At 43.7% G+C, this 111514-nt stretch overlaps 1 protein-coding gene and 1 pseudogene across 1 annotated transcript; one reads left to right on the top strand and one right to left on the bottom strand.

The window, feature by feature from the left end:
- Positions 1–49038: 49038 nt before the first annotated feature.
- On the top strand, positions 49039–103888 carry ENPP7 (ectonucleotide pyrophosphatase/phosphodiesterase 7). The gene is made up of 5 exons (XM_088473345.1): positions 49039–49282; positions 84395–84540; positions 91837–92460; positions 101679–101898; positions 103749–103888. The coding sequence occupies exons 1-5, from the start codon at positions 49039–49041 to the stop codon at positions 103886–103888; spliced, it is 1374 nt and encodes a 457-aa protein (XP_088329471.1).
- Positions 74741–74859, bottom strand: LOC148541884 (5S ribosomal RNA; annotated as a pseudogene).
- Positions 103889–111514: the final 7626 nt, after the last annotated feature.

The following is a 111514-nucleotide window of genomic DNA, read 5'->3' as shown; positions in this document are numbered from 1 at the left end:
ACAAACGGGGCCAGGGGACCCTGGTGCAGGGAGGAATGGAGAAACCCCCCGGGGGAAGAGGGCACCAAAGGGGCGGGGCTTCCGGAAACCACAGCATGCATGGCTCCCAGTGACACAGCGGGGGAAGCAGGAGTGCTTGGCCCCACTGAGACAACCAAGTCAGGGGAAGCAGGAGGACAGGGCAGAAGGCTCAGGGAGGGGAGGGGGGCAGGATGAAGGGGAGGTGGAGAGCGGTCATCCAGGGGCTGCACTAAGTGTGCACGAAAATTCAGCTAAATGGCTGGGGGGGGGGTGGACCTCTTGGGATGGGGCATGATGAGAGGAGGAGTGAAATGACAGGAATGAAGGGATAGAAGGGGATGAAATGTATAGAATGAAGGGATAAAAGGGGATGAAATGATAAAGTTGAAGGGATAAGAGGGAATGAAATGAAAAGAATGAGGATTCAGAGCCGCTTGCAAAATGCGAGTGCTCGCTCTGAATGAGGGCGGCTGCTTTTCTTTTGAAAGGCGGCCTCCTGGCCGCTCGCTAGGCTGTGGGTTACCACCCACAGCTTTAGCGAGTTACTAGGTGATGGTCGTGACCATCGCGACCATCGAGGCTTGCGACGAGACCCTTGCGGTAGGGTCTCGTCTACCGCAAGCCCCAAGCAGCTTTCTGCTCTAACAGAGCAGGAATCTCCCTACTGACATCACTGGTGATGTCAGTAGGGCCGTCTATAAACGGCAGGCGTCCTTCATCGACAGCCGCCCCTTTTGTAGCGAGCCCCGGAGTGAGAGAATTTCTCTCTCGCTCTGGGGCTTGCGCACACGCCGTGCGCACACGACGTGTGCGCAGTGCCCCACCATCTACCCGCTTGCGAGCGGGTTTGAATGAGGCCCTGAGATTGAAATGAAGCACAGAGAAAGAGAAAACAAAGCGCAACAATCTCATTTATACCCCCAATCACAGGAACACCCACAATTCACAGCATTGGTCAGCTAACAACCACCTGACCCCTTAACCCACTTAATCTGCCTAGTAACAAGGCTGCCAAAACAGCCAATCAGCAAAACCCCAGGATTCTTATTTGATCTCACGTCTATGCAACCTTCGCTTTCTATTAAGTTGAAACCAAGACCTAATTTATTCTGACCTTACACTGCATCCTATTTAATTATTAAGTGACAACCTTATCCTTTAATGTGTCTTATAGTTGTATCTTCCATGCCTTTTTATTTATTTAATTTTATTTCTTATCTATTTTTCTATTTATTTATTTATTTTTTACTTTTAATTTTTTTTTTTTTTGGGATATTTTTATACCTATATTTGTTTTTATTTATTCTCTTTCGTTAACTGTGTTTTGTTCCCAGGTTATCGTAACTTATTTTAACATTAGTTTTAAAAACTCCTAGATAGCCTCCAGGCTCAGGAAAATTAGAATTACTTATGACTTAAGAAGTGATCTGACAGTTGTCAAAACATAGCCTAAATGTTGAATGTTGCTGAATAGCCCCCTGCTCCTCTTCCTTTTCTTAGCTATATACAAGTTGAGTCTCCCATATCCAAATATTCTGTAATACGGAATATTCCGAAATGCAGAATTTCTTTGGCTTGACCGATATAATAAAACCTTTGATTTTTGATGGTTCAATGTACACAAACTTTGTGTAAGGCACAAATTATTAAAAATATTGTATAAAATTACCTTCAGACTGTGTGTATAGGGTTTATATGAAACATAACTGAAATTTCTGTATGTACACAAACTTTATTTGAGCCACAAAATTATTGAAAATATTGTATAAAATTACCTGCAGGCTGTGTGTATAAGGTGTATATATAATGCATAAATGCATTCTGTGTGTATATTTGGGTCCCATTCCCAAGATATTTAATTATGATATGCAAATATTCCAAAATACGGAATATTCAGTTATCCAAAATACCCGTGGTCCCAAGCATTTTGGATATCGGAGACTCAACCTGTATATGTTTTGAAAAGCTACAGTGGCTGTGGATAGCTGTCATAGTGTATGTAGAAGGATACAAATATAAAAGGATACTCAGCCTAGCACCATATGACCTCTCTGGCCATGGCCAGATAACCCTTGATTCTTCCAGGTCCCACTTAGAGCAGTGTTTAGTTGAAGGGCAATACTAAACACCCATCTGCATTTGAGTGGACCTCTTCCTGGCTACTGGAACAACATGGGGCTCAGTTAAATGTATATTTCCTGACGTATTGCTGTGATCAGCCCCATTAGCTCTGGTTCTCTGTTTGGGCTGGTGGCAGACTATGGACCCCAAGAGTATAGCTAACTACACACTTGACAGATTTGCAAATCACTAGACAAACTCCGATGATCTAAATAATTCCGATAACCCCAGAAGTGGAGAGTACACAATGCACACTACACAATAATTGGACTTCAAATCGTTGAGTTAGCATTTTTTCTATGCAGGATCAGGCTGATCTCTGTGCACACTACAAATTCCAAATGATGTCTTTTTAACAGGACCGACACATGCTCTGTCGGTGATAAATCCGACAGGGTTATCGACCGACTGCCAGGCCCTGGTGCACTGTACACACTAAACAATTCTCTGTCGACCGAATATCTGACAGGTAGGCCCAGGGGCGGATTGGGATGGAAAACCAGCCCGGGAAATTTCTGAAGCAGCCCTAAATGGGGGGTGGAGTCTGTGGAGGAGGCGAGGTCCATCATCCTCCTTCCCTCAAACCCCAGTCACATCCTCTTCTCTATCATCCACATTCCCACCTACTCCAGCCACAACTCTCCTCCATCATCCTCCTACCCTCATATCCCAGCCATATGCTCTCCTCCATCATCCACAATCTCTATTATCCTGGCCACATCCTCTCCTCCACCACACCCCCGCCACATCCTCTCCTCTATCTTCCTCCTCCCCTAAAACCCCGGCCACATCCTCTTCTTCATCTTCCTCCTTCCTTCATAACTCTCTTCCATCATCCACCTTCCCTCATACCCCCACCACATCCTCTCCTCCATCATCCTCCTTCCCTCATACCCTGGCCACATCCTTTCCTCTATCATCCACCTTCCCTCACACCCCACCACATTCTCTCCCTCATCATCCTCCTTCCTTCACACCCCAGCCACATTCTCTCCCTCATCATCCTCCTTCCCTCACACCCCAGCCACATTCTCTCCATCATCCTCCTTCCCTCACAGTGGTGGCTCGGTCAGTGTCAGAGAGCAATTCTGCAGTCACACTACTCAGTATATGTATGTTGAAGTGGCTGATTGTTTGGTAGCTTGACAGTCAAATGCATGAACAGCCTCTCTTATAGTGTATACTTTACTGTATATAACATGGACACGGTGCCAAATTCAGCACAAATGCCATTTTTATTACCTTGCAAAGTAACACATATGTTTTAACTATATGAGTGTGAAACAATGTCTGGGAAGCCTCACAGTCACCTTTAACATGTTAATCATATGCACATTTTATTGCTGAATATTAACATGTTGCAACACCAAAAGGACAGTGTAACATGCAATATATTTGTGATTGTCACAAAGTATAAATAGGGCCTGTACTTACATAGTAATCTATACGTCAGTTGCAGCAGAGCACAGTTGTCAGAGAAGAGAGGCAACGAATGCACTGGCTTGAGGTCACATTCTGTTCCTGATTGAGTAAGAGATGACTAGTGTCCGAGGTGTAAGTTCATAAGAGGCTCATGGAGGCGAAATAGTGGCTCGTGCCCCCCAACCAGCATTCACATTCATTCATTACCAACACCCCAGCAGCACCCAGAAACTCCCCTCATTCACCAATGACTCCCCTTATCCCTCATTCACCAACGACACCCCAACGGCACCCAATTACCCTCCCACATTCACCACGAAAGCACAGCCCAGACACCCCCTCCTCATTCGCTACCAATCCTGCAGCACCCACCGTCTTACACTATTAAAAGCTATGCTGCACCCAGACAACCTCCTTTATTCACTATCAACACCCCAGCAGCACCCAGACACCCCCTCCTACACTACATACACCCAGACACCAATACCCAGACACCCCCCTTCCTTCACTACCAACACTTTGACACCTCCCACCTACACTACCAGCACCCAGACTCCCCCCTCCTACACTACGAGCACCCATACACCCACTCCTACACTGCCAACACCCAGACACCTCTCTCCTACACTGACAACATCCAGACACCCCTCTCCTACACTACCAGCACCAGACAACCCCCTCCTACACTACCAGCACCCATACACCACCTCCTACACTGTCAACACCCAGACACCTCCCTCCTACACTGACAATATCCAGACACCCGTCTCCTACACTACCAGCACCCATACACCCCTCCTACACTATCAACACCGAGACACTCCCTCCCACACTACCAACACACAGGTACCCCCTCTAACACTATCAACATCCAGGCACCCCCCTCCTACACTATCAACACCAACACCCCCTCCTAGACTACCAGCACCCAGACACCACCCCTCCTACAATACCAGCACCCAGACACCCCCCTCCTACACTACCAGCACCCAGACACCCCCTCTTACACTACCAGCACCGAGACACCCCTGCTACACTACCATCACCCATACACCCCCTCCTACACTAACAGCACCCAGACACCCCCCTCCTACACTACCATCACCCATGCACCCCCTCCTACACTACCAGCAACCATACACCACCTCCTACACTGTCAACACCCAGACACCTCCCTCCTACACTACCAGCACCCAGACACCCCCTCTTACACTACCAGCACCCATACACCCCCCTCTTACATTACCAGCACCCAGACACCCCCCTCTTACATTACCAGCACCCAGACATCCCCCTCCTACAATACCAGAACCCAGGCACCCCCCATCCACACTACCAGCACCCAGGGACCCCCCTCCCACACTAGCAGCACTCAAACACCCAACCCCATACAATTCCAGCACCCAGGCAACCCCCTACTACACTATTAACACCCTGACACCCCAACATCCTGGCACCCCGCTCCTACACTATGAACACCCAGACACCCACCTCATACAACAACATCCAGACATCCAGCCCCTTGAACTCCCACTAACCTCCTGTTGCTGAATTGTGGTCTTCTGACTACAGTGCACTGCTAGCCTGCTTCAAGGTGCTCACTGGTCACAGCTCCCAGCCTCCAACCTCTCCGTCCAGGGCAGAGGAAGTAGGTCCTGACACCTGACTTGTGTGTGTAAGAGGCAAGTGGAGGAGGAGCCGATAATGTAGGGACATCCACCTCAGCTCGTGTTCCAGCTGCTGCTCCTCATAAGCTCGTGGCCCGCGGGGCCTCCCCATCTTCCCCTGCAGCCTGCGCGGCCAGTCAGTGTGTGCGGGGTAGTAACACTGGTGCACCAGGCGCAGCCGCAGACTGCTTGGTGTCACTGGCCGCGGCGCAGGCATGCACAGCTAGTCTCTCGCTGCAGTCAGCGCAGCCGTGGCTCTAACAGAGAGGGACACCGCTGATCGGAGCTCTGCAGTCACTGACAATCCAATCGGCAGCAGGCGGCCCCATCACAAAGGTTTCTCCCCTTTAACCCAGTAAGAGAGGGGTCCGGCCCAGCGGGAATGCTCCCGATGTCCCGGTGGCCCAATCCGCCCCTGGGTAGGCCTGAGAATTGTATAGTGTGTGTATCACACTTCTAGCTCTACAATAAACTATATGGGAAAGATTTCTGGACTGCACAACCTGACTATATATATAATGGGAGGTGCTACCTGATGAGACTAATTGCAGGCACAGAAACAGACAAATCTCAGGTACACAACTCCAAATTATTAATAATATATATAAATGCAATACAATTTTGCAATCAATTTAGGTTTTTAGCATAATCATGGCCAAGGTTATGGGCCTACCCACCATATCCAGGTAACCTCTTTCGGGTAGGTCCCTAACATACTAGGGTTCAAATCCAGAGCGCAGGACCCCCCAAAACTGGCCCAGCCAAACTGCCCCAGGGCACCACCATAGTAAGAAAAGTGCAGTGTAAAGAGATAGTTAGGAGAAGCTGCAGCTGCTGTGTGTGTTTAATATATATGTACTTCACTTTTTTATTTTCATTCTTTATATGCAGCTGCAGCTGCTCCTAACTATCTCTTTACACTGCACTTTTCTTACTATGGTGGTGCCCTGGAGCGGTTTGGCTGGGCCAGTTTTGGGGGGTCCTGCGCTCTGGATTTGAACCCTAGTATGTTAGGGACCTACCCGATAGAGATTACCTGGATATGGTGGGTAGGCCCATAACCTTGGCCATGATTATGCTAAAAACCTCTATTGATTGCAAAATTTTATTGCATTTATATATATTATTAATAATTTGGAGTTGTGCACCTGAGATTTGTCTGTTTCTGTGTCTACAATAAACTAACCTGAGTGAAAAATGTTATACCTTGTGGTAGAACAGGGGCTCTCAACTCCAATCCTCAAGTACCCACAGCAGGTCATGTATTCAGAATTTCTTCAATCATCCACAGGAAAGTTAATCTATTTTACTTTGTAGATAATGATGCTGTTTCCACAGACAGAAATCCTGAAAACATGAAGCAGGGTGTACCTACGGATAATGTTTGAGAACATCTGTGGTAGGAGGATACTGTTGGTACATTTTTTAATCCTCTACTACATCTACTATTATGGCAATAAGATATCTGACCCCATTATACAGTACTGAATTAGTAAACTAGTCTGTAGATTTATAGATATGGGGATGCTTGGAAAACATTCTTCAGAAAGATTGATATAGTTCATATACTCCTAAGATACTGTACTGATACAAATTAAAATAGACATCTGGGAATTGCAGCACACATACTTTTTATTACACATTGTATTTCCTTTACACATCTCTTTCTATTGCACAGTTTCATTTCACTGGTTTTCATGAGTCCAGTTATAACTTTTTTTGCATGATGAATAATAAAACAAAAAGTAGTCTATCAATAGGCGACTTTTGCCTTTTGTTGCCTTGTTTCAATAGAGTGATTAAATTGAAGTGAAAAAACGACATCCACAGTGATACAGTGGCATATTCTGCCCCCTAGGGGTTACATGAGGTAATAATAGTCTCGTGCCTGGAGATAATATACTTTTCTGATACGTAGCACTAATGTGGTTGTTCTTCCTCTGCCTTGATGGTCAGACAAATGTCCAGCCTTCTGTGTTGTGATGGGACGTCCGTACTAGCTTCCATAGCTTATCTCTTGTTAGTAGTGCTGCATTAAAGTCTGCTATACATAAACGTACAACTCTTTGTAGATTTTTGTGAGTTTTCATGAAAGGTACATACTGTACTGTAGGTGTTGAGAACGCTGGATATTGTTTTGTGAAAAATGGTGTGTACTGATTCTATAGGTCTGCCAAAGCAGGGAGGCTTTCAAGTGAAGTATGTAGAGTATACAAGAGGGTCACAACAAACTCTGTGATATTATAGTAGAGGTCACTAGATGTCACTTGCTTCTGCAATGTTTAAAACACCTGTCCCATACATACAGCCCCCCTCCCCCCATATACCGGTCCCACTACTTTAAACCCATTTTCCAACACTTTTTACTTTTTCACCCCCAAAATGACATGTCATTACTGGCTAAATTAAGCTAAATACTAAAGACTGTCATTTCCCGCATCGAAATCCCGACACCTGTCATTTTCCCTACGCCGGGAGCCCGACACCCGGCTTACCGACCGAAGGTAAGCCGGGCGTCTGTCGTGGACAGCCGTGGGGGGTGGGGGGGGAGGGGGTTAGGTTTAGAGTTCCTGGGGGGGGACAGGGTTAGGCCCCCCTGGGAGGTTAGGTTTAGGGGAAGGGAGGGTTAGGGTTAGGCACACCTGGGGGGAGGTTGGGGTTAGGCACCCCCCCCGGGGGACTTAGGTTTAGGCTGCAGGGAAGGGAGGGCTTAGGTTTAGGCACTTGGGGGGGGAGGTTAGGGTTAGGCAAACCTAAGGGAGGGGTAGGGTTAGGGGGGGGATTAGGTTAGTGAATACTTACCTTGGGACGATCTGAATTTTCATCCTTGTTGGGCTGCCGCTGTCGGCCGACGGTAAATCATACTAAATCCGTACAGAGATGCTTACACACTTGTCAGTAGCTCTATCAGGTGTGAGAGCCTATTGGCTAGGGCACATGGATGATGATGATGAGAGTCGGCCGCAATAGCTAGCAGCTCCTGATTTGCTGACTGTGAATTAATCTCTGAAGCCGGAGAGTTCTATTCTCAAACTTGCAGATTGTTGGAGAATGCATTGTGTGCCTGCATCTTCCCTTACTTAAGTGCATGAAAACCTCAGCCCCTCTGCGTCTATAGTGAGTTAAGCAAATACTACTTTTTGTCCTGTGTTCCTTTTCTACTTATTAACATCTTATTCGATTTTTCTTTCACAGTTCCTGCAAATTGAGAAGCTCTCATTGCCAATCGTAGAGAAGTTTAAAATCAAATGGTCTTGAAATAAAAATACATTTTCTGGAAAACCTGCCCCTACAGTATGTGGAAAAGTTACGCTTGGTGAAAGGTGTATTAGTTTTTATGTTATTGGACATTTTGGTCCATTTTCCTTTGCCAGATTGCTCATAATATAATTGTCATGCCAATCATATTGTAAATAAAAAGCATTTATTCTATATAACCGCTTCACCTTCTTTCCAAGTAAGAGGGTGGGGGATTTTGTGTGTGTGTGTGTGTGTGTGTATATACAATATATGTATATAATATAATATATATATATATATGTGTGTGTGTATATAATACACAGCAGTAATAAATGGCGCTAAATACACTGCTACCAATATTAAATTCTATACATGAATGTGATATGTACTCCCACTTTTAGGTGGGTGGCAGCTATATTTCAATATTTAGTATGATGGTAATTCATACTTGATAAAATCATAAAAAGCAAGAGATATACAGCGCCTGACACTGCTTTGAAAATGGTTATCCACAATGTAATTGATATAAAAAGGTGTAATAAAAGCTGGTCTTTTTTGTCTTTGGAATCCTCAGTTGTTGCGGGAAGGCAGTTTCGATAGTAAAATGTTTGTATATAGAGAAGGAAATATAAAAGTAAAAAACATCATAACATTGTGCGTATCTTTAGGAACTTTTCTGTCCCCTTTAAAAATCCAATATTATTATCAGTACATAGAGTTTCTGGTTCAGGGTTGAATGTAGGGACATCATTACCATATATTATATTCACATCCCAGCCAAATTTTCTGTATTGAATGTATTTTTATTAAAATAAGTAAGAGAAAAAATTAGCAGTAAATAACAAAAAAGGATTAAGGGCCTGATTTAGAGCTGAACGCTCTGACCAGAGCGCTCGCTCTGAATCAGGGCCATCCTACCTGTTTTTGGTGCGGCCTCATGGACGCTCGTATAGCTGTGGGTTACCACCCACAGCTATAGCGAGCGTCCATGTTGATGGTCGCGATGGTCAAAGACAGTAGGGTCTCACTGCCGCAATCCCAGGAGTTTTTTTTACTCTATCAGAGCCAAAATCACTCCCAGTGACATCATTACTGATGTCAGTGGGGCCGGACTCAGACGGTAGGCGTTCCCATGGGAACGCCTTTGTCTGGCAGTCACGCCCCCGGCACGCCCACCAAAGGGGGCGTGCTGTCAATCAACATCGACAGCACGCCCCCTTTGGTGCGAGACCCGGAGCGATGGAGAGCCCGTCGCTATCCGGGTCTCGTGCATGCGCACGACGGAGCTCCCTCCATCGTGCGCATGCGCAGTGGGGCAACCGACCCGTTTGTGAGCGTCCTTTGCTCGCGAACGGTTCTGAATGACCCCCCTAAGATACAATATTATATTGTGGAACGTCCACCAATAGGTATTGCATGTACAATGTTAAAAACATAAAAATCGCTTATCTGTCCACATGAGAAGTCAAGGCAGTGTAGCACCTCAACGTGTTTTGTCTGCACGTCAGACTTCCTCAAGGGATATATTCAAGGGATATATATATATACCGTATGTAGGTATGTAATATATATATATATATATATATATACTGTGTGTGTATGTATGTGTGTGTATATATATATATGAAAAAAAATGAACAAAGGGGGTGCACTCACCAGTCTTCTAAATTGAGTTTTTATTTCATCTTTTTAAAAAAATATTTACAGCATCATAGTAAAGCTCCGACGTTTCGGTCCTAGCCATGGACCTTTGTCAAGGTACGTACTGTGCAAAGGTACGGCACTCTCACTGATAATAGACACAATTGCCCTGGTGCCAGTGTTAGTGATGCATAAAGTCAGTTGGTGTGGGTGCTACTAGAGTTATCCTTTACCACACTCGGGGTCTTGATGCAGAGAGATTTATTGATGCTACATTTCGGAGCGACTAGCACCCAGTCTTCAGGTACAAATAATCAGTAAAACCAAAAAAGATCTTAACTTTCTAGCCCCACCGATCAGATGTGACAGACGCTGGGTCCGGGTCCACGCTGTCGGAGGATGTGTCCGACTGAAGGCACCGGTGCTCACCACCGGGGGTTGTCATGCCAACCCAAAGAGCTTAGCTGGAGACCTCTCTGTTGTGGAAAATAGCGAAAGCGTCTGTGTTAAGACTATGAAAGCGAAGAAAACTGAGCTCCTCAAGAAATAGAGACATGTACAGTATGATGACATATATATAATGGTGTGCTAAGAACCATAAAAGGATAGTACAAACATAAAAAAAAAGATGAATACAATATCAAAAAAGGCAAATGGAGAGAAGATAAATCACGCAAACGCGAAATCGATATGTTCCTGCATGGAACCTCTTTATCAGACTATTTTTGCCAAAAACAAATACCGACGGGTTTTAGAGTAAGAAACATCCCGACAATTGGATGAACCAACCCCGAATTTTGTAGACGCTGGGTGGCCGTATTAAATGAATGCAGTTTAGATCTTATGCTGTTAGTCATTGAAGAGGCAGGAAAGGAGTTACCAAATGCTCTAGCGGATTCTTCATACACAGCCTGTTGGTCGAAATTGAATGCACAATGCAACCGTTATAAAGAGATCTTCTTAAATTTAAACAGAATAAATTACATATAGTCCAGCAAGACTATGAAGCTTGCAGAGTTTATCATTGGCTTGCTGGACCGGACAATAGAAAAAGATCAATTTGTCCAATCAGGCGACCTGCCTGGCGTAACAGAAGAGTTAATTCTGACACTGAATACCATTCGTGAAGAAGCGACAGCGGCTTCGCTATCCCTGATTCAGATGAACCAACATCCATGCCAGCGATCCCTTTAGGGGCAAAAATACGTGGAAAAGGGACAAAAGCAGGTGCACAAGATGCAGCAGGGAAAACGAAAGGATCTACAAGACCACCCACCAAAAAAGAAAAATTAATCTAGCTTCACATACTTTAATTGCTACAGAGGAACGGATCCTAAACAAAGGATTATCCTTTGTACCAACACAAAGGCATAATGAGTTCAACTGGCAAGTCGATTTGCACAGAAAAAGCCGCAAATTACGTCTAATGGAACATTTTCAAAATGCTCCTTCGGATAACTTGACCTGCCCCTTAGATCCTTTTTATGCCATGCGGTCAAAATCATATAATGATCCAGTATCGACAAATGCATCCATTAAATCATATATTCATTTCTTTAATGATTCAGTACACAAATTCAATGCAGCAAGTTCCAACAAATATGGAAACCTCACTAAGATGGAACAGTCGGCTTAAAAAAACCTCAGTACAGATAAAAGCATTATCATTATGCCGGCAGATAAAGGTGGGGGCATCGTCATCAAGACATTCAGCCTTATAAAGCAGAAATTAACAGACAGCTGTCGGATTCCAAGACCATATATCAAACTTCCTTCAAACCCTACAGATTGCCCAAAAAACATTTGATGCTCTATATCAACAACACCCAATTACACCGGCTTTGTGCACAGTCCCCAAAATCCATAAGGACCAGCATCATCCCCCAGGCAGACCAATTATCTCTGCCCATGGATCCTTGTATCAACCCATAGCACAATTTTTGGATGTGCTTATACAACCGCATGTGATAAAACAGCCTACTTGTCTAAAAGACACTATGTCATTTAGAAACTTCTGAGAGACATTGGTCATGTGGGGATCAAGTGATTATGTGTTGCATGGATGTAGAGTCTGTACACGTCCATACCACATGAGGCAGGCATGTAAGCTATGAACTGCTTTATAGAAAATCTAACTACTCCTTTGGACTTGGATGTAGTTGTTCCTTTCTCTTCTACGACTACGACTTACCCTCACCCGCAATTATTTCATCTTCGATGGGGGATATTATTTGCAGCTTTCGATATGTGCGATGGGGTCCAATGTGGCCCCTTCATACGCCTATGTATTCATGTTCCAGCAAGAACAAGATTTTTTCTTTTCATCTGAGGACACCATAAAACATATAGTCAAGTACACTTGGTAGGTACATACACGACTTATTTTTGCTGTGGTCTGGAGGAAGTGATAACTTTGAATCCCTCATGCAACGGATCAATCAATAATCTTCTCCCATCAAATTCACATACCATTGGAATAGGGAGAGTATAGATTTCTTAGACGTGGTGGTTCAAATCAATAATGGCACAATTTCTACCTCTGTTTTTCAAAAACCAACCTACAAAAATACTCTATTGGCATCAAATAGCCACCATCCTCCATCTTTGAAAAAAGGTTTGGCCTTCTCCCAAATTGTACACATAGCTTGAATCATGACAACCCCCAGTGGTGAGCAGCGGTGACGTCAGTCGGATGCGCTGCACACCCTCCGGCAGCGCGGATCAAGACCCAGCGTCTGTCACATCTGATGGGTGGGGCTATAAGGTAAGATTTTTTTTGTTTTATTGTTTATTTGTATCTGAAGATGGGGTGCTATTTGCTCCGAAACGTAGCATCAATAAATCTCTTGAAAAAGCTATCCGTAGGTAGCGAAACGCATTGGTGGCTCTCCCTGGTTTATGGCACTTACCATTTGGACATCTATAAGGACTCTTATTGGAACACTGAATTGGATTTGGGACTTATTTCTTGGTTCCGGGGTTGACTGTTCAGAGGCTATATCCTTGCGTTGGAAGTTCGCCGGTTGTGATGCCATCGCTAATTCAGGATCCTCATTCATCTTGATATAAGCTGGTAAAACAATTTCCCCATTATTGGATCTACAATTATACTCTACTCCCTTTTGAATGACATTTCCATCAGTGTCCACTTTCCATAATATTGCTGCAGCAAACAGTGCCTACAGGGTTCATTTATCATGCATGATATTTAATATTTTGTGGTTAATATTCTTATGTCACTAGTGGCTTTTTTTAATGATACATATTTCTTAATAATCTATATTATTCATGTTATCATTGTTTATTGATTGCAACACAGTGTTTTAGCATTACTAAATTGTGTATATTTGATATCAGCGCTGCACATTTTCTTTTTTCATTGAATAATGATATGCCTACCTCCTGGAGAGTGTTCTTCACTTGGCTGGATGTTGTGAAGGGGTTGTTCTTCTTCTTTACCGTGGAAAGTCACCTGCGATCATCTATCACTGTTGTCTTTCGTGGATGTTCAGTTGCAAATCTCACCAGTGCCTTCTCTTTCTCTCAGTACGTACCAAACTGTTGTTTTGGCCACTCATAAGGTTCCTGCTATATCTCTGATGGATTTTTTTGTTTTTGCATTGTAAGAATGGCCTGGTTTCACTTGCAGTGAGAGCTCCTTTGAGTGCATAGTGTGGGTTCACAGCAACCGCTTCCAAATGTAAATGCCACACTTGGGATCAACTCCAGACCTTTTGCCTGCTTAATTAATAAAGAAATAAGGAAGAAATAGCCACACCTGTCCATGAGGCAGCTTTTCAGTCAACTGTGCTATTACTTTTGGTCCCATGAAAAAGAGAGAGCTACAGAGCCACATATTAAATAGCTGTAATTCCTAAACCCTTCATTAAAATTTGGATGTGCATTAGCAATCACTTTACTTGTACACAACACAGGGATGGGCTCCTATTGAAGTCCTGTCCCTGCATGTGTATTTTAAATTAATACAGCGATCCATAATTTCTTATTCCTATAAGTGCAATAAAAAAATATATTTATCTGGACTAAAAACCTGATAATGAATAAATATGCTGGTTAGTCTACTACTTTGCCTTATCACATTTTATTATATTAGTCATGTATGCCATAATCTCTGTTCTCGTTAAAGCATTTGCCTTTAAATACAATCATTTCAGTAAAGTGTTTTGTCATATATTTACATTTATATAATTTCTATGTTGAGAAAAGCAATTTGGTAAATTGCCAAAATCCACACCCAGCTAGCAAACAAATACAAAATAATAATAATCATTTTTAATTTATTATTATTATTATTATTATTATTATTATTATTATTATTATTATTATTATTATTATTATTATTATTATCATCATATTGTTTTTATATAATATCACACAAGTTTCATAGCGCCAAACAAGGGGAATACAATAATAAAAATAATAAAATTAGATAAATATGCAGTTAATGCATACATATCTTTGTGTAGTATACTTATGTTTTAATGCCACTGTGTTTAATTTGCTAGTATAAAAAAATGGATATTCTGGTGTATAAAACAGTCCTCTGTAAGATGTAAACCTTGGCAGACATTGCTCTGGTAGGTGGCAGCGGTGTGCAAATGGAGGTTAGTCCACATGGCAGATTGGCTAAACCAGGAAACTGGTTTATTAACCAGATAGAAAAAGGTAGCAGGATAACACAGAGCTAACAGTAGGTACAGGTTGCAGATATATCCCAGTTGCAGCCAGGACTGCACAGAGTTATGCTGGGTGTTGTGGTGCATGCAGTATACACACTGCAAGGCGTATACACTGTGGTGGCACTGGGATCTGTGTAATATGCCTAATGGTGGTGGCAGAGTGGATATTGGGGTCTAATGGTGCTTCTCCATAGTCAAGGATGCTCAGGGGCACATCCGCTATATATGCCGGACACCGGATGAAATATGCGGTGGGGTGCCGCACATGCGCAGACAACGCATGTTGGTGGTCGCGCCTCTGTGGAGAGCCGTTGGGTTGATTATTGTGAGGCAGTAAACAGAAGCACCGCGGAGCATGCTTCTCTATCAGTGCTTCCCAAACTTGCTCCAATGATCTGGAATAGAGCCTACATCTGAAATAAAAACATTCAGCTCAGGCTGGATGGCCCTACTTCCACATATACAGCAATGACATACTGTGATCGCTGGTCCTGTATATGCTGGAATTATTACACACTTCATATAACATGTATTATAGCTGGTTAAGTGCTGATTATGCCCGCTTCGTGCACTGGCCACACTTACTTTAAAATAAGGCACTTGGAAACCTCGATCTAGTAATTAAAGGTTACCTAGCAGTTCCTACTATTAAAGTCAATTGTGGGAACCGATGAGTGGCTGAGAGAATGCGTGGATTCGCATTCTTTCCATGTAACAGGTCCCAATCTTGGTTTCTACTGTAGATGGAGACAAGATACGGATGCTAGGGACAAGATAAGTATGTAGTATGAATGATAATAAAATCATCGGTGTCCGTGTCCAGTCTTTTTTAAATATTTATTTTATAGGTAAACTAGAGATACCAGCGGGCCCTTAATGCCCAGCAAGCTGGTACTTGTGGTTCTCCAAGTATCAGCATGCGGGGAGGCTTGCTGGGACCTCTAGCTCTCCTGTATATCTGCAATCAGCCCAGGCACAGGAGAGGGGGAACCCCTTTACTGGGGGTGTCCACACCTCCCCAGGGATCCCCGGTCTGGGCTGACTAGCATGGGGTGATAATGCTTTGGCCGGGGGACCTCGTGAAGCAGGTTCCATGGCTGTGGCATTACACCCCCGTAAGTAAGAGTCCGGTGCTGGTTGTGCGTAATACGGGGGACTCATACTCATTTTGCCCACCATATTTCCACAACCAGTACTGACTCACTGAGCCTGGTGCAGGTTGATAAAAATACAGGGGACCCCTACGTCTTTCTTTCCCCTGTATTTTCACAACCAGGGCTGGCTCAGAAAAGCCTGGTGCTGGCTGTCATTTTAGGGGGGACCCCATGTCATTTCTTTTTCAGTTTTATAGCTTTTTGAAATACAGTCATGCATGGATCTCACTGATATGTGCATGCCTCTGTGTAACTCGTACCTTGTAATGAGAGTCGCTTTACAAGGTGTGAGTTTACCCGCAGTTTTAACTCGCACGCACTCTAATATAAGTCAAAACTGGACCCTTAAACTCCCACCCTATCACATTTGTGAGTTTCGGGACAAACTTGCACATTCTGAATGTGCGAGTTTGACTCTCACAAAAAACTTGTTACATTAGGCTCATAGTCTTTTTCAGCAATAATGCTTCTATGGCTGTTTCTGTAAGAGTCATATATGCCATAGTAAATAGATATCGGGTGTATGATCGCCTGTCATCTTCATCAGCTCCCCAATCGACATCACAGAATTTTTGTAGCTCTAAAGTTCCAGCTTTCTTGTACTTTAGCTTTAAACAACTGGTTCCCCTCATCTAAGGATGCACTTGACAGCTGTCCAGTGCTCCGTTTCTGGGTTGTTTGCAAATTGGCTTACACTGCTGACTGCGTGGGTTATGTCTGGTTATGTGCCAGCGATTGCATACATCAAAGTCCTAATAGCACTCTGATTAGGAATATTTATAATCTCTTTAATGTCTGCATCTGATGTAGGACACATAGCTTTTGAAGTTTTCATGCCTGGGTCAATGGGTGTACTGACTGCTTTAGCATCTGTCATCCCAAACTTGTTACGTATAGCTTCAATATAGCCTTGTTGATCTATAGTAACAGTACCAGCACATTGGTTTAGTATGATCCTCGGACTAGCAATCGGTATGCAGGCCCATGGTCTATTAGCTTGAATCTGTGACTTAGTAACAGCTTGACATGAATTATTTGGTTCTCCTATCCAGCTAGTAGTTGATTATCTACATAGACAAGTGTGATGAATAGTTCTTTCTCTTTCAACTTTAAGTATAGACAATGATCAGTTTTATGGTCACTCAACCTGTCCATAATAGTCCATGTGTTATTGTTGTCAAAACTTGTAAGCTCTTCATCTATAGCCAACACTTCTATTCTTGCCATTTGCTACTTGATTTTACATTTTGGAGGGTTTGAGGTTCACAACAGACAAAGTTTGCAAGTTCCTCTCTGTACCTTCAAGGAGGCTTTTCTTTGTTGCTCCTCATAGTACATCTGCTCTGTGGTTGATCACTTCAGTTCTATGGGTTCAGTCTCTGACATGCTTTCAGCTGCAGTTATATCTAGCATCACCATTTTTTGTGGTGTTCTGAAGCCTTGCTTGTCTTGAAGTGGTCTCATAAAACATTTATGTATGTTGACTTTAGAAGCCTATTGCCCATGATCTGTAGCCTTTTCTCTGTTGGCAGTATCCTAACATGATACACAAGATGGACTTGGGATCCAGCTTGTCTTCTTTTTTTTTAGAAATGTGAGCATATGCCCTGCACCTAAATACATGTAAATGACTGATACTTGGCTTTTTTCTAAACCACATCTACAATGGCATCTTGTCTTTGAATGCCACTGTAGGTGCTCAATTCTTGAGGTAAACAGCTGTTTGGACTGTTTCTGCCAAGAATATTTTGTACAGACCTGCATTATTCAACATGGTTTGTGTCAAGTTGCGGCCTAGGATTGGCTGTTACTCACCTCGCCGGCTTCCCCTGATCTCTAGAGCGGTCAGACGCCAGGTGCGGCGGAGAGTGATGCGCTGAGGATTATACCTGGGGTCTGCTAGGACATCCATGTGCTTGCTCCGTGATGTGGTTTCTGTGGTTACTGTCATGGACGCAACCATGACCGTCTGTTTTCACCTGACTAACCCTTTACCCAATGGTAGCGTCGGTTGCGGTCAGCTGACAGTGTCCTCCAATGGACTGCTACCTTAGGATATATAACCGGGCTCTATACAACAGGAAGTTGCCTGTATAATGTTGTTACTTCCAGTGTTAACGGTTTTGCAGTGTTCCAGGTTCCAAGCTCCGTTCCCTTCTAGTGTCTTGTTCCTAGTGTTTTCCACAGTGTGTGTACTCAGAATGTCTTCATAATACAATTTATTAAGAGTCATCTTCTGTGCTAGCTTCGCGGCTGAATCCTCGTGTGTACTGAGTTCATCATTCAAGTACCATCTTGTGATACCATTCTCCTGTGCTGCATCTGAGACCACAGTGCGTGTACTGAGTTCATCATTCAAGTACCATCTCATGATACCATCTCCTGTGCCAGCATTGCGACTGAAACCACTAAGTGTGTTCTTCAGTACAATCCTCCAATATCTTTCTCCTGTGTTTGCCTGTTGTAGTGTTCTTCCATTTTTTCCCATTTGTGCCAGATACCTGACCAAAGGGCAGATACCTGCCTACTGGGTGCAGCTTAAGCCCAAATACCACTTGGAGGGGTCACTGGTGAACACCTCCCAGTAGGTTAGACTTTGTGCCGTTGGTCAGGTCTTGCTAACATCCGGTACTGGCGGATGAGGAAGACACTAATCCAGGCACCTCGCCTACTGTTCCCTCCTCAACCTGGGTCCACGTCTTCTAATCTCATGGCGGAGAATCATTTTAGCCAGACGTGACAGTTTGTGTTCATTCAACTTCTGTTTATATGCAATTTCACTCATGTGATTTTGTTCTGGTGTGTAGGCAATAGTTATTTGGTTCTGTATGTTGTTCTTCCTGAGATAGATGGCTAGATATTTACTTTGATATTCTCTTCCATTGTCAGATCTTTCATCTTCAGGGCTGTCTTTCTCTATGAAAATCTTGTACTATATGATCTTGCCTGTAACTTCACTTTTAATTCTCAGGAAGTAATCGTATGTCATCCTCATATCATCATCAATGAGTTTCATGAAGTATCGATTCCCACTCATGGATTTCACTTCCACTGGTCCTCACATATCTGTATGCACCAATTCCAACAGTGCTTTAGCTCTGGATGCTGACTTGGGAAAGGTGCAACGTATTTGCGTTTCTTTCATGCAGTTCTCAAACACTGGTCTTTTAGGATTGTTCACGACATCCCTGTTGCCATGCCATCTAGAAGCTTTTGTACATTGTCATACCCTAGTGTGACCCAGTCACCTATGCCGTAGCTCCATAGACTGACTGGCATAAGAAGCTGCCATTGCGCAACACTTTTCAGTGTCCAAGATATAAAGTTGTTCGCTCCAGGTTGCTGCTGCAATTACAGTCCCCCTTTTGTTGTACACAACACACTGACCCTCTGTGAATTTGACTCTGTATCCCTTATTCTCAAGTACACTGATGACAATTAGATTGGTTCCATCTCAGGTACAAATAGTACATCTTCTTTGTCTGTGACTAATATTTCACCTTCAATTCTAAAGTGCACAGTAATTTTCCTGACTTTCATGACATTTAGGATTTTATTTCCTATTCCCATGATGTTCACAGGTTCCCATGGCTTTAATGACTTGAACCAACTTTCATTACAGCTAAGTCTTGTGGCTCCTGAGTCCATGTACGAATAGTAACTGCTACATTCAATATTGACTCATTCCTTCTTTCACGCTTGTGTCATGGGGTACCATTTGGTTCACTCGCTCTACACAACTTGAGACACTTGAATGATTTGTACTTTTTTTTTTTTTTTTTTAGGTTTTGTGCTCTTTGACAGCAGAACAGAATTTCAGCAATAGTCTCTACATGTATACACTCTTGAAACTGCAATAGCTTGGCCTGAACAGTTGAGTGTTGATAGCTTCATAATGCAAGACTCCAAAGCTACTACTAAGAAATTGTACTCTGACATAAGGTTTTACAGCAATGCCAATGCAACCTCACCCTCCTCACTTGGCCACCCACATATCATGTAAGGGTGTCTTCCAGTGAATAACGGCATACACATGCTGTTCTACAACTAAGCCTATTGTCCCCACATCCCCCTATCCACAACATCTGGGTCTGGATTATCATCCGGATCACTGGTAACTTTCCACAGCTTCTCCTACTCCATGGCAGAATTCCATGCAGTGTAATTCTCTGAACCCGATAACTTGGCAAAGGTTATACTGGCCCCTGCACTATACATTTTCACCTGTATGAATAAAGTATTTCTGTACTTATTTAGATCCTTTTATTCTTTGTTGCTGCAGCTGTATTCTTGATATTGTTTATCTTCACACTCTGTCTGGGCACGTCGGTGGGTTGAGCGAGAGTCCATAACCTATTAGCAGACACTATGGTGGCAGAGGTGTGCAAATGGAGGTTAGTCCACATGGAGGATTGACTTAACCAGATAATTGGTTTATTAACCAGGTACAAACAGGTAGCAGGATAACACAGGGATAACAGTAAGCTCAGGTTGCAGAGATATCCCATTTGCATCCAGGACCATACAGGGTTATGCTGGGCATTGAGGTGCGCCAGTGAAGTATACACACTGTAAGGTTTATTCACAGTGGTGGCAGGGGGGTCTATATAATATGCTCAGGGGGTCTCATGGGGCTTCTCCGTAGTCAAAGATACTCAGGGGTATGTCCGCTATATTCTGGACACTGGAGGAAAAATGCCAAGGGGTGCAGCACATGCACATAAAGGGCATGTTGGATATTGCACCTCTACGGAGAGCTGCTGGGTCTTATTGCCTGGCGGCTATTGTACGCCATTAAACACAGAGCATGCTATTAATAGCAAAACATTACCATTAACCATGAGAGTGGTCAGAATACAAAGCAAGGGGACTTACAATATTAGAACCAAATCATACCTGGTAAATAGATGTAGGACTGTCTGGTGTCAATATCAAAGGTTGAGCCATAACTTGTGCTAACACAAAGTAGATAATCAGGACTATACTGTAAGTTAAATGCTTCAATTGACCAATGTTTGCAAAAAGTATCCAATTTTTAGTGCACTACAGTAAAATATCAACATCTGCCAAAGGTACAAGGGGAAATTATCGCAATGTGACACACTACTGATTTATATTAGATACAGTATCTTGATGTGCAGTAATCGATGACAATACAAAACACAATAAAAACAATCAAAGTTCATCATTGAAGCACAGAGCTTGTGAAACCCCAAACTCCTTATGATAATCATATCTTATCCAGTGTAAAATAACAGATCGCAAACAGAGGCTCAGAGAATGTCAAACAATTAACAAGCAATAATAAACCAGGGATAGGCAACCCGTGGCACTCCATATACTGCAGAACTACACATCCCAGCATGCCCTGACACAGTTTTAGCATGCCATAACAGCAAAACTGTGGCAGGGCATGCTGGGATGCATAATTCCACAGCAGCTGGAGTGCCATAGGTTACCTATCCCTCTAATAAATCATTAATTATGAAATCGTTCAAATTACCACCGAGTAAGTGTCATACACTTTGGGGCATGTCCAATTGCGGGCGGGATATTTGAAAAACCCTGCGGGTTTTGCTATTCAATAAGGTGCCTGAAAATGGGACGCAGTGATTTCTATAGAAATCTCTGCTTCTTTTTTCTTGCACCCCCAGAGCAAGTCTGTCCCTGCGAATTCCATCCACACACTTCTCTCTGTATTTTTTTGAAAAATACAGGTAGAATGTGTCTGCACATGCGCGGCTACCGATACCCCCCCAAATCCCCCCCCTGCGATTGCCCCCCCCTGTGATATTAAAGTGTACATGTGCATAAAACATAGCTTTCATTTCACTAACAAATCTGGTTTTCTTGATGAATAATAACAAACACTGTATATCACCCTGGAATGCATCTCGGTGAATGCTGGCTGTGTTAATCCAAACATGCAGCAGGCAAACAGCAGCACAAAAAAAGGGTTGAGCTCTGCAGTTAGTTGAATGATTTAAATCAAGAAGTAATCATTTTGCCATCAGCATACAGTAGGATGGGTTGTTAAGCTGCCATTTTTCTGTAACTATACCATACATGGCAAAACACCAAACACAAAAGCATATAAACACAGTGCAAGTTACAAAAGCAATAAAGTAATACATGTATATATTGGTTTAGTATCTCTGTTTTTAATGCAACAACTATTTAAGGGTGGATTGGATGCAGGGCTTAAGCAAGCGCTTACTGGGTCAGACGCTCCTGTCTCCTGGGGCTTAGGGCAGGGGGCGGATTGGGCCGCCGGGACAGTTCCCGCCGGGCCGGTCCCATGAACTCCTCTGCCGGGCCGGCTATCATCGGCTGGCGGGCCATGCCAATTTCTATGTGCTGGGCTGCCGGCCACGGCGCTTCCTGTATTAGCCTTCCGCTATGGAACGCCAACAGGAAGCTGTCATCTGCTCCGGCTAGCAGGCACTTCATAGTGCCGTTAGCCAGAAGCAGTGCAGCATGCGGAAGTGCAGCAGAGTCAGCGTCGTGTATATACAGTCAGGTGCATAAATATTGGGACATTGACAGAATTTTCATATTTTGGCCTCTATTCACCACCACAATGGCTTTGAAATGAAACAAACAAGATGTGCTTTAACTGCAGACTTTCAGATTTAATTTGAGGGTAATTACATCCAAATCAGGTGAACGGTGTAGGAATTATAACGGTTTCTATACGTGCCTCACACTTTTTAAGGGGTCAAAAGTAATGGGACAAACTAAACAATCCTAAATCTAACTTTCACTTTTTAATACTTTGTTGCAAATCCTTTACAGGTAATTACAGCCTGAAGTCTGGAACGCATAGACATCACCAGACGCTGGGTTTCATCCCTGGTCATGCTCTGCCAGGCCTCTACTGCAAATGTCTTCAGTTCCGGCTTGTTCTTGGGGCATTTTCCCTTCAGTTTTGTCTTCATCAAGTAAAATGCATGCTCAATCGGATTCAGGTCAGGGGATTGACTTGGCCATTGCATAACATTCCACTTTTTAGCCTTACAAAACTCTTTGGTTGCTTTTGCAGTATGCTTCGGGTCATTGTCCATCTGCACTGTGAAGCGCCGTCCAATGAGTAATGAAGCATTTGACTGAATATGAGCATATAATATTGCCCGAAACACTTCAGAATTCATTCTGCTGCTTTTGTCAGCAGTCACATCATCAATAAATACAAGGGAACCAGTTCCATTGGCAGCCACACATGCCCACACCATGACACTACCACCACCATGCTTCACTGATGAGGTGGTATGTTTTGGATCATGAGCAGTTCCTTTCCTTCTCCATACTCTTCTCTTCCCATCACTCTGGTACAAGTTGATCTTTGTCTCATCTGTCCATAGGATGTTGTTCCAGAACTGTAATGGCTTTTTCAGATGTTGTTTGGCAAACTCTAATCTGGTCTTCCTGTTTTTGTGGCTCACCAATGGTTTACATCTTGTGGTGAACCCTCTATATTCACTCTTGTGAAGTCCTCTTTTGATTGTTGACTTTGACACATATACACCTACCTTCTGGAGAGTGTTCTTGATTTGGCCAACTGTTGTGAAGGGGTTTTTCTTCACCAGGGAAATAATTCTTCTGCAATCCACCACAGTTGTTTTCCGTGGTCTTCCGGGTCTTTTGGTCTTGCTGAGCTCTCCGGTGCATTCTTTCTTTTTAAGAATGTTCCAAACAGTTGATTTGGCCACACCTAATGTTTTTGCTATCTCTCTGATGGGTTTGTTTTGATTTTTCAGCCTAATGATGGCTTGCTTCACTGATAGTGACAGCTCTTTGGATCTCATATTGAGAGTCGACAGTAACTGATTCCAAATGCAAATGTCACACCTAGAATCAACTCCAGACCTTTTACCTGCTTAATTGATAATGAAATAAAGAGGGAATAGCCCACACCTGTCCATAAAATAGCTTTTGAGTTGATAGTCCCATTACTTTTGGCCCCTTAAAAAGTGGGAGACACATATAGAAACCGTTGTAATTCCTACACCGTTCACCTGATTTGGATGTAATTACCCTCAAATTAAATCTAGAAGTCTGCAGTTAAAGCACATCTTGTTTGTTTCATTTCAAAACCATTGTGGTGGTGAATAGAGGCCAAAATCTGAAAATTCTGTCAATGTCCCAATATTTATGCACCTGACTGTGTGTATATATATATATATAAAAACACACACACATATCTAGCCAGTACTCCACTCCACAATAATGGTACCTGCCCACATGCCCACCTAGATGCTCTATCTCTATCTAAATAAAGGAGCCCCCTCGATGTCCCTGCTCTCACCCTCCCTGTAACTCCCCCTTGGTGTCCCTACACTCACCCTCCCTGTAACCACCTCGGTGTCCCTACACTCACCCTCCCTGTAACTCCCCCCTCTGTGTCCCTGCTCTCACCCTCCCTGTAACTCCCCCCTCGGTGTCCCTGCTCTCACCCTCCCTGTAACTCCCCCCTCAGTGTCCCTGCTCTCACCCTCCCTGTAACTCACCCTCTGTGTCCCTACCCTCAACCTCCCTGTAACTCACACTCTGTGTCCCTACCCTCAACCTCCCTGTAACTCCCCCTCGGTGTCCCAACCCTAACCCTTCCTGTAACTCCACCTCGGTGTCCCTGGCCCACCCTCCCTGTAACTCCCCCCTTGGTGTCCCTGCTCTCACCCTCCCTGTAACTCACACTGTGTGCCTGTCACTCAATCTCAATATTCCGGCCACTCATACTCACTGTCACATTCACCTTTGTATCACTGACACTGACCCTCAATGTCCCTACACTCATCAATTACAGTAGTCCTGCCAGTCACACAATCACTCAAGCTACGTACCACACAAACACCCACAATGTCACCGTCACACACTCACCCTGGCACTCAAACTTAATAACACACAAACACCATCAATGTTCTCCATTACAAAAAATGAGCAGGAAAGAATGTCAGAAAGGAAACAGACATAGAGGGCAGGAGAGCGAGAGGGGGAAAAGTGGGAGACAGGAGGGAAGAGAGAGAAAAAGTAGTGGGATGAGAAAAATGGGAAGGAGAATATCAGAGCGAGAGAGAAAGTGTGGAGGGAGAAAAGAGATATGAGGAAAAGACGGAGCCGGAAGTGAGAAATGGAATAAAAAGGGGGAAAAGGGGAGGAGAAGCAGGGGGCAGAAGAGAGAGAGAGAGAGTAGCAAAAATAAATACATTCAGGCAGCATCGTGGACAGCAATAGCTTAAAAAATAAAAAGAAAGCCAAGCAACGGTGACCATTACCTTTAGATTGTGTGTGTGTGTATGTATATATGATTATGTTTTTAAATGTAAATTTTTGTGTAGATGTTTCTTTGTTATAATGTGTATTTTGGGAAGAGAGTAATAGCCGAATCCACACTAAATTTTAATGCACACACGCAAGATCTACACTGGGTTCTATGTTAAAAGTAAAGTGAAAAGCGTCTTTAAAACATTTTTTTTTGTCCAACTCAGAATCAGGTCCAATGAGGAGGGATCCCGCCCCCCTCGATAGACCCCAAGCCCTCAACAGGCCACACCCCCATAAGGGCTGCTTCTGTAAGTTTCCCGGGCTGGTTTTTCAACCAAATCCGCCCCTGGCCTAGGGGGTCTATGTACTAAGTTTTGGACAGAGATAAATGGTCTGATTCAGCAAGGATCACTATTCTGCTTATATACACGCAACACAGTTGTAAATATCAGCGGTGATTTGTAAATCTTTGCATTCGCATTGCGATCGCAGCTTAACATAAGGATACCCACTTCCCCTTACTCACATTCGTATACTTGGGCAAAATAGCGAAACAATCGGTAACATCGGACCCACTCAGGAATTGCTAACTTCAGCGCACTCTATGAAGCCTCAGGTTGCGTATGGTATCATAGTGGTTAATTTAAGCACGCCCCTGCAACGCCGTCCCAACACACTGGCACGCCTGCGTTCATCCGACCACCCACAAACGGCACTCTCTGTCAATCACTCTGTGTAGCCGCTGCGATCACAGTCTTGGTTGCAGTGGCTAGTTTGTGCACTAACCAGGGGCGTATCTATAATGGGTGCAGGGTGTGCAGGGAACACGGGTCCCTGGGTCCAGGAGGGCCCGCACCGCACACCATGCACCCATAATATTACTTACCTTTCCGAGATCTGGCGCTGTAAAACAACTGAAAAATGGCCACAGAGGCCATTTTCCCGTTGTTTGCGCATGCGCAGTGCAGGGAAAATAGCCGCCGTGGCCATTTTCCCGATGATCTGCGTATACACTCTAGTGCCCAGAGTCTATAACTCCGGCGCTGGCCGCGCACAGCTCAGTGCGCTGCCGGCTGCCGGGCGGACAGGAGGGGGCCCTTGTCGGAGACTGCACATGGGCCCCCTCCTCTCTAGAAGTGCCCCTGACCCTAACCCTCTCATATTGCTCCCTAACCTCCCTTAGTGGTGCCTAACCCTAACCTCCCGCTCTAGTGCCTAACCCTAACCTCCCCCCGGGGGTGCCTTACCCTAACCCACTTTTACCACTCCCCAAACCTAACCTTCTCGGGGGGGTTCCTAACCCTAATCTCTCCCTGGAGGTGTCTAACCCTAACAATCCCCCTATGGGTCTCCCGCCCCCCCCCCCCACCAAACCTAACCCTGCTAGACTCCCTAATCCTAACCATATCCTCCCCCGCGGCTAACGCTAAAGGCATCCTGGACACCTTCACTCGGGCTGGCAACCTCTGTGTTCCGGCATCGGGATTAAACATAGGCATCTGTATTTCGATGCCTATGTTAAATCCCTTGCCAGGATTCCACTATCGGGATTGAGACTGGTGGCCATGCAGCCGCTGGTCTCATAACTACATCCCCTTCAGTCCTGTGATCGTTGCTCTGCTCTTGTTGGAGGTTTTCTATTTAATGTCCACTTTAGCTGCAGGAAGTTGCCAATGTATCAGGCTTCAAACACCTGGGCCGGGATGTATGAGAAAGAAAAATGTGGTAAATCCTCGAAAACTGACATTTTTGGAGATTTACCGCATGACATATGGATCCCCATATGTATGAATTAGGGACTGCAGATATCGAAGTTATCTGCTATGGCCCCATGGCACAGGAGTTCCCATTTCTATGTGGCTGAGATGTGGCAACATGCATCAAACTCTGGAAAGCTTAACTCTCGAGGGCTTGTGCCCGCTAGCTAATGCTCTCAATAGATGATGATGGCTATAAAAGCCCATGGGCTTCTCATCGCAAATTTCCATTACTTGGCCGCACATCCGTATTTTCACCTCCGGGTCATAAACCTGGGATTCTATGCATTTCTTGGGTAGCTCTATATTGGAAGAGCTGTGTAAGCAAGAAGGTATTTCTGCAGATTGGTGATTTAAAATGCTGATATGCAGCTGAGGATTGCAATGTACTGTATGATAAATAATATATCCCCCCCCCTGGTTTCCAGCATTCCAGATTTGTTTGTATATTGCTTCCAGTGTATGACCTGGCTCCTGGTCTCTTCTCTCATTTATTTTGTTCTTGTTTTGTTCAAACGTTTACTGTTTATGTACTTTGTAAGGCACTGTGAATCCCTTATAGCGCCATATAATTAAAGAATAATAATAATAATTGTGATATAGTCGGGGTAGGGGTCCCTCTCCTGGGGTAAATGGACACCTCCTTACACACAGCAGCCAGGAAACAGCACACCAGTCCAGGGTTTTTGTGCAAGCTGGTCGGAACCAGTTTTATTGTGCAACATAAACAACAAAATAAACAAAACATAAAAATAAGTCCTAGTCCATCTGGGCACTAACTAGACAGGTTATTCCCTCTCTGCAAGTGGCAGGGCCTACTGCCTTACCACAAACACAAGCACAGCACTTTCAAATATCACAGTGTCTCTTAACAAACCTCAGTGTCTGTTCTCCCCAGGGTATGTAACTGAACCAAAACCTTAACACAGTTATATGAACCACTTGCAGGTGCAACTACTAATCAGCCTGCTCCCAGACTGAAAGGCAAAACACCTGAAATGGCCTGTGGATGGAGCCCTCTCTTCTCTTCTCACATCCAGACCCCTAGGACCCATTATCCGGCTTTTAACAAAAGCCGACACTTCTGGTCTGTTAGGCATAACAGACTTTTCCTGGGCTTTTTAAAACACATATGATAGGAATCTGGGACACACATATATGCCATCCCAAACTTCTCCAGTGCTTCTATCACATAATATTAACTCTTTTGCATACTTGTTGACATACTGGCTGTCCCCTCCGGGAGGGGGCAGCCAGGTGGGAGGTCCGGGTGAGCATTGCACAAGTATCAGCCATGAAGAAGAAGCCGGACGCCCATCCATGACTGATGAGAACATTGAGCGTGCAGGTGAACTGATTCTGTTGGATAGACAAGTGACAGTGCCCTATAGTCCTGATCTTGCCACATCGGACTTTAGCCTGTTTGGTCCCCTGAAATAAGCCCTATGAGGACGAAGATTCACATCTGATGAAGAGGTGAAGACAGCGGTGCATTCATGGCTCGCAGCTCAGCCTAAAACATTTTTTAATGAGAGAGAGTATGAAAGCTTGTTGACAGATGGACAAAGTGTACTGAAAAGCAGGGAGATTATGTAGAAAAATAATGTATTTGTCTTTTCTGAAAGTTGTATAAAATAAATTTACATCCAGAGGGTGGATCATTTTTGGCTCACCCTATATTAGCAATTTAAATTGTTCCTCAATGATATGAAACAAAATTAGTGATCCAGCTTTTTTCATTGAGGTCTTTTAAAAAATAAGATGTGCAACAATTTTATAACTACATCAGTAGTATATCCATATGTTCGTGTCGCTAGGACAAAATTGTCCTTGTTTGTATGAATTAGATTTTATGATAGGGAGCGTATCAGATTAAGAATATGATTGATGTGTGGGTGGTGGCAGGGTCGGTTCATGGGGCGAGCTGGATGGCAGGGCTATTGCCCAGGGTGCTGCGACCACCAGCACCAAATGTTAGATTACTGCCAGTCAACAGCTGTTGCACAACCTCCAACATGTGCCTTCTGCACATGTGCGGCTCACCACTTAGTCTTTCCTCCACACCTCGCTGCAGAGGAAGAGTCTGGAGCGCGAAGAGGAGCATGCAGCCTGTCAAAGAAGAAGGTAAGTTGGAGGGAGCCTAGGAGGGGGTTGGCTCTTGAGGTGACTAGGGAAGCTGGAGTGACAGGGGGAAGGAGGTTGGAATGAAAGGGGTCAGGAGGGTGGAGTGACAGGAGGCTGGAGTGTCAGGATGCTGGAGGTACGGGACAGGAGGCTAGAGTGTTAGAATGCTGGAGGTACGGGACAGAAGGCCGGAGTGACAGGCGGCAGGGGGCTAAAATTACAGTGGGCAGAGGCTGGAGTGATAGGTGGCAAAAGTTATGGGGCAGCAGTCTGGAGTGACAGGACAAGAGGCTGGAGGGGACATGGGACAGGAGGTGACACAGGGGACTTGAGTATGGTTGAACCTCTTTAGTATGATGATGATGACATTGGTTATATTCCTAGACAAACAGGAATTTTCAGGACCATGTGATCTCTTACATGAATACTGAATAAAGATATTGAGGTTCCCCGTTGCAGTAAAACCATCATATACTACACACAATAAACAGTATATATATATTTTTAGGTGGGAGCCAAGGGGGCTCTTAACCCTGGACTCTACTTGGTCTAGAACCGGTCCTGGGTGAAGGATATACATAATTTTTCTTTTCAGTCTTCATCTATAGTGATTTGATTTCTACTGAAAAAGGCTGATCAAACCTTTAAATCTGATGTAATCATGTTTAAAAAGTAAATAGGCAGAACACTACAAATGGCTATGTGCTAGAATGCTATAAACAAGAATCAATCTATTCTTTTCTGAACATGGTCAAGGTCAAGAAAGATAAAGAAGTTTCATGCAATAAATATTCTCTTGTGACACTTACGTAAGATATAAAGCCATACAGGAATGTAACATCTTCCAGTGTTCGTCTACTTTGCCTCAAAGTCCTCTCGTGTTTGCCGAAAATCAATGAAAGCACTTATTTCTCAATCTCTATTCATTCTATAGCATTTTTCTCTATATATAAAATAAACGTAAAATAATATGTAAGGATTAGTAATTTTCCAAAATTCTGTTTGTTGGAATTCTTCAGAATTTTGTTTCAAAGTCACCAAGTTCTTTGTACAAATTAGGATTTGTTACAATTTGGCCCAATTTTCACCAATTATTTGTTATCAGCCATTTACAATCTCTGAGAGCAGCATACTGTACAACACATTGTTTGCATTAAAAAAGGTTAAAGTACAACTTGATTTGAAAATTTTTTTTAAAGATACTTGCAATCTTAGTTTTGTACAAGCAATACTGTATTTACCTGATGATACGACAAACTAGAAATTCATAGATGTATGGCACACCATGATGAAAGTGACTGAAGTAGCTGCCCTGTGGACCTAAATAATGTCTTTAATGTGATTGCAAGAAACACATATATATATATATATATATATATATATATATATACATCCAAACTCCGGCACTCATGAGATCAAATTCATAATACAGTCCGGGTGCCATCCACAGTGTGTATATACATACAAACCGATAATATGTCCCATCTGGCGGCACTCCGTAGTAGAGAAAAAAATCACATCAGCTGTGCTTCACAGATCATAAGCAACGTTTCAGCGCTTTATTGCACTTTTATCAAGCTTAAAATACATACATCAGGTACAACACTTACCAACATTAAATAGCACATGGACATAGAAAATACTCTCCACGTGGGACGCCAGCAACCTCCTCCCCGACCGGAAGTCACAGGGGCCGGAAGTGACGTCTCACCCTTCACATAGCGGTAATTATAGCAACTGCAATATACAAAACACATAACATAACGAACTTACAAACATTACATGCAATAAATCTACAATAAATAGGGCACCATATATATCCCCACTAATACTTTGTGGTAGTCAATTTACTATTTATACACAGTGTATGGCAAAAACACTATAATTAAATATATAATACGTAACATTTATAATGGCATAATTATTTATATAAGCAAAACAACTAAATGTGTCTAACCATATCATACCCATATAGAACATTCCTATAATGTACAGTTCTCAGTCACATATGCATATCAAAATACAATGCTACATCTATAAAGTAAACACTAGCACATTACACCCCTCACTGGAGATTAAACAAAACTCCTAGTGTAAAGTTATATACAACCTAGAGCCCTAGTGATCCATATCCTTTCATCAAAAATTAAACAAGCCTCAAGATGATTACGTGAAGCAGTGTAACCCTAGTGATTTATTCAATCCTCTAGGGGCTAATGAATCAAGCCTAATGATCCACTGAGATTCGTACTGTAATAATTTACGTTGGCGATTTCCTCCCCTAACCAATGGTGGTACGTGGTCAATAATTCTATAGCGCAAAGACGCTAAATTATGTTTATGGGTCGCAAAGTGTCTAGCCACCGACTGTTCGCTGGAACCTGAAATAAGGGCAACCGGCAGACCGATGCTGGGCCATCCGCTCCCTCAATGTACATTCAGTCTTGCCTATATAAATTTTCGAACACGGGCAAGTAATAGCATACACAATGAATTTTGTGGTACAGGTCACAAAGTGGTTGATATTATATTTAATACCAGAATACGTATGAAAAAACACTGATCCAGTTTGTAAGGAGCGACACGTTGTATAATTAGAACAACGAAAACAACCTACTTTAGGATTCCCCAAAAATGTCTCTTTGCGAGGTTTACCCATTACCGATATATCGTTATGGACTAAGTAATCTTTCAAATTTTTCCCTCTCTTATAGCAAGACATCAACTTAGAGTTCTGCAAAGGTTTTAGGCCCTTATCGGTGGCTATAATCGGCCACAACATTTTTGCCTGTTGGTTGATATAACCACTCAAATGGTTATGCTTATTAACCCAAATATGTTTGTCCTTGACCATATCATTTATTTTCTTATTTTTAAAGGTCAAAAGTTTCTCAACAGGTATAGGTAAGGCTTTTAATCGGGCTTTATCAAGGTCTTTTTTATTATATCCTCTAGCGGTGAATTTATCAAACATCCTATCCAGTTGTTCAATACTCTCATCTCTATTTCTAGAGATTCTGAGAGCCCGCAAAAATTGTGGTGGTGAAGCATTTTTTAATGGGGCAGGATGGTCACTGCTTGCCAGCAGAATGTTATTCCTATCCGTTGATTTGGAGAATAATGATGGAACTAATTTACCATTGACCTAAGAAATTGATAAATCCAAGAAATTTACACAAGTAGTGTCAATAGTGTAAGTGAACTTGACGGGATTTGTGCGCTGATTATATCCCTCAATCACATCAATAAATTCTTGTGCTGAACCTCCCCATACGATGAATAAATCATCGATGTACCGATGAAATGCTAGAATTTTGCTCGCTATATTGGGATCAGAAAAAAAGACATCTTGTTCAACTGCGAACATGAATGCATTGGCGTACGATGGGGCCACATTGGACCCCATCGCACACCCTGATAGCTGTAGAAAAAATGACCCATCAAATGAAAAATAATTTCTGGTCAAGATTAATTCCAGTAATTCACAAAACAATTTTGTCGGAGGACCTTTATAATGGGGATTCTCAGTAATTAAAGCTCTTGTAGCCTGAATTCCTTCCGCATGTGGTATACAAGTATATAAACTACATACGTCTACTGAACACAGCAAACAATCTACAGGTAAATATGACAAATCAGCCAAAGACCTCAACAAACTGTTGGTATCCTTGAGATAGGTGGGTCTAGCCTGAACACATGGTTGGATCAATACATCAAGGTATGTCGAAACAGTCTGATACAGCGAACCCCGGGCAGCTATAATAGGTCATCCCGGGGGCTTCACAGGATCCTTGTGTATCTTAGGAATAAGATACATCAAAGGTCTAATAGGAAACTCAACCTCCAAAGCCTTCCTAATTGCTGGAGAGATCCAACCACATGCACTAGCAGAGGCCAACACCCCATCCAATTCTTTTTTGAAATCAACAGTGGGGTCATAAGGTAATTTTCTATAGATGTTACAATCACTCAACTGTTTATATGCTTCTTCCCTGTAGTCACTCAAATTGAGGACCACCAAGGCCCCACCGTTATCCCCCTGTCTAAACACCACATCATCATATTTAGATAGATTATTCAATGCCAATCTCTCATTTTTATTCAAATTCCAATATTTCGGTTTATAAACAGAAGCATTGTCACATACAGCTTTATCCAATAACCGTGAGAATGTCTTAATCGATGAATTACTACTAACTGGATCAAACGTAGAACGTTCTTGTAATTTAAGCAATTGTGGGGGTACTTCAGATTCAACTTGAGGACTATCCATAAAATGTTCTTTAATTCTAATGCTTCTATTTAACATATACGCCTCTTTTGTATATTGCGGTTGCTATGGTTACCGCTATGTGAAGGGTGAGACGTCACTTCCGGGACAAACAACTGTTTTGAAAATTTTATATAGTCCAAAAAAAGTGTATATAACAGAAACACTCCCCCCACATTATGGGAAAAATAGAGGGACCTGCAATTCAAAAATATACTAGTAGGTAATTTGGTTGCAGACATATCTGAACCTTAGTGTGTGTGTGTGTGTGTCTGTACAAATGATTGTGAATATAGGACCTGATTCAGACCCACTCGCAAGCTGCTGTCCGCTCGCAAGTGGGTCAATGTTGTGCACTGCGCATGCGCACGACGGCGGGAGCTCCGTCGTGCGCATGCGCCAGATGCGACGAGCGAAGGACTTTCCTTCGCTCGTTGTGTCTGATCAAAGGGGGCGTGCTGTCGATGTTGATTGACAGCACGCCCCCTTTGGTGGGCGTGCCGGGGGCGTGCCTCCCAGACGGGGGCGTTCCCAAGGGAACGCCTACCGTCAGAAGCCGGCCCACTGACATCACTAGTGATGTCAGTGGGAGTGATTTTGGCTCTGATAGAGCCAAAATCACTCCGGGCCTTGCGGTTGAAAAACTCAACCGCAGGCTCCGGCTCGCAGTGGCGATGGTCGCGATGGTCAAGACCATCGCGGCCATCAAACTGCACGCCCGTATAGGCTGTGGGTGGTGACCCACAGCTATACGAGCGTCCAGGAGGACGCTCCATAATTATGGAGGGCGGCCCTCATTCAGAGCGTGCGCTCTGCTCAGAGCGTACGGCTCTGAATGAGGGCCATAGATTGTAAGCTCCATTGGTGCAGGGGCTGATGTAAAGTTCCATCTGACTCAAAATGGGATAAGTTTGCATCTATTCATGCTGGGCTGTATGCAAAGACTCGCAGTTTGCATCCATGCACAATGTTCAAAACTGGTAAAATTAGTACGAAAATCTAACCCAAGCACTGATTCTAATTATAGCATTGGTGAAAACAGCACATTTGCACAACTAACCCTACTGTAAATTATTAAGTAAATTGTAAAAGAAAGGAGGAAATGGCAGTGCGATTGTAGTGAAGCACATTAAGTTAATACCTTTCCATCCTCATCCAACATATTTAATTTTTCATGATGAAAAGCAAATATTTATAGCATACAATGTCTGGCAATCTGTATTCTAGATCCTGCTAACGTACCATCACAAGGTGAAATCATTGAGGAAAAACTTGCCTTTACCACCAATTGCATTTGAGAAGCACTACTACCCTCATCTTGCAGCAGCATATACTGTAATTATCATAATCTCAGTGTAATCGATAACGTAATACCAGACAGTGCCATGGCTGATAGTTCCTAGTTACTAATTAAAGGAATGAAAGCCATTTAATGTTGTTTATTTGTATAACAATCCCCTCACTGTGCAGTACTATTGGCCCGATTCAGAGGTGGATGTCACGGATGCGACTTTGTACGCAGCAGTTCTGTGAAAAAATTCATTTGCCGCAGCTTTTGGAATTTGTACAGAGCCGCCCATCGGCTGCATCTCTGATCCGCCACTTGCATACAAAGACGCACAATCGGTCGCACATTTGGTCGCACCATTGATCTGTGGCTGCTCAGAATGTCTGTCGGACGTCAGCCGCCGGAGACATTGTAACTCCATACACAGATACAACCACAGTATGAAACACGAGACGATCGGACAGGCCTGAGTTTGTCTTGCCACCATGCATCCAAGTCCTCACTGCAACCGCCATTGGTATGTGTGACTCAGACACAATGACATTTTTGTTTTCCAAAAACACACATATATATATATAATTATATATATATATATATATATATATATATATAAAACCCCTCTCTGATTTTAATTAGGTCATCACGCTTGTGTGTTAGTGCTTTCCATTCATGATAAAGTTTACCACAAGAGAAATCAGATATATGTAGTGCCATGTTTGACCATGCCCTTAACCTCTTTATTCAATTTATAAAGCAACAAATATTTTGTAACCACATAACTCCCTCTTGAGATGAGGAGACAGAGATAAGTCTAAAGTCAGTCCAATAGTGCATTAACTTAAAGACTACATGCAAAGTTCTACTACATTATTTCAGGCCACCAATACCTCAGAAGATTATAGTAAGAGCTATTGGATAACTCCACCAGCTAAGCATTATAATTCTGGCCCTCAGACACCATAGACTCCTGCCTATTTTATTTATATATTCATACACAATTACTAACAATGCACCGAAGATTATAAGGACTAACTCTACAGACTGTTGCATATCACCACTAAAGCCCATTGGATGAGAAGCGACTAATTTTAGGAACTCCCTATAAACCTGGATTTCATAACTTAAATGCATATTAATCTACTAGCATGTGCACCAACGAGCGTGGCAATTCACATCGACTAATAAGGGGAGTTTAAGAACAGAATATGAGAGGGCTAATCTCTTTAAAGCTTTAAAGAAAATGGGTTATTACTAGTATGTCATTTGTATAGAGAAATATTATGATCTGATGCTCAGCTTAATTGATAAATGTGTAAATGTTATTCTAAAAATGTTATGATTACTGCCATTATTGTTTGCCCTGTCTAGATCAACAGTTCATGCCTCCATAGACTGATTCTCGCTCATGTGGCAAACTTGCTATCCTGTTTACCTGCCCTGTAAACCAAGCCTGCTATCTTGTTATCCTGTACTGTCAGCCTACCCTCCAACATGACCCGTTCCGTTAGGTACAAAACACTCTGCTCCTGGACTTCCCTCATAATGTATGATTGCAGTCACCTGTGTTGAACTAGGTAATTGAAGAGAAGGGTATTTCAGCAATCAGTGGGAGCGTGCATCGTTAACAATGTCTTGCATACACACTAAATGCGTTAAACTATAATGATATCATTATCGTTCAACTTATCGTCTAGTGCTGTGGTTGGGGAACAGGGGTAAATTACCACATTTGGGGTAAAACTGAAATTCCTGGGGGTAATGGACGGACAACCGGGCATGCAGATGAATCAATGCATGACTGGCTGTCCGTCCATTACCCCCAGGAATGGAGTTCACTGGCGACGGGTGCAGCGGCGTGCCCACTGCACCCGGCGTCAGTGACCTCCAGCCCGGCGTCGCAGGGAGGCTCTAAGCCGGACGCCCGCTGAGATGTTATTACCAGCGGGTGCCCGGCTCCTCCCTTGCAGTGCCGCGTTAGCTGGAGGCTGGAGTTCTCTTCTGAACTCCAGCTTCTGGCTCTCTCCATGTGCACTCATGACGTCTCTCCCATAGTTACGAGGAGCAGCTGGGCGGACAGGATGGCGGCGGATGCAGGAGTGGGGATTAAGGTAAGGTTTTTTTTGTACAAGCGGCACTACAGGGGCATTATATGGGGGCACTACTACAGGGGCATTATATGGGTGCGCTACTACAGGGGCATAACTATGGGGGCACTGCTACAGGGGCATAACTATGGCACTGCTACAGGGGCATAACTTTGAGGGCACTACTACAGAGGGGCATAACTATGGGGGCACTACTACAGGGGCATAACTATGGGGGCACTGCTACAGGGGCATAACTATGGGGGTACTGCTACAGGGGAATAACTATGAGGGCACTGCTATAGTGGCATAACTATGGGGGCACTACTACAGGGGCATTATATGGGGGCACTACTATAGGATTTCCTTCCTTTCAAATCAAGGGGGTAACGTCGGCGTATCTAAATATATTTTTGGGTAAAAGGTAAAAAAGTTCCCTGACCCCTGGTCTAGTGTGTATGTGGCATAAAACCTGGTCTCTGTCTCACCCACAAGTGTGCAATATCAGCTGTTGTTTTATTCTATTTGTGCACTCCTTCTTTTGAAACACACACTTGTAAGGGTAGTCTGGAATGACTCATGACGTAGGGCCTGATTCACTACAGATCTCTATTGCGATCGCAGCTGTGATTGGGCATGCAGGCCCACTGTGAAAATATGTTAATGTTTGCAATCGAAATGCCATCGCAGGCCAACATAAAGACGCCCACTTCCCCTTACTCACATCCGTAATACTTTGCAAGTCTGCAAAAACATCAGTACCATCAACATAGCCTCACGTACAATTACAGAAGGTCAGACCTTGCTGATCTTCCTGTACGCAGTGAGTACACAAGCTGCGTATGCCATCGCAGTGGATAATTGATGCATGTCCCTGTAACGGCGTTCAAACGCACTGACATGCCTGCGTTTTGCCAACCACGTCCCCATCAACACCCCCAAATACTCAATTCCTATCAATCACTCTGTGATGCTTCTACGTGGTCTCTGCGATTGCAGTACGATCGCAGTGATACCTGCGCGCACGTGTACTGCGATGCATACACATGCACAGTACGCAACAATTGGCCATCTGCGTGCGTAATCGCAATAGCGATCTGTAATGAATCAGGCCCTTTAGTGAGTCCTAACAATCGGATGAAGATGTGGACTCACCTCTATCTTTATGCATCCTGGTGTACAACCATGTGCCCGACAGCTACAGTGAGCGGCCATGATGGCTTGCAACGAGACCCATGTGGTAGGGTCTCGTGGCCGCAAGCCCCACAGAGATTTTCGTTCTTATGGCAATGCCTCCATTTGGGCAGCCACCCCCCCGGCCCGCAAACCAAAGGGGGCGAGCTGTCACTCAACATCAACAGCTCGCTCCCTTTGTTGCGAGACCCGGAGCGACGGAGTGCCCGTCGCTAGCCGGGTCTTACACATGCGCATGACGGAGCCGGCTCCGTCGTGCGCATGCACTGTGGGCCACCATCGACCCGGTTGCAAGCACTCAGCGCTTGCGACCGGGTCTGAATCAGGCCCACTGTTTGCTGTTTTTCAGTATTTCCCCGCAGGCTGGCCATACCCCACTGGCACAGTTCAGTACAAGGAGGGGGGGCACTATGACATGCACTTTCTCCGGGCGCCATGGTTCCACGCTACTCCTCTGAATATAAGTACTTTTTTTCTGAACAGAGAAATTTCACAGAATTTCAGCTGTAATTGTTGATTTTTGATGGTGATAGAGCTAATTGCAGACATGTGAGTTTGGAACTTACCACAGGCCGTATCTGATGGTTGGCAGTTAATCATTATCTTGCGATCTTTTATCCTTGTATGTTAGTTGCAGCTTGTTTGCAGAATTCTTCATATTAATTATCTATGTACATATATTTTGTATGCAGTGGTATATTTGGCCTGTAGTGGCCAAAACAGTTTCTATACATCCTGGGTGTATTGTGTCTGTAATGATATTTCCAGTGTGATACGTATATAACTACGTCAGAGTGCTTCAGATACAGAGGCTAAATATGACCACACAGCATACAGTTGCTGTATACGCACACACATCATAGTTATGTATGACCATACTGTATGAAACCCTGTGGCTGTGTACACATATAAACCTGAGTGCCTTATATGAGGTGGTAACATATGAGAATGCATTGTGTGTTTTCTCAGGTTGCCTTACATAAAGGATCTGTGTATGACTGTAAACAAACAGCAAAAAACAAGTGGGAATATTAAATGCAAACAGTATCACTGCTGGAAAGTCCATATGACAAATGTATGCCATCAATGGCTCAAATATATTAACTTTGTAACATTTTGTAGATGTGTACTAATGCCCCCTTATGAGTATCTATCAATTACTGTAAAACTGTAGTACTCCTCTGTCAATGTGTAACAATCACCAATGGTGTCCAGTGGATAGGGCAGGCTCGGAGAATCGGGTACACTGCAACAGGGGTGCTTTCTCTTTCTTGCTTTGCAGAGAGGTGACGGCAACCCAACCCCAGACTCAAGAAGACTATTACCGAACTATACCAAAATACATCCCTTTGTTTATCTCAAAATATCTCCCAACCCGACCTCTCTGCTCTGCACAAGATCTGCGTCACTCATCCACACGCATTTACTTACTCCCATTCACTGGTACAGGACTTTTTTCAGGCTGCACCCACTCTGTGGTATGCCCTCCCACACACATTAAAACTTTCCGACACTGAAAGCCCGGCATTGGACTAAAGATAGGTGTCTAAATACAGACGCCTATCATTAGCCCCACGCCAAAATCTCGACGCATACCGAACATAGGTAAGCCGGGCGTCGGGAGCTATTAGCCCCGGGGGGGGGTTAGGTTTAGGCATGCTTGGGGGGACTTAGGTTCAGGCAACCCCCCAGGAGGGTAAGGCTAGGGAATGGGGAGGTTGGGGTTAGGCACCACCGGGGGGGGGAGGTTACGGTTAGGCACCGTTAGGTTTAGGGTGCGGGGAGGGGGGTTAGGCACCACGGGGGGGACTTAGGGTTAGGCACCACCCCTGGAGTCTTAGGGTTAGGCACCCACAAGGGAATGTTAGGGTTGGGGGGGAGAGGGGAGGGTTAACTATACTTACCAGCCAGAGTCCGAATTTTCTGCAGTCTGGCTTCCAGGGTTGGGATTTGAACCGGCGGCTTTTAAGCCATCAGTATTTCCTGCCCAACCCCTTTAGACAAGCTTATCAAGCTCCAGAACCACCCACATAATCTCCATAAGCCATCCTACCCACTTATATCACCTCTATATAGTCTACACATAACGTTACATATTTTCTCTTTCTTCACTTTCACATCCTCCTGACCCTTGGCCAACATTCCTGCATGACTGGATAATACTGTACAGCCCACCGAAAACCTCTGCAAACTGGCTGGACCAATATGCAATATGTAGTACCTATCCTTGTGTATCAATTCCTATTTCCCTATAGATTGTAAGCGTGCAAGCAAGGCCCTCTTGCCTCTATGGCCCGTATTCAATTAGGTGCGAAAAGTCCCGGAGTTTTCGCATGATGGAATTTTCCCCATCATCGCTGGTTTTGCATGCGAAAAAGTATCGGGAGCGTCACCACTTATCCCCGTATTCAATTAGAAAGGGGCGAAAACATCACCCGGTGAATTCAGAACCTGACAAAAAGTCCTGTCAAAAATGGGGAAAACACTCTGCACCCCCTGAAAAGCTGCTCTAACATAGGGAATCACTATAGGAGTGTTCTAGTACCCCTAATAAAGGTAATCTGGGTTTTTTTCCTCCAAAAGCTTGTTTTTAGCGTTTTTACATTAATGGTGAAGACTGGCATTTAGAAATATGTTTTTTATAGCAATATTTTTTCATCAAAATAACTAGTCCCAGTAATTTTGGGGTAAATGAAAATGAGTGCTAGCATATTTCTAAGTTGCTAATGTGAAGTTTTAAAAAACATACAGAATCCACCTGCCGCAAACACCTGCAATCTTAAAAACACCTGGGGCATACTTGGGGACCCCCCTGGAGTCATTTTGCTAGTTTTTAAGTTTGTCCCCCAACTTTGTTTTTTTCAGCCCCAAAATGAAAGTACTTTTTTGGGGTGTTTATCAGTTTTTATAAAACTTTTTTTGGCACAGTTTACCTTTGGGAGGCTGTCCCAAGGGTACAGGGTGGTTCCCGCAAGTTTGGACCCCAAAACCCCAATTCTGCACTTTTTTTTCGACAGCTTTCATAGGCAAATCTTTTTCCCCCTATTCCAATGCATTGACTTTCTGCACCGACGAAAAGTCTTTGGAACTGAATACGGGGATAAGTTTTCGCCTGGCGAAATTACGTCACCGGCGATACTTTTCCGCAGAAACTGACTTTTCGCACCTGTTTGTCTCCAATTGTAAAGCGCAATGGAATGTGCTGCACTATATAAGTAACTGTTAAAATATAAATAATAAATAAAGAATCATACAAAGGTTTTTAAACAAACTTCCTTTATTCAAGGAAACTATTCCTCAGGTAGCTTTGGGTAATGGAAGTCACAAAAACAGCTTTCCACAAGACATCAATTCAAACGATAAACAATATATATACAGTATAATACATGCTAATAAAAGACATAACAGTTTATTTTGCAGGAGCTGGTACTGCGAAGGCAAATTTGATTAAAATGTACAGTTCATATAAATACAAACACTGAGTCATTCCAAGTAAAGTTTCTTTAACATTTTACAAGTTACATTAATAACAAGGTAACTCTTCATTATCCAGTGTAATCTTCTTTCCTATTCCAGTATATAGCTATTCTAAAGGTGCGTATCAATTTAGCGATATTTGCAGGCGATTGCACGATAACGATGTCGCGCATGCATCTGGCACATTTAGGTCGGAAATGACCAACGATGCGCGTGCCCGCTGGTCGTTTCCGACATCTATCATCGCCCGTACATGCTGGTCAACCTGACGATCACGTCAGGTTCAACATGTACGGGCATGATGGATGTGCCTACACTGAACGACTGAACGTTCAGTGTAGGCACATCACAGACATAGAAACAATGTGGTAATCGTGCTGTCGTTTCTATGTCTGTTAATGGATAGGCACCTTAACAAACTAAAGGCCTGATTCAGCAGAGCGTGCTAATGCGATTGCAACTGTGATTTCGCCCGGAACACAGCTGCGAAAATATGCTAATGCTTGCCAAAGCTCAGCCGACATAAAGACGCCTACTGCTGCTTTCTTATATCCGTCCAATGTCGCTCTTCTGTGTAAATATTGGTAACATCGATGGACATCGGTCAGTCAGGCAGTATTTACAACAAGTCTGACCAGCTGCAGACACTGTAAGTCTCCTCGCACCCAGAAAGCTCTCATGCTGCATATGCCATCGCAGTGGCTAATTTATTCACGCACATGAAACGGCATTCAATCGGACAGACACGCCTGCGTTTTTCTGACTATCCCCCCGTCACCACCCTCAAACATTGTCAGCCTGTCAATCATTTTGCGATGGATTCCTCAGTGCGTCTGCAATCGCAATGCGATCTAGGCACATTGCGGCTTATACGCTTGAGCGATGACATAGAATCAACATAGAAATATAATAATCTCCCTAAAGAAATCCACACTTTTGACCAAGTATTCATTTGTTGGTGCACATTTATTTTATAGTTTGTTACCTTCCTGGTTTATTGATGAGGACACAGGTTTGACTTAGGGTTCCTACTGCTTAATAGTGGGGCAGAAATATTGAGCCTATGTCATTAATTCCTTTGACGCCAGTTGTCTTTCTTTAACACCACAAAGTCTCAAACAATGGACTATTGTGGTTGTGATGGTTCTTGATTCCCAGCGAATCTATAAATGCGGCACAACAAATAGGATGCAAATAATAGATCATAAGAGCAGCAGACTGATGAGTTTCCCTGATAAATAAATCCAGTGGTGGAGAATCATAGCAGTCTAATGCATTTCCCTGTGTTCACACAGCTTCATCACAGGCCTCTGATGAAGCTGTGCGAACACAGAGAAACACATTAGGCAGGGCTGTAACTAGGGCAGTGTGGCCGGTACCGCCACACAGAGCACAGGATGCCCTGGGGCCAGAACCATCCATCACGGCAATCTCCTTTTGCCAGGTGCCTGCTGCACTGTTGTTACTAGTGGTGCCCTCGAGTCCTTTCTCTCCTGGTCTCTCTTCCCTCACACAGCTCCAAACTCCCCCCCATTCATGGCACCCCTGACTCCCTCACCTCCCCCCCCACACCTGTTTCCCACTCCTACTCTCTCTCCCCTCACACAGCTGCAAACTCACCCCCCCCACTCGCGGCACCCCACCTCCCACTCCACACAGGTTACACTTTGTTCTTTCTACCCTCACACAGCTCCAAACTCCTCCCGCCCCATTCACAGCACCCTTACTCCCCCACAGGTTACCCCTTACTGCTCTCTCCCCCTCATTTGCAGCCACCCAGCTCTCTCACTGGTTCTCCTTTCCTGGTCTCTCTCCCCTAACAGCTCCAAACTACCCTTTATCCACAGCACCCATTCCTCTCCCGCTCTCTCTCCCCTCACAGCTATGACCCCTCCCCCCAATTGGCCACCCCTTACATGTTGCCCTTTCTTGGTCTCTCTCCCATAACAGCTCCAAACTACACCCCCCACCCATCTATGGCACCCACTTCCCCTCTCCCCCACACAGGTTCCCCTTTTCTGGTATTTCTCGCTTCAGAGTTCCAAACTCCTCCTCCCATACGCAGCAAGCCATCCAATGCACAAAGGAGCTGTTGTGCGGTGGGCACAGCAGGGCGGAATCTTGTTTTGCAGGCAGAGAACGCAGATGACCAGGACCAGTAGTCAGTGAGTGACAGTGAGAGATTGGCAGCTGGGTTAGTGCTGTCACTGTGACTCACCCTATGGAAGGGGGCATTACTGTGCAGAATAATGTGTATGGGGCACTATTGTGTTGAATAATGTGTATAGGGCACTACTGTGTGAAATAATGTGTATAAGGGTTTCTACTGTGGGTGTAATGTGTAAGGGGTACTACTGTATGGCATAATGTGTATAAGGGCTCTACTATGTGGCATAATGTGAATTAAAGGACACTATTCTGCAGTGTAAGGTTAATAAGGTTGCACTACTGTATGGTGTCATTTGAATTGGGGGTACTATAATGGGGCCACGCCCCTTCCCCACAAGATCATGCCCCTTTTTGGGTATGCACTGTCCCTATTTAAAATGGGGGGCCCAATGCTCTTTCTGGCACAGGGTACCAAAATGTCTAGTTATAGCTCTGGCGTTAGGCTGCTCTGATTTCCTACCATTGGATTTATTTATCATATGAGAAAGATATTGGGCTCCACATAAGTCCTCAATACAAAATGTTCACCATCTGCTGAGGGAGGGATTTACTAATATTTTGAAGTGACCACTCGCAGCTGCAGGGAAATCACCTACCCCAATTTGCACCTCACCACTTGCTTTGGACTGTATTTGTGGACGCGGTAATAATGCATTCATTTCAACAACATAAAAAAACGTATCCTCAATGCACTGAAATTCTACCTATTGCTGGATGACTAATATATACAAAATCACTTCCATTTATACATGTCTTTTTCATTATGCCTATCGAATTACGTGGCTTTTATGTCTTTACTACGTGCATTCAAGCTGGCCATACGTCAGACCAACTTTCCTCCAACCATCCAACTGACCAACCACCCAACTTGTCTGTCCAACTAAAACGGTGCCCCACATGTCTAACCAACTTTTTGATCAAACCAGCCAACTTCTCTCCAACTTGTGATGTCACAGATGTAGGTGGACAGGTTCTGCCTATTTCTGCATGATTTGAATAAATTGTTAAAATGTACCCTTTGGATTATTTCGCTCAGTTTGCTTATGGAGCACTCCATGGACATAGATGTTATATAGCTCGTAAATTGCTAAAGTTATTTTTTTGTAAACACTACCACATTTGATTGTGATTTCATTTTTTGGTGCTGGTTTTATATTATTCAGATTTATTCAGAGTAAACATTGGTTCCTGTGCAAATTCCTGACGAGTACTGTTTTATGTAGGTTTTATATTTGGGTTTACTATATTATTTATAGTGCATATTTTATATGTAGCCAATACCAAGAGTCGTGTGAATTCAAGCATCTTTATAGTAGTTACGTGATCATTTATCTGACTGCCCACTAGTTCAAAAATGCTGTCTGTGTTTGGAGTGTCTACATTTGGAGGGGACTGTACATTTGACCCCTTAATATATTCTGATTCTAGAACCACATAACCAGTAGTATTATTGCGATTACAGAGAATTTCAGAGCTTTGAAGAACAACATTGCTTATATATATATATTTTTTTTTTTTTTTTCATCTAGTAAGGGAAACATTTATAAATGTGGGGAATGCTAACCCAGGATGCCATTATTCCTAAAACACAACATATTTACAAAGAAGGGGGGGTTGCAGGGGAATGGTGTGCTAATTCCCCGATTTCGGGGGCATCTGTGACTGGGGAGGTTGTGCGGGAGGGGTGCTGCACCTGTGTCCCGGGGGAGTGGTGATGCAGGGGATGGTGCGCTAATTCCACCTGTGCTAGCAGGGGGTTGCGGGGGAGAGAGAGCGCTGATTCCGAGGGTGAAAAAGTAGGCGGACATTGCATTCCAGTGTCTGCCTACTTATCGTTCAGTTGGGGGGAAAGTTGGAAACTTTCCCACCAACTCTCCTCCTGACTCACCTGTCTTCTGTTGGTGAGTCCAGCCACTTGTCTGTGGTGCCCCGGAGCTCATGTTTTCTCATAGACCAATGTATGTCTTGTGTCACATTTCACTAAATTACGTCAGTAACTTTAAAACAGAGGTTCCCAAACGTGGTCCTCAAGGCTCCCCAACAGTTCAGGTGTTAGAGATATCCATGGTTGAGCACAGGTGGTTAATCAAATTGACCGATGTACTAATTAAGTCACCTGTGCTCAATCATGGATATCTCTAAAACCTGAACTTTGGGAAGCTTTGAGGACCACGTTTGGGAACCTCTGGTTTTAAAGTTAAAAGAAAAACTTTGGGGCCAATAGCGAGTGAAACCCCCTGTAGATAAGCCTATGTTTTCAATCAGTACAGAATAAGTACTTCATTTTTGCAGCACTCTGAGATGGGTGAGACTGACCTTATCCTATGCGTGTGTGCCTTACAGTTGCAGTTCAGTGTAGAAGCAGGAATAAGACCAGAGGTTCCCAAACGCGGTCTTCAAGGTACCACAACAAGGTGTTAGAGATATCCATGGTTGAGCACAGGTGACTTAATTAGTATATCAGTCAATTTGATTTAACCACCTGTGCTCAACCATGGATATCTCTAAAACCTGAACTGTTGGGGAGCCTTAAGGACAGCATTTGGGAACCTCTGTATTAGATTCTCTTTAATGTAGAAGAAAGGTTCAAACACATAACAGTGCCTTATATAAGAAAAGAAGTCCTAATTGTCACTCACTCTGGCCCTGACTCAGAGATGGACCCGATGCCGATGTTTAAGCAGTTGAGTGATTAATGGCGATTTGCACGTGCCTCTGAGTCACACTGTGCATGCATCAAGTGTCATTACTGGTGTTGCTTGCTGTGAGGAATTATTTGCAAAGTGATTGAGCGGCAGAGACTGTTTGTGGGCAGCAACGGGGGGATGGCAACTGAAACGCAATGTCACAACTGTTCTCTAGCGTGTCTCAGCCAGAAACTGCGATCCCATACTCAGAAAAATGGCTCCAGCGTCTCTGTTCCGGCGACCATTCTGAGTAACCATAGGGTCATAGAACTCTGATAACTGACTGGCAACCGATGCTGCGTCTTTGTATGCAGTCATTTGGTTTTGCAAAGCTGCTGATGGCCGTCTCAATACAATTCCCATCGATTGCGACATTTGCATATTTTCGCAAAGCCTCTACGTACAAATTCACAGCTTCTGTGGCATTAGCGTACATCTCTGCGTCAGGCCCTCTGATCATTGTAAGATATAAAGTAAAATATTTGTATATATTCTCACTGCTAAAAATATAACACCATATGGATACCAGGGTGATAAGAATTTGTTGTACCGTGTATCTGTTCTAAGACTTCATCTGGATTTAGGGCCTGATTCAGAGCCGCTCGCTATTTGCGGTCATTCGTTCTAAAACAAGGGGTGGCTATTCAAATGAACCGTTCGCTAATTGCGGTCTGTTCACGCCTCTAAGTCTGAACGAGCGAGCAAAACTTGCTGTTGTAATTTTTAAAAATACGCCCCCTGGCCGCTCGCATCCTACGTCATGTCCGCTATTTATTAGATTAATCGAGCACATCGAACAGCGTATGAACTGCTCGCTATTCTTGTGGCTGGTTTTTTCAACCGCTATTTTGCGATCAGTTCGGGGTAAAAAAAAACAAAGTGACGTGGTCAATGACGCTGCTGTATTAATTATGCACTCCCTTAAAACGCCCGTTTTGACCTTTAAGCACGCCTGCGATCTAATTCCACACCCCCGTTTTCAAGCACCTTCCCCTGTTACCACCCACATACGCCTCCTTCTGTCACTCAAAATAGCAGACATTCGCTATATAGCGAACAAACGATTTTCGGCCGCACTGACTGGTTCGCGCATGCGTATTACAATCCGTACGCATGCGCAGATGTGCGAACATCGGTCAGAACGAACGAGCGGCCGCTTACGAGCGGCTCTGAATCAGGCCCTTAGTGTGCAGGCTGTGCTACTAATGACTGTTACCTGACTAGTAGCTACACTGTCGCCAAGTCCAGGCCCTTTGTTGTGGGGTATTAAACATGTCATGGTAATGACGGATCCAAAACTGCTGTAAAATGCCTACACAAGACCTGTATGTTGGCTGATAACTGTGACCCTGTGTTGGGACCTCTATAAATTTGATTATGACAATTCCTTGATCAGAAAGAAGCTGTGAACCAAGTCCTATAAACCTGCATGTCACTGAAGCTTCCTTTAGCACCAGGATGATCCTTGGGCTCAGGGGCATTTTAAGAGAGGAGGGGGCTCATATGCAGCCTCCGTTTGTGCCCCTTCCTCTTTGTTAGTGTTGGTCTCCGGGAAAATGGTGCTAGCGTCTATTTCCCGGGTACATCTCTTCTGCGCATGCCAGAGTCACAGGGAAAATGGCCGCTGACATTTTCCCTGTGACTTTTTGCTGCTCTGCAGTGCCGACCCGGCGTGCATTACAGTGGACGTGTACTACTACCTCTGAGAGGCGTGCCATAAAACTGACTTACATCCAAATGTAAATGAGCCCCAAAGCAGTTAGTAAGATCTATTTGTTGATGAAAACACACTGATACTTTTCAGAAAATGCATGTAACCATAGGGATCATTGTGCCTATAACCAATGTAGGGAAATGATACTAATGATCCAATTTTAATGTATATATCTCATTTTTTTTTATATAACGGCTTCATAATGGGGGTAAGGTGCAATCAGGGAGATTGCTAGACTCTTCAGGGAGACAGGGAGATTGCTGCTATTACAGGGAGTCTCCCTGACAATGAGGGAGAGTTGACAAATATGCCTTGCATCCATTATAAAGACGCCCCTGCTTGGGCTAAAGAAAGCTTCAATAACCTGCAGATTTACAGCCATAATGGTTGAAAAGATGCTTAGGTGAGGCAGGGAGTTGAGGCCAAGTGTTATCAATCATAGATAAGACTTGGAGATGGTAAGGTTTGTGCTGGACTGAAGCAGTGTAGCTCACCCTGGCACACACTTTTTATACCCCCTCTAACAACAACTAGTGTGGGGAAAAGGAGGGGGGACTAGGTAGTAAGTACATATTAATAATATACTAAATAGATGCGTAAATCTAAACCTGAAGGCTGAACCCCTTTATGTCTTAACATGCAAAGGCTGAACAATCACAGTGGGGATGGGAAATGTTGGCACTCTGTTCTATTTTTTCTTTCCTGCAATGGTGACCCCTACAAGCGACAAGTGTCAGGTTACACAAAATAATTGTGATGTTATCATATTTCTTTATGTGGGAACCAATATAGATTGTAAATGTAATTAAATATGTGAGAAACATAAGTAAACATTTGTAAGCTGTTGATGCCAAGTGGCTATTGATCAGGGACAGGGATCAATAACGACTTGGCAATAGTCTACATGTTCGCTTTATCATGGCACTTTAGCAGAGAACATTATCTATGAAAATAGATAAGATATCTGGGGAAACTTTGTTCCCAGGCATTATACATGTATGAATATCACTAGTTCAGATTGCTCAGTCTCCACAAGCTGTCGTGAAGATGTTGGTCTTCTGTGCAGTGGTCTCTGCTCTTCTGGAGCTGAGTTCTTCTGTTCCCCTGAATGTGAGGAATACGCCCCCTCACAAGCTCCTGCTCATCTCTTTTGATGGCTTCCGCTGGAACTATGATCAAGATGTTGATACTCCCAATATGGATATCATGAACAATGACGGAGTAAAAGCCATGTACATGACACCAGCGTTTATTACCATCACAAGTCCTTGCCATTTCACCTTACTAACCGGTGAGTAATGACAGGAATATACTTCAGACTGAAGAGGACATACAGTAGATATAAAGCATCCTGCTTTCAGTATAAGGGGCATATTTATTAAACCTATTTTGTGAGATACCCGCAAAATGTAGATATCCCCTGAATGTATGATCGGTGTTCCCCAGCAGATATCCTTTGTTTCCGAACGTAATAGCAGCCCCCATAGAAACCTAAATGTGAAGCATCCTGTAACATGGCCCCAGTACCTAATATCATCTTTAGATGTGTTAGCCATTATAGCCTATAGGCTACATAGCACACAATTTACCAGGAGAGGGATCATAAGATCCTCCCGATAATGGCTTCTCACACATTCGCAGTCTGACTGCGCACGTGCAGTAGTGTGCTGGTGGTCCCCTGGTAGAAAGTTGCATCAGTGATCACTTTACACATCACAGGGACCCTGTGTCACTCCATATGTCTGGACGGTACATCATTTCTTATTGCCGTGAACAGGTGCATATGCATATAGGGATTCTATACACCCCGGTCTTGGCATCCCGAGAATTGTGTTGGAGACGCCCAAATGTCCCGGTTACTGTGGGGCCAGGGTCGGACACTGGAGGGTGAAAGAAAAGCTGGTGGGGAGGGCACAGGAAGGCAGAAGAGAAGCAGGTGGGGAGGGCGTTGGAAGTCGGAAGAGCCGAAGAGAAGGCTTGTGACGTGGGTGGAGGTAATCCCCCAGCTGCCGGTTGCATGTTATGCTGTCAACGGCAGCCGGTCTTCTTATTCTTCCCACCCGCTGTGGTAAGTGGGCAGTGTCAGTGTGTATATAGGCAGTGCTCTGGAAGTATTAGGTCCAGTGACTCACCCAGAGCCAGCCAAGCAAGCCCCAGAAAGCCTAGTTCTACAGCAGTATAGACAGTGTCAATCAGTGAGAATACAGGAGATAGAGACAGAGAGCAGCCATAGATATACTGCACTGCATAATCTGCTGACTGACTGAAGCCTCCGAGTATTACCCTGCAATATAAGGTAGAAAAAGACATACTCGTGTGTGTATAACATATATATATATATATATATATATATATATATATATATTAGTTGTAAAAATGTGTTTGTCTATAATTGTGGTTATATTTGCTTTATGCTGAAAATCCTGTTTTGTGTTTAAGCTCGTAGTTCGAATTTAGAATTATTTATAAATGCTAATAAATAATAGCGTAATGACTTTCCTTTTATTAAGAAATTTAAAGAAAATGACAATGAAACTGTGTTATGCTCAATGTGCAGTGCTGTGTTTTCAATTGGCCTTGGTGGGAGATCTGACATTAAAGTCAATATGAGTATTGAATCACAAACTTGCAGCTCAGGCTTCTTTAGCTTTTGGTAAGGTGACCAGTTTTTTTTACATCTGTCAAAGTATATAATGAGTCTCCTAGGGGTAAATTTACTAAAGTGAGAGTTTTTAGAAGTGAGTTTTAAAAGTGATGTTGCCCATAGCAACCAACCAGATTCTAGCTATTATCTTCTAGAAGGTGCTATTTAAATATTAAGTAAAATCTGATTGGTTGCTATGGGCAACATCACTTTTAAAACTCACTTCTAAAAACCCTCACTTTAGTAATTTTACCCGCTAGTCTCAAAACCAAAAATGAAAGCGAGGGAACATAGGTATCTATATCATAATGTTAGATTTAAAAAATGTCTTTATTTGTTCAGTAGGAAAATTTGTTTTTATGAAAATGCATATTGTCATTATAAATTGTGCACTTTAAATATCTGCACACAACCAAATTCTAAGTAGAACCTGTAATTTGTCTTCATGGCAATATAATTCCCATATTTTGAGAAATATCTTCCAACCCGACATCTCCACTCTGCACAAGACTTTTTTCGGGCTGCTCCCGCTCTGTGGAATGCCCTTCCTCGCACAATAAGACTTTCCGCTAGTCTCCAAACATTCAAGCGTTCCCTGAAAACTCACCTCTTCAGACAACCTTATCAGATTCCAGAACCGCCCACATAACCTTCATAGCTTACCTATAACTCTCTTCTTATAGTATACACATATCTTCACATATTTTCTCTTATTTCAATTTCACATCATCCGACCTAACCCTAGGCCAACTTTCCTGTGAGGCTGGATCATACAGCTCCCCAATAACCTCAGCAATCTGACTGGACCAATTTGCAATATGTAACACCTAACCTTCTGTATCAACACCTATTTGCCTGTAGATTGTAAGCTTGTGAGCAGGAACCTCTTACCTTTATGTATGTCTGTTAATGCTGTTTCCAATTGTAAAGGGCAACGGAATATGCTGAACCATAGTTGCCGACTTTTAGCTCCCTCCTTCCGGGAGGGAGCAGCCGGGCTTCCTCAGCGGGAGGGCGTGCCACTGTAAAAAGGAGCGTAGCCCGGCAGATGACGTGACAATGGGGGTGGAGCATGGGTGTGACAGCGCAATTGCATCATTGCGGCCCAGCCCCCTCTTCACAATGTAGAGAATGGAATTGTGAAGCAGTGGGCGGGGCCATGATGAGGCATTTCAGCGTGAATCGCGTCACCGCCCACCCCCCTCTTGGCAGGGTTTTTACTACAATCGCGCGGGGGGGGCATATGGGTCGCCTGGGACCAGAAGGCTTGCCGAGCAGCACCCGATTATCGGGAGGCTCCCAGTCGAATCGGGAGGGTAGGCAAGTATCTGCTGAACTATATAAGAAATTGATAATAATAATAATTTTGGGGTTTATATAACAGGGGACGCAATCTGGAAGCCGGCTGACATTATACCGACAGCCGGCTTCCCGACTGTCATATCCCGGCGAGGGTGAACTGCCCAACATCTAGATGAAGACGCCGCTCATGTCACCGACGCCAGCGGCGTGATGTCAGTGGGGCCGCCCCCAAACGGCAAGCGTTCCTTCGGGAACGCCTACGTTTGGCCAGCCACCCCCCCGGAACCGCCTACCAAACGGGGTGAGCTGTCGATCAACATCGACAGCTGCCCCTTTTGGATGTGAGCGCCGGAGCGAGTGATTTCTCGCTCACTCTAGGGCTCGCACGTGCGCACTGCCTGGCCATCGACCCGCTTGCGAGCGGGTCTGAATTAGGCCCTCAGAACACAACCTTAAATATAAGTTTACTTAAAGGTCATTAAAATGACATGCTGCAACATGAGATTTAGGTGTTGCCTTACTTTCTGTGACCTTAAAGCTTGGAATTATCTAAAAAATATATACAGGGGACTTGGTCATCATAAATATGGAGTGCTTTTGCCAGTGTTCCAACTACACTGATGCTCATACAGCTTGGAAAACTTCAAGACACAAGCATCATATACAAGATAGCATACCAAATACTGAAATACATCAAAACACGTAGGGATGGATTGTGTTGATACAATTGTGAATGTAGACGCAAGACAGGCAATTCAGTGACAGCATGTTGTCATAATGCACTATTTCACAGCCTTAGGGCTCCATTTAATAACTATCCTAATTACTGGTGGCAAATCTTGTTTAGGATCACAGTGACACTAACGAATATGGGTCCGTTATTTAACATAACATGCCAATCTGGCGAGATCCCGCAGTATCCCCCTCCTCGGTGGCTTCCTCCAATGTGTCACCGGCAGCCTAATGCTGCGGGAAAGGGCTGCTGGGTAATGTGCATGTGAGACGGCCGTGTGCGCATGCACATAACATTTTCATCCGGTGGGAACTCAGCAAAGCCAGGAAGGCTTCACTGAAGCCAGAAAGACTGTTGCTGGGTCCTCAGTGTCGTCTAGGGGGACCGTACCACTAGCGCCATATGAAAGCGGTGTAGTCACTAACAGCTGTAGGCTAATCTTTCTGCTGTTTGCTAAATGCTGAAGGTAGTTCATTATTATTATTATCCTTTATATGGCGCCACAAGGGTTCTGCAGCACCTCACAAAGGACATTAACAAATGAGCAAACTCGTAAAACAGCGACTTACAGTACAAGACAATACAGAATAAGAACATAGTTTATAAACCTTGCTGCAGCGATCATAACACTCAAAATAGCAGCAGGGCATCAGCTACCAAGTTTTAAGTGCCCTTGTGGAGAGTTTTGAGTAGATGATTGTATGAGTGAGGGAAGGAAAAGCACATAAAGGTAGAGGGCCCTGCTCATGAGAGCTTACATTCTATAGCGGGGGAGACAGACAGGGGTGACACAGATAGAGTAGACAGTGAGGAAGAAGCATGTAAGCAGCAGGTTAGGATGAGAGCTGGAAGGATTTGAAGTAGTGAGTCTTGAGACCCGTTTGAAGATTTGTAGAGGGGAGGAGAGTCGGATAGGGAGAGAGTTCCAGAGGAAGGGAGCAGCACGGGTGAGATCTTAAGAGGCAGGAGTGGAAGGAAGTGATCAATAGGCAAGAGAGGTGGGATGCATTTGTAGGAGAGGGAGGGAGATTAGTGTGATGTAGACAGTGGCGTAACTAGGGTATTTGGAGCCCAGGGCAAATTAGAAAAGGCAGCCGCCCCCCCCATGTGCGCGCGCCGAAGGCGCGCGCGTCCAAAAATGGCCGTGGTCACTTAAAAATGGGGCGTGTCAACATGACACACCCCTTTATTTTCAAACTGAACATTCCTATCCATATTCACCTTAACCCCAGTAGTACCCCATATACAGTACCCCCAGTATGCAGTTGTGGTCCCTCTCATGCAGGCCCATAGCAGTGCCCCTTATACAGTATCCCCAGTAGTGGTCCCTCTTATACAGCCCCCAATTAGTTCCCCTTACTCAGTACCCTCAGTAGTGCCCCCCCAAATGCAGTGCCCCACGTAGTGTTCCCCCTTATGCAGTGCCCCCAGTAGCAGTTCCCACAATGCAGTGCGCCCAGTAGCGGTATCCCCTTATGCAGTGCCCTTTTATATAGTGCCCCAGCAGTAGTCCCCCCCATGCAGTTTTTCCAGTAGTGGTCCCCTTATGCAGGCACCCTTTAGTGATCCCCCATATCTAGTGCCCCCTGTAGTGGTCCCCGCAGTGCCAATAGCAGTAAGCCCCTTATATAGTGCCCCCAGCAGTAGTGTCCCCCCCTCCCATGCAGTGCCCCCAGTAGTGGTCCCCCTGATGCAGGCTCCCAGTAGTGACCCCCCCTATCCAGTGGTCCCTGTAGTGGCCCTTCCTATTATTGCCCCCAGTAGTGGTCCCCCGAGTCCAGTGCCTCTAGTAATAGGCCCCTTTTAGAATGCCCCCAGTGGTAGTCCCCCCCCAAGTAGTAGTCCCCAGTAGAGAAGCCCCCCCAGTAGAGGTCCTCCCAATGGCACCCCCAGTAGTAGCCACACCTCCCCCAGTAGAGGTCCCCCCAGTAGTAGCCAACCCCTCCCCCGTTGTGCAGATATATTTATTTATTTTTAAACCTATATAAAAATATACTTACCTGATTCCACGCTGCTCCTGCTCCTGTCCGCGATGCCGCTCCTGCCCTCCAGTCCGCCTGGGCTGGCGCGCTCAGCATTATGGGACTGATGTCATGACGTCAGTCCCATTACCCACTGCAGGAGCTGGACGGAAGTCCGGCTCTTGAGGTGGGTGCTGCAGCAGTCAATGAGAGTCTATCTGACTCTCATTGGCTGCTGTTTAACACACGCATCGCCGCCAGCGCTGGCGGCGATGCGTGTGTTATGCATAGCCTGAGCCCGCCTCCTGGCGCTATTGGGCAAGCGCTCAGGGGGAGGGAACGGGCTCAGGCGTGCAGCACAGGACCGGCGCTGGAAGCCTAGCGCCGGTCCTGTGCAAATGTGTAGCGCTGACCGCACTCATTGCGGTCGGCGCTACACTGGCTATCTAGGGCGGGCGGGCCGGTACCGTGGCCTGCGGCGCCCCCCCGTGCCGCCGGTCCAACGGCACCCAGGGCACGAACCCCGCTCGCCCTGCCCTAGTTACGCCACTGGATGTAGATGAAGATGTCGTGAAGTGATAGGGAGAGGAGGGTGGGTGCTGACCTTAGTGGTTGGGTAGTAGGACCATTGTTGGGGAGAAAAGAATGAAAGAGGAGTAATGGGAGAGGAGAAGGAGGGAAGCAGAGGGGAGGAATACAGACAGAGAAGGGGAGGAAGAAGAGGAGTCTAAGGGGAAAGGATAGAAATGGGAACAGGGGTCAGAATAAAGGATTAGGTAGGCACAGAGTAAAGTGAGAATTTGAAGAAAACTTGGTCACGGTGTGGATGAGGTAAGAATAATGTATGTGTGAGAACGACAGTGTTGAAGGTTTTTCAAAGTTGCTGGTGAAAGAACACAGTTGGTGAATGTGTATGCTTGATGACAAAAGATTTTTTTATTTTATTTAGGGGAATATACGTGTTTTAAACGGTTTTGAAAATGAGTAATAAAAAAGAAGTTCAAAGTTGTGAGACTAGGCAAAAGCAATGGTACGTATATGCAAGGTTTAGAGGTTACTTTGCATTGGTTCAAATAAGAATTAAGTTTTTAGTGAAAAAAGAGGCAGCACAAATAGTAGAAAGTGAGATAAAGTCTTTGCAATGACCAGAGAAGGAGTTCAGTGTTGCATGTCCTGGTTATGCAGGCAGCAGATATTTGTTGTGAAGTGGAGGTGAACTCACACTTGATGCTCCATAGGTGTCCATATGCAGTAATGATAGCAGTTTAGTTGTGTTTGATGAAATGTTCTCCTTTTGTTTTCCTTTGGTTTAACGCCGGTCTAACGCTGAAATTTTCCCTAAAATCTATTTTGCACTTGTGATTCTGTACTTAGGAATCTACAAACTCCAGCCAAGGCTAAACAGCCTAGTGAATGATATTTAAGTAGAGATGTTGCCAAGTGTGCATCCTAATTAATAACAACCCCCCACTGGCCAGCCAATACAGACCCAGCAATAAAATGGCTTAAACAAACATGTAGCACATACCGAACATTTAGGACTTTAGATCAATCATGCCTACACACAATCTAAAGTCTGTAGATAGTACTTATGGCAATTTATATACAATACAATATTATAAGACTACAGCAGACTTCAGATATTAATTGCTGATTACCTAAATCTAAAATTCAAATAAAGCAGCACATCAGGAGTAATGTTCTGCAGCAGACTTCAGATATTAATTTTTGATTACCTGTGGAGACAGAGATAGGAGGGGTCAATTCAATCAATATCAGCTGAGGATATAACCAATAATGCCGGTCTAACGCTGACATTTTCCCTAAAATCTATTTTGCACTTGTGATTCTGCACTTAGGAATCTGCAAACTCCAGCCCCTTTAGCAAGGGGTTATGGCTTGTTCTTAAATAGAGCCCTTTTATTGATTAATTTGTCAATGAAGGGAATGAAATGATGCAGAGACAACCCATAGCATGAGAAATAGTGACAGAGATATAGGCCCTTCATATGTCCTGGAGTTATTATCTGTTTTTTGCTTTTCATTGGAAACTATTAGTTCAGAGTAGCTAGATTAATAGACTTCAGACTCCAAATGTGTTCAGATTAGCACTATTGCTGGGTACAGATATGTAACTGTTAGTACAGTTAGGGGCAGGGCCGTAGTGGTGTGCGAGCGGTGTGGCTGCTCAGAGTGCAGAGCCCTGTGGATGGTTACTCTGTGTTCGTAGCTCCGCCCCTCTGCGTGACGTCTCATGAAGGGGCAGGGCCTGCACTGGGCGGCGCGAGCTGTTGTTACAGCTCTGGCTAGTGGCCTATTTGTAATTTTTAGTAAAATGTCCCCATAAGCTATTATATAATCATAATTACTGATTGCAGCGATAAGAAAAGAGTGATATGCTTCGGGTACAGAGTGTCTTGTGTGATGAGCAGCGGACAAACAGTGAATTGCGGGAACTAAGAAAGATGTTCCAGAATGATGTCTTTCAGCAGCAATGTGATCATAGAGATGTCCTCATTAACGATACTGGTGTACAAGAAGGGACAGAAGTATCGGAGTTGGGAAATTCCCTAAAGGTCCGTCTTGGAAAAGTGGATGAGATTCCCTGCAGTGACTTTCAGCTTACAGTAATAGCTGAGGGTGTGAAGTCCTCCCAAAGGGACACAGGTCCAGGTTGCAAAACTGTGTCTGAAATTGGCGATAAAGAAATAACATATACAGATGGTGATCGCATAACCCATGAGGCAAAGGTACAAGATGTACAGAAGTCTACAGGTATGTTGATGGCTTCCAAAGATGAGACTCTGATGTCACTATATGAGCACAGTGATGTGAGTGTGCCCAAGACATGCATTTTTTGCAGTGGAAAACAGAACCTTACAGGCAGTTAATGGTAACAGTCTTGTGAAGAGTAATTCTTGTGTATATGAAGTAATGTCATCATGCAACCAGGATAAAACTTGCAATACAGCTGAATTTATCTGTGAGGAAGTGAAGTGATCTCAAATGTTTGAAGCAAAATGTCCAGCTAAAGTGAATTGGAAAATAAAGACCTCTGTGGAAAGTGAATTTCAACCTGTGCTGGTGGAACATGTGGAAGTTCATTATATTTTCAAGGCTCAAAAATTGGGAGCACAAGAAAATACAAAGAGATCTATGCCTTAATGAAGTGGCAGATAGCCATCAAAGCCGTGAGGTAAATTATGTGGATCAATGGAGTAAATATTCAAGTATCCTATGTGGACATGGGAGTCCAGAATCTGAGGGTGACAGTGCCAGTACGTTGTCTGTTGACATAAAGCCAAGGTCCAGAATTTGTGATGCTGATGACTCTCGAGACACTGATAGCTCTTCTTCTTTCAAAGGGCCATCAATGAAGTATGCCAGTAGCCAATACAGGGCTTTAAGGCTGAAGATTAAAGATGTGACAAGTAGAAGTTGGCCAAAAGATGTGCCTTTAATAGGTTTAAGTGGGAAGAGAAAAGATGAGGTATGTCACTTTGGAAAAAGTTGCTTCAATTTCTTAATGCCTGTTGCAGTACCCAATGGTGAGCCTCAAGTACTGCATAAAGAAAGCAAGTACCACCATTGGTACCATAAAGTTAGAAAAAAAAAGTAAGGAGAAAAAATACCTCCGGGACTTGGAGGATGCGACCCCCAGAAATGACCCGAGTCTGGATGATCTTGGATCCGGTGGATGGTTCTGAGAATAATGAAGAGGGACTTCGCAATGAGAATGCATCATCCCATGTAGCTGAACCCAGGGGTTTCAAGCTGGGGAGGGGGATTTGTGGCAGTATCACCAGAGATGGCACTGGTGAGCAGCTGATTATGTGTGGGGCAGGACAGATCCGGCCACACAGAGTAGAAAAGCATTGTGGGAAGATGCCTAATTACTGCCTTGTGGAGAGAGCTCAGGTGTGGGCTGATGAGAAGGCAGACCAGTCAGGCTACTGCTGGAAACAGTCTATGTGGGACTGTGGCAGCCAGAGAGCCCACTGAAGCTAAGCGAGCCATTGGGGGCCAGGAGGCCTGTGTCTGTACCTTGCAGGAGGCAAGGGGGGACCATAAACCTCTCAGACTGTGTGACATTGAAGCAGCGGGGCTGCAGGCTGAGGAAGCCAGGACCTATCGTATACCTGGAGGATACAGGGAAGGCACAGAGACTGTGAGAGACTTTATTGGCAGATTAGCTGCACCCTTATAGAGAGGGTTCAAGAAGTGAGTTAGACGCCCTAAGTAGGGGCTAGGGTGTTTATTATTTTCTGTTTGTTTCCTGACTTTCCATGCTGGAAAGTAAAGCATCATTTATTTACCTGAAAGCTGTGTGTGGACCCACATTAAGCACCTAAAGGCTGCACCAATCCACCCTCTGCCAAGCTAGTTACCCCCAAGATATCACAATACATATTTATATAAACATAATAAGCACAACATATAAAATTTAATCAGACAGCATATACGATTGATAACATTTAAATCAAATAGAAAATAATAATACTAATAATAAAAGTCCTGATATGCACGAGGTTATCCCAATAATGCAGAGTAAAAAACTGATACAATGTTAATTCAAAAAGAATGTTATTGTTACTATCCAAGAAAGGTTGTATCAAGTTGGACACTAACATTGTATAGTGCAGTCAAATAATGTAACCAATAGATTACCTTCAGGCTCCCGTTAGTAGATACCAACGAGGGAAAGATTTGAGCTGATAATAAAGATGTTTTATTATCCGGATAGTGATGTACCCGGCCAGCGGGGAATTAGAATCCGGTGATGGCCGCTCCTAAATGGCGTGTAGCCGGCTGAGGACACGAAGTGTTTGTCCCTCTAAATATCATGCAGCTCCAGCTCATGAAATATATTAAAGGTATCTTGATCGGCGTGACCGCATCAGCTGCGGTGAAGGTAAGTTAACTTACAGAGTTGGTAGTATCAGTTGAAAGCGCTGAACACAATTCTCCCTATTCCAGATGAATGGCAGCTCCAGCTGTCTGGGTAAAGGGATGCAGTAATAAAAAATATAGTCCGTGGCGGGCCAAGGTGGTAGTGGCTCCGTCTCAGCAGTCAGACCAGTGGGCTAAATTGAAGTATTCCAAGGGAGCTATATCCACACTGAATTCCACAGTGAGCTCTACCCGTAGCTGGAGGGCAATCAATTCAGTCCCTCTGGAAGACATGAAATATAGGCAGGAGTTGGACGAGCATTTCCGTAGTGTGCAGGCCCGATCAATTGGTTGAGAAATAAGGAGGTAATTTCAAGGGGAGCACCAAGGTGCATGTACGGAGCACCTACGCATTTCAACGCTCACAGCGTCTTTTTCAAGGTGAATGAAAGTCTGTCTTGTGCATATCTTTAAGTAGCATTACTAATTAACTAGACACACTGCAGATGGTATCTATTTGAACAACTGATTTGAGTAAAGCGATCATTAGATGGTAATAGGAAGACTCAGAAGGAAACTAGATGTTAACTTACGTAAGTCTAATTTATACAGCCAGCAGAGAAAGGGTTACATATAAACTATAATCAATCCATTATAATTAAATATCACAATACTGGGTCGAGCACAATACCGGCACTAGATTAGTTTATTCTATTCAGTCAGTCATTCATATATTGAAACAGGGTTAATTTGATTGAGACTCTCCAATTATTAATCCCTACCCTTAAATAGAATACCCCCCTCAAATGCCGGAATGCATGTGTGTTATGTTTAAATAAATATGTATATTCATATCACTTTTGAACAATGGATTTGAGTGTATTAGTAGCCAGTTTCAAACTCTATGGTTGCCTATTTTTTCTATAGTCTGACTTTTGGATTCTGCCTTGCCTGTGCCCCAGACATCTGCTAGTTTTCTGTTTCTGCACCATAGGCTGTGACCCTGACCTTGGTTTGTCTGACTATCCTTTGCCTTGTGATTTGGTACCACATTTGCATAACTCCCTGGTGCCACATTATGGAGGCAGTGAAGCCCATACCACCTTGCGGTAGTTCCTGGTGAGGGCCGTGGGACCCGTTCTACTCTGCACCTGAACTCTGCTAATGTCAATCCCGAACTGACAGTGTCCAATTCTGCCTGACACATGATACGCTCTCAGGTTACTTATCCTATGTGCATAAGCCCAATTGCTGACCAGTTCCTTCCATTCTGTTGCAAGTGGAGATATGGCCAAGATGCGCCGATTCTGAATATCCGTAGAGCTGCAAATATGCAGAAGTACGCATTTGACAGCTAGGGGTGCATGCGCAGTGCAAAGCATCACAGATGTGCCCACTTAATGTTCTAACAGTATCTAACTGCTTTGTTTACTAATCAGTTTGGCCTAAGCAACAGGGGAAATGTATCAAACCTTCTAGAGTGGAGTAGTGGACAAGTGGAGAATTTTCCCATAGCAACCAATCAGCTTTTGCCTAGTATTTGTCAAGTACAATCTATGGGCAAATTTTCCACTTGTCCACTTCTCCAAAATTTAGAAGGCTTCATACATCTCCCAAAGATACAAAATCTAACACACGTTTGAGACGTTACTGGTATAACCAAAAGTACAAGTAAACAAATAAATTAGTCAAACATTAAAGAATGTAATTGAAAGGAATGTTGCACCATCTATTGTTGAAATGCAGAACTGCTAGCATGATAGAAATGTTAAATGCCCCACTGTGTCTCTGCAAGTTTGGTGCCTTTCTCCGGTATGGGAACCACTGGTCTAGTCTTTTTCCCTGGATATTGGTGTCTGTGTTGGACATGAAGGGCTCACTAGGGAGACCAGTGGTAGAGACCCATGTCATAGCATATCCTGGGGCACTCCTGCAGGGCCTGTGGGAAAGGAGAATATCCAGCCCGCATACTATGGAGCTAGCACTTTATAACTGAGATTAGGGAGTGGTGTTAAACATACATTAGATCATAGTTGCCTACCTTTTATAATCTCTTCCCGGGAGAAGCCCGGGTAAGAGAAGCAGCAGGGGGCTGATGGGGGCGGGGCCTAATGATTCACGTCATTAAGCCCCGCCCCCTCGCTGCAAAACTGCCGCGATTGGGTAAATTTTACATAGGAGGCGGGGCCAAATGCTGTGATTCATGCAGAATCACATCTTAAGCCCCGCCCCCTTCACGGAGACCCGCGATCGCAGCGGGTATTCTCCTCATTCTGCCCACTTCACTAGGAAGTGGGCAGAATGCGGGAGAAATGCCTACCCTTCCGGGGGTGCGGGGGGTTACCCGAAAAATCGGGAGCCTCCCGCGAAAACCGGGAGGGTAGGCATGTATGCATTAGATGCAGCTATACATAAAGTGATTGCTTGGTGTATTTATACCATACATATTATTACTGCATGTACATGGAAGGTTCAAGTAGCTGGTATTCCAATGAGCAGCTTGGTTTAAGTTGCATACATCAAATAAAATTGATATTAAATTGTTATTTCTATGATAATATGTAATCTGCTTATACTTACTTAAAATGTAATAACCTGTATATTCAGGTATTTATCAAAGATTGAAGAGACAAACTTGTGAGAGTTAAAGTACTCATCAATCAGCTTCTAACTTACATTTTGCAGGCTGTGTTTGAAAAATGACATGAGCTGATTAGGTGGTTCTTTATCGCTCACAATTTTATCTCTCTTCAAGCTTTGATAAATACTTGTCATTCTTTCTGTTTAACAACTGTCAATTAATGGTTAATCCAAACCAATGTAAATGGTGTTGTTGCTGCGACTCATGTACGTATTTCAATACTAGTAACACAATCTATTTAATTTATACTGGGCCTGATTTACAGATTTACGCAATGCCGATATTTACACAGATCGAGCGATTGTTAGCCATTGAAGCATGTGCAAAAGCGGCACTGTGCATTGCAAACACTCTCGCCCAAAGAATTCACTCGCAAGTTGAGTGATATATAGTCAGCGATTGGGGGAGTTAACAAGGGGGTGGTTACAAAAATGCAGATGTCAAGGGGGTGGTTACAAAAATGCAGGTGTCTGAATGGTTAAAAACCGTTTCATGGGCGTGCATAAATTAGCCATTGTAATTGCTTTCGCAGCATGAGAGCTCTCAGCACGTCCCAAGAGCCACAGTGTCTGAGACAGGGCAGACTTGGCTTACATGCCGTGTGACTGCCCCATGTGCGTCGATGTTACCGATGTTTACGCTGTATTACGTCATTGGACAGATATGAGAAGTCAACAGCCCTATGCTCGGCTGTGCTTTGGAAGGCATTAGCATATTTGATCAACTGTATCCGTAAGAGATTGCAGTTGCATTATCATAAATCTCGGAATCAGGACCACTATCTATGGGCCTGATTCAGCCCCATTCGCGAGCGGCTGTCCGCTCGCAAGTGGGTCGATGGTCTGCACTGAGCATGCGCACGACGGAGGGAGCTCCGTCGTGCGCATGCGCCAGACACGACGAGCGAAGGACTTTCCTTCGCTCGTTGTGTCCGATCAAAGGGGGCGTGCTGTCAATGTTAATTGACAGCACGCCCCCTTTGGTGGGCGTGCCGGGGGCGTGCCTCCCTGACGGGGGCGTTCCCACGGGAACGCCTCCCGTCAGAAGCCGGCCCACTGACATCACTAGTGATGTCAGTGGGAGTGATTTTGGCTCTGATAGAGCCAAAATCACTCCGGAGCTTGCGGTTGAAAACCTCAACCGCAGGCTCCGGCTCGCAATTTCGATGGTCGCGATGGTCACGACCATCGCGGCCATCAAAATGCACGCTCGTATAGCCTGTGGGTGGTGACCCACAGCTATACGAGCGTCCAGGAGGACGCTCCATGAAAATGGAGCCCGGCCCTCATGCAGAGCGTGCGCTCTGCTCAGAGCGTACGGCTCTGAATGAGGCCCTATATCAATAGCTTTTTATATATGATTGTTCTAATATAATTGCTCAGTAAATATACTTTTAATAGATCATTCTAATTTTTTTTATCACTAGCTTTTAATTGGTGCATATGTGCTTAAAAACCTTTTCGCTTGAGCGACTCAGGGGCATATTTATTAATTATCGGACTTGGTCCAGATAAATATAATATTTTATTGCTGCTTATCGGGGCAATAAGAAATTAAGGATCATATCATATGCAGGAAAAGGGACTCAATAGGTGCGTGTCTCTGCGATGTATTAGAGGTAAAGTGATCGTTAATGTGATTTTACTTCCGGGTTCCGGACCCAGCTGCAATACTGTGCTATGCTAGCACTGTCATCAGACTGTCCATGTATGAGAGGAGAGTGCAGAGGAGGGATACTACACAGTGGTGTCACTCAGGGCTGCCATTATGCGTACTCGTAGAAACTGCGAGTATGGTAACCCGACTTTCAAACTTAGTGGATGAAAACTATTACATTTCAATAAGTTGTTTCTATCCATTTCCTTGGTAAAAAAAGATGTAACCAATTTAGATTCATATCTAGATATAAATACATTTAAAAAATGTATGCTATCTTTAATTTTATATGTAATTTATCGGATGTGAGAGCTCCACAATATGAGGAGGTCGTCTATATATCGCAGGTATAAGAACATATTTTTGCAGATATTTTGATCATCAAAGAATAAACATTTCTCAATCATGAACATATAACAAATAGCGAATGATGAAACTACACTTGAGCCCATCACGCATCCATTGGTCTGCAAAAAATAATTGCCATCAAAGTACAAATAACTGCGAACCAAGGTTAATGCTAACAGCGTCAAGAAAAAGTTAATATCCGGATCCTTGCACAGCGCATTCCCACTAATAAATTGTTTGACTGCCCGCAGGCCATCCCCATGGGAAATGCTCGTGTAAAGACTTTTTACGTCTGCTGTACATAATTTGATGTTAGCGGGTACCGGTGGTAAATTTTCCAAGATATTTAGTAATGTAGTTGTGTCTTTTAAAAAGGTTTTCTCATTTTGTACACAGGGTTGCAAAAGGTCATCTAAATAAATTGCCACAGGTTGAAAGAGCTGCCAGGGGGGATTTGTGAACTTTCAGCAAAGTATAAAGTAAAGGAGTGATCGGATGAGATCAACCATCAGTGCTCGTTTAATATCTGTAGAGATAATTTGATCAATTACAGCCTTTTCAAGAATTCTTTCTAATTCACACTTAAAATCATTAACAGGATTACTTTCAAATTTTACAAAGGTGTTGGTATCTACTAACTGTCTATAAATCTCAGATCTGTAAAATAGACCCTCTCTTACCGGATGGTCTAATGACAATGTTGTCATTGTTGCTAAGTGCCAGCAATGCTTTTCTTTCATCTAATGATAAGTTATGATACATAGAAGATACATTAGACATAGTGCAAACACAACCACTCCGTAATCTAGGAAAGGTTTTAATGGAACTATTATTCAGTGGAGGATCAATCTGAGACCCTCTTTGTACAGCTTTTAATTTGCTAGAAATCTCACATTCAGATGTAATTTGTGGGGAATTTAAAAAAAAATAAAGTACAATTTAATTTAAAGTTTTCAATGTGCCATTTAAAAGGATCAAATCGTGTGGTAGGACCAAAAGACAAACCTTGGTTTAGAACCGTAAGTTCAACTGAAGATAAAGGGCCTGATTCAGAGCTGAACGCTCTGACCAGAGCGCTCGCTCTGAATCAGGGCCCTCCTACCTTTTTTTGGAGCGTCCTCATGGACACTCGCATAGCTGTGGGTTACCACCCACAGCTATAGCGAGTGTCCATGATGATGGTCGCGATGGTCTTGACCATCGCGGCCATCAGGCTTGCGACGGAGACCCTGCGGTAGGGTCTCGCTGCCGCAAGCCCTGGAGTGATTTTGGCTCTATCAGAGCCAAAATCACTCCCACTGACATCACTAGTTCCCATGGGAACGCCTCCGTCTGGCAGGCACGCCCCCAGCACGCCCACCGAAGGGGGCGTGCTGTCAATCAACATCGACAGCACGCCCCCTTTGGTGCGAAGCCCGTCGCTCGCCGGGTCTCGCGCATGCGCACGATGGAGCTCCCTTCATCGTGCGCATGCGCAGTGGGGGAACATCGACCCGCTTGCGAGTGTACTGCCGCTCACGAGCGGGTCTGAATGACCCCCAAAGTCAGATCTGAAAGATTGAAGATTAAACTCTGCGTGGAATCGGGGGTCGAATGTTGAATCCTCTGCCCTGGTTCTGAAGTGCCCTGCTTGTACAGGCTCTCTTCAGCTGAAAGATAGAGCTCTGGTGGTTACTCCTAAAGGGAAAGATCCTGATATAATAGGAGTCAACATACTGTCACTGTTGGTCAGATGGGATTCACCAGAGGATTCTGTATTAGAGACAAAGTTCATCGTCTTGTCCTATAAGGTCTAGTTGAATGTGATTTTGAACCAGTTAACCAGCTGTAAACTTGTTGTTTGTCATAGTTCATATTAACCTTGTTAAATTTAGCCTTTTTAAAATTAAGTCCTTAGTATTGATCGATTTGTTTATTGAGTTTTTCAATCCAATTATTGGTGCAATCAGATTCTAAGGTGCTTTTATGTGCTTCATCAAATTATGCTAGCTTAGTTTTTGTAGCATTAAGTTCCCGGGTCGCCTCCTCGATAACTAATAGCATTAGTTCTAGTGAGTATTTATTGAGTATGGCAACCCATTTTTTACAGAATGCAACATCGTGTCTTCCTATCGTTGGTACATTCGTCACTCTAAATCCCCACAGTATCTTTTTACTTTTAAAGTAATTGGACAATGTAATGCCGTGATAAAGAAAATCACTTTAACGCTTTTTTGAGTTTAAGCCAGTCTCTAAATAAGTCTTCATTAGACACAACATCTTTGTCTTCTAGGTTTAATTTAAACACGATTGATTCAGCCTCCACATCGGAAAAACTAAACATGTCACCAATCTATAACTGGCAACATGTTGAAATACCTAATATATTATCCATGCTGGGTAAAGAGGAAGCCGATGACATATAGGAAAAGTTAAATCCTTGTTCCGTATTTAGAGTGATGCAGCTCAACCCGATACAGTGCTGCGATCTCCAAATCACACCTGATGAAAATAGAGTGAACAAATACAGGGTGACTTGCCACTTCCAAAGGTCAGGAGGAAACCAAAAGAACAACATCTATATACTGTATATCTATACAGTGGTCGAAGTGGGAATTTGAAGTGGGGGTATGGGGATTCAGGGCCTGATTCAGACCCGCTCGCGAGCCAAGCCGTCGTTATGGGTCTCGCACCAAAGGGGGCGTGCTGTCGATGGTGATTGACAGCACGCTCCCTTTGGTGGGCGTGCTGGGGCGTGGCTGCCCAGACGGAGGCGTTCCCATGGGAACGCCTACCATGTGGGGCCGGCCCCACTGACATCACTAGTGATGTCAGTGGGAGTGCTTTTGGCTCTGATAGAGCCAAAAGCACTCCGGGGCTTGCGGCAGCGAGACCCTACCGCAAGGGTCTCGTCACAAGCCCGATGGTATCGCGACCATAATTTTGGTCACTCGCTATAGCTGTGGGTGGTTACCCACAGCTATGCGAACGGCCTGGAGGCCGCTCCAAAAAGTGGGAGGGACGGCCCTGATTCAGAGCGAGCACTCTGTCAGAGCGTCCGGCTCTGAATCAGGGCCTCAGTGTGTGTGCCTTTGGCATGCGGGAAGAATGGGCGGGACCACACAACACAGGGGTGTGGTTATGTGTCATAAGGGGCATGGCCACTCAAAACGGGGAGTGTCATGCATCCATCTCTCATTTTTTCCTCTCATCTCTCAAGCTTTGCACCTCTCACTCCCTCCCTCCCTCCTTCCATCTCTCACCCTTTGCACATCTCACTTCTTCTTTCCATCTCTTTGTAACCTCCTGCATCGCTCACTCCCTGTTTCCTTTTTTAATCCTCTTTACCTCTTACTCTCTCCTTCGCTCTCTCACTCCCTATATAATGTTACTGAATGCTATAGACAGGTTGTACACCGCTCATAGATAGTACATACGCGTCATACTCATTACCTGACTCACTGCAGCATACCTGGAACAAAAACACATGCAAGGGCTTATGTAATTGGTTGTGATCTGCAGTATGCAAGTGTTCCCGTATTTTTAAAATGGCAAACATTTTAAAGGCAAAACTACCTTGGTTTTGCCTTTAAAATAATTGACACTTAAATAATACGGGAAGACTCACATAAATGCCTGCTGCAGATGCAGTTCACAAACTTATTACATAAGGCCCATAGGCTTCGCAAGTAAAACATACAAACATTGGCATTGATAGCAAACAAAACACATAGGGCCCAAATATAAACATGCATTTTGCATGAAACATGGCTTTACATGAAAACAAAACTCACATTAGAACCAACAAGGGAATAAAGAAATAGGCCCTTGCAGAAAATATATAAATCACATAAGCTTTGCAGACAAAAAAAAATAAACACAATGGTACCCATATAAAAAAAAACGCATAGGGCCCCTGCAGAAAATATATCACATAAGCGTTGCATGGAAATAAAAAAAACACTCACACACATTGGTACCCATAGGAAAAACCAAACACATAGGCCCCGCCGCAGAAAGTAAAAAAATCATATAAGATTTGCATGGAATAAAAACACATTGGCACCCATAGGGAAAAAAACAAACTCATAGGTCCCCGCCACAAAAAAATAACTAAATCAAGATGTTTACATGAAACAAACATATAGGTTGCCACAGGATATATATAAATCACATAAGCTTTGCATGAAAATTAATCATACACATTGGCACCTAAAAAAAAAACACATACAGGGGAATTTAATTGTTCTGGGTGGCACCTATGCTAATAGGCGCCCGATGCATCAATTCAAATGCTTGTCCTTCGGGCACGCATTACTCTGGGTGACACAATGCTTCTCGCAGCGTCCTGAAGGTACAGGTTTAGACAGGTCTGGCCGCTATGCACAGCTAAACCCAGTGCTTCTGGGTGCTTCAAAAGTAATGGACGCCCGAATAAATATAATTGATCCGTTGGGCGCCCATTACTTTAAACATCACCCAGAGGAATTGAATTTCCCCCATAGGTTTTGAGTTCCCAGTCGGGAGATGCTGGTTAGTGCGCCCTAAGCAAGGTGTTTAGACGCGCAACCTGGCATTTTCCAACTAAAGTGCCCGTTGCGAAGCTGCCAGTGCCTCGCTAAACTGAAAAACAGCATCACTAACGTCACTTTAATTAGATTTCTGCTCACACGTTCAGGAGGGTACAAGCATAAATCCTTTAGCCGGACTAAAGTTGAGTACACATTAGACGATGTGTGTACCCAATGATGCGACCGGCGACTCCCCTACCAACAGGCCGACATATTGAGTGGCCAGTAAACATTATAGAATCTTGTACCCGATCACCCGATATGGCAGCCCCCGCCGCATCCTACTGCATGAGGTCGTCAGCCCAGGGTCATTTCTAGAGAGGAGGGGGCCCGTGTGCAGTCTCCGACACGGGCCCTCTACTCTCCGCCCGGCGGCCGGCAGCGCACTGAGCTGTGCGCAGCCAGCGCCGGAGTTATAGACTCTGGGCACTAGAGTGTGCCCAGAGTCTATAATGTATGCACAGGTCACCGGGAAAATGACCACGGCAGCCATTTTCCCTGTACTGCACATGCGCAAACGATGGGAAAATGGCCGCGGCGGCAATTTTCCAGTCATTTTACAGCGCTGGACCCCTGCGCTGACGTGGGACTCTGGAGAGGTAATATTATGGGTTCAGTGTGTGCGGTGAGGGGCCCCCCTGGACCCAGGGGCCCGTGTTCTCCGCACACCCTGCAACCATTATAGATACGCCCCTGCGTCAGCCGTATAGTCAGATTGAGCTGCATGTAGGGACAACCTGATGACGAGTAAACGGGAGCGCGCAATGACTGACCTAATAGTTACACATTAGACTATTTTGAACGATTTGTCATTCCGATCCATCGGAATCACCCAAATCGTTCAAAAAAATCATGTAATGTGTACCCAGGTTAACAGTCCGAGCAATTGAACAGCTCCGGGAACCCCAGAGCCGGAGCTATTCAACATCATGTTGAACTGCCCTCAATAGCACCAATAAGAAAATAAAAAATACATAGACTACAGGAAAAAAAAACACACACATTGGTACCAACAGGAATATGTTGCAAGGTACACAGGGGTGGGAAGGCACACAGGGGTAAGGATGTACACAAGGGTGGGAACCTACACAGGGGAGAGAACCTACACAGGGGTGGGAATGTACACAGCATAGGCAAACGCAGGGGGGGGTTTCCAGGCAACTGGAAACCCCCCTCCCCCACAGTCCACACCATGACCACAATAGAAATAGTAATATAATACAATGTTACTAGTGCTGCATGTTCTTTTCAGTATCATAAATTAAATAATTAGCACCACGTGTGGATCTTTTAACGTGTCATTCAGTAATATACACACCTGTGCATCAACTAGGAGATCTGGAAAACATGCACTGTTAGGGGTGCACAGCTACAGAACATTAATAGGGTTAATTATTAATACACGATCCACTTCATAACGAGATCAATCTGTACATATATGCAGGGCCGTAGCTAGGGTAGTGCGGTCCCTGCTATCGCACAGGGCACCACAGGTCAGTGGGCGCTGTTTGGGCGTGTCACATTTCTGTTTATTATCATTCTTGCTTGTAGCTTCCTCTTATTTCATCCCCAGCATCTCCTGGCCTCCCCTATCTCTTCCCTGGCCCTTCCCCATGAGGTCATGGCCCTATTTTGGGTGCATTATGTCCCTTTGAAAAATGAGGGGGGTGCCAATGCTTTTTCTGGCACAGGCCACCGAAAAGTCTAGTTACGGCTCTGCATATATGTCCAGGGCAGTGCTAGGTTCTTCTGCTGCTCCCCCAGACTACCAGACTTGCTCCAATGCTCTGGAATGTTGCCCACATCTGAAATAAAAACATTCAGCTCAGGCAGGACGGCCCTACTGACACATCTAATGGCTTACTGTGATCGCTGGTCCTGTATATGCTGGAATTATGACACACAATATACTTTGTATGACGCATATTAATTAAAGCTGGTTCTTGGACTGGCCACACTCTTTCTAAAATCAAGCATTTGGAAACCCCCCGTTAGAAATCCTGCGTTTGCCACTGCACAGGGGTGGGAACGTACACAGGGGTGAGGAGGCACACAGGGGTGAGGAGGCACACAGGGGGTAAGGAGGCACACAGGGGGTGAGGTGGCACACAGGGGGTGAGGAGGCACACAGGGGGTGAGGTGGCACACAGGTGGAGGGAAGGCACACAGGGGATGAGGAGGCACACAGGGGTGGGGAGGCACACAGGGAGTGAGGAGACATACAGGGGTGGGGAGGCACACAGGGGGAGGGAAGGCACACAGGGAGTGAGGAGACATACAGGGGTGGGGAGGCACACAGGGGGAGGGAAGGCACACAGGGAGTGAGGAGACATACAGGGGTGGGGAGGCACACAGGGGGAGGGAAGGCACACAGGGGTGAGGAGGCACACAGGGGGAGGAAAGGCACACAGGGAGTGAGGAGGCACACAGGGGCTGAGGAGGCACACAGGGGTGGGGAGGCACACAGGGGGAGGGAAGGCACACAGGGGGAGGGAAGGCACACAGGGATTGAGGAGACATACAGGGGTGAGGAGGCACACAGGGGTGAGGAGGCACACAGGGGGAGGGAAGGCACAAAGGGGTGAGGAGGCACACAGGGGGAGGGAAGGCACACAGGGGTGAGGAGGCACACAGGGGGAGGGAAGGCACACAGGGGGAGGGAAGGCACACAGGGCTGAGGTGGCACACAGGGGGAGGGAAGGCACACAGGGGTGAGGTGGCACACAGGGGGAGGGAAGGCACACAGGGGTGAGGTGGCACACAGGTGTGAGGAGGCACACAGGGGGAGGGAAGGCACACAGGGGTGAGGAGGCACACACTACTTACATAGGAAAAATAACAAAGCAAGTATTACTCATATTGCTGCTGCAGCAGAGCTGAGGAGGAGGCTGGCTGACTTCACCTAGGTGGAGTGGAGAAGAGGTTTATTCAGAGGAGTGAGGAGGGAAGCTGGAAGTACAGGAGCCAGTGGCACCAACAGCTGGAGGGGGGAAGCCCCAGTCCCCAGCAGTAGACCAAGCCTCAGGACTCCCTCATCTAGCGCACAGTAACCGCTGAGGCCAGTATGAGGGGCTGTCTGGCTGTGACTCCTGTCACTGAAATCGGCGGGGGATGGGCACACACAGACGGCCGGGTGATGGAGACACAATTCCGGTCTCTGCACCTCCTGCATGTAATGGATGCTGCAGATCTTCCAGCAGACACAAATACCAGGCATGAGGAGGTGGGGGAGAAGCACCTAGGCAGACACACGCTGGTAAGTAGGCGGGCTTTCATGCTGCAATCTGACTTTGCAGACGGGAAACAGCACCCACGCGTGGGCGGGTATTTGGAGACACAAGCCAGCAGCCACAGCTCTGAACTGAGGAGTCGCTCCAGAGACCTTCCGACGGGGGACGGCTCCCAGTACACATGGGCGGATGGATGGGCGTGAATGGGCGGGCTGATGGGTGGGAATGGGCAGGCAGCAGCACACTGCAAACAGTTCACCCTTTTCATTGAGCCAGCCACAAAAACAAACACTGCGGCTGGCTTTAGGGGCTGTCCCGCTCATACGTCTGGCCTATTAACTTTAAAAAATGTTTATTGCTTACCGGCACACTTCGAGCACTGTATCTATATATATATATATATGCAGGGCTATTTTTCTGGAAAAATAGGTTCAGGAACTGTGTCTGGAGCTACAGGGGGTGGAGTTATAGAAAAACAATAAATATATTGTCTATATTATATATACTTATGTGTAGCATTTAGAAAATAATGCACTCAAAAGGGACTTTAAAATGAAACTTATCTTATGGAAAATATATTTTGGCCCAGGACATTACGTCATAGTGCATGAGAGGCTCAGGAACTGAGGGTCTCATTCAGACCCGCTCGCGAACGCAGGACGCTCGCAAGCGGGTCGATGGTACCCAAATGCGCATGCGCACGACGGAGGGAGCTCCGTCGTGCGCATGTGCGAGACCCGGATAGCGACAGCCAAGCTGTCGCTCCGGGTCTCGCACCAAAGGGGGCGTGCTGTCGATGGTGATTGACAGCACGCCCCCTTTGGTGGGCGTGCCGGGGGCGTGGCTGCCAGACGGAGGCGTTCCCATGGGAACGCCTACCATCTGGGGCCGGCCCCACTGACATCACTAGTGATGTCAGTGGGAGTGATTTTGGCTCTGATAGAGCCAAAATCACTCCAGGGCTTGCGGAAGCGAGACCCTACCGCAGGGTCTCGTCGCAAGCCCGATGGTCGCGATGGTCTTGACCATCGCGACCATCATCATGGACGCTCGCATAAGCTGTGGGTGGTAACCCACAGCTATGCGAGCGTCCAGAAGGCTGCTCCAAATTTAAATAGGACGGCCCTGATTCAGAGCGAGCGCTCTGGTCAGAGCGTCTGGATCTGAATCAGGGCCTGAGTTCCTGATGAAAAATAGCATATATATATATATATATATATGTATGTATGAGAAATTATAGCGCCAAGGAGAAATGAGATTCCTTCAATTAGAGTTAAAACCCGTCATTCAGATGATCAGTTTTTTTAAAGAAAAAAACAAAGCACTCCCCATAGGTGTGGGTGTCAGCTTTTCAGTAGAAATATTAACAATGGTGATTTGTTAAGAAAAAAACGTGTATAAATAATAAAACTGATATATAGCGCACTGTGCTAAGTAATCACAACCAAAGTGTAAATGATACTGAACAATATCAATATATAAACATATTGTGCAATTATCGCAATGTAAAGTGTATAACGTGCATTAGTAATAAATATGGTGAAAATCAATTCTTAAAAAATATATATAAATTTAATTACAAAAAACCCTGAATATACAAGGCATCAACATACAATAGAAATAAAAAATGCCACTGACAGATGTTAAAAAAACAGTTAGCATAAAGGCATAAAAACGGGGGAGAGAGGAAATAAATAGGGAATGGCTTATCTGGATATTAAAGGTAAGTTCATGGAAGGCGGATTCAGGAGTCTCCAACGCATTTCGTCCAGTTGTTGGACTTCTTCAAGGGATGTGTAACTCCTGTGGGGTATCTGGTATAAATACCCACATGCTGGGACTAACTGAGCAGTGATTTCCGATTGGAAGTGACCTCACTTCCGGTTTACCTTAATTAGATATTCGTTATACTATGTAAAACCAACCATATAGTTATAAAATTGCTGGATAAAATTGCTGGATAACAGAATCGCTCTTATAGAAATAAGATTCTGTTCATAATATAATAATCCCGGGCATCACGTGGTATTAGCCCGTCTCTTCATTTCCTGTGAACTTGCTTCCGCCCACACGAGCGCTGTTTTCGGGATCTGATGAGGTATTTCCGCCCTTACATCTATGTCAGGTGGCCTGAAGGTCAGGTTTTTCGATATCCACTTCCGGTATGTTGGTGGCCATCTTGCTACTCATTTTGCGAGCGGCGGACATCTTGGTGCTCATGTGGGGCTACGGACTCCATCTTGATATCAGATGAAAATATAACGGCGGCCATCTTGGTACTCAAGATGGGCAGCGGTGTCCATCTTGCTTTTCAATAGTGATCAACATTGACCATCTTAGTACTCCTATTTCTTATCATTAGCGATGGCCCAAATGATTCAAAATTCAGCAATCTAAATAAAATAACATATATTAGTATCAATAAATATAACTTTAATACTATAAGGGAAATATATTACGATGGACCCAAGAAATAATATAATGAACTAATTAATTAAGCTGATCTAGAAAGGGGATCTAATGGGAAGATATAAGGGGATAATCGAATGAGAGAATAATAAAATAAAATAAAATAAAATAAGGGCAGGATTAAGTCTTCTTAAATAGCAAGCCATCTTTATTAAAGTTCATTGCAGAAAGTTTTTTTCTTCAATTTCCAATGGATAATTCGTCTTATATATGGAATTTCTTCTTATTGTCGATCTTTTCTTTGATGGAATTTAGCATTCTTCTGTTACAGGCTCATGATACAAATTATGTAAAATGATGGTGCAAATAATGTGAATCCTATAACATACTACAGTTCCTGGTCTTCTCTGCTGGTCTCCCACCCAGGTACTAGCCAGACCCATCACTGCTTAGCTTCCAAGATCTGACGAGATTGGGCACTTATAATGAGGTATGACTGTAGAATAATACATAAAGGATACACTAGCTACCATCAGTACATATCTACAAGAATGGTGCTATCTCGTAGCTATCATTAAAGCCTCGCGGGGTCATTGTATCCAATTCGAAGATCCAATACATTTCTCTTTTGGATAGCTGGTTTGCCAGGTCTCCACCTCTTTCTCCCAATAGTACATGTTCAATAGATTTGAATGTCAAGTCTTGCGGATTAGAATTATGGTATTGTGTAAAATGATGAGATACCAAATGTCCTTCAACTTTGTTCTTTATATTTCGGATATGTTCTTGTATCCGAAGCTTGACCGGTCGCTTGGTTTTGCCTACGTATTTGATTCCACAGGTGCATTCCAGCAGGTATATCACCGATGTAGAGTTGCAGTTCAAATGAGTTTTTATCTTATATTCCTTGCTGTTCGTAGAATTGTAGAAGGTCCTTCTTTGTTTATGTACATGCTTGCAGATGTTACATTTGCCGCATTTATAGCAGCCTGGGCAATTATAAAAAGCCGTTCGTATTGGGGTATTGGGGTTCCTTAGCATACTGGGTGCCAGTGTGTCCTTGAGATTTTTAGCCTTCCTACATACAATTGGAGCCGTTTTAGGGAGGATGTCTTTTAAAACTGGGTCCATTAAAAGAATTTTCCAATGTTTGTTAAAAACGTTCTTAATTTTATTTTCTTGTGCATTAAACGTAGTTATAAATGGGATAATGCTATTTTCTTCTTTGTTAGGTTGATCCTTATATTTAAGTAAGTCACATCTCTTAATAGATTTAGTTTTAACTGCTGCTTCATGCAGAACTTTTTCTGGATATTCTTTTTCTTGAAATCTGTTACTATATAACTGTATTTGTTCTTCACATGTCTGAGCCTCACTGCAATTCCTCTTAATTCTGTGGAAAGTGGAGTATGGTATATTTTCTTTCCAACTTCTCAGATGCCCACTCTTATAGTGGAGGTAGCTATTCGTGTCTACTGTTTTTATGTAATTTTTCGTAACAATTTTGTTTCCTTCTCCCAATAAGATTAAATCCAGAAATTCTATAGTATTTTCATTAATGTTGGATGTGAACTTGAGATTCATATTATTTTTCGTAATATGATCTAAAAACAGATTAAAATCCACTTTCGGGCCTTCCCATATTATTAAAATATCGTCTATATAACGTTTATACAAAATAATATTCTTCTTAAATGGATTGTTGTTGTATATATGATTCTTCTCCCAATATCCCATGAAAAGATTAGCGAAATTAGGCGCAAAAATCGTCCCCATCGCTGTGCCACAAATCTGCTTATAAAATTTATCTAAAAATTTAAAATAATTATGATTTAAGATAAAAGCCATTATGTCGCATAAAAATTCCTTATGTGTGGCAGTAATTGTTGAATCTGTTTCAAGAAATCCTCTGCATGCATCGATCCCTATCTGATGCTCAATGCATGTATATAGAGATTGTACATCCACTGTTGCCCATATATAAGAATCCTTCCATTCTAAACTTTCTATAATTTGCAATACATTGGTAGTATCTTTGAGATAAGATTGCAACTCGATCACATATTTATGCAGGAAAACATCCACATATTTAGACAAATGTGAGGTTAGTGAGTTTATGCCTGCAATAATAGGTCTCCCAGGCGGGTTCTGCATCGTTTTGTGGATTTTAGGGAGAAAATAAAAAATGGGGATGATGGGGTTAGTAATTAAAAGATACTGGAATTCTTCCTTAGTGATAATGGTATTACGAAGTCCATAGAGTAGGAGAATTCTCAGTTCATCAATGTAATTATCAGTAGGATCATTCTCCAAAGGAATATAAGAGTTCGTATCTCCTAGGAGTCTGTGTGATTCTTTCACATAGTAGGACCGATCCATAACCACTAACCCCCCTCCCTTGTCAGCCTGTTTTATGACAATATCGTTATTTTTCTGAAGGTTTTTTAGTGCTTCTTTTTCTCTATTTTTTAGATTTTGTCTGGTTGTAGGTTCTATTTCACCCTCACACAGATCCTTTTTAACTAGTTCGTAGAAGACATTAAGATGACTCCCCTTAGATTCCACTGGATAGTATTTTGATTTCCCTTTAAGACCTGATTTTGATTCATTCATGTGATAATTCTTAATTACAGATTCATCTTTCCTCAAAAAATGTCTTTTTAAGGTGAGATTTCTTATGAATTTGTTGAGGTCAATAAATGTTTGAAATTTGTTCATATTACTAGAAGGTGCAAAAGTCAATCCTTTACTTAGTAAGGAGATTTCAGGCTTAGTTAATTCGTGTTTGGATAGATTGAATATTCCTTTTTCTTTAGGGTCTACTATAGGTTCCTTCTCTTGAATATTCTTCCTCCTGCCTCCTCTTGTTCCTCTTCTTCTCTTAGTCTTCGTTTCATGGGAGACGCCACTCTCGTGGTTTCTCTGAAGAATGATTTTCTCGTGCTTCCTGTGTTGTGTCCTGGGTCCGGGGATAAAAAATGATCAGTGTCACTGTTGGAGTCGTATCGTTGTAATGTTGAGAACCTATTTCTTGTCTGATGTGGTTTGAGTTGAGGACGTTCAGTGATGTTGGTTTCTCTTCTAGAGTTTTTTCTATATGGTACTGTCGTCCATTTGAGCCATCGCTAATGATAAGAAATAGGAGTACTAAGATGGTCAATGTTGATCACTATTGAAAAGCAAGATGGACACCGCTGCCCATCTTGAGTACCAAGATGGCCACCGTTATATTTTCATCTGATATCAAGATGGAGTCCGTAGCCCCACATGAGCACCAAGATGTCCGCCGCTCGCAAAATGAGTAGCAAGATGGCCACCAACATACCGGAAGTGGATATCGAAAAACCTGACCTTCAGGCCACCTGACATAGATGTAAGGGCGGAAATACCTCATCAGATCCCAAAAACAGCGCTCGTGTGGGCGGAAGCAAGTTCACAGGAAATGAAGAGATGGGCTAATACCACGTGATGCCCGGGATTATTATATTATGAACAGAATCTTATTTCTATAAGAGCGATTCTGTTATCCAGCAATTTTATCCAGCAATTTTATAACTATATGGTTGGTTTTACATAGTATAATGAATATCTAATTAACGTAAACCGGAAGTGAGGTCACTTCCAATCGGAAATCACTGCTCAGTTAGTCCCAGCATGTGGGTATTTATACCAGATACCCCACAGGAGTTACACATCCCTTGAAGAAGTCCAACAACTGGACGAAACGCGTTGGAGACTCCTGAATCTGCCTTCCATGAACTTACCTTTAATATCCAGATAAGCCATTCCCTATTTATTTCCTCTCTCCCCCATTTTTATTCCTTTATGCTAACTGTTTTTTAACATCTGTCAGTGGCATTTTTTATTTCTATTGTATGTTGATGCCTTGTATATTCAGGGTTTTTTGTAATTAAATTTATATATATTTTTTAAGAATTGATTTTCACCATATTTATTACTAATGCACGTTATACACTTTACATTGCGATAATTGCACAATATGTTTATATATTGATATTGTTCAGTATCATTTACACTTTGGTTGTGATTACTTAGCACAGTGCGCTATATATCAGTTTTATTATTTATATATATATATATTTATACACACACACACTCATACATAATTGACTTAATTCCACGGCATTCAACCATCTGCCGTGCCTTTGGTACATGACCACACTATTAAAATATAACACAAACTCAGCACTCGCCTACTTCCATTCCAAACTGTAATTGATTTAAATTCAGGGAATGGTAGTTCCAAATTTGTCAAGCTGACCAACCACGTCACGGTCTCCCCTCTGGTCAGTCCCTACACTGACACTCAAAAATAATATATGAGCGTTGTTCTGCCTCATTTGGCTCCAGCTATCACACAGATTTTAAATACAAATTATGCTCCATGGGTTTAGGTACTGGCTTAAAGAGACAGAACCACATCCAAACATATAAGTTAAGGAGCACCTTGGAAGTAAGACAAAATTTTACTTATATATGGGAAATTGGGTTGCCATAGAAAGCGTGACCACAAAAAATGTATATAAACAATTGGCTTCAATCCATGGCACTCAACAGTCCACAGTGTCTTTGGTATGTAACCACACTATTTCAATGAAAAAAGTATTCAAACTTGGCCCTAACCTGCTTATATTCCAAACTGTAATTTAAATTCTATATTGCAATCATTTGTCAAGCTGACCAACTACGTCGCTATTACTACTATTAGCTACTGCTTGTTGGTTTAGTCATATCTGAATATGAAATAATCATAAGTTTTAGAAACTGTGCTTCTGTATATTTTATTCCACAGTAGTTCATTTTCATAACTTATCTTGTATGTTGAAATACAATTGGATGCATTCCCTGAGATATTAAACTTGCATGCAGAAAGGAAAGTACTTCCTCACTTTTATTCATTACACTGATTACATTTTAGGGGAAAACTATATAACTGTGAAGTTTGCAGTAGGACCACCACTAAGCTATATACAGTATGTGATAATGGCCATCTTACATAAATACATTTGCTGATATAACATGGAAAATAAGAATTTCAGAAAAATGTGATTGACGTGGGTTGAGATAAAATTTCTTTTCAGCAGCAAAGGAGTTTCCCTGTGGAATTCCTTTACATTGTGAATTTTTCTATTGGTCAGTCTGAGATTTTTACTGTTCCTAATTGAAACAGACTTGGGGAGGGCTTTTTTTTTTTTTTTTTACATTCAACTGATCCGTAATGGAGGAAAGCCAATACTGTCTGTTACTAAATACAGGACTCTCTGAAAGATTTAATGTATTTTAATAATTATTTAAAATTATTTTAAATATATTGATTGCAATAGTGATATTATGTTTAGCAGCTTATAATAATGCTATCTATGCGTATGTAATATGCTGTATATGTTATCAGTATTATTATAATTCTAATGTCAGCTAATTAGGAAGGAGTGTGTTTTGTTTAAATCCATGGGGTGGTGGAACTCTGGCATCCCCAAAATGTTGGCCGTCCAGTTTATCTTATGGCACCACTGACCCTGAGCTCTTATGTGGTCTCTAGCTTTTCACTGGTCTATCCAGTGCCGTAGCAATGGATGTTAGGGGATATACCACCACTATCCAGTTAAGGCGGCCAGGGCCATATTTGTATGGACCTGTCCTTTAAATATTATTCCTCACCCATATGTCAGAAGATAAGTGAAGTTATAGGAAGATTTTGTGCAAATTAAACTTCAAGGCGATTAAAGTTTTAGCGATGCAATATTCAAGTTCTATTTTGATTCACCATTCTGCTGAATGATATTCCATATTGTATCTGAAAATATATATGTTTTGAGATATGAGTGACTATAAATATGCACAGTAAAGTATTGTAAGAGTAATATTCGTACAGCCACCAGAAGAAACTGATGCCAGATCAAGGTTTGCAGTTCCCTATATTTATCTACATTCCTGATAGTTGTATTATGTGCTGATCAGTCACAACACAACTGTCATTATACCAGATTGTAGAGATTGCAAGATATTTTCTAATAGCCGGTTTTGAGTTTTCCGGCGGGTTTGCAATCCACGGATTTACTAGAGCCCAAATTGATGGGAAACACTGAAAAACCAAACTTAGAACAGAATAGAACATCAGCTCACAATTATATTTTTAACATTTCAAGTGTAGGAACCCTGTATTTACTAAGTGTCTGCTTTAGAAACCATGGAAAAAATGCTGACTAACCCGCCCAAAAAAATTAAGTAGTTGTTACAGGTGAGATGGTTTCAAAAGCATTATGTTTGAGCTATCTGGTCAATCAGAAGGGGAGGAATAACCAAACACTTACTATATAATGAAGACAATAATTATATATTGCAAAAGAAGTCAAAAACTATTACATTGAAAATTGTATTATGGGGAAAATAGTATGTTATTAATAAATTAGTGGAGAAATTACTGTTTAATTATATTAAGAGAGCAATATTATTTATTAATTATGTAAAATGGGCAATATTAAGTAATTATTAGTTATTGTTTAAAAAAGCTTTTAATGATGGAGGAAGCACTATAAATTTTATGATGTGGGTACCATTTATATAGCCATAAAATAATAAATTTTTACCTCATCATTAAAAAAAATTGCAATCACCAAATAATTACATCATGCAAATATATTGGAATACTTTATTGAACAAACTTTTTCAGTTGTCATAATTAAAACTTTATTTTCAACATAAATTAGCTGAAGAATTTTCCATGTTTTGCTACCTTTTTTTCTTCAATAAACTTAAAAATGCTACCAAGGAAAGGCTTTAATTGACCTAAAAAAAATAAAAATATGTATATATATATATATATATATATATATATATACACACACTATATGGATAAAAGTATTTGGACGCCTGACCATTAGACCAAAAGGGACTGTAATAATATTGTAGTCAAATACATATACTTTAATATCGAGTTGGTCCCCCTTTTGCAGCTATAACAGCTTCCATTTTTCTTAGAAAGCTTTCCACAAGATTTCAAAGGGTTTCTGTGGGAATTAGTGCTATTAGTGCTATTCATTCTGTAGAGCATTTATGAGGTCAGGCACTGATGTTGGACGAGAAAGCCTGGCTCGCAGTCTCCATTCCAGTTCATCCCAAAGGTGCTTGATGGGGTTGAGGTCAGGACTCTGTGCGGGCCAGTCAAGTTTTTCCACATCAAACTCATCAAACCATGTTTTTATAGTCTTTGCTTTGTGCACTGGGGCACAGTCATGTTGGAGTAGAAAAGGGCTTTCCCCAAACTGCTGCAACAAAGTTGGAAGCATAGCATTGTCCAAAATGTTTTGGAATGTTGAAGCTTAAGATTGCCCTTCACTGGAGATATGTTGCCTAGCCCAAACCCTGAAAAACAGCCCCATACCATTATCCCTCCTACACCAAACTTCACAGTTGGCACAATGCAGTCAGGCAGGTAACATTCTCCCAGCATCTGCCAAATCCAGACTCGCCCATCTGACTGCCAATTAGAGAAGTGTGATTCATCACTCCACAGAACATGTTTCCACTGCTACACAGTCCAGTGTCGGTGTGCTTTACAGCACTCCATCCAATGCTTGGCATTGGACTTGGTGATGATCGGCCATGAAAACCCATTCCATTAAGCTCCCACCGCACAGCTTTTGTGCTTACATTAATGCAACCCATTATGTATCACAAATGTTTGCAAATGGAGACTGCTTGGCTAGGTGCTTGATTTTATACACCTGTGGCAATAGGTCAAATACCTGAATTCAATAATTAACAGGTGTGGCCAAATACTTTTGTCCATATAGTGTGTATGTATGCATATATATATATATATATATATATATATATGTATTAGAGATGAGCGGTTCGGATTCTGTGGAATCCGAACCGCTCCGAACATTGGGGATCCGAGTCCTCCCGAACCCTGTTCGGGTGTTCACCGCCTGACTCGGATCCCCGTTCGGGGCCGGACGGCGGCCGCCTGATGTCGGATTCTCACTAGAGAATCCGACATCAGGGCTCCTATTGTGTAGGGCAGAGCGCTGTGATAGCGGTCTGCCCTACACAGACACAAACACACAGCCGCCAGCGGCAGCTGTGTGTTTGTTACAGCAGCCAATGAGAGTCACACAGACTCTCATTGGCTGCTGTACGGAGGGAGCCGGCTGGAGCTCACACATGAGCTCCATCTTCCAGCTCCCTCCTCAGCGTGTGACTGCAGAGCGGACGGCGCGGGAGCGGGGATACAGGTAAGTTTTATTTTATTTTTTTTTACTTGTGCAAGGGCCGGGAGCGCTACTGGGGGGGGTCTGCTACTGGGGGGGTCTGCTACTGGGGGGGCTATACTACTGGGGGGGTCTGCTACTGGGGGGGCTGTACTACTGGGGGGGGTCTGCTACTGGGCGTCCATACTACTGAGGGGCCTGCTACTGGGGGGGCTATACTACTGGGGGGGTCTGCTACTGGGGGGGCCATACTACTGAGGGGCCCGCTACTGGGGGGGCATACTACTGGGGGGGGCTTACTACTACTGGGGGGGCATACTACTACTGGGGGGGCATACTACTACTGGGGGGGCCATACTACAGGGGGGGCCATACTACAGGGGGGCTACTACTGGGGCAGCCTACTACTGGGGGGGGGCATACTACTGGGGGGCCATACTACTGGGGGGGCTGCTAATGGGGGGCATACTGCAGGGGGGGCCTGCTAATGGGGGCATACTACTGGGTGGCATGCTAATGGGGGGCATACTACTGGGGGGGCTGCTAATGAGGGGCATAGTACTGGGGGGCATTCTACTGGTGCACTGCATAGGGGACCCTACTACTAAGGGGACTGCATAGGGGGCACCACTGCTAGGGGCATTGTGTAAGGGACACCGCTACTGTGGGCATTGTGTAAAAGGGGCACTACTGTGGGCATTGTGTAAAAGGGTCACTACTGTGTGTCGTAACATAAATAAGAGACACTACTTTATGGTGTAATGTGAATCAGGCCCTATGTGTGGTGTAATGTGAATAAGATTTTGCACTGTGACTCCTTGGGCCGTAGCCCACTATGTAAACAAGTACTGTGATTCTGCTGGCCGTACCCCACTGGGTGGGTGCACTACTTTTCATTTCTGCCACTGCTGTGTGGCAATGTGTCATAGATGTGCTTTATACTGTGGTGTCTGTGTCGTTGTGCCGCTGCTTTGTCGCTTAGTAATCAGTCAGCTCACTGCAACCTTTGGCCAATAATGTTGAAAACAATATTATAAGCTGTGATATGGTCTAAATTGACTGGAAATTAATGTTATTGAGGTTAATAATACTCTAGGAAGAAAAAAAAGACCAATTTATGTGATTTTAGCTTTTTTTGTCAATTTTTGTAAAAAAATCCAAATCCAAATCCAAATCCAAAGCCAGTCACCGCAGTTTGGCAAATCCAAATCCGGACGACGAATTAGAACCAAATCCAAATCCGGCAAAAATGGTCCGGCGCACATCCCTAATATATATATATATATATATATATATATATATATATATATATATATATATATATATATGTGAGATGGTAGGTCGCACACAAAACTTCATAATAATGTTATTGCAGGTGCCAGGATCAAGTTCATTACATAGCAAAGTGTCCAATCCAGACAAAAATCCAGCACACCATTCACATTGAAAAAATATTTTAGTGTATCACCAACAGGGTAAAAAACAAGCCACAAAGGTATTTAGATACTTAGCACATATCAAATGAGTTGCAAAAGAGCCGGGGTGGTCCTGGCGGAGGATTTGGCGCGCTGGTTGGCATGGCACAGGTGAGTTCATTTCATGTATTCATGTAAGGGGGTATATAGCATGCTTACGGTTACATTGTTTTTGTGGTTCCCTGAGGAAGGCAAACCTTGTACCCAATTGGATATGCTCCTATATATACATATGTCTTTAAAAAGTGAGGGATTTGCCATTTAAGGAACAATAAAGGTGTGGCTCCCTTTAAAACTGTTTTGTTTTTCTCTGAATACTGTTTGTTGCAGGAAAATACATTGAAAACCATGGAGTTATACACAACATGTACTTCAATACCACCACCGGAGAGAAGAAACCCTATCTTCCAACACAGGGCATATCTGAATGGTGGAACAATGGCAGCCTTCCTATCTGGATCACAGCTCAGAGACAGGTAAGCTTTCCAATAGAATATGTGTATAAGGGATCTATCAATGGTGGCTGTGTGTCTAGGGGGGACCCCACGTCATTTTTTTTAAATAAAATTAACACTTAACAAGCATTTTACAGTAAGATACATGCATGCATCTCACTTATGTATGCATGTATCTGTATCAAAACGAACTGCTCATGTTGAAAATGAAAGCATGAAGCAGTTCTATTCATTTGGGGCTTTGAAGTTCGTTTTGAAGTGGGTTTTGGTGTTTGATTTGTACATGAACATGCAATATTGAACAGCAAATCACTGTTCAAAATCGAACCAAATCGAATTCGATTTAGAAAAGGCTTCTAAAATTGAATTTTAGTAAATGTGGGATTTGAAGAGGGATTTGTACATTAGTTTTGATTCGACTTGAGGTGAGCTAAATCGAACATCAAAACGAAAGTAAAAACGAACCTTGATAAATATACCCCCAAATCTAGTAATTCCAATAATTTTGCTTGCAGGGTTCAGTGTCGTTATAGTTAAGTCCCAAAGCACTGTGTAAATTTGTCAATAAATAAATCTTTTTGGCAAAGTAATGTGGAAGCTGTGCAGAAATAAAATAGCACACTAGCATGTAATGCTGAGGCATATGTCCTTAACGGCCATTGAAACTACTTGAAAATCCAGACATAGATATTTAACGCCTGCTTTTTTGCCAAATGTCACATAGGTTTAAATATGGCATTATGCAATTATTTTGCAAATTTCAAATATTGACAAATGCCAGAGTCCACCTTCCTGAACACATACTGGACAACTGACATTTCCGAGTCTGGGAGCTATAATAGGTAAATATGTGCAGCAAAAATCACCTTCATCCTGTCAGATCTTTCTTTTTTTCTAAATAATTTTTAGGGAGTGGCAGGAGGGTACAATTGTGCTTTAATTAAATTAATCTGCTGCACAAAATACAAAGTACTTTAACGAATGCTGCTTTTATCCAGTGCAGGAACAAACGTGTAATAATTTTAAGCAGGAGCTGTATAATAGGTTGAAAAATAATCCTTGCTGTAAGAAAAAAAAAAAAAAGTTTTTTTATAATCATTTCCACAACACATGCATGTAGCTAACAGCAGGAGGTAACCAGAAAGAAGCATGGATGTGCAAAAGTTTCCACATCAGCAGAGATTATGGAGTATATTTACCAAAGGTCGATTTTAATTTAAAATCGAACAATATCACTGTTGTGTTTCTAGAGCTAAGGGCCCTATTCATCATGAAAAAAATATCATGTGCGATAGTTTAGTTTTGAACTCGCCATGAGTTCTTTGTTAAGCTAAGTCCTATTCATTATCCTAGCATGACTAAAGTATCACTTCCGAAAAGGTGCTATTCCTGCGAAAACATGTTTTCGGAAATGTGATACTTTTTCCCTTTAACTGCACTGTGTCCCCACTCTGCCCAGTCCTCTCTGAGGTGTCCAGTCTACCACCCTTCCCCACCCAAGCTGCTGGGTCCTGTCTACCCCCGCTGCCCGGTCTTCTCAGGTGTCTTGTTCGCCCCCGCCCTGCTGCTTGGCAAGGGTAAGTCTAGCAGTGTCTCAGCATCACAGGTACATGGGAGCGGCCATCTTGCCTCAGGTCACGTGACATAGTGGGCCTATCCTGATGCGTCAGGTGATCTCTCCAGCCACTCACGCTCTGCTGCTGGGTACTTAAGGGGATTTGGAGCTCCCTGTAGTGGCCAGTGCAACCGTGTGTTTCAGCATCAGCTATGAGAGAGTTCCTCCGCTTCTGACTTTAGTCTTGTGCTCTGGTGCTTGCTCTAACTCCTGTTTGGTCCCTGGCTCCCTGCAAACCTGCACCATGCTACCCTGCCTTGCTTCCTGCTGTGGATCAAGTCCTGCTCCTTCTAACTACCCACTCCTCCCTGAACCTGAAGATCCCAAACCTACCCATTCCTTCCTGTTGTTCCCAATTACCTACTCCAGCCTGCACCTGAGTTTTCAGCAACTATTACAGCATTCCAGATTACCCTGCACAGTCAACTCTAAGCATTTTTGGCTTTCCCTTCAGCCATTATCAAAGCATTCCAGGATTAACCTGTTTAGCCATCATCTCAGCATTACCTACTTTCACTTTCAGCAACTATTACAGTATTTCTGGATAACCTTGTTCAGCCATCATCTCAGCATTACCTGATTTCCCTTTCAGCTATTATCACAGTTTTCCCGGATTCCCTACCCTGCTATTACCACTGACTTTCTGGACTTTTCCTTCAGCTCCACAGTTACAGTACCTCAGTAATCAAGACTATTTTAGTTCTGTCACTGATCTGGACATTCATTCATTGCATCACTATTGTTCCTTCGGTCACAGATGTTAATCAGTATTATTCTTGTGCTTGTCTACTAGTATTTACATTAAATAACCCACCTTTCAGCTCCTGTTTCCACAACAAACACAGATCCTAACAACCAGACCCCCTGCTGCCGGATCATACCTGGTGCATCCACCCCGTCCTTCCCTCTGCCGGGGTGCTCTATGCCGGTTCCCGTCCACCAGACCCCCTACTGCCGGATCATACCTGCTGCATCCACCCCCTCCTTCCCACTGCCAGGTCCTCTATGCTGGCTCTCATCCACCAGAACCCCCCTAGACACCCCTGCTGCTGAGTCATGCCTGCACTATCCACAAACTCCCCCCGCCCAGTGCCACCACGGTGTCGGCTGCTCCATGGTCCATGCTGCCGTGTCATGTCTCTTATGTCCGCTGGCTCCAAAGTCTGCCCCGCCTGCTCCACCGTCATACTGCCACCTGCCGGGTCCTGTCTCTGATGTCCTCTAGGCTTCTCCACTGTCACGGTGTCGGGTCCTTTCTCCGATGTCTGCCAGCTCCACTGTCATGCTGCCTGCAGGAGCTGCGCTGGTAATTAATCACTAATCACTAACAGGCAGCTGAAGTTCCCTGTCACTGTCACTTCTCCCCCGGCTCCTCTCGCCTTCCAGCCGAAGACACAGCCAGCAGGTGAGCTCTGGTCATGCTGCGGATGGAGCAAAGGAGCAGAGAGGAGGGAAGCCAAGAACCTGAGGTAGGACACAGACCTTTTATACTGCACAAAGTGCAGGGAGTCAGATGGGTATCATTTGGGGAGTGTGGAAATTATCGGGGGAGAATTGTAACCAGGAGATATCAGTGATATCTTCTCGTTACAAGCTTGATGAATGATCCTGAGCCTTAATTTTTACAAAAGTAGGGGAAAATGTTAATTTTCACCCTCTTTTGTAAAAATTAAGTAATGATGAATAGACCTAAATCACACACTTACTACTACTTAAAATAACAAATTTAAAATTGTCTGTTAGTAAATGTATGATTTAGCCCCAGAAACACAACATCAATGTTAATCAAATTTAATAGATTTTTATCAATTTTAAATCTATCAAAATCGATTAAAATCACCCTTTAGTAAATAAACTTCCACATGTAATATGACAGGGCACAGTCAGTCTCAAGTTGCTGAGTGTGGATGGAATACAATAAAATAAAAACGACAAGAAAAAGAAAAAACCCAACCCACCCTGCATACCTAGGTTCTAGCCGAACTATGGTACACCTAAACCCATAACTAAAACATGAAATTAAGTAACGAAGTAACTAAAGACCACACACAGGACCTGATTCAGAGGCGCTCGCAAAAACTGAGCGCTCGCTCTGAATCAGGGCGGGCGCAGATTTTTTTAGGAGCGGCCTCCAGGCCGCTCGCATAGCTGTGGGTGACCACCCACAGCTATAGCGAGCGGCCATGATGATGGTCACGATGGTCAAGACCATCGCGACCATCGGGCTTGCGACGAGACCCTTGTGGTAGGGTCTCGTGGCCGCAAACCCCAGAGAGCTTCTGGCTCAAATCGAGCCAGAAGCTCTCCCATTGATATCACTGGTGATGTCAGTGGGGCCGCCCACAAACGGTAGGCGTTCGCATGGGAACGCCTCCGTTTGTGAACCCACCCCCCGCCACACCTACAAAATGGGGCGAGCTGTCGATCAACATTGACAGCCGCCCCTTTTGTAATGAGTCCCGGAGCGAGCTGGTGGAATTATCTGCTAGGGGGCATCAGTCCAAATTTTGCCTAGGGCACCAAATTGGCTAGGGCCGGCTCTGGCCAAGTGTGTACCCCACATAAGACCCATGCGTCTTACTGCATAATACACCAGGCCACACCACGCCTCCCTCACATACATTATTTTAAAATAAACTTTAATTGCATTACAGGCTTCCCAATACCATTGTTCACCACTTTATTAAATAACCAAAGGAAAAAATAAAAAAGATCCTCCTGCACATGGCAAATAATACTGCTAAATGGTCTCTTTGCTGGCAGCTAGCATAGTAAATTGCTTATGGTTTGTTACTGAAAAAAGGGAAAGCCTAAGGACTACCAATAATAATTATATAGTGGCATAAAGAATAAAGTTGTAAACGACAATATATAAAGGCTTCAATTTAATGTTATTTTAACATTTTGAATGTTTGTTAAACTCTTCTCCATTATACTGGAGCCGCTGAGATGGCCAAGTTACCACTTCAGTGATCCCAATCTTAATAACACCCCAGCCCCACAGCCCAGAATGATTATGGATGAGCCTCATCCATAATTCATTTGCTGACGGTGAATCTATAAAGTTTGGGCAAGTTTTAGAATCAGCTAAATCATTTTATCCAGTTCTAGTGATGATTCAGATATGTACGCAGATCGCAGATGCAATGCAGGAGGTGCTTATTTCCTACTGACACCTCCTGCTGAATTTGCATTGTAGTTGGACGGTATTGAACAGCTGCTTTCCTGCGGCTGTGCAATACCGACCACATCAGAATCAGGCCCACCATTCAAGAAAAGTAGAGGTTGTGGTTGTAATTAGTTTAGATCTTGAAGTGCTCTCTTTGCCTATACACGGGTTAGGCTAATTTTACCTTACTGGGGTCAGCACCACCGATCCAGGTGGGTTTATTGTGTATCATTGGGAGGGGAGTTTGGATACCTTGAGTGATTGGTGATGGGCTGGCAGTTGGCCACCCTCTAGGATTTGTGTTGAGTGATGGGCTGGCAGTTGGCCCCCCTCTAGGATTTGTGTTGAGTGATGGGCTGGCAGCTGGCCCCCCTCTAGGATTTGTGTTGAGTGATGGGCTAGCAGTTGGCCCCCCTCTAGGATTTGTGTTGAGTGATGGGCTGGCAGTTGGCCCCCCTCTAGGATTTGTGTTGAGTGATGGGCTAGCAGTTGCCCCCCCTCTATGATTTGTGTTGAGTGATGGGCTGGCAGTTGGCCCCCCTCTAGGATTTGTGTTGGGTGATGGGCTAGCAGTTGGCCCCCCTCTATGATTTGTGTTGGGTGATGGGCTGGCAGATGGCCCCCATTTAAGCATATCTTATTTGACCTGATGGTACACTGTGTTCATGTCAAATACTGATTGTTGCATCTTTAGATGCGCCATCGGTCTCACCATGGAAAATTGTACCAGCCCTATGGTAGGTGCAGGTTTTTTGTATGAGTATGGCCTCCTATGTGAACAGTTCAGTGTTTGCAATTGCTTTGAGCAACACTCCCATAACATGCCTGTGACACTCCTATAGTTTGCAACATCAGCATGTGTCCGTTACCTCCCAGTTGCCGCCCAGGAAGCCCCATACACTACCTATACAGTTCTTCATGCGTGCAGCCAAATTGCTACTGTGACTCTGTACGAACATCATCAGGATGCATGTGTGGTGCGCCTCCGACACACGTGCAGAAGAAGAAACATTGGCCGTATGCGTGAATATCGGCATAGTGTGCCACTCAAATCTGGCCCAATAAGTCTCTAAAATGTTTCTTTATTGTAGATAAATTTCAGTGTTATCCTGTGTATAAATGTAGGCTCACATCAGACATTAGAGAGTTCAATGATATCCCAGCTATAACTACATTGTATTATTGGTAGCATAAATCCATAGAATACATCCAATTGACTTTGTCTTCCGTGTGGCCAGCAAGAGGATAACATAGTATCTGCTATCTTTCACAGCACCATAAGATCTTCATGGACTTTTACTTTTTATTCTATGTAATTACTGTACATGTATGTTACATTATTTTTGTGAATTCTGGAATAACCTACTTAAAGCTTAAGTTACTTACATATGTTTGCAGGCCCACAGACACCCGGCCCAGGCCAAGATACTTTCGTGGGGGTGGGGGTGGCCTAATAGCAGGAGGTAACACGGTGCTGCCCGCTGAGGAAGAGGGCACTGTGAGCCCCTCAGCCAGGGGCAAATCAAGGGAGGCGCGCGATCAGTGTGAACACTTCCCCCAAGAGGCAGAAGTGACTGCAGCCTCCATGGCACCACTGCAGCCCAGCAAACAGCAGCACGTGCTGGGCTGTAGAGACACAGGGCACTATGTAATAGGTTCCGATTTCACAGAGATATCTGCTTTTCTGCGAGATGCCGGCAAAATGTAAAGAAGCAACAAGTTATAGGGCTAGTTTAGCCTTATAACTTATTGCTTCTTTAACAGATGGCTCCGTGATATCGGAACCTATTACATAACCCCTACAGGCTGTAGACAGGTAAGGGGGGGGGATTAGAACCCGCTATAACCCCTGCTATATATTGTTATGTGCTCACAAAACAATAAGTATATATTTCCTTCTGTTTTATTAAGCAGACTGTTGGAGCTACTTTATAGTTAAGGGATTTTTGGTTAACCTTAAACTTAATGGATGTTATTAAAGGTGAATTCTGGACATTCTAAGTTGCAGACTTCTAAGGATAAAAATGGAAAACCAGAAAGTCACATTTATAGACATAACATTTGCAACATAAAATGTATAATGGTCATCAACACTGCTAGAGGCTATTGTAATGCATTTACAATACAGAAAATTGGTGCATATAGAGAAATTGGTAAATATTTTCCAAAGATTTCTGTTCTGTATAAAACAATTACAATTTTTAAATCTATGAAGAAAAAGTTACATGTGTAAGTTGGACACTTTGCCCACAAAGGCAAAATATAGAACATTCGTATTAACTTAATTGAAAATAAACAGTTTAACAAAAAATAATAAAATTTAATTTCAAATGAATGAATACAAACCCTCCGGCCTTTAAGTAGCTAATTATTATTAGAAGTTTTTTATTGTCTTGAAATGGTTAATGTCCTTAAATCTCCTAATTTTGCAGTCAAATGCTATTTTAATAATAATTACATTAAAGCTGATGTGGCTTTATTTATTTTCTATTAAGTATTTTCCCATTACTGATATATGATTTTTCTCTGTCAGGGACTTAAAACTGGATCATTATTTTTTCCGGGGGGTAATGCCACATACAATGGTGAAACGGTGTACAAGAGAAGAGTGGAAAAACAAGGTCACAAGTATGACAATGAAACAGAGTGGGAAGAAAATGTTGAAACAGTGATGAAATGGTTCACTGAAGATGATCTGGACTTTGTGGCTCTGTATTTTGGAGAACCAGATGTCACAGGACACAAGTATGGGCCAGAAACTCAGGAGCGCAAAGACATAGTTAGTCAAGTGGACCGCATGGTTGGTCACATACGGCGTCGAGTACAGTACTATGACTTGGAGTCTAGACTCAATATTATTATCATAGCAGATCATGGCATGACTACAGTACATAAAGGTCCTGAAGAGATTGTCCTGAGTAATATCCCAGACTTCTCCATGACAGACTTTCAGTTTCAATTACTGGATTATGGGCCTACTGGGCTTCTACTACCTAAAGAAGGGAAATTGGAAAAGGTTTATCAAGCCTTAAAAGGTGCCCATCCTAAACTGCACGTGTACAAGAAAGAAGATTTTCCACCTAGACTGCATTTCTCCAATAATGCAAGAATCACTCCTTTAGTACTATATGGTGACCCAGGGTATGTTATCCATTCGGTAAGGTTTTTTTTTTCCTTACTTTTAACAGTAAAATATGATTGTATGGCATCTAACATATTAGTTATTTTGTGCCTATATCATTTTCCACTATTCATTCATTCTCATTCACACGAATGTGGTTTTCATGTGCTGTATGTGCTGTATGTTAGTGATTTGAAAGCGATGAACATTCGGTAATCTGTATTTGTACAGAATTATGTTCACTCCTGGGCAAATAGGGAACATTTCTCACTTGTTTATACCACAACAACACACTAGACTATACAATCTACAAAAAAATAAAACATTTTGGGACGGAATTTGGAATAATCAGTTAAAAATGGAGATTGTCTGTATCTGGGGGTTTTTGAGAATTAGGCCAATATACTGTAATAGCCTACAAATTGCAAGAATCTGTGAAATTACGGTCATTTAGTCTGTAGATTCAAAGTGGCAATGACTTAAATGGCAAAATCAACCTACATATGGGCCTTTTTCCAATGGGTATAGTGTTCAATAGTATAGTCATAAACTCGGTGACACAACATCCAAGCATTGGTGATTAAAGATAGGTTTAATAGACAAATTACATAGGAAGGCAAAGTGTTTGTAGCAGAGGTACCTGGGCCCTTACAAACAGGTACATTTATACACAATAAAAGGCATTGAACAATATCAAATAAATTATTATAAGTAATATATACTGTAGTGAGACTGTTCACCTGTGACATACAATAATAAATTGGTCCAATAGTATTTACTAGTGAAAAAGCCCCTATTGTGTTGACTTGAAACTATAGGCTGAATTCAATTAGCCTTGAATTGTTAATTACACACAATGCAGTGCCCCCGGGGCTATTCAATTACAGCCCGTGGCAGCCACTTAACACAGTCTGTTGCCAGGATTTCTGACAGCCTTAGTAGTTTCTAGTCCTGACTGTTGCTAGGCAGTAGGAAACCTGTCAGTATTATGAAGGCATTCAACTGCAGCCAGTCTGTAATCAAGCTCTCAGTGTTTGTGCAGTTCAGCTGCAATTGCAATCAAGGAGGATGGCTTGCATTGGTTCATCTTCCAGTTAAATTGCAGGAAGTCTCAGCATTTCCTGCCAGTGATAGCTTATACCTCAGTGTGGCTGCCTGGTCCATTCCATGTGTATCATTGTTCTGGTCTCCTGATCTGCATATGCCCAGCCGTGTCTATTTCAGCCTTGCACACCTAGGCTGACACAGTGAATATCATCTCTGCTGCTGTGTTTCTGCAAATACTAATATCTGCCCTGCACAAGTGGACTATATATAAGTAAAAACTAGAAGTTTCTATATCCCAGCTTGAACGTGTTGTCTTTGGAGTACTGCCATTCTGTACATATATATATATATATATATATATATTTATTTATAAATCACAGGTGCTCTACACTCACCATAATAACTAACAATAATAATAATACACATAATATACAGTGGGGTTTTGGTTCATGAATTGATCAATGCATTTAAGCTTGCAGCCCCTGTCACGGGACCCCACTTTACTGCAAGTCCCTACTCTATTGAGAAAGAAAAACTGGTGCACTAACCACTCAGGTCTAGTCTAATATAGAGACTTGCTGCTGACACCAGAGGGATACCTGCAAATCATCCTCAAAAAGGAACAAGAATACAAATAAGGTGTCTATGCTAATCACTTTATAAAAAACATAGGCTGTGAAAATTATAAATATATTGTTTTATTAAACATATGAAAAAATGAACTGCAGTTCAACTCTAAAAACATATGTAAACATTGCACATTGAATGAAAAAAGAGATAGAATGTTACATTAATAATCTAAACACATGCTGTTTACAATATATCATAGGAAATAATATAGATGTTTTAAACTCTATGTAGAGCCTTGATGGTGATCAGCATTTTGTGATCACATTTTCTCATGCACCCCTTTAAACCTGTTTAATCTAACTTATATCAGCTGTTTTCCTAAGTGCTTTGCAACAGGTGTGCTTGGTGACTGTCTCATGTTTAAAAGCAAAGTTGTTGCGAGCTTTAAACCTTGATAGCATACCCTGAGTTTAACACTAAAGTGATGGCTAGTTGCATGTTATAATTCTGAGCAATAGAGTAGGGACTTGCAGTAAAGTGGGGTCCCGTGACGGGGGCTGCAAGCTTAAATGCATTGATCAATTCATGAACCCAAACCCCACTGTTTATTATGATTGTTAGTTATTATGGTGAGTGCAGAGCCCCTGAAATTTTTATTTAAACAATGTGGTCACATAATATGTTGCACCCCATGGTGAGTGCCGTGGATTAGTGCTTTTATATATATATATATATATATATATGTGTGTGTGTGTATGATTTGTTGGATTATGTGCTGCTGGTACAAGTCTTGCTGTGTGGATTATTGTGTCTGCCTTCTAATTGACCTATTTGCTATCCAGACTAAAGCTGGCCACACACTAGACCCACTTACATCCAACCAGCCAAATTGTTAATTGGTTGGAATGAAAATCTGGTAAGGTACGGGAGTAACTGATGATCAGCAATTTGCTCCTAAATGCCAGATAACAGGTGAAATGGTCGTTCAGACAAGTTTGTTAAATGTTTGATCTAAACTATTTGTTCAAACAACAGTTTTTATCCATTTTCCAGCGTTTGGGAGCAAATTGCTTATTGTTAGTTACTCACATACCTTAAAAGATTTTCATTCCAACCAATCAACTAGTTGGCTGGTTGGACACAAAATCTTTAGATGTGTGGCCAGCTTAACTGTCTTGCAATTAACCCTGTGGATGCTGGTTCTGATTCTGCAATTACCCTGACCCTGTAAAGTATCTGTATCTACTCCAGCCAATATTCTGTGATTGCCCTTGTATTGTATAAACCCCTACTGCCTGAGCTTAAGACCTGGTGGCCATCTAGGTGCCGGTGAGTGTATTCAATTCTATGGGAACAATGGGTAGTTGTTATAGGCTGAAGATCTCAGTAGGAGTCTCTAGGGCTCTTATATATAACATAACATTTCTGTTCACCACCTCCTGAGGCTTGAACAGAAATCTGTGTTAAATAGGGCTTTCTGCCTTTATCGCTGCAGCAGCAAATATAGTGAATACTTATATCGGAATCTATGGGTTAACGCACATTAGCGGCAGAGTTATGTGTGAGGAAAGGGGCTGTTAATTGAATAATCTCAGGATGTAAAAGTCCAGGGCTATAACCCTTTTCCCTGTGCAGTAGATTAGCAAGGCTATTTGAATCCGGCTGTATATCTCTTCATAGTTGTGGAAGTGTATCTTGATCTGTCTTTATCAGTAACAGTAAGATCTTAAGTGCATGAGCCAAGAATGTCATATATTGTAGATAAGACCTTCTTTATCCCTTTGTAAATGTTGGAGATGGGCCTTTATTAAATGGATATAAACTGTCTTTCTTTTCATGTTTGCTGGTTCATTTTATGTTCACTAAACCTGAATAACATTTATTTTCTGCTGGCAATTAAATGTTTGTGTTAGAGTTATGTATCATTAAATATATTCTCACACACCATAGCAGAGATCCTAGATAGAGATTTACAATAATATTCACTACATAGAATTTCTTTCCAGCCACTTAAGCCCAAATACTACTATATATTTATACAGTATGACTATGCCATACAGCACATAATTAGATACCCATAACACATCACAGGAACAACGATACTGCGCTTATATCAGGGAACATTACACACATAAGTGAAGCTTAATTTGTTATGCATTTAACTAACAGGGACTGGCTGGCAAAATATATGCTAGCTTGCAAGTATAAAGCACTGGCCTATGAGCAGCGATTCACACTTAAAAGGTAGTTTTAGGAATAGCACACAGGCTAATTCATCAAAGAGCAAATATCCCTTTCACTGAAGGGCATTTTCTAGAGCCAAAGTGCTTCGATTTGCCCTATATATTATTAGGGTTACTGTCAGCAATAACCCTCTTGTTGAAGCCTATTTATCCCCCATTGAGGCTGTACTCCATGTTCTGTTGACACCATCATCAACATTGTTACCAGGACAGCATTGTTTATGTCAGTTTTACTAATTTATAAAAAGGAAAGTGTAACCTACGCAGTACGCCCAACATGGCTGCCTCACCTGCTAACTTTGTGTGTAGGTAGAAAAATCTTTGGAACTGATGCCCCCAAATGGCTGTCTCACCTGCACATCTAAACCTCCGTTCATGATTTCTGTAAAGTGCATTGAGGGCCTGATTCAGAGGTGTACACTATCGCAGCCACTTTTTGTAGAGTTGCAGTGGCAAGTATATGCAAATGCTAGTTTGAGCCTTCCCCTTGTGTACTAGCAAGCGCAGGACTGTGCAAGTCCTTCGGATGCCCACTTTCAATGCCCGTCTACAGTGCAGTTCCGCCAGTGGTTCTGAACACTCCAACATACTGTAGGTGTGTCATCACATTCACCATAGACCCTTTCACCAGCCTATGGTAGGCGCAGTGTCTCCTTCTGAATTTCCTCTGAACATGACCTCTGCGGCTGTGTGTCTGAGAATGCAGCTACGCTCACTGACAAGCTGTGACACTCCCATAACACGCCCATAAGACAGCCTTTTGTTGCATACATTTCAGGCCACCTCCCCGTCACCGCCCAGGAATGCCAATGGCTTGCTTTGCCAGTTCTAATGCCAGCGACTCACTACACAACAGCAGGTTTCTGAGTACACTAGGGAACACATGCACCATTGAGGTTTTCAAGACTTTTCGCACATGCACAGTTGCATATAACCGCTCAACATCGGGATCGTGCAAAAATCGGCAATGTGTCCACCACTGAATCAAGCCCTGAGTCCTTTTGGAATAAAGTGCTATGTAAATAAAAAGGATCCGGTCTAAAGATCTACAATAAAATGGTCGACAATGTATAGATAGAGACCAGATGTTAGACAGTCAATAGGTCGACAAGGACAAAAGGTCGACACACAAAAGGTCAACGTGTAAGAATAGTCGATGTAAAAATGGTCGACAATTTTTTTTTTTAAGGTTAGGCACTTACCAGAGGATTGGGGTTAGGCACTTACCCCGACGGTTAGGGCTAGGCACCAGGAGGGAGGGTTAGGCACTTACCAGGAGGGTTAGACACTAGAAGGGATGGTTAGGGTCAGTCACCTACCCCGACGGTTAGGGTTAGGCACCAAGACAGAGGTCTAGGCACCAAGGGAAGGGTTAGGGTGAAGACTAGGGTTAGAATATAAAATAAAAGTGTTGACCTTCTTACATGTCGACATTTAGTGTGTCGACCTTTTGTCCCTGTCGACTTATAGACTGTCTAACATCTGGTGTGTGTCTATACATTGTTGACCTTTTTACTGTAGTTCTTTCAATCCACACCCTAAATAAAAGTATTAAATATTATTAATTATACAAACTACACTATAGCTGAACAGCACTGCTGCGCTTTTGCTTGAACCACAATTTGTGCATTACCAACAGTCCGATAAAATTCAAGATCGCTCATGAGGTAGATATGAAAACAGCAGTTCAAGTGGAAAAATTAAGCTAATGTGCTAATGCCGTATAATGCTAACCTTAAAAAATAAACATCACTAATTTAAATAGGTTAATTTTAAGTTAAAAAATGTTCATGTAAACTGTATAAAAATTTAACCTATACTGATAACCTATTTTTTAATATTAACAATAATAATGATAATATTATAATATAATACTAAACATACACTTACCTGGATAATGTCTTTCTTCCTCAATTTTTTATTTTTTTATTTTTCTTTAGTTTTCTTTTCTAACTGGACACTTCTGCTTATTTATCTTCTTGTTTTCCTTTCATAGGGTGGGATTTTTGGCTCCTATATTTGCATATTAATTAATATAGGAGCCTGCTATTATGAATGAGGCTCCCATTAATTTAATTTATCTGTGGGAGGGGGCACTTGTGGGATACTAAGCGACACAGCCGCTAGCTACAATGCGGCCGTGTCACTAAACTTCACAAGATTGTTGTCAGAGTATAGTAAAATTTGGCTGCATCACTATATTTGCTAATACAGAAATGGAAATACAGGGCTACTGTAACCTACTCACGGAAGCCGTGCATGGCACGTGCCATCGCCCATGCTGAGCATAGGCAGCCCATGACTGCATTAACCACTGGACCACAAGGGACTCAGGCTGCCGGGAGTGGCCAAAGACATTCAATAGCGGTGCCACCTGGGAGGCACATGTCCCTGTGTCACCTGGCCCAGCTCACCCTTGCTCCTTAAAATACCACATTAATAACAATCTTACATACTTATACATGATATAAAACAATTACTCCCTCGTAGCACTGAAGTCAAGGGTTTGATTACCATCAAGGTCCTTTCTGTACAAAGTTTGAGTTTCCATGGATTTCCTCCGATTGCTCCGGTTTCCTTCCACACTCCAAAAACTTACTGGGATCAGGCATAGAACGAGTGCTACTAATTGCTATAAATGGCCTATTTGAGATTTTCAAATTGTGTTGAAAATCTTTACTATTTTTTTCTTCCATAAATTCTTGGTGCATACTTTAATTTATATATCCTGCAAATTTCACAGAAATCCAACTAAAATATGATGCGATCTGAGACACATTTTTGCCTCAACAAAGAGGAAAAACATTGTTCCTAGGAGCCATTCAGATGATGACACCGCACAATTGTGGATGTGTGGTGGGTACTACCTAACTAGATCTGGATGGCCAGCCTATGAAGAAAAACAACCATGCTGCACTCCACCCACAACAACAAGGGACACGCACCTTGAAGAGAAAGCAGAAGAGTGTAGGACTTCATGCACTTCCAGATTGAGGGTGTACGGCGCAAGCCATGGGAATACCGCATCGCGAGTCAATCTGCTCTATGGCAGAAGACTATGGGTGTCTAGCAGGGAAAATGTTCCCCCACAGACACCTTGCTTGCACAAGTGCAAACATCAGAGGAGAAGAAAGCGCCTTAATATATCACAAGGAGCGGGGCGCAGCTAGACCAACACAAAAAACTCTATTTTGCGGTATGTCCATTGGCGGATCTTACCTAGGGGCTGCAAGGCTGCAGTCTCCCCAGTAAAATCAGCCACTTCAGTGAGCCAGTGCACTCCGTGACTGCACTGGCTTCACTGTGACTGGAGGTGGCTTCCCATTGGAAGTGCCACCTGCCAGTCATGCTGTAGACAGGCAGCCCCAGGGGCAGGTGTCTCCTCCCCCTGGTTCTTCCAGTCCGGGCTGCGATCAGCAGAGAGCGGCTTCCAGTGGAAGCCGCTGCTCTGGCTTTTGGGCAGCCCTACAGGGCTTCTCAGGGCTGCAACCAATGCAGCCCCAAGAAGAGCTGGTGTTGTGCTAGCGCCGCTTATGCGCCGGTCCAAACACCTGCCTGATTCATTGACCAGGCATCGGGACCCAGGCCAGCAGCAGCGGCAGCCCCCCTCAGGTAAGAGGGCAGGAGCCGTTGCTGGGCATGTCTATTTCAAACTGCACTTTGCTTGATTACATTACTAATGTCACACACAGCAATGCCCTCCCACAAATGTGCCTAAGTAGCTAGAGTCTACCACCTCTAATGGTCTGTCTGCCTCCTCTCATTGTCTCTTGTAGCTTTGATGCTTGAAAACTTCTCTTGGGCAGTGGAGAGCAAGTGTCAGCTCTTTTGCCCAAGGGCCCCATACACTAGCCCAGAGCTCTTCCTCATTTGTCTCTGTACCTGCTGGCCTTCACCTCAATGGCAAGGAGCGTGTAGGCTGTTTTACTAAAGAGCAGCCTTTAGCATCCTTCTTTGTTTGACATGCCATCTATTATTTTTTTGCATTTCTTCTTCTTGCCGGCACTACCTCTTCTCCGCTTCTGTGCTATCTTCTTTCTTTGGGTGCTCTTCTCTGTCCCTCTGCCTTATCGAACTGAACTCGCTCAGCTTGCAATGCCTAATATAAGTCAAGAGAGAGGATAGGGTTTGTTACGTTGCGTTGCCAAGATTCAGAAGGTTGCCATCGAGCTCCCTTTAGCTTCCCATTGGACCATTTGTTTCTTAAATTATTTTGAAAGATCCAAAAAAGGAGAGGTCAGGGTGGGAGGGCGGGGGCATGGTACTACTAATTGTGTATCATGGGCCGCAATTTGTGTTGTGCATAATACACAGAGACTAGAGCTGTGTTATGTTTCTAGAACACAGCAAGGCAGGCACTGCACTCTACTCCTAAAGATACAACTTTAAACACAAAGTTCAGTTCAGCATGGTAGCTGTGAAGTTCCACTTGATCAGCTGAACAAAAGCACTTCATTACCAGGATCTTCACTACTTTTCCCTTGCACCCCATGGAGCAATAGACAGTAATGTGCACAGATGGGTATTGTGGTGCTGTCTGGTGGCACATCACTATGAACTGAATTCCCCTCAAAGAGACACAGTGATGCTTAACGTGATGATGCACAGAAAGTATATTTCTGCAATACACAAAGACACTGCATACCTCCCAACTATTCTGATTTAGGGCCTGATTTAGCTTCAGACGGAATTGCAAAGCTGCACACAAGCAGCTTTGCAATTGCGTCTGTGCAGATTTGCTAATGCAGCAGGAGGAATTACGCCACCTGCTGCATTATGTATCCAAGCTGCGTTATCCAACGCAGCATCGGATACTCTGCGGAACATCGCCCGGCTAATGAGAGGAAGAACCCAGGAAATCTCCCATCAGCTGACGGAGATCCTGGCTTCTTCCCTCCCCCCCAACAGCAGCGACACGCCTCTGTTTCGGAAAACTGAGGCCATCTCTGTCCCCTCCCCGCCCACAAATGGCAGCAGACTGTCAATCACTGACAATCTGCTGCCAGTCTCCGTGCGGGATCGCAGACCCATTCTGCACATGCGATCATCGGGAATCTGCATTTAGCTGTGCACTAGCATGCACTGCTGAATAAGGTCTTTAGATAGGACAGTCCTGATTTATTGAGACCAATTTAACTTAAAGAGAAGCTTCCAATAAATAAGACTTTATACACATATAGTTCATATTTATGGGGAAAGCATTCAAATTAAGATGCAATCCATTATCGTCTTTAAACCCCTGGAACCAGAGTTCTATACAGTATATAAATATTTGTTATGTATATGTTTGCTATTAAATCTGTATTTTATTTTATCAGAATTTTTACGTGTAAACAGTGTTGTAATGAATGGTAAAATAGTTCTCCTAACCAAATCTTCCTTATTACTTCGCAGTTTTTTAAGTTCCAGTTTAATAATGGTGAACATGGATTTGATAATGAGGCCATGGACATGAAAACTATATTCCGAGCTGTAGGCCCCTCTTTCAGAAAGGGACTGCTTGTGGAGCCATTTGAGAGTGTCCATGTATATGCCCTAATGTGTAAACTGTTGGGAATAACACCAGAGCCTCACGATGGATCACTGGAGGTTACACAGAACATGCTGCTGACAGGTTTGAATCTATATTCAGTAATGATATACTGTAGGATCACAGCGCAATAGATAATATGAATTCCTTTTCTATGTTTGAATGGCCAGGGTTGTACAGAGATCTGTCAGGCCCCGCTACTGAGGAGGGGAACCGAGAGTGGCGGCATGTCCAGCGGTGGCCCGTCTAGGCCTATTTTTTCTATCGGGTAATCTCATACTTATCTACTCCTAGAGAAGCCCGGAGAGGAGATGAGATGAAGGTAGCAGCTGGTGGGGCCGGGGCTGGACTTTCATTAGGCCCCACTGCTTATGCAGCAGAGAGGGACAGATATAAATATATGGTGAGAGAAATCTGTGAAAATGGGGGTAGATGGGCAGGTGAGGAGGGGGGAAGCTACTTGCATTCCCTTCTGCCGGGACTGTACAGTGCATAATAGTCTTGTCCAATGAACAAAGCCAGGGGATGGAGGAGGAGATAAAGGGAGAGGGGGGGATGCAGGCACGGTTACTGCTATTTACTATGTGGCTAAAGGACCTCTGTGATGTATCCACCACGTGACTGCTGCAGGAGGCTGGAACGCTCCTGCGTTACCATCCACTAGGGCATAGAGGGGGAATAAATATTTGTGGGGAGCGTAGCGAGCCACCGTGCCCGAAGCATTGCGAGTGCAGCGAGCCCGCAAGGGGACACTTTTGGTCTCCCGGTAGCATCCCCGCCCCTCCCCCTTTCAGGCCGGGTCACGTCACAGGTCCATCAGCCTTGTATAGTCTAGACCTAACCATGCAGGCAAAGTGCAATATCCAGTGCTGCCTTTGTAAATGGCCACACACTGCCATTCTAATGCCAGGAACACACTAGACGATATGTCATCCGATCCGACAGATTGTGCCAGATGTGTCACCAATCGGCCAGTGTGTACCTGTTATGTCGCAGACGATGCGCACTCCCATGCATCATCAGCAACATCGCCCATCGGACTTGCAGGCCATGCTGCCGAATGTAGCATGGCCCCTGCTGTCGCTGCCGGGTCCCTCCGTACGCGACATCGGCGCTGGGTACACATCATTTAGTGTGTACCTAGCTTAAGGCTACAGCCAATGTGGCGCAAGATACAGTAGAATTTGGCATGCCAGTCCGAATAACTTGGCACTCCTGCTCCTAGGTGACCCTAGAGATTATGGCCAAGCCACTCTTGGCTGTAACAATGGTATTGTGATGGTAGGATGGTTCGTGTACTGTAGTTACAACATGTATCATGTATATTATTAGAATGTGTTCCTTAATTGTCAAAAGGATTAGAAATCACACACACACACACACACACACACACAGTCTCTAAAATATTCGTATGTTTAAATGGTAGCCTGCATATGAATCTACAGTATTTAAATCACAGACATATATTGAAATTCTATGGGAAAGGTTTTCTTGACAGAAATAATACTAATGAGGCAGGGGTGTTTTAACTACCTATGTTGCTGCAGCCACCCCCCTCCACCCCACTTCAGGTTACCTCGTTGGGGCAGTGAGATATAAATCTGCCAATGTCTTCTCGAATATGGTGCCTGCACAGAACATAGCAGAACTCTGGCACAGTGATAGAGCCTTTGCTATCTTCTGAGTCTGTATCATATTTCTGAAGACTTCATTGGAAATATGGCACAGCCAGTAACCAGAGGTGTTCGGTCAACGGCAAAATGTGTTGTTGAAATGCCCGATAACATGGTAAGTTTCTGTTCTGGGTGCAGGGTGCACCCTGCAGCCATTCCTATATAGCACTGCAATTAGGAGAATGTATCTGATAGTGCCATGTTACCAAGATGTAACTGACAAAAATGAAAAGTATCTATCTGAATAAATTTCTCTTTTAGAGACTAAAAAGGACGGTTTCCCGGATGAAATTTTAAACGGAACAATTGGGCTATCCGCCGCAGCAGGAGTTCTCTTACTTATTTTCATCATTACCACAATAACTGTGTCTGTAAAGAGGCACAAAAAAAGAAAGAGGTGAGAAATTCAGACCAAACGTTACAACAACTTTTTTATTGTTAATTTTATCACATACACAAAAAAAGGAGGTGTCTTAATAATGTGTCTAATAAATGCTCCCATGTCACACATAGACGGCCTGCTTCAGAGGCGCACGGAATTTGAATGCGCTGCCGATGTTCATGAACTTAAGCAGTTATTTGCCACTGCGCATCTGTGAAAAGTCCTGAAAACCCCTAAAACGCATGCACAAAAAAGCTCTTGCAATCAGGACAGACTGTATCCCATATGGGACGGCAAAGTAATGGGCGTTTCTGAGTGGTGGCCTGAAGTGAATGCAAAAAAAGTCAGTCTCATGGGCGTGTTAATGGAAGTGTCACGGGCATGTCAGTGAAAGCGTCTGCGTTCTCGAACGAACACTTGCAGCCACAGAGGCCATGATCAGACAGTGACACTGCAACCTGCCATAGGGCTGGTGCAGTGTGGATGTTGCACCTGATGGTGCTCCGATGGGGGCATGTGAAGAATCACTGACGTTGTTACAGCACACAGAGACAATGATGTGGGCGTTTCAGGGCTTGCTCATTTAGATGCAGGCTACTACACCCGTAGAGGGCTGAAACTAGCATTTGCATTTTATCGCAGCAGCGTCCACTTCTAAATCAGGCCCAACATGTAAATAAGCACAAATACTGACAAATCCGTCACTTACCACTTTATGAATCCAATAGGAATCTTCCTGCAGTAGTCCAACTAGTCAATAAGAATAGATGATTGCAACTTATCATAGTCAGAAATCTAATGAACGATGTAAAATCATCTAGGTCAATGTGCACACAACCAATAAGGGGCCTGACTCAGAGATGTACTGCTAAAATATGCTAGTGCATCAGCCGGCGGAATTTATATTGAGACGCCTGCTGGAGCCATAGTAGCTGCCTGTAACTGCATACACAAACGTAGCATTGGATGCAGATCTGGAAATCATCGACTTCTCGAGTGAGTCTATGGTCACTCAGAATGGCCGTGGTAACTGAGAATCTGGAGCTTTGTTTTCTGCGTGTGCGATCGCAGACACTGGCTAATAGATGCCCAGGAAACGGTCCGGCCGGAACTCCCCATACCACACACAAAATGGTCTCTTCCTGTTATTAATTGTGAGTGAATCCTCACAGGGAGCGCGATCACAAGTCATTCGCTGTGCGTGCGCAATGCGGCTGTAATGCTTGCGAAAACCACCGATAATCGCTCAACTGTGTGATCATCGGAATAGCCTTCAACTCTGAATCAGGCCCTAAAAGCGCTAAAGAGTGCTCTTAGGGTCATCATCATCCTCACATCTCGGTACCCACAGAAGATCTGTATACTAAGAGGTGTATCTGGAAAAGCGTCCAAGTCTCATTAGTTACAGATGTGTCCTCTTGCCGTTCACGCTACAAATGTGCGTACGCATCACACCATGCAATTAGCCGTGGCCGCGCATTCCTATGGAGTCGCGGGTGCGAACGCAGCGCACGTATCCGCTCGCGGGTATGCTTCTCGAGACATGTGTGGCGCGATTTTTCACGAAAGAGGCAAAGTAGCAAAGCAGCAAAGGTCACTTCTGTATCATCTCAAGGGGACGTGTTACACTTTTGTCTCCATACTCAATATACAATGCAAGTGTGAGATATGTACATATCTAAATTTACATTTACATGTTGGTGCGCATGTGCAGTATGTAAATACGTATATTTAATAGAGATGAGCAGTTTGGTTCTATGTTGCAATATCGGTGCTACCGCAGAGTGAACATAGGGCCTGATTCAGATTTGTGCACTAATGCTGCTGCTGCTGCAAATGTCGGGATTTGTATTGCGATGCCTACCTGCGGCTTTGCAAATCCGAGCATCTGCATACAAAGATGTAGCATTGGTCACAAATCATTTATCACAGTTCTGATTAACCCTATGGCAGAATAGGCGCGGGAATTAAGATGCTGGAGCCATTTTCACTGCATATGTGATCGCCCCGAAAATGGCTGCTACACGCCTTTGTTCTTTGCTGCCACTTCCCTTTACCTCCAACAAACGCTCCCTGACTGTCAATCACACTGAGAGTGAAAGTGGCTGCGAGCGTCTACGGTTATGTACTTTAGCGCATGCGCAATGCAACTTAGATGCATGCGCAGTTTACAGATAATCGCTCAACTGCGAAACTATTGACATTGCCTATGTTTCTGATTCAGGCCCATAGGCAGTTGACTAGGGCCCCAAGGGAAACGCCTAAGTCATTGAATTAAATTAAACATATTTTATCTATTCAGTATTTTTACTTTGCTCCCAAACTCATGCCTCCCAGCATTTATTAGGTAGTGATCGGGACATTGGGCCTGATTCAGGGATGATTGCAATGACAATGTTTTCGCAAATAGGCAATATTTTTCTACTGAGCATGCATATGTCACACTGCGCACGTGCCGCAATGGTCCTGCGATGGCGGTCGCAGTGAGGACTGTTCGCAAAGTAATTGACAGGCAGGGACTGTTTATGAGCAGCAACGGGGGTGGGGGTGGGATATCCGGTTGTGTCGCGACCATTTCCGGGGTGTGACTGCGATCCCATACACTCTTGTGAAGGCTCCATAGGGTTACTCAGATGTTTGATGATAAACCGATGGTTGCGTTTTTGTACGCAAGCAGCAATTTTGACATGCCGTAGGTGGGTGTCTCAACACAAGTCCCGGGGGCTGTGACTTTTGCATATTTTCACACAGCCATTGTGTAAAAAGACGCAGCAGTGAAGCCACTTGCGTCGATCTCTGAATCAGGCCCTTTGTGCGGTTGTCAAAGGCATGTGAGCAAAAAGTAGGCATGACCTTGTGGTATGGGGGAATGGCCACACCCACAACCCCGTTTTGCGTCACATCCACCTTCCCTCATGGGACACTGCGGCCCGCGGATGATACGGCGGGACTGTCTGCCAAAATCAGCACAGCTGGGAGGTCTGCACATCGGGGGGATAACCACTGGCATGGAGGAGCAGCAGATGGCAGCTTCTTAGCTATAAAGCTGCAGGTGTGGCAGTAAACCAGCATTCCCAGTCTGAGATTGGAGAAGATGCCGATTTAACCAATATCCCGATAGTAAAAGTTCAATTCAAATTCAATACACATAGCCACTTACACTGATTAAACTTTCATACAATTCAAATCTTGTTTTGTTGACTTGTCTTTCAAACCCTCATAAACTTATATCTTGCTTAGCCCACACTAACAGAATCATCAGTTAAATGTCATTATTTGTTGTTTTTATTGTAAAAAACAAGAATAATTTCTGTAAAAAAGATTGTGCTCTTTTATGCTTTGAAATACTAAGTCAGAGTTCCATATATTACAATATACTATTTATGAGACAGTGACAATTCACATAAACCTTTCATTTCAAATTAATATATAAATTGTATGAACTTCAAATATCTAATAATTAATAAATAAAACAAATAAATTGTCTTTATAAAATGAATACATCAAAGTAATGTATTATGACATTTATTACTATAATAGATGTAAAAATAGTAAATGCTTAAATAATAATACAAATATACTTGCTATGTACTAGAAAGCCTTTATCTAAATAATAGAATAAACTGTGTTAGAAAAATACTAGTTTGTGAACATATCTGAAGATATATGTATAACATAATATTCACTAAGTAGCCTTAAAAAAGAGAGAAAATGTCCACCTCTAATATTTATAGTGTATAAATAGTATAAAATAAACTCCTTGTTAGGCGTCTCTCTATTTGTACGGGCTAATTTTTAGAACCACCAGATGTATTTTGATGCAGTTTTTACTATTCTATAGAGCATTTGTCGAGGAAGGTTTAGGTGTATGAAACATTAATGTATGACAAAGTGGAGCCGAGCAGTGACGATTTTAGTGAAGCAAGTTAATGAAAAAACGTGATGTCCGGGTGCTTCCTTGGTTTACGCTGCCTAAACCGTTAAAGATATATCACAATGATGGACATTATTTTATAACATGTAGAGGTTGATACTTATTATCCGGTTTCTCCAGATATGTTTACTAAAACAAAATTTCAGTTATTCCTTTTTATTACCATTCCTATTTCCAACGCAGACCCTGACCTCTCCACTCCTGGAAAAGAGGGGCAACATGCACTCGTTCCGGGAGCACTGGCCATTCACGCTTCTGCTCTGCCCCCCAAATGCTGCAAGCATGTTATTCATGCAGCAGTTTGGGGGATCAGATAGCGAGATGGTTTTAGTAGGTACTGCATGGCCGGCGATTCAAATCCCAACAGCAGAGGCCCAGCAGGGGTGAAGATCCAGATCGCTAATTAAGGTAAGTACCGCTAACATAAATCCGTACCCTAACCCTCCCTTAGGGGTGCCTAACCCTAACCTCCCCCCCTAGTGCCTAACCCTAACCTCCCCTCTAAATTAATAAACCTAACCCCCCCTTCCACGCAGCCTAAACCTAAGCCTCCTGGGGGGCTGCCTAACCCTAACCTCACCCCGGGGGTTCCTAACCTTACCCCTCCCTTCCCCTAGCCTAAACCTAACCCTCCCGGGGGGCGCCTAACCCTAAGTCCCCCTGGGAGCCCAAAAACCTAACTCTCCCCCCTCCCCCTTGGACTCCCGGCATAGGTCTAATGACAGGCGTCGGGATTTCGATGCCTGTTATTAGTACCTTGCCGGAATTAGACAATCGGGAAGCCAGCGGTCGGCATTTAGACCTGACTACATCCCAGCAAGATCACAGGACCTGTTCCGCACATGACAGAACGGGTCTTGCACATGCACAGTTTTCCGATAATCTGTGAACTGCATGAGGCCCCACAACAGCATCCAGACCTGATCATGGGTATATTTTAAAAATGAGTTTTATGGGTCCATTTTTGCTGTTGTTTCAGCATTTAAAAGAGTGACAAAGATTACATGAGTTTGGTACATGTAATGCTGGCCATACACTTACACGACCAGCATAAGATCCGATTCATCATACGATTTCCCTTCGATTCCCCAAAGCTCCCTGCAGTCCCAACAGCATCTTTGTTGTTTTACTTAGCACAGGATCTGTCGTATGATCGATCCTGTGCCTCATGTGCTCATTAGGGAAACAGTCATTGAAATGACTTGAATTGCTGCACGATGGATCGCATGAACAAAATAAACGGCACGATCTGCACACGATACGATGGAACATTTGGGCTGCAGATCTGATCATAAGATCCGATTATAGGAGCTGCGGGAGCGCACATCGTATCTTATCTTACTAAAAAAATACACGATTTTCACAAGATCCAGCTAATGACTCCCCGAAAATCGGGCAATCTGCCCGAAATCGTGCAGGTGTATGGCCAGCATAAGGGAATTGTTTCCCGTGACATGAATAAATATCGGGAGACAGTGACTGCCAGAGCCGAGGCTGCAACACAGAGAAGAGTTTACTTGACTCAGATCCTCAGTGGTACGCTCGTCCTCAGCTTTCCCCCATGGTGCAGCTCAGCGGTTCAGTTATTGTGAGCGGAGCTAGAGAGCTGACAGACAGGTAGCCCACATATATACTGTACACTATGTGTGTGTATATATACACACAGTAAATATACTGTAGCGCTATATATATATATATATATATATATATATAAAAATAGACGGATATTCGGATCGGCACTCAATCCAACCAGGGTAGCATGCCCAGGTGCCTTCTGGAATGGAGGTAAATACGAGTAGCTGGAAGCAAACAGCGGCACTCAGGGACTTGTGAAAAAAATACAAAAGTGTATTGCAATCAATACAGGTTCATGTATTGAGTGCAATACACTTTTGTATTTTTTTCACAAGTCCCTGAGTGCCGCTGTTTGCTTCCAGTCACTCGTGTATATATATATATATATATATATATATATATATATATATATATATATATATTAGGGGTGTGCACCGGCCACTTTTCGTGTTTTGTGTTTTGGTTTGGATCTGGATTTTTCTTCGTGTTTTGGATCTGGATTGGTTTTGCCAAAACCACCCTTCCGTCTTTTGGGTTCTGGGTTTTGTGTTTTGGATCTGTATTTTTTTTTTAAAAAAGCATAAAAACTAGGGGTGAGCGGGTTCGGATTTCTGAAATCCGAACCCCCCCTGAGCCCCCCGATCCGAGGCCGATCCGAGTCAGGCTCGACTTTTCACGCCTGACTCGGATCTGAAATCAAGGCAAAATGTCATCATCCCGCCTTCCGGGTCTTGCGGGTTTTGGATCCTATATAAGGTACCAGCGTCGGCGCCATTTTCTCACTCGGCTGTGGACAGTGAAGAGGGAGGGTGGGAGTTAGGGCTGGCTGGGCTGTGTAGTGTAGTGCAGTGTAGTGTTGTGCTGTGCTGTGCTGCGCTGTGCTGCTGTTGTCCATAGGGGCTGTGTTCACTCCTTTAAAGTCCATAGGGGCTGGCTGGACTGTGTTGTGCAGTCAGTTGTCCATAGGGGCTGTGTCCACTCCAAAGTCCTGTGCAGTGTCCCAGTCCTAAAGGGGTGCTGTAGTGTTCTCCAGGGGGTGCTCTGTCCATGGAGGTAAATATGAGTAACTGGAAGCAAACAGCGGCACTCAGGGACTTGTGAAAAAAATACAAAAGTGTATTGCAATCAATACAGGATCATGTATTGAGTGCAATACACTTTTGTATTTTTTTCACAAGTCCCTGAGTGCCGCTGTTTGCTTCCAGTCACTCGTGTGTATATATATATATATATATATATATATATATATATATATTTATTAGGGGTGTGCACCGGCCACTTTTCGTGTTTTGGTTTGGATCTGGATCTTTCTTCGTGTTTTGGATCTGGATTGGTTTTGACAAAACCACCCTTCCGTGTTTTGGGTTCTGGCTTTTGTGTTTTGGATCTGTATTTTTTTTTTAAAAAAGCATAAAAACTAGGGGTGAGCGGGTTCGGATTTCTGAAATCCGAGCCCCCCGATCCGAGTCAGGCTCGACTTTTCACGCCTGACTCGGATCTGAAATCGAGGCAAAACGTCATCATCCCGCCTTCCGGGTCTTGCGGGTTTTGGATCCTATATAAGGTACCCGCGTCGGCGCCATTTTCTCACTCGGCTGTGGACAGTGAAGAGGGAGGGTGGGAGTTAGGGCTGGCTGGGCAGTGTAGTGTAGTGTAGTGTAGTGTAGTGTAGTGCAGTGCAGTGTTGTGCTGTGCTGTGCTGCGCTGTGCTGCTGTTGTCCATAGGGGCTGTGTCCACTCCTTTAAAGTCCATAGGGGCTGGCTGGACTGTGTTGTGCAGTCAGTTGTCCATAGGGGCTGTGTCCACTCCAAAGTCCTGTGCAGTGTCCCAGTCCTAAAGGGGTGCTGTAGTGTTGTCCAGGGGGTGCTCTGTCCATCAGGGGTGCTCCCCCCAAGTGCAAAAAAAAATAATATTTTTTCTGTGTTTGTGAATTGTGTGCACTGTGGCTGCACGTGCATCAACAAAGGAGCAGCGCCAAGCGTGCGCCTGTGTCCCATAAGTAAAAGGCCGGCTGGCTTGTCTGTTAAAGGGTGCTGTAACCCCCAAAGGGCACTCCAAACAAAATAAAAATATATATTTTTTTGTGTTTGTGAATTGTGTGCGCAGTAGCCGCACGTGCATCAACAAAGTAGTGC

This window comes from Taudactylus pleione, unplaced genomic scaffold, assembly GCF_031769625.1.
Source record: "Taudactylus pleione unplaced genomic scaffold, aTauple2 ptg000016l, whole genome shotgun sequence".
Lineage (NCBI taxonomy): Eukaryota > Metazoa > Chordata > Amphibia > Anura > Myobatrachidae > Taudactylus > Taudactylus pleione.
Note: the sequence above shows the minus strand (reverse complement) of the source record. Positions and strands in the feature narration are given on the sequence as shown.

Bases quoted from the DNA above. Each gene is read 5' to 3' on its own strand.
- ENPP7 (XM_088473345.1), top strand. From the start codon at position 49,039: ATGTTGGTCTTCTGTGCAGTGGTCTCTGCTCTTCTGGAGCTGAGTTCT. The intron at 92,461-101,678 runs GTAAGGTTTTTT...ATTACTTCGCAG, and splicing joins CAGGGTATGTTATCCATTCG to TTTTTTAAGTTCCAGTTTAA. The intron at 101,899-103,748 runs GTTTGAATCTAT...TTTCTCTTTTAG, and splicing joins ACAGAACATGCTGCTGACAG to AGACTAAAAAGGACGGTTTC.